Below are 144,179 nucleotides of genomic sequence, written 5' to 3'. Positions count from 1 at the left end.
CACACATATATTGTATCTAGGTTATATTGTAACACATGTAAAATGTATGGGATTACCTGCCATCGGGGGGAGGGAGTGGAGGGAGGGAGGGGATAATTTGGAAAAATTAATTAAAAAAAAGGTTATTAGGGAAATGATACCAATGGGAAAATCCTATTTCTTTTCCAATTTATAGGATTCTTCAAGTTTATAAATTAGACTCATTAGTAAAGAATGGAATACACAGATGTTTTACTGAACTCTAAACTGAGAAATTATTGAGTTCAGATTTGGAGGATGCCAAGCAAAGTATATGCCTAATCATAAGTCCCCAGTCCAGTCTAATCTGCTGCAACTTGCTAGCTCAAAAAACTCCTCTACCAACAACATCATATCTAGCATTTATAAAGTACTTTAGTGTTTGCAGAGCATTTTACAAATATTATCTCATTTTGTCCACACAACACCCCTGTGAGTGATGTGTTATCATTTTTCTACATTTTGCAGAGAGGAGATTAGGGCAAATAGAAGTTAAATAACTTGCCCAGGATACATAGCTAGCAAAGGATTTGCTATAGGATTCCCTCAGATATTTTTGATCCCAAGTCCATATTGTCCCCACTATAGGCTTTTGCTGCTCTCTAAAGAATGTAGAATAAATTAGCAAGTCTTCAGATAACACAGATGAGGAAAGAAGAAAACACTATTCCTTCTATAAGTAAAATATTGAACCCAATCCTAACAAAAAAATCAAATTTATCAAGGCTAGAAAAATTAGCAAAGACAAGAAAAAAACTGGTTATAGAGAAATATTATAAAATTGAAGATATTTAGGAAACAAACAAAAGAGAAAACATAATACTATGTGTAAAGTACAGACTAGCTCCTTGGAGGGCCTCAGAGTTAGCCAGAGTCAGGATAAATCAAAGTTCTTAGTTTTTAGGGGGAGAAGAGAAGGAGGCAGGCAAGCTGCCAAAGATGTATCCTAGATTCTGGAGTACAGAGTCTCCAGCCTCTCTCCTCTTTGTCCTGCAGTTAAGTGACAATTTGTTAATCTGGGCAATTTATATTTTTTGTAAATATTCATCCATTTTCATTAGATTATTGTTGTGTACTTTCTAGAGCCCCACATTTAGAATGCCAAATGTGTGCTTTCTAGAGCCCCCATCCAGATTAGCTCTCTGAAGGATCTCAGGACTAGCCTGAGTCCTTGTTTTTAGTGAAGGAATGATGAGGTGAGACTCACGTGAAAGGTCAAAACATGGAGTCTGCTCATTCCAAATTCTCTCAGCCTTATAAACCCTTCCAAATTCCAAATTAACTGTCTTATATGCCTTAATACCCTTATATAACCAAAGCAACACTGTGCATGCACTAACTACGTACTGCTCATGTCAGACCATATAAACAGCTTGCTGTTGTATGTAGATGACTCTTTGCATTTGGTAACACTCTGCTTTAATTACAACACAAGCTGTCACTACCTCCTGACTCCTCAGGAAGTGCTGAGAGCTCTTAGAGGAGATGGAGAGCCAAACAAGGCATTGTCAGCAGGGTCCCTCTGGGCTGAAGGGTCTTATACCTCAACTAGAGTCCCCCCATTATCTGTGGCCCTCTACATATTATCAGACTTCCTGGCATACAGTTGGGCAAAATAGCTTCTAATTATTGTTTTGATTTATTTTTATTGGTGGTAAGTTCACACCTTTCATTTTTGATACATGTGGTTTGTTTTTTTTTTTTTTTTATTTTTCTAATAAAACTGTATAAAACTTTATTTTATTTATTTCCATTTATTGTCCATGCATACTCCCTCTGTGTGTTCTAGTAACACATATACTTCTTAATAATAACAAATAAAGTTCTCAACAGATATCACTTTCCCATCTAGGAATATAAACAGTTTAATTTTAAATGTATTTCCCCAGTATACATTCCATGTTTCTCTTGAATTCTGTGTTTGAAAATCAAATTTTCTATTTAGTTCTGATATTTTAAGGAATTAATTTCTTCAGTGGATTTTTTTTTCTATTTAGCCAAATTCATTTTTAAAGGAATTGCCTTCTTTTTTCCAAGCTGTTGACTATCTTGGATACCACTCTTTCCTTTTCTCATTTTTTCTTCTCTCTCTCTTATTTGCCTTTTAAAATCTTTTATGAGCACTTCCAAGAAGCCTCTTTGGGCTTGAAACCAATTCATATCACTCTTAGAAATTTCTTCTGTAGGCATTTTGTTCTCAACTGAATTGGTGTTTTGATCTTCCCTGTCACCATAGTAACCCTTTATGGTTAAGGTCCTTTTTCTGTTTCTTGCTCATTTTCTTTCCTTTTCTTTTATATTTCCTCTTTTGTGACTTTAATGGTCGAGCTCTGCTCCTCGAGTAAGGAGAGTGCTATGCCAAGTAAAGTGGCCACTGTCCCAAGCTTTATGTGCAACATTGAGCCAGGACTAAGGATTTCAGTTGCTGATTCAGTATGTTTAAGACCTCTCATTGGCTTTCCCAGACTCTTTCTTTTTTTTTAATTTTAATAGTTTTTATTTACCAGATATATGCATGGGCAATTTTACAACATTAACAATTGCCAAACCTTTTTTTTCTAAATTTTCCCCTCCTTTCCACCCCCCCCAAGATGGCAGATTGACCAATACATGTTAAAGTATAAATTAAATACAATATATGTATACATCTCTGAACAGTTGTTTTGCTGTACAAAAAGGATCTGACTTTGAAATAGGATACAATTAGCCTGTGAAGGAAATCCAAAATTCAGGCAGACAAAAATAGAAGTATTGGGATTTCTATGTACTGGTTCAGGGTCATCTCCCAGAGTTCTTTCGCTGGATGTAGCTGGTTCAGTTCATTACTGCTCTATTGGAACTGACTTGGTTCATCTCACTGTTGAAGAGGGCCATGTCCATCAGAATTGATCGTCATATACTATTATTGTTGAAGTATACAACGATCTCCTGGTCCTGCTCATTTCACTCACCATCAGTCCATGTAAGTCTCTCCAGGCCTTTCTGAAATCATCCTGTTGATCATTTCTTACAGAACAATAATATTCCATAATATTCATATACCACAATTTATTCAGCCATTCTCCAATTGATGGGCATCCACTTAGTTTCCAGTTTCTGGCCACTACAAAGGGGGCTGCCACAAACATTCTTGCACATGCAGGTTCCTTTCCTTTCTTTAAGATCTCTTTAGGATATAACCCCAATAGTAACACTGCTGGGTCAAAGGGTATGCACAGTTTGACAACTTTTTGAGCATAGTTCCAAATTGCTCTCCAGAATAGCTGGATGTATTCACAATTACACCAACAATGTATCAGTATCACTGTTTTCCCACATCCCCTCCAACATTGCGCATTATCTTTCCCTGTCACTCTAGCGAATCTGATAGGTGTGTAGTGGTATCTCAGAGCTGTCTTAATTTGCATTTCTCTGATTAATAATGACTTGGAGCATCTTTTCATATGACTAGAAATGGTTTCATTTTTTTCATCTGAGAATTGCCCAGACTCTTTCTGAGCTGAGTTGAACACCCCTTTCTTGAAGACATTTCAAACTATCTTGAGCCAGAGAGTGGTTTCATTCTGTCAAACTGTTGCTTCCATTACCTTGTTCTAGTTTTTAATGTATTATTTTCTCCATTTAGCTTTAGTATCTCTTTTTCCATTTAGTCAATTCTACTTTCGAAGGTGTTGTATCCTTTAGATATTTTTCCTTCCTTTTCCAAATTGTTGACTCACTCCTGCACACTACTAATTTTCTTTCTCATTTTTTCTTCCACCTCTTTTATTTGTTATTTAAAGTTTTTTATGAGCACTTCCAAGAAGTCTCTTTGGGCCTGAGACAATACATATCACTCTCAGATTTCTTCTGGGCACATTTTGTAATTTGAGTTAGTGTTTTGGTCTGCGTATCACCAGAGTAGCTTTCTATAATCAAGATTCTTTTTCTGTTTCTTGTTCATTGTCTTTCCTTTTCTTTTAGTATTTCCTCTTTTTTATGGTTAAGTTCTGCGCCTGGGGGAAAGGGTGTTGTCCCAAGTTTTTGTGTAGCTCTGAGCCTTGGATTTGAGCTCAGTGGCCCTTTGTGTTTGAAGAGGGTAACTTTGCCTCCTATTTTCAGGAAACAACCTAGTTTCCCAGAGTTTGCCTTCTGAAATAAAACTGGAAACTGCCCTCACTGATTTGCTCCTCTATTGAACCAGGATGGAGGGTCTTAGTTGCTGATTTGCTGTAATTAAGATTCTCTCACTGACCTTCCCAGAGTCTATTTGAGCTGGGATGAGCATCCTTTTCACCCCAGAAAGACTGACCTTTCTTGAAGTTTTTCCAGTATCTTGAATTGGAAAGTGGTTTTGTTTCATCAGACTGTTCAGAGGGTTGGTTTTATGTAGTTTTCAAGGGAATCCTGGAGAGCTCAAACCTTTATGAGAAGCCCAACATATATCCTGAGTTCCATGATGCCAATTGACTATTTCTTTTTTCTTTTTTTTTTTTTCCCCCTGAGGCTGGGGTTAAGTGACTTGCCCAGGGTCACACAGCTAGGAAGTGTTAAGTGTCAAGAGATCAGATTTGAACTCGGGTCCTCCTGAATTCAAGGCTGGTGCTCTATCCACTGCGCCACCTAGCTGCCCTGCCAATTGACTATTTCAAATTGAATAAATTTGTCTCAAATATGATAAATCTAAAGCAAAGCTTTATATAATGAATAGCTACTATATAATGAAATTAGACAAAAAAGATAAGAAAAGAAATTGTAGAATTGGGCTTTTGAGCTCTACCTTTTGTTCATAATGATGTTCAGTCTTCCTGGATAGAAAAACCTCATTCTATGCCCTTCCCTTTGAGCCTCCTTGACAACTAGTATTAAAGAAGCAGATGTGTCCTCATACCTTATGTGTTATGCTATATTTATACTGTTTAATATTAAGATTTGTGGTGAGAAGATAGAGTAAAATGGGTATGTTTTATATATAAAAGATAAGATCATAATCAAATTGAAAGAACATGAAATAATTTACTAGAAGACCTATAGATAAAAGAAAAACTTGGGACCAAAGAAGATAAAAAGCATATTACAATATATAAAAGGGGTAGTTTTGATTATATAAACTTTAAAAGGTTTTGCACAAACAAAACAAATACAATCAAAATTTGAATGACAGCAGAAAACTGGGGGAACTTTTATAGTAAATATGTGATAAATGCTTCATTTTCACATACATGGAAAACTTAGTCAAATTTAAAAGAATACAAGTAATTCTCCAAGGTTCAAAAGATATTAATAGGCAGTTTTCAGAAAAAGAAATTATATGAAAAAAATGCTCAAGAGAGCATTAGAGAAATTCAAAATAAAATAATTCTGATGCACCACCTCACACCTATAAGATAGGCTAATATAACAAAGATCATGATAAATGTTGGTGGTGATGTTAGAAAACTTGGACAATGATGCAATGTTGATAAAGTTGTGAACTTATTCAGTCTTCCAACAACTTGGAACTATTCCTAAAGGCTATAAAACTGTGCACACTCTTTTGATCAACTTCTTTACTGCTAGATGCATATGCCCAAAAGATTAAAAAAAAAAAAGGAAAAAAGAACCTATTTGATCCAAAATTGAGATTGTGCCAATCAATTGGGAAACAACTGATGCAGTTTTAGAAATGGTATTATTTCTTTTTTTTTTTTAATTTTTTTATTCATTTTTCCAAATTATCCCCTCCCTCCCTCCACTCCCTCCCCCCGATGGCAGGCAATCCCATACATTTTACATGTGTTACAATATAACCTAGATACAATATATGTGTGTAAATACCATTTTCTTTTTTTTTTTTTTTAATTTATTTTTATTTTTTTTAATAGATGTCTTTTTTTTTATTATATATATATATATATATATATATTTTATAATATTATCCCTTGTATTCATTTTTCCAAATTACCCCCCTCCCTCTATTCCCTCCCCCCGACGACAGGCAATACCATACATTTTACATGTGTTACAATATAGTCTAGGTACAATACATGTGTGCGAATATCATTTTCTTGTTGCACAATAAACATTAGAATCCGAAGGTACATGCAACCTGGGCAGACAGATATTAGTGCTAACAATTTTCATTCCCCTCCCAGTGTTTCTTCTCTGGGTGTAGCTACCTCTGTCCATCATTGTTCAACTGGAAGTGAGTTGGATCTTCTTTATGTTGAAGATTTCCACTTCCATCAGAATACATCCTCATACAGTATTGTTGTTGAAGTGTACAGTGATCTTCTGGTTCTGCTCATTTCACTCAGCATCAGTTGATTTAAGTCTCTCCAGGCCTCTCTATATTCCTCCTGCTGGTCATTTCTTACCGAGCAATAATATTCCATAACCTTCATATACCACAATTTACCCAACCATTCTCCAACTGATGGACATCCATTCATCTTCCAGTTTCTAGCTACAACAAAAAGAGCTGCCACAAACATTTTGGCACATATATGTCTCTTTCCGCTCTTTAGTATTTCTTTGGGATATAATCCCAGTAGTAGCGCTGCTGGGTCAAAGGGTATGCACAGTTTGATAACTTTTTGGGCATAATTCCAGATTGCTCTCCAGAATGGCTGGATTCTTTCACAACTCCACCAGCAATGTATTAGTGTCCCAATTTCCCCACATCCCCTCCAACATTTGTCATTATTTGTTCCTGTCATCTTAGCCAATCTGACAGGTGTGTAGTGGTATCTCAGAGTGGTCTTAATTTGCATTTCTCTGATCAGTAGTGATTTGGAACACTTTTTCATGTGAGTGGATATAGTTTCAATTTCTTCCTCTGAGAATTGTCTGTTCATATCCTTTGACCATTTATCAATTGGAGAATGGTTTGGTTTCTTATAAATTATGGTCAGTTCTCTATATATTTTGGAAATGAGACCTTTGTCAGAACCTTTGTTTTTAAAAATATTTTCCCAATTTGTTACTTCCCTTCTAATCTTGTTTGCATTAGTATTATTTGTACAGAAACTTTTTAGTTTGATGTAATCAAAATCTTCTATTTTGTGATCAATAATGATCTCTAGTTCTCCTCTGGTCATAAATTCCTTCCTCCTCCACAAGTCTGAGAGGTAGATTATCCTCTGTTCCTCTAATCTATTTATTATCTCCCTCTTTATGCCTAAATCATGGACCCATTTTGATCTTATCTTGGTATATGGTGTTAAGTCTGGATCCATATCTAATTTCTGCCATACTAATTTCCAGTTTTCCCAACAGTTTTTTCCGAATAATGAATTTTTATCCCTAATGTTGGAATCTTTGGGTTTGTCAAAGATTAGATTGCTATAGATGTACCCTTTTTTGTCCTTTGTATCTAATCTGTTCCACTGATCTACCGGTCTATTTCGTAGCCAATACCAAATGGTTTTGTAAATACCATTTTCTTGCTGCACATGAATTATTAGCTTCCGAAGGTATAAGTAACCTGGGTAGATAGACAGTAGTGCTAACAATTTACATTCTCTTCCCAGTGTTCCTTCTCTGGGTGCAGTTATTTCTGTCCATCATTGATCAACTGGAAGTGAGTTGGATCTTCTTTATGTTGAAGATTTCCACTTCCATCAGAATACATCCTCACACAGTATTGTTGTTGAAGTGTACAGCAATCTTCTGGTTCTGCTCATTTCATTCAGCAACAGTTGATTTAAGTCTCTCCAAGCCTCTCTGTATTCCTCCTGCTGGTCATTTCTTACAGAGCAATAATATTCCATAACCTTCATATAAGAAATGGTATTATTTCTTTAAGCAATGACAAGAAAAAATGATTTCAGAAAAATGGAAAGACACACAAACACACGCGCGCACACACACACACACACACACAAACATCCTTGAAATCTCATAAAGTGAAGTGAGTCAAAGCAGTTCAGTAACGGCAGAATTGTATAATGTACTGTGAATAATTTACTTATCCTCATCAATGTAATGATTCAAGATAATCTCAAAACATTAATGATGAAAAGATTATGTACCCATAAAGAAAGACTGATGTTGTCTGAATACAACTTAAAGACCTTTCTTCCTTCTTTCCTTCCTTCTTTCCTTCCTTCCTTCCTTCTTTTCTTCCTTCCTACTTTCTTTTTCTTTTCTTTTCTTTTTTTTTTTTTTAGTTTTCTTGCCCAAAAAACTAATATGGAAATGTTTTGAGTTATTACACATGAACAACCTATGTCAGATTTCTGACCATCTCATGGAAGAGGGAGAATAGAGGAATAGGTTTTGGAAATCAAAACTTTAAAAATACAATAATTTGGGACAACTTGATGGCCTTTTCAATAGCGCACTGGCCCTGAAGTGAGGAGAACCTGAGTTTAAATCTGACCCTGTACACTTTACACTTACTAGATATGTGATCCTGAGGAAGTCAATTAACTGTTATTACCTTGGGGAAAAACACAATAAATGAGGAAAATGTTACACATGTAATTGAAGGAATACAATATTAAAATTTGTTGTTAGTTATCAAAATTTTCTTTCTCTTTACTGAAAGCTTAAAAAATTTGATTGGTCATTAAGCATTTATTAAGCATGTACTATGTTCAAAGCATTGTCCTTAGTATTGGATCAAGATATTAATTCACTCTATTGTTATTTCTTTATTCCAGGGCACAACTGTATTCCCATTACTTTCCTCTGCCTTATATGACCCAAAAGAATTCCCTAACCCACGTGAATTTGACCCAGAGCACTTCCTGAACAAGGATGTCACATTTAAGAAGAGTGACTACTTTGTGCCTTTTTCAATTGGTATTTTTCCCCCTTATTTTTACCTCTAAATTTGAAAAACATCTATTTCTACAACTTCTTTTGTTTGTTCCTCTTAAAATAATATGAGTGGACATTTCTGGCTTCTTTTTACATATGTCACTGATGCTCACATGATTCAGTTTTGTTTCTATAAGCAATATGATTAAGTTTTATCTCAGAAAACTTCAGAAAACTAGCTTAGTTCCTCAGGGTACTTCTTACTTTCTTTCTTTTGAAAGGACTGATACAGAACAGGTGCTGAATAAATGCATATTGAATGACTGATTCACATCATACTGTGGGAATTAGATCACATTGGTGGGAGATGTGAAGAATTGTGGGGAAAGACTTTTTCAGGCCGATGCTGTATGATCATAATTGAGTTGAGCTTAACTGAAACAAGTTTTATCCCATTTCCTCTTATTATACCCATAATGACATGCTTATTAGATAGTCATCCTGGATCATCCACCTGTTTACTCATAGAAATTTATGTAGTAAATTAATATTTTTATATAAAGAGGGACTATGATAGCTTTAATAGCAACTAAAGTTCAAGCCCTGTTTCTGACACATTCTAGTCATGTGACTGGCCAAGTCATTTAATAAATAAATTCATCTAAAACTATACAGTAAAAATGGATACTTATTTGCATTAGCAGAAACAAATTCCTTATTAGGGAAATTTATACAGATCCACTCAAGGATGATTTTATAATAAAAATAAAATAGTAATTACAAAGTAGAAGGCATTGTGCCCCCAAAGAATGAAACTCAAAGATGAATGAGTTATAGACTATAATTTCCAGCAACAGTTGAATAAGGAAAAGAAAACACAAGCATTAATATTTATACTTTAAAAGAGAATATCATGAATGAAAGATAACTATTTCAGTAATAGTTAATAATATAATATTTATTTACTATATGTGCTTCAAAATTTTAAAGTGATTTATCTCATTTATCTCAAATGATTCTCACAACAATCCTGAGAAATAGATACTAAAACTATCCCCATTTTACACAGATGAAAATTGAGGCTGAAGGAGAATAAATGACTCATGCAGAATCATATAACTAGAAAGTACCTGAAGTCAATTTAGATATCATTATTCCAAGTTCCGAGTCCAGTACTCTATTTCACTCTGCCACTGAATTTTCTAAATAGGTACTAACAAGATGCCATTCTTCTTAGGTAGGAGGGTTGTCTCAAATAAGATTTTCTGGGAATGGTATCGAAATTAATTTTTACAGGAAAGTTATTGACTCTTATTTCCTTTCAGGAAAACGGACCTGTTTGGGAGAGAGCCTGGCTAAGATGGAATTGTTTTTATTCATAGTCACAATTCTGCAAAACTTTAACCTTGAAGGTACCATTAATCCAAAAGAAATCCATATAAACCCATATTTTAATGGAATTATCACTACTTTTCAAGACTTTCAACTCTGTTTTATCCCCTGCTAAGGAAGAGAAAAAACATTCTTAAAATCCATTCTATTGCTTTCTTTTCAAGATCTTAATTTTCCAGTAACTTCTTAATTTTTCAATAACTTGAAACTAACCAACTCTGTTGAGGAATGTAATATTTATCACTGTCTTTTAATTATTTCCAATTATTCTACACATATTCAATAGATTATAGAACTTGCATATCTTCATGTCAGAGGGATAGCATAATAGAATGTCAAGAACAAACCTCAGAATCTTCATGCTTTAACCTATGCTGTATGCTTAGTATGTTTTATTTCAATAAAGAACAATCCATTTGTTCATACTGTGTACCATTATTCATTTTTTTCCTTTAAGATTGCTCTCTTGATGCTAAAAGGGGAAGATGGTTTTCATTCATGAAAATCATGTCATGAAAAATTCTTAGATAAGTGTTAATTAGAATTCACTAGCAAAGTGGAGTTTCAAAACAACAACTGCTAATTAATTGAGTCAATACAAAGAATATGCAAAGGGGGTTAGCAGGTCAAAAAGTAGTCCAAAAAATCAGCCTGATGGTAGAATGGTAGAACATTTTATTTTCACAAGAATACTACTGAGTAAACTCTTGTCTGCTTTAAAGAATGTAGGCCTTTCTGGGAGAGGAATACCTAAGATAAAATAGTTTTTGTTCTGGTCACCATTTCAAATTTTTCTTCAAGGCTATTTTTTATGCAATGTAAATCAAAGCAGACCTATTGGGATTACCAATATTCCAAGACTCAAGGGAATTTATAAAATATACCAAGATATTTCAATGTTAAGAATGAGTCTTTCGATCTGGGAACAGAGCCAAGATTGCAGACAACAGACACGACTTTCTGTGACCTCCTCTGACTTCTCAAACCAATAGCAGATTAAGCCTCTAAACTGGTTTTGGAGTCAAAGAACCCACAAATGTTTGGAGTATAACACATTCCCAGAAAAAGATACCTTGGAAGAACTTCAGAACAGATCTGTTTCAAATAGGCAGGAATATAGTTTGCCAAGCCCAGATTGTAGCACAGGGAGACCAAGGCAAGGAGCTGGGAGTCAGAGAAGTGCAGCTTCCATGCACCTGGGAATGTTCCATGAGCCTTTTAGGCTACTGTGTCCTGGTTGCAAGCAGGTAGTTTGGCAGATTTGTTTCAAGGAGCAAATTGTAAACCACTGAGCGCCAGAAGAAAATAAGATCTAGCTTCCATTACTCAGCACTGGAAATCAATCAGCAGAACTGCCTCTGAGCAAACTGAAGCAGTTGTCACTCTTTTGCATTGAGCAGACCTCAAGCCTTAAAAAAAAAAAAAAAAGATGAACAAAAATGCAAAAAGAACTCTCATTATAGACAGCTTTTATATAGAGAGAACAGACATCACACATCACATCCTAAGGTCCCTAAAGGCAAATCAATTCTAGATGAAGCCCCAAAGGGAGACATGAGTTGGTCCTTATTTCACAAGGCTTTCTTGGAAGATTGCATAAAGGATCTTAAAAGAGAGTTAGAAGAAAAATGGAGAAAGGAAATTGTAACGTGCCTTCCTGGCAGTTACAATTACTAGTCTGCCCTAGGCCCAACAGAGTACCTTTGACCACTGACCTTTGCAGTATGAACTCTACCTGGCTCGCCTCCTCTGAGGCCTTCAAAGGTTTCTGGCCACGATGTCTTGAATCTATAGCTTAATAACCGGTAGCGCACTCAAGAACAGCCACGTGTAATCTTAAAAGCCTTTATTATACCTACTCACATAATGCTCTGACTGATGCCCTGACTCGTTGGTTCCCAAGTGAACACCTAGTCAGAAGATCCATGTGTTCACTACCAAAATCCTTACCTCTTTTGTCTACCCATCTTGGCTTGGCCACCCAGGCTAGGGAGCCAGGGTAAAGAGCGCCAGGCTAAAGAGAGCAACTGCTGCCTGCAATGGGCTTATAAAAGGCCTGTGAGGTCACACACACAGCCAATCAGCAAGACAGTCACCCATTACGAAGCTATCTCAACTTGGCCAAGATCCCACCTACAAGGCAGTCCTAATATCCACAGAGAATACTTCTGGGCCTCAATCTCCCAATGAGCTGTGGTGCCGCCCATTTAAAGGGCCCTTACAATTTCCTTCTCTTGTTTTGCGGGAACCGCACATCTCATCAAGCTAAACTTTTAGCACCAGCTATAGTTCACTTGATCCATGAGATGACAGAGTGTTATGCCCAAGGAGGTACAAAGCAGCAAATCAGTAAACAGAAGTATGACAATGAGAATTAGGCTCAACAGTGGCCCAAGTGTTCAACCCATTCATTAAAGTCATACTTGAGATAATGACACGGTCAGGAGGGACATTGCTGTCATCATCGTCTGGATGACATCTGGCCTGTCCCTCTGGGCTGTTGTCTGGTCCTTCTTTTGGATCCCCAGGTTACAAATGTCTCTGGTGGGGATGAACTCTGCTGCTGGATCTGCACCTAGGAAGGAATGTACCTGGAGCCCAACTTGGGCCTTTCCAAATGCCATCCAGGCCTTTCTACATCACAGTGGAAAGAAAGTTGTTGTCATAAAGATTAACAAAAGTCAGACAAAAGTTAGTCAGTCTGTCACTTAGCTGCACTTTCTGTGTATGCTGGAAGTGCATTGCTAAGGTAAAAGGCAAAGAATTTAAAAATGTAAAACCAAAATAATTTAAAAGTGTAAAACCAAAATAGATTAACAATGTAAAACCAATATAACTTTAAAATGTAAAATCAAAAGTATTTAAAAATGTAAAATCAAAATTTAAAAATTGCAAGCAATCACATATATGTATTGCCACATCTTGTGCATATCCCAAAATTCCCTTCTCTTGTTTAGAAGAGAAGATCTTGGGGATATAGTCTGTGCAGTAATGACTTTACTAGTAGGATTATAAGAAATGCCAATGGAATGGGCAAAGTTAAATTCAATGCAAAAACACCTAAAGGCAAAATATTTGTAAGCCAATCCATAAACTGTCTTAAATGCATGTGAAATTTCTACAATGGAAAAATGTTTGATCACATGTCTAGCTGCTTCTCCAGATTGGAATGAAGCCATAATGTCCATTGGTCTTAAAACATTAAATTTCAAACCATAAGGGTTTTGTCCTATAGGGAGTATAAGAGAGTGAAAGAAAGATAAGCTGTGTAGCTTTTTGCCATGCTCTTAGCTTCTTCTTTAGTTATCACAATTTGCAAATATAAGATTCTAGCAGCCTGATTATAAATGATTTGAAGGTCCACTCTGAAAATGGACATGTAGGGTATATTTATCTGATCACTAAACGTCTTTACTCTTGATCTTTACCGTCCTCTCCAAAGCCAGGTCACGAGTGTGAGAGAGCGTGAGTTCCACCACCCAAGTTTCTCCTACTCCTCCCACACAAGTCACTTCCCCCTCTTTGTCCCACCAATCAAGTCAGCACAGAACAGCTGGGGAGGGTCAACCTTCAAACAAGTTAATAGGGAACTGACCAATTGGCAATTAGTCTCACATGCTTCATTATCCAAGTGCATTGCTCAGTTCTAGCCCTTTACAGGAAATGAGATCATTTCTATTCATAGGAATGGAAAAAGCTTATAATGCCCTACAAAATAGATATGAAAAAGATACCAATTCATTGAAAAACAAAATTTGTGCAATGGGAAAAATGCAATAAACAAAATAATTCAATTGGCCAAATATAAAAGGAGTTTAAAAAAAAAAAAAAAGATAAGTGAAGAAAATAATACACCAAAAATAAGAATTGAACAAATGGAAGTGAATGAATCAAGATTTCCACTTCCATCAGAATCAAGAATCAGTCAAACTAAACCCAAAAAATTAAAAAATAGAAGAAAATATGAAATACCACCTAGGAAAAACAACTGACCTGGAAAATAAGCCTAGGAGAGATAATCTAAGGATTATTGGACTTTCTTAAAACCATGATAAAAAAAGAATCTAGACATTATCTTATAAGAAGTCATAAAGGAAAATAACCCCAATATCTTAGAATCAGAAGGTAAAATACACATTGAAAAAATTCACAGATCACCTCTGGAAAGAGACCCCAAAATTAAATTCCCAAGTAATATCATGGCTAAATTTCAGAACTATCACATCAAGAAAAGATATTGCAAGCAGCTAGGAAAAAAAAAAAATTAAATACTGAGGAGCCACAATTAGAATTACCCAGGACCTAGCAGCTTCCATCTTAAAGTATGAAAGGGCCTGGAATCTGATATTCTGAAAAGCAAAGGAACTGTAATTATAGCCAAGAATAAGCTATCCAGCTAAAATGAGCATTATCTTTTAGGAAAGAGGATGGACGTTCAATGATATAGGTGAATTTCACCTATTTCTAATGAAAAGACAAGAACCAAACAAAAAAATTGATCTCTAAACACAGAACTCAAGAGAAGAATAAAAAGATAAAAAGGAAAGAACTCTTGAGAACTGTATTTCTGTTATGGTAATACTTAGAGAATGCAGGTATAATTTCATTTTATTATGATGATATGAAAATGAAACTTTATAAGTTTCTTTCTAGATCATTTAAGCTTGATATTTATGATGATTTGTTCAATCTAAGTTTTTTTGAGGACAAAATTTCTGTTATAATATTATGATTATAATGTTATAATTTCTATATAATGCTCTCTTGATACTGTTCATTTCACTTTCCATTATTTCATGCTAATCTTTCCATATTTTCCACCATAAAATCAATTAGCTCATCATTTCTTATTACTTAGTGATATTCCATAAAAATCATGTACTACAACTTGTTTAGTCATCCCTCCAGTTGGGTTAAATTTCTCATTTTAGCCAATCTGGTAGGTATAAGATGAAATCTCAAAGGCATTTTAATTTACAATTATCTAATCAATAATGATTTAGAACACTTTTTCACATGACTATAAATTATTTGGATTACTTGTTAAGAAAATTGCCTGTTCATATCCTTTGACCATTTATTAATTGGGGAATACCTCATATTCTTACAGAATTGAGAGAGCTATTTATATATTTCAAAAATGAGACCTTTATCTAAGAAAATATCAATAAGAATTTTTCCTAATTTTATGCTTTCCATTTAATTTTTGACATTTGTACAGAAATCTTTTTAATTTAATATAATTGAAATTGTATTTTTACACCTCACAATGAACTCTATTTCTTGTTTATTCATAAAGTGTACTCCTATCCATAAGCCTTATGATGGTCTTGCAATTTTTTTGTGACATCTCCCTTTATATCTAGGACATGTATCCATTTTGACCTAATGTCTGGTCTCCCTTAGAAAAAAACACCTCAAGACTATTTCCTCTATGAAAGATCTGGTTATGGTGAAGATCTTTGCTAATTTCTCTTTAGTACTAAACCCAGTACAAGGTAGTCTCTTTCTTTCCCTTTAATAGTGCTGATGAGGTTTAGATTTAGGGAACCAAAATAAAATTAGGGTTTCTGGTGGTCAGTAAGTTAAATGATAAGGTATAGTGGCAGGTTTGGGGTTTGGGGAACCAAATGGAGAGGTTTGGCTCCCCTGAAACCCCTTGGAATTCGGCACTAGGGTAGGAAGTTTTGGGGACTCCCTTCTGATGGCGCAGAGGTTCTCTGTAAAGGAATTTACAGATCCAACAACCTAGATTGATAAAAGAGGTTCATTATGGGGATTAGAAGTAAGGTTAAAATCTGAATAGGGAAATAGGTGAAGGTAAGGAGACGATGATACTGGAAAGAGTATTCCAGTGGACAGAGGCCCTTGGAGTGCTACGCATAAGGCTGGCATGTTTCAAACCTTTGCAAAGAGATGATTTTAGTTTGGTTCTTTTATAATATTGGGCTTTGGCTACAAGCTGAAGGGGGCTCATGGGTAGAGTCCCAAGTTGGCTCCTAGTTGGGTTTCAGCTTTGAGTTAGCATTTGGATCGAATTCAATGAGTTTCAGGACCGAGCTGACCCAGATAACAAAGATGAAACTGTTTTTCCTTAGGGGTGGGTTCCTCACTGAGGCAGAATTGAAGGAGATTTTCTCTTTTAAGGATTTTCAGAATTTCAGGGTCCCCTCTTCAATGCCTTTCTCCTTACTCTAGCTTTCTTTGTTCAATCTAATCTTCTAGTTAATGGCTTACTCCCACCTCATGGAGTATTTCCTTTCTCCTAGTTAATTTTGAATTCCCCTGAGGAATTTTTTTTCCTTGCTAACTATATATTCTCCAAACTTTATTTCATATTTTCCACTATTGGTTCCTATTTTACCTCCTATTTTGTCTGTAACCTATTCCCCTAAATTCCCGTTTTTTTGTCTGTAACCTATTCTTTTCCTTTTTTCCCAAAGAGAATGACCATTATAAACTTATATTTTTGTTTTTTTAACTAGCTTTTTTATTTTTATTTTGTTTTTTTGAACTAGATATTGCTATCTCAACTTTATCACTAACCATTTCTACTTTATGGATGAGTTAATTTCATTTGCAATCAAAGTTATATTTATTAGTTCAGTATTTCCTCTATTTCCTCATTATTTATTCTTCTCAATCTAGTTTACCCATCCTTCTTCATGTGCCTAATTTACTTCTAATCACAACTTACCCTCCAATTCCTTAATCTACCTGCTCTTTTAAGAATCTCTTCCTTAGAGAAAGGGACCTGTATGTGCAAGAATGTTTGTGGCAGCCCTCTTTGCGGTGGCCAGAAACTGGAAAATACATGGATGCCCATCAATTAGAGATTGGCTGAATAAATTGTGGTATATGAATATTATGGAATATTATTGTTCTGTAAGAAATGACCAAAAGTATTATTTCAGAAAGGCCTGGAGAGACATAAGTTGAACTGATGCTGAGTGAAATGAGCAGGACCAAGAGATAGTTGTATACTTCAACAACAATACTATATGATGACCAATTCTGATGGATGTGGCCGTTTTCAAAAATGAGATGAACCAAATCAGTTCCAATAGAACAGTGATGAACTGAACCAGCTACACCCAGCAAAAGAACTCTAGGAGATGATTATGAATCACTACATAGAATTTCCAATCCCTCTAATTTTGTCCGCCTGCATTTTGGATTTCCTTCACAGGCTCATTGTACACTATTTCAAAGTCCTATTAGTTTTATACAGCAAAACAGCTGTTTGGACATGTATACATATATTGTATTTAATTTATACTCTAGCATATTTAACATATATTGGTCAACCTACCATCTGGGGAAAGAGGTGGGGGGAATAAGGGGAAAAGCTGGAACAAAAGGTTTGCCAATTGTCTATGCTGTAAAATTACCCATGCATATATCTGGTAAATAAAAACTAGAATCAATTTTTTAAAATGAATATTTTTCTCCACAATTGTTGTAAATTGTATATGTATACCTATATGTATATGAATGTATACATAAATATATGTATACATATATTTTTTAATGGGAACCTGCCATCTGGCGGGGTAAGAGGGGAAAAATTAGAACAAAAGGTTTGGAAATTGTCAATGTTGTGAAATTGCCCATGCATATATCTACTACTTTAGAAAAGTTCCTCCCTAGTGTTTGACAAACCCAAAGATCCCAACTTTTGGGATAAGAATTCATTATTTGACAAAAACTGCTGGGAAAACTGGAAATTGGTATGGCAGAAACTAGGCATGGACCCACATTTAACACCACATACTAAAATAAGATCAAAATGGGTCCAAGATTTAGACATAAAGAACGAAATCATAAATAAATTTGAGGAAAATGGAATAGTTTACCTCTCGGACTTGTGGAGAGGAAGGAGTTTGTGTCCAAGGGAGAACTAGAGACCATTATTGATCACAAAATAGAAAATTTTGATTACATCAAATTAAAAAAGTTTCTGCACAAACAAAACTAATGCAAACAAGATTAGAAGAGAAGTAACAAATTGGGAAAACATTTTTACAGTTAAAGGTTCTGATAAAGGCCTCATCTCCAAAATATACAGAGAATTGACTTTAATCTATAAGAAATCAAGCCATTCTCCATTTGATAAATGGTCAAAGGATATGAACAGACAATTTTCAGATGATGAGATTAAAACTATTTCCACTCATATGAAAGAGTATTCCAAATCACTTTTGATCAGAGAAATGCAAATTAAGACAACTCTGAGATACCCTACACACCTGTCAGATTGGCTAAGATGACAGGAACAAATAATGATGAATGTTGAAGGGGCTGTGGGAAAACTGGGACACTGATACATTGTTGCTGGAGTTGTGAAAGAATCCAACCATTCTGGAGAGCAATCTGGAATTATGCCCAAAAAGTTATCAAAATGTGCATACTCTTTGACCCAGCCATACTACTACTGGGCTTATACCCCAAGGAACTACTAAAGAAGGGAAAGGGACCTGTATATGCCAAAATGTTTGTGGCAGCCCTTTTTGTAGTGGCTAGAAACTGGAAAATGAATGGATGTCCATCAATTGAAGAATGGTTGGGTAAATTATGGTATATGAATGTTATGGAATATTATTGTTCTATAAGAAATGACCAACAGGAGGAATACAGAGAGGCTTGGAGAGACTTACATCAACTGATGCTGAGTGAAACGAGCAGAACTAGGGGATCATTATACACTTTAACAATGATACTGTATGAGGATGTATTCTGAAGGAAGTGGATATCTTCAACATAGAGAAGAGCTAATCCAATTCCAATTGATCAATGATGGACAGAATCAGCTACATCCAGAAAAGGAACACTGGGAAATGAGTGTAAACTGTGAGCATTGTTTTTGTTTTGTTTTGTTTTGTTTTGTTTCTCTTCCCAGATTATTTTTACCTTGTGAATACAATCCTTCCTTTGCAACAACAACAACAACAAAATTTGGTTCTGCACATATATATTGTACCTAGGATATACTATAAGATATTTAATATGTATAGGAATGCCTGCTATCTAGGGGAGGGAGTGGAGGGAAGGAGGGGAAAAATTCAGAACAGAAGGGAGTACAATGGATAATGTTAAAAAAAAATTACCTCTGCATATGTACTGTCAAAGAAAATGTTATAATTATAAAAATTAATAAAAAAACAAAATAAAATTTTAAAAATATATAATAAAAAAATTTTAAAAAAAGAAAAGTTCCTCCCTTATCCTGACCTTTCAGATTCCCATTAAAAATAAATTTATAATACTTTTAAGACATTATAATAATATTGTCAAATTATTCCTTTTTAACCCAGATATGATGTGAATAATATTTCAGATCTGGCTTGGATCATTGCATAGCTGAGAAAAGCTAAGTCATTCATAGCTGATCATCTTACAATGTAGCTATGACTATGCACACAATATATTTCACTTTCCAAGGTTTTTTGAAAGAATCCCATTCATCATCTGGTTGCTGTTCTTCATTCTCAACAAGGACCAAAGTGAACTTGCTATGTAGCTTAGAAGACCAATGCAACACTTGGAAGGCTCTGCCACAAATTAGGCACAAATAACCCATATGAACATTTGTGATGAGTTCTCTAACTTTGCACATCTCACATTTCTTCTGAGTTATTTCAATTTTGTTTTTCTCATAGAGCATAGCACCTTTTGTGATGATGACATGCTATACGGAGTGATCTTATATCAGTGTCTCCCATGTAATGCAATCAGTTCTTAAGAAGATTCATGCATCACTTTTCTAAGTGTTTACTTTGTATGTCTTTTTGTTTATTTTTTTTTTACATTTTGTAAATTTATATTTACATTTGATATTGAGACAATGTGGTCAATACAATGGAATTATACTCTCTACAGTAGAATTTGAATGTTTGGCAGTTTAGTTAAAGAAAAAATGACCTCAGTATCTGATACCTTATCCTTCCAGGTAATCTTTAGAACCTTTCTAAGACAATTCAAATGAAAATGATTCAGTTTCCTATATGTTACTGGTATATTGTCTGGGTTTTACAAGCTTACAACAATAAAACCATCACAATAACTCTCTAGATCTTCAGTTTAGTAGTCAGTCCAATATCTCTATTCTCCCTTATTTTCCTTTGAAATCTCCCAAATATTTAGGCAATTGGCAATGTCTGTCTCAACCTCATTATCAATTAGGACAACGCTGGAAAGTATACTTCCAAGTAAGTGAATTTATCCACAGCATTTGAAACTTCTCCATTTGCTGTAACAGAAAATAATACAATATTATGGATAATATGGTGCTGGATGATGAGTACGTTTGTTTTCTTGGTGGTGTTAGGCAAAAATTAGCATGAGCAACAGATAATCAATCCATTTTTTGTTTCATTTCAGCTTTGCAACTGTATTGATTGCACAATCATCTGCAAAAAAATCATGTACCAGCATGCCCTTCACTTTAGGATTGTAGCTTTTTTTAAGTTGGAGAATTTACCATTAGTGCAGCAATTGATATTGAGGCTATGTTCGTCCCCATTGAAAGCATTTGATATGATTGAAAATATCTTGCTAAAAAGCATGAAAGCCAAACTCACATACTTATTTCTTTCTATTGATGACTGTAGAAGTGCAAGAGAATCAGAATCCAGGAAAACATTCCACTGTGAAGGTGACACACAATATTGATAAACTTTTCTGAGCAACTGAATTTTGACAAAATTTTCCATAAGCCCTTGTAATTAATAGTATCAAAGACTTGGGTCAGATCTTCAAATGTTGCATGCAGATCTCAGTTCTTCTGGCAATTCTCCTGGAGTTGTTGGGCAGCAAACACTATTACAACTGTTCCTTAGCTCCCTCTGAAGTCATACTGGCTCTTAGGTAGATAAATGATCTTCTTTCCGGTGTAGGATCAGCCGATTTAGAAGTTTTGGCAAGAATCTTGCCAGCAATGACTGATAGACATGCCCTTTCCCCACCCCATGATTGTCACAGGACAATCTATTTCCTTAACCTTATAGAGATGAGGGATATAACCTCATCTTACCATAAAATCTGGAGAATTTCAGTCAGCTTTTGTATTAGCAAAGGATCTCCCATTCTGTAAATCTCAGCTGCTTTGCCACACAAAAGGACATTCAAAACTTGTTCTTCAAATGGAACTTCTGCAAGGGAGGGATTGACTTCAACCTGAGATAAGCAGTAAATGGCTTCAGCATTGATTGATGATGGTCTGTTGAGAACATTAAAAAAGTGGTCAGCCCTTATTTTATAATTCTTAAAGCATTGATAATAATCACGTGCCACAATGCATTGTTATTCCTCAATTGATAGGAATTCCCTCAATTTCCAATTCTTTGCTCTGCAAAAAGAGTTTTGTGAATATTTTTGTACATAGAAGTTCTCATTTTTTGTTTTTTATCTCTTCATATATAGATGTGTTGCACTGAGAAAAACAGAGTGAGACAGTGAAATTTCAACTGGAGTTTATTTACTGGTGGCTGCAAGAGGTTAACAAGATCCAAATCAAATATCCTGGACAACTGGAGGCATGGGTTTACAAAGGCTAAAACCACAAGCTAGAAGGTCATTAATTGCAAAAGCAGGAAGATACAGAAGCAAACATCAGTAGTTAATTATAACCTTATTGAGATCAGGGGAGTTCTGAGAACAGGGGTACAGGATGGGGTGCTCAACCATAGAGCACAAGGACATTGCATTCCACTTAGACAAAATGCTTGGGTAAGGGAGAAGAGGATAGGGCAAACAGGAGCTGGTACAACAATCCCCACTTCTCATAGGAGAGAGTCAAACCATTGACTCTGTATTACTTGGATCATTAGGATCTGGGAAGAAGTCCTGTAAAGGTCAATATCTAGGGTCTCCTATGAGAAGGAACTTAACTGAGTTGATGCAGGATTGGATTATTCGTGTCAGATGGGAAAACAGACAGGGTCCTACAGTAAGGGCAAGATCAAGGAGTAAAAGTGGGCCTAGTAGTAGAGAGATTAGAGTAGTCAGCCAGAAGGATGTTCAGAAAAGGCTCTGGTACCAGTTTTCTGCATTTCCCCTCTCCTTTCACTTAGTTTTATGTATTTTATTTTTTTTAGAAATAGACTAGTTGATGAGTGGAATAGGTTAGGTTCACAGGACAAAATACTCAATAACTTCAATAGTCTAGTGTGTGACAGACCGAAAGACCTGTCTTTGAATAAGAATTCACTGTTTGACAAAAACTCCTGGGAAAATTGGAAACTAGTATGGCAAAAACTAGGCATTGACCCACACTTAACACCATACCCCACGATAAGGTCAAAATGGGTTCATGATTTAGACATAAAGAATGAGATTATAAATAAATTAGAGGAACATAGGATAGTCTACCTCTCAGGCCTGTGGAGGAAGGAATTTGTGACCAAAGAAGAATTAGAGATCATTATTGATCACAAAAAAAGAAAACTTTGATTATATCAAATTGAAAAGCTTTTGTACAAACAAAACTAATGCACACAAGATTAGAAGGGACACAATAAACTGGAAAAACATTTTTGCAATCAAAGGATCTGATAAAGGCCTTATTTCCAAAATATATAGAGAATTGACTCTAATTTATAAAAATCATGCCATTCTCCAATTGACAAATGTTCAAAGGATATGAATAGACAATTTTCAGATGAAGAAACTGAAACTACTTCTAGCCATATGAAAAGATGCTCCAAGTCATTATTAATCAGAGAAATATGAATTAAGATAACGCTGAGATACCACTACACACCTCTCAGATTGGCTAGGATGACAGGAAAAGATAATGCCAAATTTTAGAGGGGATGTGGGAAAACTGGGACACTGATACATTGTTGGTGGAATTGTGAATACTTCTATCCATTCTGGAGAGCATTTTGGAACTATGCTCAAAAAGCTATCAAATTGTGCATACCCTTTGATCCAGCAGTGTTATTACTGGGCTTATATCCCAAAGAGATATTAAAGAAGGGAAAGGGACTTGTACATGCAAAAATGTTTGTGGTAGCCCTATTTGTAGTGGCTAGAAAGTGGAAATTGAGTGGATGCCCATCAATTGGAGAATGGCTGAAAAATTTTGGCATATGAATGTTATGGAATATTATTTTTCTGTAAGAAATGACCAGCAGGAGAATTTCAGAATGGCCTGCAGAGACTTATATGAACTTATGCTGAGTGAAATGAGCAGGACCAGGAGATCATTATACACTTCAACAATACTATATGATGATCAATTCTGATGGACGTGGCTCTCTTCAACAATGAGAGGAACCAAATCAGTTCCATTTGTTAAATAATGAATAGAACCAGCTACACCCAGAGAAAGAACTATGGGAAATGAGAGTCAACCACTACATAGCATTTCCACTCCCTCTGTTTTTGTCCACTTGCATTTTTGATGTCCTTCTCAGGTTAATTTTACATTATTTTAAAATCCAGTTCTTCTTGTGCAGCAAAATAACTGTATGGGTATGAATACATATATTGTATTTAACATATACTTTAACATATTTAACATGTATTGGTCTACCTGCCATCTAAGGGTGGGGTGGGGGGAAGGAGGAGAAAAATTGGAACAGAAGGTTTTGCAAGGGTAAATGCTAACAAATTACCCATGCATATATCTTGTAAATGAAAAGCTATAATAAAAAGCTATTTGTTTTCAAAACATATGCATAGATAATTTTTCAACTTTAACCCTTGCAAAACCTTGAGTTCCAATTGTCCTTCCCCTTCCCCCCATCTCCTCCCCTAAATGACAAATAATCCAATATATGTTAAACATAATCCAATATATACGCATTTATTTATATAATTGTCTTGCTGCACAAGAAAAATCAAATCAAACAGAAAAAAAAATGAGAAAGAAAATAAAATGCAAGAAAACAACAACAAAAAGAGTGAAAATGCTATGTTGTGAACCATACTCAGTTCTTACACTCCTCTCTCTGGTTGTAGATATTTTTCTTCATAACAAAAGAGAGCCACATCCATCAGAATTGATCATCATATAATCTTGTTGCTGTGTAAAATGATCTCCTGGTTCTGCTAATTTCACTAAGCATCAATTCATTTGTCTCTCCAGGCCTCTTTGAAATCATCCTGCTGATCATTTCTTATAGAACAATAATATTCCATAACATATATAGCATAACTTATTCAGCCATTCTCCAACTGATGGGCATCCACTTAGTTTCCAGTTTCTGGCCACTACAAAGAGGGCTGCCACAGACATTTTTGCACATGTGGGTCCCTTTATCGTTTTTAAAATCTCTTTGGGACCCAAAGAATTACTAAAGAAGGGAAAGGTACCTGTATGTGTTAAAATGTTTGTGGCAGCTCTTTTTGTTGTAGCTAGAAACTGGAAGTTGAATGGATGCCCATCAATTGGATAATGGTTGGGTAAATTATGGTATATGAAGATTATGGAATACTATGTTTGTGGCAGCTCTTTTTGTTGTAGCTAGAAACTGGAAGATGAATGGATGTCCATCAGTTGGAGAATGGTTGGGTAAATTGTGGTATATGAAGGTTATGGAATATTATTGCTCTGTAAGAAATGACCAGCAGGAGGAATACAGAGAGGCTTGGAGAGACTTACATCAACTGATGCTAAGTGAAATGAGCAGAACCAGAAGATCGCTGTACACCTCAGTGCTGTATGAGGATGTGTTCTGATGGAGGTGGATATCTTCAACATAGAGAGGATCCAGCTCACTTCTAGTTGATTAATGATGGACAAAAATAACTGCACCCAGAGAGGGAACACTCGGAAGTGAATGTAAATTGTTAGCACTACTGTCTGTCTACCCAGGTTACTTATACCTTCAGAGTCTAGTACTTGATGTGCAACAAGAAAATGGTATTTGCACACACATATTGTATCTAAGTTTTATTGTAACACATGTAGAATGTATGGGATTGCCTGTCATCAGGGGGAGGGAGTGGAGGGAAGGGGGGATAATTTGGAGGGATGAATACAAGGGAAAATGTTGTGGAGAAAAATTGCTTATGCATATATACTGTGAAAAAAAATTCTAAATAAAATGAACTACCAGATGGGTAAAAAAAAATCTCTTTGGGATATAAGCTCAGTAGAAACACAACTGGGTAAAAGGGTATGCACAGTTTGAGAGTCATAGTTCCAAATTGTTTTCCAGAATGGTTGCATCCATTCACAATTCCACCAACAATATATTAATGTCCTAGTTTTCCCACATCCCCTTCAATGTTTGTCATAATCTTTTCCTCTCATCTTAGCCAATGTGAGAGGTGTGTAATGGTATCTCAGAGTTGTCTTAATTTGCATTTCTCTGATCAATAGTTGTAATGTCTGTGCTAACTTTCTGGAGGATCTCTGAACAGGGTCTTTAGGTGAAGAAATGATGAAGGCAGGACAGCTACCATGAGGCTAGTCAAAGTGGAAGTCCAGAGTCTGGGAGTCTGGAGTCTGGAGTCTTCTCTTGTGTCTGTGTCAGAGACTCCCAGTTCCCAGTTCTCTCAGCCCTTAAATACCTCTGTACAATTACATCACTACAGCAACTGAGCATATGCTAACTGTTATCATATCACACTAAGTATATGCCAACTAGAGTCATTACATCATTACACCACATTAAGCATATGTTTAACTAGAGAACCATTATCCCATCAGTCACACTGAGTAGATGCTTAACTATAAGTACCCTGCTTTCTTTAATTCAAGTATATCATTCCAGAGTTCCAGCCCTCTACAAATAGTTATTTAGAGCACCTTTTCATATGACTAGAAATGGTTTCAATTTCTTCATCTGAAAATTGTCTTTTCATATCCTTTGACCATGTATCAATGGGAGAATGGCTTGAATTCTTATAAATTTGAGTCATTCTCTATGTATTTTGGAAATAAGGTCTTTATCAGAATCCTTAAATGTAAAAATGTTTTCTAAGTTTATTGCTTCCCTTCTAATCTTTTCTGCATTAGTTTTATTTGCACAAAAACGTTTAAACTTAATATATATAATCAAAATTATCTATTTGGTATTCAATTATTCTTTCATCATTTCTTCTTTCATCACAAATCCCTTCCTTCTCCACAGCTCTGAGAGGTAAACTATCCTTTGTTATTCTCATTTGCTTATAATATCACTCTTTATGTCTAAATCATCAACCCATTCTGACCTTATCTTGGGATATAGAGTTACATGTGGGTAAATGCCTAGTTTCTAGCAAGAAGATTATAGCAAAATATCACAAGAATCATACATTATGTCAAAGTGGAATTTTATGCCAGGCATGTAGAGCTAGTTCAATATTAGGAAAACCATCAGCATAATTGACTACATTAATAACAAAACCCACAGAAATCACATGATTCCCTCAATATAAAGGATGAAAAGCCATTTGACAAAATACAACATCCATTCCTTTGGCAAACACTAGAGGATATAGAATAAATAGAGCTTTCTTTAAAATCATAATAGTAGCTATCTAAAAAACATCAGCAAGCATTACCTGTAATGGAGATAAGCAACAAGTCTTCCCATTAAAGTCACATGTGAACCAACAATTTGCATTATCACTTTATAGCAATAATAAAAGAAAAATAATTAAAGGAATTGGAATGGGGGATAAGGAAATAAATCTATCACTTTTTGCAGAAAATATGATCATATATTTAGAGAATCCTTGAGAAACACCTAAAAATTACTTGAAATAATTAACAACTTTAGCAGAGTTGAAGAATATAAAATAAATCCACATAAATGATCAACATTTCTCTATATTAAAAAAAAAGCCCAGGAGCAAAAGATAGAAAGGGAAATTCTATGTATAATAATTAGTGACAATAAAAAATGCTACCTGCCAGAACAAACCCGGGAACGATATGAATACAATTAAAAAACACATTTTACACAAATAAAGTCATATCTAAACAATTGGGATATTATCAATTCCTCATAGGTAGGCTAATCCAATTCAATAAAAATGACAATTCTACCTAAATTTATTTACCCAGTGCACAAACTGCCAAAAATTATTTTACGGAGCTACAAAAAATAATAAAATGTATCTGGAAGAAAAACATACATATTTATTTATCAATGGAATCACTGAAAAAAATTAAAGGTAGCTTTGAAGCACCAGATTTCTAACTGTATTCCAAAGTGTTAATCATCAATGCATTCTGGTACTGGTTGAGAAGTAGAATGGTACATCAATGAAATGGAGTAGCCACCCAACACACAGTAGTAAATGACCACAATAACCTAGTGTTTAATAAACCCAAAGATTCAAGGTATTTGGACAAGAATTTGACAATAATTTTGACAACAATTGATGGGAAAACTGAAAATCAATTTGACAAAGAACAGGTATAGAACAACATCTCATATCACATAGCAAGATAAGGTCAAAAGGTGTAGGCTGTTTATTTTTTATTGTTTTATTTTTCTGGTTATACATGTATATTAACTTATTTATTATATTTTATCTCTAAATATAACAATATAAAAGCCCTTAATCCAATTGCAGTCATAAATATACCTATTAAAATTAAATTGTTCCTGGAATGTTCCAATCATAATTTGATCACTCTACCCCATATGTCAGCATTTATCTCCCTATTTTATATGCCACAACTTTTGTCTACTACTTTTGTTTGATCATTTATTTCTCCACAGAGTTTAAAAATATTTATGCTTGCACTATCCAAAGAGAGACTGATTTAAGGCATTAAGATTTGACTAAGTTACTAAAGGAGAGTACTAGGTTATTTCTTCAATTCTCAACCACAGACAGTCTTTGAAAACCTGAAAGTTTGAGTAAATTTTTAATTGCAGAGACCTAAAATTAGTGGAAAAGTTAGACATTACCACCAAACTTTTTTCTCTATGGAGAGTTGAGAAAAAAACAAGATATAAAAAATTGGCTGTAGTAAGGATTAAATGAGAACATAAGAAAGTAGAAAACTATTGATTTTTCCAGAAGGTGTTCATTTCTTCTGCTATTTTGTACCTGGGGAATTTTTCAAGTTATCACTATATAACTTCATTGCAGTAAATCCTATCACAAGATAGTTGTTGAATAGAGAATCTTGCACTCTAAACCCCTACTGAAAAAACTATAAGGCAACTTTGAATTTAATATCCATCACTCATGGAACCCAAACAAAGAGTTCTGAAAAAGCTCTAGTGGTGACCTATTGGACTCTAACATAGAGCTCATTTACTCCATGGAGTAACAACAATTTCCTTAACATTTAATCAGATAGAAAGTGCCCCTAGATGTTACATTTGTATATTTATCTCTATGATAACAGAGTAGAAAACAAACAAAAAATGATGTGTAAAAAAGTCAAAAGTCAAGCTTTCTCATTGATCCATGGCAGTCATGACACTGAGGTCATTCTGAAACTCACATACTGAAATGTGATAGATAACTTAAAAAAATTATCTGAAAAATTACCTTTATTTGGGATTGAAGTATTCCATAAATAGGTATTTCATAAATTGGTTATTATTTTAAAACACCTCCACTTAAGGTTGTAGAATAAAAATAACCAAACTTGGTGGCAGAGGACCTGAGAAAATAAATTTCTATGTCCTTTTCATAGAGTAGAGACCACGGTTGAGACATAATACGTATTCTGACAAATAGAATTGAAATGTTTATTGGTCTTGCTAAACTTTTTCACTCTTTCATTTTGAAAAAATTGTTTTACAAGAAATGTTTTTTTTGTGACATGGAGGGGTGTGTGTATATATACATGCACAATATATGTGTGCATGTATTATGTATAAATATATGCATAAATATTCAATGTGCAGATATGCATGTGTATGTATAAATCTATGCTGTGGACATATAGTTGACATATATTTGAAAAAAACAAAACATATCAAAATGAACTTTTTTTTTAAAGGCACCTAAGTCAAGAAAACAAACAGAATTAATTGTGTAGTAGGTGGATCTGAATGACTGAAGGAACACTAGTTTGAATTTCAAAGAATAATGAATTTTTTTTAGTTTCTTTCTGATATTTTGATGCTAAGTGAAGTGAGCAGAACCAGGAGATCATTATACATAGCAACAGGAAGATTATATGATGATCAATTCTGATGGGTATGCCTCTCTTCAACAATTAAATGATTCAAGCCAGTTCCAATGGTTTTGTGATGAAAAGAGCCATCTAAACCCAAGGAGAGGACTGTGGGAACTGAGTGTGGGTCACAAAATAGTATTTTCACTCTTTTTGTTGTTGTGTGCTTCTATTTTATTTTCTTTTTCAATTTTTTCCCTTTTTGATCTGATTTTCCTTGTGCAGCCTAATTGAAGAAATATGTATAGAAGAATTGTACATGTTTAACATATATTAGATTACTTATCTTCTAGGAAAGAGGTTGAGGGGAAGGGAGAGAAAAATCTAGAACCCAAGGTTTTATAAGGGTGAATGCTGAAAATTATCCATGTATATATTTTGAAAATAAAAAGTTTTAATTAAAACATTTTCTTTCTTAAATCAGCCTGTTTATAATTTTTATAGTGCAATATTACTACATCACATTCATTTACTATACCTTGTTTAGCCATTCCCTTCCATTTCTAGTTCTTTAATCAAGAGACTTTTAAAAATCTTCTACAGCATGACAATTCAGAAGAGTTGCTTCAGTGGCAATCATCTGAATATCTAAGATTAGTGATTAAAAAAAAAAAAGAAAAAAAGACCTCTATGTACAAAAATATAGCAGTTCTTTCTGAAGACAAAGAATCGAAAATTGAAGGGGTGATCATCAATTGGGAAATGACTGAACACATTATGGAATGTGATTATGAGGTAAGACTACTGTAAAATGAAGAACAAGATACTTTTTAGAAAAAAACTGGAAAGATTTACATAAACTGAAATAAAGTGAAAGGTTCTGAGTATTTTAATATGATCAACTGTGAATGTTTTAGGTATACTCAGCAATACAGAAATCCAAGACAACTTTGAAGTTCTTATGAAGAAAAATGCTTTCCATACCAAGAAAATGAACTGATAATGTCTGAACACAGATTGAAGCATATATTTTTAATCTTTCTTTCTTTCTTTCTTTCTTTCTTTCTTTCTTTCTTTCTTTCTTTCTTTCTTTCTTTCTTTCTTTCTTTCTTTCTTTCTTTCTTTCTTTCTTTCTTTCTTTCTTTTTATTAATTTTACAATTATAACATTTTTGACAGTACATATGCATAGGTAATTTTTTACAACATTACCCCTTGTACTCCCTTCTGCTCCTAATTTTCACCTCCTTCCCTCCACCCCCTCCCCTAGATGGAAGGCATTCCCATACATATTAATTACGTTATAGTATATCCTAGGTACAATATGCATGTGCAGAACCAAATTTTGTTATTGTTATTGTTGCAAAGGAAGAATTGGATTTGGAAAGTAAAAATAACCTGGGGAGAAAAACAAAAAATGCTAACAGTTTACATTAATTTCCCAGTGTTCCTTCTCTGGATGTAGCTGATGCTGTCCATCATTGATCAATTGGAATTGGATTAGCTCTTCTCTATGTTAAAGATATCCACTTCCATCAGAACACATCCTCATATAGTATTGTTGTGGAAGTGTATAATGATCTCCTAGTTCTGCTCATTTCACTCAGCTTCAGTCAATGTAAGTGTCTCCAAACCTCTCTGTATTCCTCCTGCTGGTCATTTCTTACAGAACAATAATATTCCATAACATTCATATATCATAATTTACCGAACCATTCTCCAATTGATGGACATCCATTCATTTTCCAGTTTCTAGCCACTACAAAAAGGGCTGCCACAAACATTTTGGCACATACAGGTCCCTTTCCCTTCTTTAGTATTTCTTTGGGATATAAGCCCAGTAGTAGCACTGCTGGATCAAAGGGTATGCACAGTTTGATAACTTCTTGGGCATAGTTCCAAATTGCTCTCCAGAATGGCTGGATTCTTTCACAACTCCACTAACAATGCATCAGTGTCCCATTTTTCCCACATCCCCTCCAACATTCATCATTATTTGTTCCTGTCATGTTAGCCAATCTGACAGGTGTGTAGTGGTATCTCAGAGTTGTCTTAATTTGCATTTCTCTAATCAGTAGTGATTTGGAACACTCTTTCTTATGAGTGGAAATAGTTTCAATTTCATCATCTGAAAATTGTCTGTTCATATCCTTTGACCATTTATCAATTGGAGAATGGTTGATTTCTTATAAATTAGAGTCAATTTTCTGTATATTTTGGAGATGAGGCCTTTATCAGAACCTTTAACTACAAAAATGTTTTCCCAATTTTTTCCTTCCATTCTAATCTTGTTGGCATTAGTTTTGTTTGTACAAAAGCTTTTTAATTTGATGTAATCAAAATTTTCTATTTTGTGATCAATAATGATCTCTAGTTCTCCTTGGTCACAGATTCCTTCCTCCTCCACAGGTCTGAGAGGTAAACTATCCTATGTTCCTCTAATTTATTTATGATCTCGTACTTTATGCCTAAATCATGGACCCATTCTTATCTTAGTATGTGGTGTTAAGTGTGGGTCCATGCCTAGGTTCTTCCATACTAATTTCCATTTTTCCCAGGAGTTTTTGTGAAATAATGAATTCTTTGGGTTGGGATCTTTGGGTTTGTCAAACACTAGATTGTAATTTTTATACACTATCTTGTCCTGTGAACCTAACCTATTCCACTGATCAACTAGTCTATTTCTTAGCCAATAGCAAATGGTTTTGGTGACTGCTGCTTTATAATATTGTTCTAGACATTTCCGTCCAATATTGTGGAGAGGAGGCAAACAGCTGCTTGAGCTCCATGTTTTCTCTCAGAATTTACTTCATGACAAGTCTCAGAATTAATGCTTGACCAGAAAAAAAAAAAAAAAAAATATATATATATATATATATATACATATATATATATATGTATATATATATATATGTATATATATATATGTATGTATATATATACATATATATATATATATATATATGTATATATATATATATATATATATATATATATATATATATATATATATATATATATATATATATATATATATATATATATATATATATATATATATATATATATATATATATATATATATAATTGCAAACAAAGACATCCTTGAAATTCGCCAGAAAAGGTCTGTGTTTGCTTGGGGGAGGGGACGAACAGACTGGGCAGAGGCTGAGGGCAACCAGCTAGATATAGGCAGGCAGCTCACTTTTTAGCTCTCTTAATTTCTCTTTTAAGAATGTAGATGCTGCACCACTTGGTGCATTTATGTTTAATATTGATACTGCTTCATTTTCTATGCTACCCTTTAGCAGGATATAATGCCCTTCCTTATCTCTTTTAATTACATCAATTTTTGTTTTTGCTTGATCTGAGATGAGGATGGCTACCCCTGCTTTTTTGGATTCACCTGAAGCATAGTAGATTCTGCTCCACCCTTTTACCTTTATTATGAATGTATCACCCTGTTTCAGGTGTGTTTCCTGTAAACAATATATTGTAGGACTCTGGCTTTTAATCCAGTCTGCTTACTGCTTCCTCTTTATGGGGGAGTTTATCCCATTCACATTTATGGTTAAAATGACTAATTCTATATTGCTTGCCATCCTGTTAACCCCTGCTTATGCTTTTTTTTTCCTTTCCTTCCCTCTTCCCCCCTTCCCCAGTATTAAACTTGTGAGCACCACTTGCTTTCCACAGCCCTCCCTTTTTAGTATCCCTCCCCCACATTAAAGTTCTTCCCCCTGTTTTACCCCTTTTCCTCACAATTTCTGTATTCCCTATCCCTTAGCTTACTCCTTCCCTCCCACTTTTCAATGAAGTGGAAGGAGTTTCACCATAAATCAAATATGTCTATTGATACACACTATGTTCATTCCCCTTCTTTCTTTCTCTCAGATATAATAGGCTACCTTTGCCTCTTCATGAGATGTAGTACCACCACTTTAACCTTTTTTATGATGTAATTTCCTTTCCACCTGTAGTTTATAGGACAAATTATACATGTGTTCTTTACATATCTTTATGACAGAAATATAGTTCTCAAGATTTCTTTTTACCTTTTTAGAAATCTCTTGAGTTCTGTATTTGAAGATCAAACATTTTGTGTAGATCTGGTTTTTTCATCAAAAATAGGTGGAATTCATTTATTTTGTTAAATGTCCATCTTCTTCCCTGGAAAATGATGCTCATTTTTGCTAGGTAAGTTATTTTTGGCTGCATACCAAGTCCCTTAGCCTTTCAGAATATCATATTCCAGGCTTTTCATTCCTTTAATGTGGATGCTGCTAGATTCTGGGTTATCCTTATTGTGGCTCCTCCATATCTGAATTGATTTTTTCTAGCAGCTTCCAATATTTTGTCCTTCATCTGCTGGTTCTTGAACTTGGCCACTATATTTCTTGGCATTTTGATTTTAGGGTCCCTTTCAGTAGGTGATCGATGAATTTTTTCAATGTCTGTTTTACTCTCTGTTTCTAAAACGTCTGGGCAGTTCCCTCTGATAATTTCTTGGAAAATAGTGTCCAGGCTCTTTTTTTCCTCATATTTTTCAGGGAGTCTGATTATTCTCAGATTGTCTCTCCTGGATCTGTTTTCCAGGTCTGTTTTCTTCCTCATAAGGTACTTAACATTCTTTTCAATTCTTTCATTTTTCTTGTTTTGCTTGACTACTTCTTGGTTTCTCCTTGAGTCATTCAATTCTATTTGATCAATTGTTATTTTCAAAGATGTATTTTCTTTATTCTCTTTTTTTAATATCTTTTTGTAACTGTCCAATTGAGTTTTTAAGTGAGTTTTTTTCTTCTATGAATTTTTTTTCCATTTCATCAGTTATATTTTTAGATAGCTGTTTTCTTTTTCCAACTCACTAATTTTATTTCTCAATGATTTGATCTCTTTATCCACTCTGGATGACTTCTCCAGACTCTCTTGCCAAGCTTCCCTTTCCTTTTCCCATTTCTCTTCTAGGTCTCTTGTGAGAGCCTTTTTGATTTCCTCTATGAGAGTTTTGTGTATTGAGGAGCAGATTGTATCCTCCTTAGGAGATTCCTCTGGAGAGAGACTGCTTTTAGTCTCCTCAGGGTTTGAAGTCTGCTCTCTATCCATACAGAAGCTGTCAATGGTTAGAGCCCTTTTAAATTTTTTGTTCATTTTGTCAGAGCGGGAATTGAAGAAAACAAATCGACAAGAGAAACAATTGGTCTGTTTCTGGGGGGGGGGGGAGGGCGGGATGGGGCTGGATGATGATACCGGGCTTCCTCTACAGACTGCAGGAGACAGCTTCATGGCATTAACAGGACAGTGATGGCTGCACCCAGTCTGCACTCTGAGGCTCTAAGAATGCCCTGAGTTACTTCAGGTGGGGTTGTGGGTGGCCAGGTCCTGAGAGAAGCTAGCTTTTGGGGTTTTATTCTTTACCTCCAGTGTTTACACCTTTTCTGCTGATCCTGGCTTGCTGCCAAGACTGAATATCCACACTGAGATAAAGGTCCATTCTACAGAAATGGCAGAGATTGCTCCCCTCTCCCCTCTGGTCTGAGCAGTGTGAGCTGCCTGCCTCTATCTAGCTGGTTGCCCTCAGCCTCTGCCCAGTCTGTTCGTCCCCTCCCCCAAACAAACACAGATCTTTTCTGGTGAATTTCAAGGATGTCTTTGTTTGCAATTATATATGTTTTTTTTTTCTGATCAAGCATTAATTCTGAGACTTGTCATGAAGTAAATTCTGAGAGAAAACGCAGGGCTCAAGCAGGTGTGTGCCTCCTTGCCACCATCTTGACATCTTACTTTCTTTATTCTTTGAAGGTTTTCTTTTCTTTTCTTTTGGGGGGCTTCTATATTTTCTTTTACAACATTAATATGGAAATATTTTACATAGCTACACATTTGTAACCTGTATCAAATTGCTTACCTTCTCAATGATGAGTATGGAGGGAGGGAATGTGAAACTCAAAATTATGAAAATAAATGTTTTACATATAACTTCGGGAAAATAAGATACTAAGTAAACTTAATTAAAATAAATCTGTATGGTACTCTTTGGAGAACCAAGATGGCTGACTAAGCAGTGAAGTCGTATAATTCTCCATATTCACTTCTAGGCAGCCATAAAATAGCACCACAAGACATGACCTAGAGATGTAGAACCAAGAACAACATAGGGCAAAACAGTGTTAGCCTAGGGGAAAAAAAAAAAAAAAAAAAAAAGGATATAGTCAAAGACAGGAAGATTCCCAGTGAGCAGCAAGCCCTACTTCAGCAGAGCAGCAAGAGATCCTGAGCCCAAATGCAATAATGAACAGGCAAATATCAGGACCCATCATATTCATTTGCATAGCCAAGAGATCCAGCAGATTCCAGTTCTAGGACCCATCATGTGCTTTGATGCAGCCTTTCCCCTGAAGGTTTATATTCATTTTTTTTGCGGGGAGGTAGGTTGCTCTTGATGTTAACCTTGCCACTTTGCCTCCTAGAATATCACAGTCAAAGCCTTCCTATATTTTAAAGTAGAAGCTACTAAGTCTTGATTATAATACTTGTGACTCCATCATATTTGAATTTTTTTCTTGGCTGCTTATAATATTTTCTCCTTGACTGGAAAATTCTGGAATTTGGTTATAATTAATATTCCTGGGAATGCTCATTGTGGGATATTTTTAATAGGAGAAAACTAGATTATTCCTGTTTCTACTTTACTCTTTGGTCCTGGAATATTAAGGTAGATTTTGCTGATAATTTCTAGGGCTTTAAAAAAAATAGGGCTTTTAGGAAGTCCACTAATTCTTACATTATCTATGCTGGATTTATTTTTCAAGTCAATCATTTTTTTCCAATGAAATATTTCAAAATTTTCTACTACATTTTCATTCTTTTTATTTTATTTTATTGTTTTCCCATGGATTCATTAGTTTATATTAATCTAATTATAATTTGTAAATAATTTTCTTCAGTGAGTTTTTCTACCTTCTTTTCATTTGACGAATTCTACTATTCAAAGAGCTCTTTTTCTAGCAAAATGTTTTATCTTTTAAAATTTGTTTAATCCTGCTTTTTAAGCTATTTTCTTTTTGGTGCATTTTTGTACCTCCTTTACCATTTGGCCTATTTTTAAAGTATTATATTCTTCAATATTTGGGGGGCTTCCTTTAACAAGTCTTTTTTTTTTTTATAATTTTCTTATATCACTAGTTTCTTTTCCAAATTTTACCTCTGCATCTCCCATTTCATGTTTATAATTCTTTTTGAGCTCCTCTAGGAATTTTTTGTAAGTTGGATACCAACTCTTATTTTTCTTTGTGTCTACAGAAACAGCTCTTTAGATTTCACTATCACCTGAATTTTTGCCTTCATCTTTCCTAATATGTAGTAACTTTCTATGGTCAGATTATTTTATTGTGATGATGGTTTCCTCATTTTCTAAGGCGATTTTTTGGACATTTAATTTTGTGTTAATCCACAATGCTCCCAGTTTGGAGGAAGCTCTGTCCCAAATTTCAGGGTTTTATGCTTCTGTTTTCAGAACTAATTCTGGAGGGTCTCAAAGTTGATCATTATTTTAAGTGATATGACATAAGAAGAGATGTGTTTACTACTTTCTTGGTCTGTGTTCTGGTTTGTGAGAGGCCATAAACACTTTTCCTCCTTAAAAGTGACCACAATCCTTGTTCATTTGCAGCCATGATCACTAGTGTACTGGTGCTCCTCCTCAATAGGTGTATGTAGAAGTGTGATTCTTAACACTCTATTACCAATGCAACAGATTTTTGCCTTCAGTGCCAGCAAAAAATCACTTGTAATCTCATTCTGTCCATTTGTCTGGTCCCCTCTTCTGTCTGTGGGCTGAGTTATAGATGCCCATATCATTACCTTCTACTGGCTTGTTGAAGCATATATTATTCTGCACTATGACTGGATGCCTGATCCACAGATGATGTATTCACTACCTTCTGTTGGCTTGCTGAGACATAGATTACTCTGCACTGCAATTGATTTCTACCCTTAGTTAAATGTCTCTAAGCATCAGATAGAGATAATCTAGCTTCCCAGTCATGACAGTGAGGTTTAAACAATGAAATAAAGTTGTCTTATAATTCCCATATAAGTAAGTCAAGTTTTCTCATGAGACAGAAAGCAGACTAGATGTATAATAGAATAGAACGGAAGCAGAGCTAACTCCAGAATCAAATAACAAGATAGAGCTGGTGTGGCTCACAAAATTTCCACAATTCTTTCAATTGTTTCCTTTAGACCAATTTTCTGCTGCCAGACACATACCTACCTTTGTTCATTCACCACTCTAGAATCTATTCTTTTATTTAGAAATTCAATTTCTTTTTTTGCTTAGGCAATTAGGGTTAAGTGACTTGCCCAGGGTGACACAATTAGGAAGTGTAAGTGCCTGAGTCCAGATTTGAATTCAGCTCCCTCTGACTTCAGGAATGGTGCTGTATCCACTATGCCATCTAGCAGCCTCAAGAAACCCAATTTTTAATAAATGTTGAGGAGGATATTATTGCATTCCTCACTTTGTCTTCTACTAACAGATTATTAGATAATAGAAAGAACACCCATATTTGGAAGAAAAAGACTCAGGTTGGAGTATTAGGTCTTCACTCACTGACAGTGTTACATAGGATCAGATATTTCTTCTTTTGGTTTAAGATTAAATTAGATCATATCTAGGGTCACTTTCAGAACTAAATTCATAATCCTATAATCCTATTATTCTATGATCATTGGCATATCTTCAACTTCTACAGCCTAGGAAATTATTTAATAGTCTCAGGGCTGAAAGACTGAAATTACATAACTGAAAAATTAAGCCCTATAAAACACTAAACACAATTAACTAGAGTTATTTCCTATTCTTTGTTACTCAAAATTTTAAGGTCATAGTCTTTTTGCAAAGGATCTATTCTGAATAATTCCTGTTCCTTTTTACTTGAATTAAAAACTTAAGGTCATACTCTATTGGTCATGGGTGTATTTTGAAACTTGAAATTCTACTTCCTGGATTTGGTCCTGGTCAGAATAATACTTAGCAACAAAATTTTTCAAACCAATAATGAGGCCATTCCACTAGAAGCTTTACAAAGAATCCCTCCAGGGTTACTGGATTGTATGCTTACCTTTTTGGGGAAAATTCTTATTTTATCCTTTCATATTGCACTCTGGCAACATCTACTACTCTTGTAACTGAATATAATTCAGGCTGGATGCCATCAAGAACAGACAACCTCAAAGAGAAAGTGTAGAGGAAATGTAAAGGATAAGGATCAAATATGACAAATGAAATTCTCATGAATCTTTTGAATTCTCTATCCTGCTCCATATAAGTAGCATTCAGGGAAATGCAGGAGATTGCTGGGATGATTGCCAGATCACTGAAACCGGATATTGCTCAATGAGCTCTATTGCTCACTGCAATTTAAGTTCTGAAAAATCTGTATTGTTTCTTGATAGGAATAGAGACCCTTTCTTAATTATTTGACTCCACTCTCATTTAAAAAACAAAACAAACAAACAAAAAAAAAAAACTACTGTTCTGGTACTTTAAGCTTGAGTTTTTGAAGTGGCTCTTTTAGCTGTGGCCAGATTGCTGCAATGGAGTTCTGGGGATTTACCACTCTTACCCTCATTGTCTGTGTTTCTTTCTTAATCTTTTTTTCACTGTGGAGAAAAGACCCCAAAGGAAGGAAACTACCTCCTGGGCCACCCCCTCTCCCCTTCATTGGGAATATGCTACAACTAGACAAGAAGGACCTCTCTGCATCTCTCTGCAAGGTAAGGGGACTGAATCTTGTGGTTAAACTCCATCAAGTGTAATGTCCATTATAAAGTCTTCTTTAATGATATCCTATGGCTTATTCTAATTTGATTGAGGATTAGAAATAAAGTTTTCAAAAACTTTGAGACTATTGACATAATGAAAAATAGTGGTAGAATGTAAGCAGGAGCACTAGATCCAGAGGCAGCATGATGTTGCCTTAAAGACCAAGTGAGACAATTTAAAAAACTAAAATTGGAGACAAAATCAAAAACCAAATCTATATGATGTATGTCTGCATTTGCAAATATGTATATAAACAAAGATATAAACATAAATCTGCATGGATATATATGCTTGTACATATAAACTTACATATAAATATAAATTCTGCATGGATGTATATGCTTTTATATATAAACATACACATACATGCAGGTATACATATATACAATTATATACCTATACACACAAATATGAATATATGTATATATATGTATGTGTATATTATGTAAATATTATATATACATAAATACATATATATATTTATATATTCATAGTGAGATAGCCCAGGCAATAAAATTCAAGACAGCCAAAGTGTTGGTAATTTAGGAAGCGTTTATTATCGGCTGGACCAGTATGGACTCAGTAGAGTACTGTCCTGAACAGAAGTAGGGACAGATTTATAAGTACTTTAGTTCAGTCTTCTGGTTACATTTGACGTTAAATAGTGACTCGACTTTCCACTTCCTTACACTTAATAGGGGCTTACAGGCTGTAAGGAGAATACACAATGGCAGATGTTTGACATAGATTATTTGGAATAGATCAGGGTTATCAAACTTTGATCCTTGTGGAATAAATACTCCTCAGAGCATTGTTGAGCAAGCATCTCAGTAGGGCAAAGCATTTCCCTTTAACCTAACTGAGTAAACATTTCCCTGAGAACCTGAGGCCCTAAGACTGTGGTGGAGGAGAGGGGGGTCCAATTCTTTGTCCATTTCAATAGTTATACTTAAGTCTCTGTATCTAGACTATCTCCAAAAATATATTCATTTCAAAATTAAGTTTCACTTTGAAAATGTTTGTTTCCAAACATAAAAATAGCATGGAAGACATGGGGGAAATAGGGGTTAGAATTAACAAATGTGTCAACTGCACTGAGAAATGTTAAATATAAACATTAATATTGATTTTATTTTACATTTATTTTAAATTCTTGTGTATTTAAATAATATAATATAACTTTTAATGCTTGTTCTACTCTAGTGTCTACTTTGAGGCTGTATTGCTATTCCTTATAATTGTTTTAAGTGAGGGACCAGGAAGAAGATGATTGATAAACTATGGGAAATCCAGCTCTGTTAACCCTCTCACTCATCTTAGACTAGTATAAATGAAGTCTTAGCCAGGCAATCAAGGAAATTCAGTACTCAGAACTTTGAAATAAATTAATCACCAAAAATCACAGTTGGGAGTGCTTTCTCTCAGAGACTGTGTAGAGAGACCTATTTTTAACTTATACTAAAAAGGATGTTCTAGACTAGGGATTCTTAACCTGGGATCTATGAACTTTCATGAGTTAATTGATTAAATTAAATGAATTAATAAATTTCATCTTGATTGTCAAAGTGGTCCATAACAAATTTGAAAGCCCTCTGTTAAATAGACATTACCCATGGAGTAAAAAGAAAAATTGGATTCATATCCTAGATCTGATACTTAAAATCTGTGTATTGTTGGAAAAATAACTGAAAGTCTTCATGGTACAATGTCCTCATCTTCAAAATTAGGGTGGAACAAAATAATCTCAAATTCACATCAAGATATACAAATAAAGGGGATACTCAGTACTTCTTGGGGGGATGCCTCATTCTACTTTTAGATAGATCTAATTGTTAAGATTTTTTTCTCTTTATTCAGTTGAAAACTGCCTCTTTCAGCCTTTGATCCAATGCTGCTGAGTTCTGTTTTTTGTGACCCAGAAAAATAAATCTAATCCCTCTTACATATAATAGCCCTCCAAATAAATGGTTATCATATTCCTGTTAAATCTGTTCTTTGAGACTGAAAATCTTTATTTCCTTAAATTAATCTTTGCACAGCTTGGTATTTGAGTCTCCTTATCAACTTGACTAATCTCACAATATGTGCCAATTTAGGAATGTCATCCTTAATTGTGGTACTCAGAACTGAACATGCAATAATCCAAAAGCATCACACCAGAACAGAAGATACAGTCACCTTTCCCATTCAGGATAGCAGAGGTGGGATTGAATTAAAATCTAGAACAGCTCTCTAAGCCTTAAATCAGAGTTAATTAGATGACATTAAAAGAAGAAGGATATCCAATCTTAAAGAATTAGTTTACTGGGCTATTGAATAATTAAGTCCAATATGCCATTTCTTCTTTAAAACTTTCACTCCTTGACAACTTTGATTTTCCCAAGGTTGTGGTTCTGAAATATTTGTGCAAACACACACATCCTCCCAAGGTGGATATTTACTTATATTAGTAAAGGCAATTTCCTTACAAGGAGTTCCTATACCAATGAAATCTCAAATCTTCCTCCCCGTCCTTAAAAAATAAAATAAATCACAAGCACAATGATCTTAATGTTTCTTCAATATATCAATGTAACTATGCTCGTACTGATGTATGTTATTTCCTTCAATATTGTAGAATGCACCCCAGAAATGTCTTCTCAGTCACTGTAAATTTTATCCATGTTCTTCTATTTATCCATGATATGGAGACCTATGTTGAAGGCCTTCCTCCAGGCTAGGGGCTCTTAATCTGGGCTTCTTTGACCCTTAATTTCATCAGATTCAACTTTTATCAAAAAAAAATTATAACCATGGTTCAATGTAATTTGTTTGTTTTATAATTATGCACATTTTATTTTATTAATTTTAAAACATTTACCTCAGTAAAAGGGACTATAGGTTTGCTTCACTCACACATAGAATAGTCTCTTTCCTCATTACTACATCACAGTCTTCTTTGAAGCTCCACCTAAAATCTCATATTCTATGAGAAGCCTTTCTCTTAACCCCCCCACCTTAATTCTATTTATTATCTCTAATTTATCATATTTATGATTTGGGGGGGTTGTTTTGTTTTGTTTTTTTAATCCAGACAATAGATTTATTCAGTAGTGAATAAATCAGGTCCAATGATAGCACAAGATGCCCTGAACCCTGGGGTTCTTACTAGTTAACATACAATTTTTTAAATTGGTAATCTTTATTTTTCTTGGGTTATTTTGGGTAGAACTGCAAGATTCTCATTTATTTAAAAGCAATAAGCTATTGGTGTTTTCTTAGGAGACATTGATAATGATGATGAGGATGAGGATGACAGATGAGAAGTAGATAATTTTAAAGATGTAATCATCAGATTATGTGAAATGAAAAGCTTTCAAAATAAATAAATCCAGTGGATAAATCAAAACCTTGAAGGAATGGGATAAGGTATCATATGTAGACGTATATATATATATATATATATATATATATATACATATATATATATATATGTGTGTGTGTGTGTGTGTGTGTGTGTGTGTGTGTATATCTTGCATTTGACAATATTGTTTTCATGTTGCCCTCCTATGCTTTATTAGACTATAAGGCCCTTGAAAGCCAGGACTGGCTTTTGCCTTTAAAAAAAATCTCAGCACTTATGGCAATGGTTAGTATATAATGAAGCTTAATAAATGCTTATTCATTGATTTATGGAATATTCAATTTTGTATCTACCTCACTGCCTATCTGCAGGTCTTCTCCAAGTTATTTGAACTAAATTGTTAAGTCAACAAAATTTATTTTCAATCATGTGTCTTTACCTGGACAATAAATGTTTGTGATCCATTTAATTTTTTTTCTATAAATCATTAAGTTGATATCTTGAAGAATTATATCATATAGAAGTGATTTTCTAGTGTTCTGGGTTTGATTCATTTAATGAAATATTATTACCAAATAGAACCATCTAGAAGATGTCACCATTTATAGTGAATTATTTTCATTTGGATTCAGTATAGAAATCCTTGGCTTCCATTCAAATGGAAAGTCTCCAAAACCATTGGAGAGCAAATTTCTTCTTGACATATTAGTCTTTTATCATGAATAATCAGAAAGTTGCTAAAGAGATATTTTGTTACATTTTCACTTATAAAGGAATCTTACTTGTCAATTTGTGAATGAGCAAATACTTGCTGGTGTTATTCTTCCCTGTGATCTCCCTACTCAGCTAAGTGAATCAGTGAATCAAGTCCTGGACCTGGAGTAAGGAAGACTGATTATATATAGGTGACAAAGTGTCCCAGTAAATTAGCTTTTTATTGACTCTGGAAATATTGAACTAAACTCTGCCTATTTCTTGTTTTGCTCTCTAAAGAATACTATAGGTCATCATGTCATTGAATTACAACTTCATCTTTTTATTTATTTATTTAAAGAATGTTAATTAATCAATGTCACTATTCTTCCAGCTGTGCAAAAATTGGACCAAAATTTCATATTGAGGATTACCAAAAGTTTAATATTTATAGATGATCTGTATGACTCTTGCCATCCTTTCCTCTATTTTCCACGACCACCCACACCATTACTAGTAAAACAAAAGAAAGCCATGTACAACTGAAATTCATTTTAATGCCCTTCTTCTTATGGGTTGTCAAAGACAAAGAATTAATTTCCATGTAACCAACTTACCACTGATGATCTTTTCTGTGCTTAGCTGAGTTGGTCCATGAACAACAAAGTCATTCTGGTTCTGGAACCATACTCAGCCTTTTCTGTCTATCAGTATCTTTAGGGCTTCCCTTCTGTTCAGTAGTCTATGAGATCAAAGGATTACTTCCATATCACCAAAGGATGTTAGAGTAGGATTTAGTGAATCATCTGCCCATAATGGTAAAAGACTTTTTTGAGATTAAATGCAGGACACTTATCATTAGTTTCTATTTTCTGATTTCATCCAGTCCTGAATGAGGCATGATTTTTGTGGAGTTGAAACTAAGCAGAGCAGTAAATGAAAAGTTTAGTTAGAAATTTCTGTGGAGCATATATGTCATCCCTATGCAAGATCCTAGATTCCTTCAGAGCAAGAACTATGTAATCCAAAAACCTGGGGTCTTCCATGAACTCAGGAGAAATGTATTGTGTACAAAATAATAGCAATGTTCTGGGATAATCAGCTGTAGATGGCTTGGCTATTCTCAGCTGTACAATTCACTACTTCTCTGAAGGACTTATGATAAAAACCTTATCCATACCCAAAGCAGGAAGTAGCTGTGTCTTGATACAGATTGAAATATTCTCTCTGTGTCTCCCTCTCTCCTCAAACCTCTTTCCATCCCTTCCTTTCTCTCTTCTTCCTTCCTTCTCTCCTTTCCTCCTTTTTTTCCATACAGCCCTTCCTTCCTTTTTTCCTTACTCCTTCCTTCTTTCCCTCCTTCTTATCTCTATCAATTATTTTTGAGGGATTTTTTTTTAGAGTGGGAAATCTATGTTTTCTTTCAAAACATGACTTTTATGAAAATTCTAACTTCAAATGAAATTTCTTAATGAAGGTTGGGTCTAAGAATAAGGTGAAACATTTGAAATTCAAAAGTTTTAAAAACAAATTTTAGAATGTTTTCAATGAAACTAGGCAAAATTTTAAATAAACAAAAAAAATAATAAAAATAACTATACAATTTAATATTTCAAGAGATCTGAGATCTTGTCATAGGGATTGCCTACACCCATAAAGATCACCAATCACCAAGACTTTAAGAAATACTTTAATGAATATTTCCAACAATTTTTACGTCATGTGTAATTTTATTAAGGTTAAGCTTAACCTTTGAACTTTGAACTCATCTGAACTAATCTTGAGTTAAAGAATAAATGAACAAAATGAGAAAATTTATTAAGAACTTATAATGTTCCTGGAATTGTGTTAAGACTTGGGAATTCAAAGGGAAGCAAGCAAGACCATCTCTATCATCAATATGAAAAGGAGAAAATTCAAAAAGGGTACTTTTGTAAAACAATGAGGAGTGATTCTCTTACATGGTTTAGAGATTGAAGAGAAGTAATATAGAAGCTGATTTTAAAAAATAAGTTGAAGGGTCATCTGTCAGTGTTCCAAATTTCATGGATAGAGATAAGAGAAGATAAGACTAATATTTCAATTAAATACCTAAAGTGTGTGTTATGTACTTTTTAAGATATTAAACATATTGGAAACAAATAAAAGAGAAAATTCTTGTATTCCAGGAATTTAATTCCTAAGGGATGAAAGGAATATATAACAATGCACAATCATGGAAAAACAAATTATATAAAGAAATGGGAGAGAAAAGTTAAAGGCATAGAGATAAGAACAGGGAATCAGGAAAGTTCTTTCAAAGAAATCACTTTCTTCTTAGGCATATAGGAAGATTCTATTGTAGGACAAACATAGCCATATGCCTTGAGTTTCTTAGCACTTGCTATAAAAGTCCAGATACATTCATTTTCATGTTGGGTACTATTCATTGAGTTGCTTCTTATATTTTTCCCAGCTTTCTGAAAAGTATGGCTCTGTGTATACTGTGTATTTGGGGTCTCAGCCAGTCGTGATTCTACATGGATACAAGGCACTGAAAGAAGCTCTGATTGATCAGGGAGACATTTTTGGAGGCAGGGGAAAATTACCAATATTTGATGACATTTACAAAGGACATGGTAAGTTTCAGGTCATTTCAGCAAAAGTGGTAAAGATGGAAAGAAACAGGACAACTTCAAGATGATCAAGTTAGCTAGAAACAATAATAAAAACTAAAATTTTGTTTTAAGTAATTTAGAATTATTAATTCCATGCTTGGTTAATTTTTTCCCTAGGAATTATTTTTAGTCATGGAGAAAAGTGGAAACAAATCCGCAGATTTTCCCTGACAACTCTGAGGAACTTTGGGATGGGGAAAAGGAGTATTGAGGAGCGTGTCCAGGAAGAAGCTCAGTTCCTTTTGAAGGAACTTAGGAAAACAAATGGTTGGTTATCATTAAATATTTCTTGAACACATGGGTCCTCTATAATAACATCACTAATTTTAAATTTCTTTGTATTGAAAATCACTCTATTTACCACTGTCCATCTCTTTGACCATGTGGAACCTTTATGAAGGGAAGTAGGACAGATCAGATTTTTTCGCTTAGTTATGTTTCATAAACTGTTTCTATGTTAAATATAGAGAAGGAAAATGGTCTAGCTGAGATATCAAAGATCAGCTTTAAAGGAACTGAATCCTACATTCAGATCAAATCTGAGTAGAAGTCTTTTCCTTGTTATCTTAATGTTGGTTTGCTCAAAATATTATCATTAAACTTTTTTTTTTCCATTTTGTAAACTATTTATCATTAAGGTCAACCCTTTGACCCAACCTACATCCTTGGATGTGCCCCATGCAATGTTATTTGCTCCATTCTCTTCCATCAGCGTTTCAGCTATGACAATGAGAACTTTCTTTCAATGATGAGGATTTTAAGTGAAAACTTGATTCTATTGAACTCACCACTTGCTCAGGTAAGGTCAGACTCATCCTCTGGTTGTGTACTTGGTCATCAAATTTTCCAACACAAAAGGGGAAAAGATTCTTCCATAAAGCCCCCTACCAGAAAATTTCCTCACAATCATAATAAACCAAATAAGATTACAAAGGTCATAATGTGATGATATGAACTTATTGTTTCTTCAACCACATCTTATGCAAAACTCTATAAATAATCATTTTATCTATAAAATTATAAGCATCAGAGGTGAAGGCAGCTTTCAGAAAAGAAAGTGAAATTCCCAGAGTAGAATCTCATGTTCATATAGCAGTTGAAGGTTTATAATGAAAATTAATTAAACAAAACTATGTTTTAGGCAATGTAAGCGCAATTATACATTTTACACCTGGGGTACTCTTCATCATGTATGAGAGCTCTCAATACCCCTCCCCATGAAAAAACTATGCCAAGATAAACATCTATATTCTCTGCTTTTGCATTTACTTAAAGTCCTACCTTAAATGTCATCAATAATATTTAATTTTATTAGTTATCCTGAAAAGACAATTAATTCAAACATTTAATAACATAAAGGTTTATAAATCTAGTCGTACAATATCCCTTGAATAAATCTAAGGCACACTTACCTACAAAAACACATAGCAGCAGTGGAAAGGAAAGGATTAATAGCAATCATGCATAAGTTGAAGAGATATAGAAAATATGGGTGACCAGAGTACATTTGTAGGCAGTTCACATGTAGGGTATATGGGCAGTCAGGGAACATGTAGGTAACATGTCTTTGATACTTCAGGATAATTCATTTATTCTGCCAATGTCATCTCAGTGTTCTTGTTGGGCATGCTACTCCATGGATACTATTTACTGAACACATTTTTCCACTGGTCTTGTGAAAATACTTGGTACATAGCAAACTCTTGCTGTATACTTACAGCTTTTGGAGGGGTCTTTTCAGGATTATTTAGTGATCATTTCAATTTCTATATGCCAAGGCGTACAGACTAGGAAATCTCTCCTTGAAATGAGCAACAAAACAGCTCTTTTATCATATAGTTAAGATTAGAAGCCACTCTTAACAGTACCAAACCTAAAATTATATTATAAAGCAGCAGTTATCAAAACCATTTGGTACTGGCTAAGAAATAGAGTGGTGGATCAGTGGAATAGATTAGATACACATGACACAATAATTAAGGCCTATAGCAATCTAGTATTTAATAAACCCCCCAAACTTCAACTTCTGGAATAAAAATTCACTTTGAAAACAAATTGTTGGGAAAACTGGAAAATAATATGTCAGAGACTTGGCATAGACCTATATCTCACACTGCAATCCAGTTTGATGATTAACTGGACTTGGTTCTTCTCATCGGTTCAGTGGTCCAAAGCAATCTCAATAGACTTTGGACAGAAAATGCCACCTGCATCTAAAAAAAGATCGAAGGAGACAGAATGTAAATCAACACATGCTACATTCACTTCTTTTTTCATATTTCCCATGGTTTCTCTCTTTTGCTCTGATTTTTCTCTCCCAATATGGTTCATAAAGTAATGTGTATTAAAATAAATAAACTTACTACCAAAAAAAACCAAAAAACCAAAAACAAAAAAAACTTAGGAGCCATTACACACAAATAAGGTCCTCAAAAAAAAAAAAAAAAAAAACTAGGCAAAATGTTTGTAACATAAAATTTGTATTTCTTATATAAGGGTCAGAATCATAATTCAATTTTGCCTACAGGTATTTCACTTAGGGTTAGAAATTACTAAGACTCTTGAATTTGAACCCTAAGAAAAGTCAAACAAAAGCCATTGTTTTCCATTTACCATTCCTTTATCATATGTGCGAATGTGTATATGTATGTATATGTCTCTGTGTGTTCATACATATGTGGAAACCTTATAGTTTCCTTATGCAAACTTCTTATTGATAAGAAAATTGAGACTGAATGAGGTTATATGAAAACATACTAAGCAACTATTGGAGATAGGAATGTCTTAGAGGGCTCTAGATTTCTTGTCCAATGATTTTTCTATAATAATATATATTTTTATTATACAATATTGTATTACATTGTCCAATAATGGTTACAACTTTGGCAAATTTATCTCAAAATAGTGTACTACTTTCAGCAATTCTATGTTACAGCAGAGTAGAACCTAACTAAGGATTATTTCAAAGAGAACAAACCTCCCTTCCCCCAAGGATGAACTTCACCTAGTTTATGTAGCACTCAGTTGTCAGAACCAGTAATTGATTTGTTGTCCTGATAAAGTGAGAATGAATTTTGTCATTCAATGTCTGTGTGATCCTGAACAAAGTATTCAACATCACTTTCTCAGTTTCTTCATCTATAAAATGAAGGTAATAATAGTGTCCACCTCACAGGTTTGTTATCAACATCAAATGAGAAATACAAATTAAATGATTTACAAACCTTAAAATATTTTATATATGTTAACTATACAGTTATCTGATGCTGACCCAAATTTGTAAATTCATTGGATTAGGAAACTCTGAGTGAGTAAACAACCAGATTAGCAACTTCTCTACAATTTATATATTCTTCTCTACAATTTATATATTTAAAGAATTATCTAAGGTTACTGAGAGGTTAAGGGACATGGCCAAGGTCATCCCTCCAATATAATACAGTATAGTACCAACATAAAAATTCATTCCATATGTTCCTGACCATCATAATGGCTGTCTACAAAATATTAGTTTTACTTTGTTGTGCTCATTATTCACTATTTTTGCAATATATCACCTGAATATGGAATGTCTTTTTATTTTGTTTTGTTTTCTAGCTAATTTGTATTTACAAAACTTAGCTATCCTGTCAGACTTTTAAAAGTAAGAATGCTATTTATTGCCTTCTATGTCTACGTACCCAGTGGCTTATGTCGTATTGGAAGATAAATTCAAAATACTGGATAAACTTGATAATTATTGATTAGGTTGGAAAATGATATCAATTACACAGGGAAGCCCATAATTTCTTGTGGTGGTCTTTTCCATGGAATACACAGGAAGTCTTATTTGGTGAGAAAAAAGCAAGCACTTATACAAAGCAATACTTTGTAGATGACACTGAGCTTTTCCTTCCAAATGTAGCCAGATTTGCCAGGAAAAGGCTGTATTAAGTTTTTTCCCTCCATGACATATGAAAAAACACTACTCACACATCTTGTAAAGATATTTGTATCATATAGTTTAAGATAAGAGTAACTGCAGAATCTATGATTTTAGGCAACCCCTAAATGAGCAAATTTATTCTACTAAAGCAGATTTTGCAAATTATAATCTTACAGAATTATCTACAATAGTAGTGTATGACTCAAATAGCAATTGTGCCAATATTTCATACACAAAGATCTCTGCAGGCTGCATATTGCCTTAGAATACCACATATTGACATTAATTATGTTCTATTTTTATTTTATTTTAAATTGTTTTTATTTGTTAAATATTTCCCAACTACATTTTAATCTGGCTGGGCCATTGGCCATTTTTGACACTTCCATGGAGATTCAGGAGATTAAGTAACTTGACCAGTTTTACAAAGCTAGTGTCAAAAATAATTCTTGAACCCAGGTTTCCTGGTTTTGAGTTCAGCTATATAGACCTGATTTTAGCATGCTATTTTTAAAAATCATTATACAGATTTTCAAGTAATTATATATATATATATATATATATATATATATATATATGTATATATATGCATATATATACATATATATATGAACAGATCCTGAGTTAAGGATTGAACAGTATCTTGCACATTTCTACTTAAGATTTTAGCATCACTTCCCTAAGTCATAATGAATACCTTCCTTTTCCTGATTTCCATAAAAAAATTATTCCTAAATATTTCTAGGTATAATAGTCAATAGCTTTCTAATTAATTACTACTCTAAACTACCCTATTTTTAAAGGGGACAAGCCATTTTCCTTATGAAAGAAACAAATATAATGTTAAACAATTGTAAAACTGAGACTGTGTAAGATATTTTCTCTATATTAAACTCATATATGGTACTTTTCTCTCTCCTCCCTTTTTACAGCTTTATAATAATGTCCCTTGGCTTCTCCGCTATTTTCCTGGACCACACAAGAAATTTTTTTCAAATATCAAGATACTTAAAAAGTTTATTTTGGATAGTACAAAGAAACATGAAGAGATCTTGGATCCTAACAATCTTAAGAATTATATTGACTGCTTCCTCTACAAAATGAAGCAGGTATTGTACACATCAGAAATGGCTTGTATGGAAAATTGTTATGTCTTCTCTTTTAATAATATAACATTGAAAATATTTATTTTCTCATTAACATTATTCTAGAAATTCTTTGCCTTCCCTAGTTAAGTTTTAAAATAAAAAAAAAACTGTCAATTACATTAAGTGATCCTGTCTAACAAGTATTCTGCACTTTGTCTCTAATAAGTAAGGTAGAAAATGGTTCATTACCAATTCTTGGGATGATTAATGATTTTTCAATTATGTGTCATCCAATTTCTATTTAGTGATCTTTTTATTTCATTTGTAATTGTCTCTATTCTTATATTGGTTCATTTAATTTCATTCTTTATCAGATCATACAAATCTTCTCAATGTTCTTTTAATACCCAATGATATTCTACTACATTCGGACAACAAAATGCATACATTTATTCTATCTTTTCTCAATTGATGGAATTCATGTTTCTAATTCTATTTCTCTAATGACATAAAGCTATGATGACTAAAGAGATAAAATATATGTTGTATGTGTATAAGTGTACATACTATACAAACATATTTGATATATCTGTGTGTACATATATCTATATGTCCATGTATGCGTATATATTTACTTGCATAATCCTTTATCTTATTGAAGCATATGCCCAGAAATATAATTCCTGTAATAAAGAAAATGAACAATTTAGTAATTTGTCTTGTATAATTAGTAATTGAACTTCAGGATGATTGCAAAAATATCCAGCCTACCAACAGACTATTATATGCATGTCTTTGAGGTGAGGAGACTGACAAGAGTAGGGACAGTATGAGAATAAGGAAGTAAGGATTTTTGAGAAATATCACTAAGATAAAATTGACAAACTTTGGCAAAATATTATATATAACCATAGGAGAGTGAGAAACTGAAAATAATTTGGAAGGTGATGGTGCCATTCACAATAACAGAAATGTTTATAAGAAAAAGGCTTGGGAAGGTGGGGTAGAAAATAAGTTCAGTTTGGGATATATTTGGTTTAAGTTTACAGGACTAATTGCTGTTTTCTAGTATAGCCATCTTTTTAAAGGTTTTATCTTTTTCCTTTGGCAAATAATTTATAAACTATAATACTGTTGTTTTAGATTCTTGTTCCTCATTGTGTATGTTGACTATTTTACAATTTTATGAAGTGTGCCTAGCATATGTGTTACTGTTGATGCTTATTGATTATCTTAATTCAATTTTATTTTATATTAAGATTATTGTTCTTTTCCTCCCACAGTTTCAATTCCCCCACTGAGAAAGCAAGAAATATAAAACTTGTTACAAAGATGTTACAAAGATGTTCTTGTTACAAAGAAATGAGTGATAAGTTTCATCACAAGTTCTCAGTAATTCTGATTGGAGTAGTGAAGTCTTTCATAGTATTTTGGTTTTGCAATAGTCTTGTGGCATTGTATTTTTAACTGATTCTTCTTACTTCACTTTGTGCCACTTTATACAAGTCTACTCAGATTTCTCTGAAACCATCTCTTTTTTTCTTACACCACAAAAATATTCTATCACATTCATATCTTAGAATTTTTCCACCCATTACCATTTGACTGGCACTCCTTAGTTTCTAGTTTTTTTTATCACCACACACAAAACAGAAAAGAAGAAATAAATATTTTTTCTAAAAGTGTTCTTTCTCTTTTTAGATCTCTTTGTAATTTAGATCTAGCAGTAAAGTTACTCTATCAAAGGTAATGCACAATTTAATAGCTTTTGGAACATAGATCCTAGTTGCCTTCTAAAATGTCTACACCAATTCACAGTTCTACCTCTGTTAACTTTCATTAAGGTATTTGTTTTCTAGCTATCCCTTCAACATTTGAATTGTTTTTCTTTGGTCAAACCTGACTATCTGATTTGTGTGAGGTAATACCTAACAAGTGCTTTAATTCCTATTTCACTAGTTGCTAGTGATTTTATATGGCTTTTATAAGTTTTATATGGCTATTGAAAACATTGAATGTTTCCTCTAAAATTTGCCTATTTATGCCTATTAACCATTTATCAAATGAAGAATAACTCAATTACCACCCATTCCCAATGTATTTTTAGAAATTATACTTTAATGGAAAAACATTTATTTGAAGATTGCCCTACCAGATTCCTGCTTTAGCAGATAGGATTTATACCAAAGGAATGGTTCAATATTAGAAGAAAAAAATAGCATAATTTAGCTGTTTTTATGTTTTAATCTTCACTCTGATGGTCAAATTATTTTAAGTTATTTGCTCAGGAATTGATACTATTTCTTTTTCTTTTCTTTCTCCAAAATTCATTACAATCATACTTTACCATGCAATTCACCTTGAACCCTATTAGAACAAATTCTGTGTCAATGAAGTTCTATGTAAGGTACAATGGTGAGAGAGAAGATCAAAAGACAAACTCAGAGGAAGGCACCATTGTCAAAATCCCTACATAGAAAACCTCAAAATGAAATATAAATTGCACTGAAACTTCAAAAGCCTTCTTGGAAGAGCTCAAAAAAAGATTTTAAAAGTGAAATAAAAGAGGCAGAAGAAAGATTTAGAAAGGAAATGAGAGGAAAATAGTTCAAGTATACCCCATTTTATCAGATAAAACTTTGCTTTCTACTATGTCATATGAGTTTATCTTCTGGATTCTTGTAAACTAGTAATCCTAGATTTCCCTGGAATAATAACAAATAGCTTTACTGACTACCTATAAATGTTTTTATTTTATATTGTAATTCTGAAGTTTGTCTGCAATGATTTTTGGTAACATAAACTTGAGATTTCTATTCACTTCAACTTTTTGTAAGCCCATTTGGGAATTTCTTGATAAAAATAGTGCAGTGACTAGTATTTCCTTCTCCAGCTCATAAATCAGATTACAAAACTGAAGCAAGCAAGATAAAATGACTTGTCCAGGATCACACAGCTAATAAATATCTGAATCCAGATTTAAACTTAGGTAGATAATTCTTTCTGACTCTAGACTGTGCCTTATTTCTACTGCTCCACCCAGTTACTCTTCTTTGAAGTATAGTATAAATAAATGATGTCAAACTTAAATAGAAATAGGAAGTGTTAAATCATTCATAAAAATCCCTGTGTACTCAGAAAACTACATACCAACATTATGTATATTCTATTGTATTTTATTTATTGTGTTTCTCAATTACATTGGAATCTTGTATAGATCTGTACTGGGAAGTGTAACTGCATGCAGTTACACATACAGGTAGACTGCATATTTATCCTTCTACTAGAAATCATCTAAAAAGAAAAAAAACTTCCTCTGAATTTATTAATGATTATTTAATTGCTAAATCTAATAGTTTTTACTCAAAACACATCTTTACCTCTATGCAGCCTTTGATACAGATGTTTATCTTCTTTAATTTGATAGTACTTTCTCTCTTGGTTAATGACATTACCATCCCCAATAATTTTGCTGGTCATGTGGACTGAACTTGGATATTCCTCAGAGCTCTGCATTGGACCTTCTTCTCTTTTCTCTCTGTTATGTTTTTCTGGTGATAACATAAATGGCCATGGATTCAATCATTTAATTGATGCTGATTCTTAAATTAATTTATCACATCTTAACCTCTCTGATCATCTTTAGTATCACATCCCTAAATTCCTACTTGAAATCTTGAATTATGCACATTCAAACTTGAAATCATAATTTAAGAAACTCTCTCCCTTATCAGTAACATTCCAGTTACAATTAAGAGTACAAACACTTTCCTAATCACCCATGGTTAGAACCTGGTTGTCATCCTCAAGTACTCACTTTGAGTCCTCATATCAGTCAATTGTCAAGTGCTATCAATTTTACATTCACAGCACTTCTCACATATATTCCCCTCTCTTCTCTGTTACTGCCATCAATGTACAGGCCTTCATCAACTCATGGCAGCATTACTATAATAACCTATTGGATAGTTCCCCTGCCACAAGTCTCTTCCCATATAAATCCATCTTCCACTTCCTCCATCAAAATGATCTTCCCGAACTTCACCTTTGACCTAGTTACTCCCCTAATTAATAGCTCGTTATTTCCTCAGAATCAACTATTAAGTCTCAAAGATCTTCATAGTCTGCCTCTCCTCCAACATTTCATGTCAAGATACCACATCAGTTCTGTGATCCAGTGACAATGGATTTCTTGTTGTTCCTCAAACACACACACACACACACACACACACAGACCCCAAAATTACCTCCAGCTACATATTCAGTGCACTTTCATTGGTTGTCCTTTATACCTGGAATGTATTTCCTCATTATCTCTTTCTCCTGGCTTCCCTGATTTCTTTCAGGTTCCTGATACAATTCTACATTCTACAGGAAGTTCTTCCTTCCTCCTATATCTCTTAATTCTATTGACTTCCTTCTGTTGATTAATTGCAATTTGTGTATATAATTTGTTTGCACAGAATTGTTTCATGTTATCTCTTTAATTAGGTTGTTAGCTTCTTGAATGCAAGAATTGTCTTTTATGTAATATTTGGTCTCCCTAGAGTTTAGCACAGTGTTTGTCTCATAGTAACCACTTAATAAATGTTTTTTTTTTTTTTTTTGGACTGGCTCACAAAAAAAATAGGGAGTTCATGCAATATAGTGCAAATCTGGAATAATGTCAAATGATCTAATAAAAATGACATTTTTATGACATCTAAAAAGTTGATGGGATCTTAGGTTGCATCAAGAGAGAGATATAATGTCCCAGACTAGAGAGCTAATAGCTTCCTATGAACTCAAAATGGAGGTTCCAAGAGCAACTCACCAATCATGATGGAGCTCCAGACCTAAGTTGTCTTATAAAGTAATAAGAATATAAAGGACAAGATATCTTGTCCTCTTGTTTTGTAAGAATAGAAAGGATGCTAGGACATGGAAAAGTATAGTCAAGGGTAGATCTTGGTAAAGTAAATGACCTGATCACTTCCTCAATGTGGTGACTTAAAAATATAACTAATCAGAAATTAAGAATGCAGAGTAAAAGATCTATTCTGGTGGCTTCTGCTAGGGTGACAAGACTGATGCTATATACAAGTATGTCCAGAGATTCAAGAGTAAAACCAGAGAGAGACCTGAGGGAATAAGATATAGTTATCCTATTGTAGTATGATTTTCCCTGTTCATATCATACCTACATTATTACCTTAATTGTGTAGTAAATTTGAAAAAGGATATTAACTAGCAATGGAGCATCCAGAAAAGGATATCCAGGAAGATAAAGGACCGTGCGATTGTGCCATGTGAGAATTGGTTGGAGTTAACAATGTTTCATCTGTACAAAGAAAACTTACATGGAGGAGATGATAACAAAGTATTTGCAAGAATAGCAGTAGAATAATAATTAGTTTCTAACAGGCAGACTTAGGAGCAATGCAAAAGTTGCAAACAGAAAGATGGGTTTGATAAAATGAAAAACTTTATTATAAGAACTAGAGTTGGCCAAAAGGAGAATAGAAAGTCTCAAGAGGTAATAAATTTTCCTCTTCTTTAAAAGTTCTTAAACAAAAGCTCATTGACCAATTTAGGAATGTGATAGCAATCCCCTTGACTCTGGAATTGCTGCTGTAGGTTAATATGTTTTAATCAGTGAACAAATAAATATACCCTCAACTAAGCTATGATCTGCAGCCAGCCTCAGATAGTTCATTTCCAATTTAATTATCTTTCTCGACCATCTTTTCATCTATGATGTGACTTCATAAACACTCCAACTCATCCTTCCACCTTTTGCTTTGCTAGGTTCCAGATATAGACTCTCTGCCACCCATTGTAAGATGAGACTTAATATCTTCTGTATGACATTCAAGGATATATTGACAGTCCAAGACAGTTCCTAGGCCAAAGGCCTTCTCCTAAAATAACAAAAAGATACTCTTTCCATTTCTTTACAAGTATTTTAGTAAACATTATTGTGCCAGATCTTCTCCAACATCCCAGTAAACTAAGAGCAAGTTTTGATGAGGAAGAGGTTAGGAAGAGTAGTGTTGATCACGTTTGTTGTGGACAGAACTATGTCCTGACTAGCAAGAAGCATTAGGTAAGCCCTCAGTCTCTAGAAAAAAGGCAATGCAGAACTGGTTGGTCAAAGGGGAAGGAAACTAAAATCAAACTTACTTCCTCCTAATTGTTGTCCATAATTGGCTTTATGGCCATTACTTCTTTGAATATGGGTTCTGTAATGATTATATTATATATTAGAACTTCCCTTCTTCACAGATAGCAGAACAATGGAATTACACAACCAGGCAATTAGAAGGATTTCTGGGTCTCAGAGCTGTTTGACATACCAGTGATCCTTTGTGAGTGAACTCTAATCAAATTTTACATGCCTTTAGTTGCCAGAAACAAAACAGCTCAAGGGCAACCTTGAGCAACAGCTTAAGACCTTGCTCAGAACAATGGAATTATACAACAACCAGACAAATAAAAGGATTTCTGGGTCTCAGAGCTGTTTGACATACCAGTGACCCTTTGTGAGTGAACTCTAATCAAATTGTACATGTCTGTAGTTGCAAGAAACCAAACAGCTCAAGGGCAACCTTGAGCAACACCTTAAAGACCTTGCTCAGAACTTTCTAAACATTATGGTTTATTGTATTTATAGACATTCCCCCTTTCCCTTAATATACAGAATTTGCCCCCAAACCTGTAGAAAGCATAAATAGTTCACCCTTTCCCCACTCTCCTTTAAGCAGGGATTTGTCTCTGAAGCTGTTTCTGTATCTGTCTTTCTGTCTATCTCTGTTTCTTTCTCTCTGTCTCTCCTCAACAAAATTTCTTCTTGCAGGCTCTTCTTTTCAGATGAAAAAATGATTTGTAATCTTTGAATGGATGCTGTTTCATTTAGAATCTCTCTTTATGGGCTCAGGGAGTGTTTGTTAACACTTCTTAATTGTTGAAATTCTATTTGTTTATTCACCCATTCCTTTTTCCATCTTTTCATCCATCATTTGTTCATTCATTTGTTTATTTCTGCCTGAACAATTTGTAGGACCAAAAAAATCCAGACTCTGTATTTGACCTGGAAAATCTGGCAACATCAGGAATGGATTTATTTGATGCTGGAACAGAAACAACTAGTACCACTTTGAGATACGGCCTACTTCTTATGCTAAAGTACCCAGAAGTACAAGGTAATAAGAAAATCCACATTGCTCTGATAGTAATTCAAGATTTCAGCCTAAGTTACCCAACTCAACTTTTTGTAGAAATTAGCCCAACACTTTAGCATTGTGTTTGAATGAATCTCAAACAAGAGTGCAGTTTATAGGATAGAGTCCTATAATATTGAGAAGCACAAAAATGATGAGGTGAAGGGAGGATGGAAGAACAAATATGAGAGAATGAGCACAGGACTCAGAACACATCAATTGACTCTTTTATTTACCACAACTACCATATTTTACACCAAAAGTAACTATTCTAATACTCTATGACCACAATGTGTTGGATTGTTTCTAAAGCAGATACTCCTATTAATTACTCCTTACACTGCAATTGGACCCATTTTTAGATATTGCCCAATTTAAAACTGAAAAAGTAGAATAGAACATGTCTGAAATGTGTTTCATTCAGAAAAATTAAGAACATTGAATGTTTTCTGTATGTACCCAATCAGTTGGTCAATGAGCATTTATTAAGCAACTACCATACCATCAAGCATTGTGCTAGGTTTGGAGGGGACACAAAAACAAAGAATGAAATAATCTTATCTTTCAAAGATCTCATATGCTAAAAAGGGTATCAAGTGTACATATATTTGTTTTTATTATTTAGCCCTTTTCGATAATGTCTGACTCTTCTTGACTCTTTGGGGTTTTCTAACAAAGATCTGAAGTGGTTTGTCATTTCCTTCTAGATCATTTTACAGCTAAGGAAACTGAAGCAAACCGGGATGGGTGACATGACAAGAGAAACAAAGCTAGTATGCCAGATTGAAACTCACATATTTCTGACTCCAGGCCTGGCATTCTATCTAAATATCTTGCAAATATAGAGAGAATAATTTTAAAGAGTATAATTATTGTCCTATCTCTCTCCTCCCTTTTGTGGCTAAACTCCTTGAAAAGGCAATATATAATAAGTGCTTTTAATTCCTCTCCTCTCTTTTGTTCTGCTTAATTCTTTGTTATCTTCTGAAATATTCATCCAATCAAAACTCCTCACCCCAAATTATTAATGATATCTTAATTATCAAATCTAATGATTTTTTCCAATCATTATCCCTATTGACCATTTCACTTTGCAACTAAGAACTTTTTTGTTCTGCATTGTCTGAAATCATCCTTAATATTCTTCTTTTTCTATATTTTCCTGACATTACTCTATGCTATTTCTGCAACTGTCTAACCTTGTTAGAACTCTATGTCAGTCTCACTTATTAATCATGAGCATCTCACAGTCTGTCCTGAGTCATTTCTTCTCCCTCTATAGCATTGCATTTGGGGATCTTTTCAATTCCAATGGTTTCAATTATGCAGATGACTTTCATATTCAGATGTTCAAACCTAACCTCTTTCTAGTCTTACAACTTCAATCACCTATTAAACATTTCAAACTCAATGATTCCTAGACATATTAAATTTAACTTGTCCAAAACTAGTCATTAACTTCCCTTTTATTATCAAGAGTAGTACCATCCTCCCAGTCATCCTTGCTCATAAACTATGTATAATGTACAATTCTATACTATCTCTTACCCCTATATCTAATCAATTGTCAAATATTATTATTTTTAATTTTGTGACTTCTCTCATATACATCAGAAGAGGGTGGTTTAAGAAAGGCATCATATAAAATTTGAACTCATTTTGAAAGAAAAGAGCAATTTTGGGAAGCAGTGGAAAACAAGGAGTGCATTACCAGTCTGGGAATGCCCCCCCAAAAAGCAAAGTAATAAGAGATGGAGTGCCATTCAGATGGAGCAAAGAGAACACCAATTTCAGATTTAAGCAATGAAGCTGAAAAGATAAAAGTTTTTGTTTGTTTCTGAAGAGCTTTAAAAGCTGAGCAGAGGTTTCCATTTTATCCTAAAGGCAAAAAGGAGCCTGTAGAGTTTATTTAATATATAGGAGTAACATTAACAAATATTCAATAGAACATTTGGGAGGGAAGAATAATGAGGTCTGTAGCTTACTCCCATTCTTCCTGGAACTGCTGAATTTAAAAGGAGTCCTGCAAATGATAGAAAATGTAGCCTTTAACTCAGATGGCTCACTAGTTATACAAGTGTAGCATTAGGAAAACACTTAGAGACTTTACTGTCAAAAAAACAATATTGGTTGCCTGCATTATGGCTAAGTAAAGCTTAACACTACTTACTAGATAGTCACTATCAGATCAATTGTTCTAAGAATGTGAAAGTCAGTCAGTCCTTTATCTTTAGGGAGAGAAGGTAGAGTCCAGATTAACATAGTAGAAAAAACCCAAATTTGGTCCCTGAAGGCTTGGATTTGAATTATGGTTATTTTCTTTTGTTCTTAATTTTCCTATTTGACAAAGAAAGAATTTAGTCTAAGGGATATCCAAGTCTTCTCTCTAAGTGTAAATTATAGAATTCAATGAGTAAAAGCAAGATGTTTCTCCTGGTCTTCTAGGACTTTTGTTTAGTTTACTTTTCATTAACTTCCTGTTCCCAGTCCAGTATTCCCAGTTATTTAGACAAAATAAAATTATTTGTTGTTTATGACAACACAGATAAAGTTCAAGAAGAAATTGATCGAGTTATTGGCCAACATAGGATTCCTTCTATTAAAGACAAAATGGAGATGCCTTACACAGAAGCCGTGCTGCATGAGATACAGAGATATTCTGATCTTGTCCCTTTAAGTTTGTCCCATGAAGTAACCCATGACACCCAACTCCAACAGTACTTCATACCTAAGGTAAGAATTTGAGCATTACAGAAATCTCCTCACTGCATCAGAATCTAGAACTAATGCATGTAGAAATTTTAGCAAGAATCATTAAATGTGAACCCAGCATATACACCCTATTAAGTTTGTGATCTCTTGTTTATGACTTGAGAGAGGGGGGAAGGGACTCAGAGATTAAACAACTTATTCTGGTTTCATAGCTAACACACAACAGAGAGAACTTTAACTCTAACTAATTGAGTTAACTTTCTCATCCACTTCATCATTTTGCACTTTGTTGATTTGAATACATGGAAGGAATAGTGACATAAACTTAATAACTATAACAGAACACTTCTCCAAGTGGCATTTTCAATTAAGACAAGATCCATTTAGAGCACATCCTGGCATCTGTATCACCCTACTGAGTCTTGCTTAGATCCTTCTCAGTCACATTAGCAAGCTGAGTAATATTTTTCAGTGTGAAATAAGTATACATTCCTTTAGTGATCCTTGTATTTCAAAAATTTGAAGAAGAAATAATGAAAGATTTTTATACTCTTTAATACCTATGGAGAGGTAAGTAATAGAGCAGAGTGAATGGATAGTCTATTTTGGAGTTAGTAATCCCTTTATTAAAATCTCCTTTTGACTCATAATGGTTGTGTGACCATTGGAAAGTCAGTTAACTTTCAGTTCTAAGGCAATCTTCTAGTTTTATAAAGCACAACCAAATTGATTATGATTAGTAATAAATGAACTCACACAGATGAACTCACAGGTCCAGACTCCTCACCCACCATCAAAAAAAAAAAAAAATCTCATGTATTCTATCAGTCATTTAACTTTGAAACAGCACTTGCTGCTAACATAGTCTTCTCTAGCTACAACTAGGTATATGCTCTTCTCTAACTATACTTTTAACTTGAGACATAAGCCTGGAAGAAACAATTTTTATCAATTCAAATTAATTAAATGTTTTACTTAAAGGCAAAGGTGGCAACATTAACCAAGACCCTATAAATTACTCTCTCAAAAGAAACTTTAGAGTTACACTTGGAAAACATCTTGCTAGTAAAAACAAAACAACAACAACAACAAAAACAACAACAACAAAACAGAAAACAAAAACAATCAATATTGTTTAGGGATTCATAGTTTGGGTAACAGTTGAAGTACCAGCTTACTTCCACAAATACAACTGTCAGTAGATTTTTGGATATTTTTTTCCCTAGAACCATTTAATGGTGCCTCTACAAAATCTCATTTGTACTCAAAGGTGAATTCAAAAAATATTTCTCCTAACTGAAATCATTAAAAACTTATTTTTCATAGTGTGATGACTAGTCAAGTCAATGCATGGAGAGGTGAAGTGGGGGAAAAACCTGAATGAGACTCTGGATTCTGTTTTTGTTGTTGTTATTGTTTTGTTTTGTTTTTGTCCTAAATCATGTTATGGTCTTTAATCTAGTTTCTGAAACTTTAATTTGAATTTTTATTCTACTGCATACTTTTCTAAAAGAAAAAAAAGTGATTAAGCCATGCTAAAGATTGAGTGCAGTGAGAATGGGGGAGGAAAGGAGACTGTTATTTTTCTTCCACACACTGAAGGGGGATGAAATTGAAAAGATAATGTATATATAGCACTAAATTTTACGTGTAGACAAACAATTGGTTTATATCATAACAAGTGCTGAATTGATGTCACCTGTCAATGTAGTGGCATTATATGTTCAACCAGTTTTATAAGCAATGGAGGAACATAAAGTGGATACAAATATCATATATGATAGTTTACATGAATCAGATACCTTGAGGATTTCTTTGGTGTAGTTTACAGTGATCTATAAAATGATCAGGACCTCCCACACTAGATTCTGTAACTAAAAACATTGGTCCTCCTACAGAAATTTTGCCATTAGCTCAAGGAAATTTTGAATTTTGACATATTCTGCCTGCATAGGGAATATCTATAGTAAGCACATCTTTGGATTAGGGTACTATTAGTCTACAGAAAAGGGAAATATGTGGTACTCTGTCATTTAGGGAATTATTCAGGCTGAACTTTACTGGAGAATATTTTTTTGGACAAGAATGATTCTATGATGTGGTATTGAAAAGGTAATCATCACTATCACTTACTTATGGCTAAGAAAAACATTCATGCTGACTTTGCTTTTTGGGACAAAATAAAATTTTGGAAATTTTAGAAAACTGGATTTCTTGACCTAGTTGGCAGCAGATATATACAATACACCTCAGGAAATATCTGACTTTAATGTGCTCAGGGAAATATATTTTCAGTAGAAAATGGGATGATTTTTAGCTGCTTACTTAGAAGAGATAAGGAACAGCAACAAAACTTTTGAGTTGCTGTGCATATATTTCTTGTCACTGAAAGGAAACTTAAAGAATACCAGCAACAGCATAGTGGTCAGTACATATAGATTTATGGACCAAACACTGAAGGACTTTCAATTAACCAAAGTATAATGAAGAAAGCATTTTTGTATACATACATCTTTCTGGGATTCATGTGAATCAAGAGCAAGATTTTGAGTGCAAGCTACTCAAGTTGGTGCTTAACCTAGCAGGAGTAAAGAAACAAAATATAATATTTTGCTTAAGGACACTCAGAAGCAAAGAAGTTTTTAGACTATATTCTTCATCTTCAGTACACAAAGAATGCTAAGTCCTAAGTAGAAACCTTGTCAGAAACAGCTTATGCAGACCTATAATTCCTCCTAGAATGGAGTCAAAAGATTTACTCCATCTAGGTCAATTTTTGTATGAGAGTCATGACTTGATATTTATGTAGCGGAGTTTTGTGAACCGAAAAGATATATTCAGTCAAAGTCACTGCTTGAGAGATCAGATTTTGAAACAGAAACCTACTACTCAGTTATGACCTTTGCTTAGAAGAGAACAAAGAATAACATTTTAACATTTGAATTTGTGGCCAGAAAATTGTCAGTAGATAATGTTGTCTTAAACTTAGAAAACTATAACAACGAACACTTGTAGGGAAAAACAATATTCCTTATTGTGATAAGACTAGATAATCAACCAGTCAAAAATAAATCAAACAAACAAAACCAAAAGACATAAGTAATCCTACAAATAGGATGTATCATAAGTACCTATAATCCATAATAGTTTGTTGTTGGATTCACTAGTAACCAGGGAGTTAGGATCATAGAAGAGCCAAGAAATAATACTCCAAGAATATACAAATGGATATAACTCATAAGAAGAGGCTCTAGGTCAAAATATGGAAAATGCACACCACGAAGTTTGAAGATCACTGAATCTTTCCAGTTAGAGAATGTAAGCTGGATCATGTGTAGGAACCAAATATGGAGAAAAATTTTTCCTACCCAATATTCCAGCAGTTGAGTTTCCAAAGGAACAGAGGCCCTTGATAGAACTTTACTCCTCAGGAAATGAAGACAGTATATTTTTATCTATTCTTTCCACCAATGTATAAGTTAAAGGTGAATGGATATTAGGATAGGACCTTTCACTATGATGAAAATTAAGCTCTTATTCAATGATCTTTGAAAAGCCTTCAAGACTCAATATGATCTATGAAAATGCAGGGTTCTGACTGTAAGCCTTTGCTCATATATTTAGAAAATATAAAACCAGTGGAACTTTTCTTAATGTGAAGAAAGTGAAAAAGAATAGTTCAGTTTTCTCACAAGTACATTAGTTAATATGAATGAATAGCACCAAACCAATTACCAACCAAAATTAAAGAAAAAAATACAAGTGCATTTTGCCTGTCCAAGTCCATGTAGAAAGATAGTAACAAATGTTTGGTCTCTAAAGAAATGATGCAAAAAGGAAAATAAATCCTTCTAATTTCAATTTATAGAATTCTACTCACCCAGTTAGAAAACCAAAGTAGCTATTAAAGATGAGAACACATAATTATCATCCTAAACCAGGAACCTGTGAGGTTCAGATTTGAAGGACAGCAATCAATTGTTCAAGTATCCTGTTTTCCATCACTTTTTTGCTTCTTTGCATTTAAAAATACTATTTATCATATACAGGATGTCTCTCTTGGTAGGCTAGTAACAGAGTAAATAAAAGACAATTAAAACTATTCAAAAAAATATTATAAATAAAAGTTCTACAAGAGGTGCTCTAGGGGCTATAAATAGATCACATTGGTCAGTGAACTTAGATGTCAAAATTACATCTTTGCTTCAATATAAGTGATACATTTATAGCCCTGTGTATTTTATTTTATGAATTTACAAATAGTATTCCAAGCTTTCCATAGAAATCGCAAGATTACCAAATAGATACAAAATACACAAGTGCACAAGTGTTAAGAACCATTGCTATTGAGGAAAGAATTGGAAAAGAATTAAGTACAGAAGGTATAGAGACCTCATCAAACAGACTTCCTGGAAATTAAATTGGTGAAAGCAGGTAAATTATTTCATGAGTCAACAACTAATACTAAAACAAAATTGAAATTGAAAAATAAAATCAGAAAATGTTAGATATCTACCATGAAAAAAAAAGTAGAAAACATGTTGAAGAGATAGCATCTAAGAATCAGAAGATGACCTGAAAACCTTAATCACAAAAAGAAGTAGATACTATATTTCAAGAAATCATAGATTAAAATAACCATGAAAACTAGAAAGTATTTTGACAGGAATTGTTTAGATTAACATCTCATACTATATACCAAAGGAAATGCATACATGGGAACAAATTAATATATGACATAGATTTAAAAGTTCATATTATAAATAAATTAGAAAAATGGAAAAGGTGATTTATACAGTTATGGAGTAAAGAAGAATTTATAATCTGAAAAAGAGAGTGCTGTAGAAAATAAAAATGGAGAAAATGAAAATATTATTTACTAATTTACATTTCTATGTTAATGATTCCTAGATTTATATAGCCAGTCCTTATGTATTTCCTGAACTCCATCACACATCACCAACTGCCAGTTATCTATTTCAAATTGAATAAAACCTAAACATCTCAAATACAATAAGTCCAAAATTGAGGACATGTCTGTGGAATGTACAACCCATGAAAATGCTAGAAATTAGACCAGCTGTTCTGGCTCTCACAGAGATGAAAATCATGAGAAAGAAAGACACTAAGACTCTGGTGTTCTTCCAAAGTAAAATAGTAACAAAAATAAAGTAGAGAGTTCTTCATTATCATTAATTGTACCTTTAAATGCTTTCTAATCACAATGTTGCTAAGGAAACACAAATGAAAACGAAAAGTAGATAAATCAGTCAGTGTATGAAGAGACTGTGTATAAATAGGGTTCAAGGAAAAACTTTAGCATTCTTAGACAAATTGTCTCCCCTCCAATCTGGGCAGGTGGCTTATTATTCCTGCAAATCTGTTCTCATAACATCTCAATACTCCCAAAGCTTCCCAGATTCTGCCAGCCAATGAGTAGACTGAAGTGGGGATTTGTCTCAGGTCAGAATGATAAGAATTACTGCAAACAGTGCAAATTGAGCAGGCCAGAATGCCTGGAAAAGTACAGCTTGGAAATAGCAAGGTATACACAGGCTAGGCAGGTGTGATTACATAACTAAGGCAGGTGTGATTACCTGGGAGGTCACAATGTCTATTATATAAGGAATAAGAAAGGGGAAGAGCTTGTAGAACTGATCCACTGAGTGCTACCTTTTGCCCTTAATACAATTCAGTCTTTCTGGATAAAAAAAACTTCATTACATACATGTTCTTTTATTTGGGTCTCCTGAACAACTGAGATGAATCTGACATATGTGGAGTCCTCCCACCCCATTTGCTGATCAATATTAAAATCTGTGATGAATTATTAAAATTTTCTCTTCCTTTATTTAAATCTTAAAGAATTTGGTCATTCGATAGTAACTAAACATTTATTAAGCACAGGCTTTTATTGAACCAAAATATTAACTCATTTACTATTGTTATTTCTCTTTTCTAGGGCACAACTGTGTTCCCAATACTCTCCTCTGCTTTATTTGACCCAAAAGAATTCCCCAACCCACATCAGTTTGACCCAAAGCATTTCCTAAACGAAGATGGCAGTTTTAAGAAAAGTGACTACTTTGTGGCTTTCTCTATTGGTAAATTATATTTCTCATGTTTACCTCTAAAATTGAAATCTCTATAACATTTTCTCTATTAGAATATTCTTCTCATTGTATCCTGAATAGAAATTTCGATATTCTTTCCACATCACTGATGCTTTCATAATTCAATCTTGTTTGTGTAACTATTGGGTATAATCTCAGAACACTTCAGCAAGTTAGATTAAGCCTGAGGAATACTCATTGCCTCATTTCTTTTGAATTATATACTCATTGCCTCATTTCTTTTGAGATTATATAAATACTTTATATGTATTTTCTATGATAACAATGTCACAGAATAGAAGCTGAATAAATGTTCAACTGACTCAAACCACACCATGGAAATTAGAGTACATGGGTGACAAATAGTCATATAATTAATTTTTATTCACTCATATTCCTAATCATAAATTAAGTTTATCTGAAACATATTTCCTTCCATTTTCTCTCATTACATTTATTGTAACATGTTTAACAGATTATCTTGGATTGTTTACTGTCCTTTCATTCAAATTTTTAAAAAAAACATATTATAAAGCATTTCATAGAGTACATATAAGTGGAGATAAAGTATAGTGGAGGGAGAGTCAGCTTTTATGTCAACATGTATTCAAGTCTTGCCCATAATAGATTCTGGTTATAAAACTCTGGGCAGGTCATTAAGATTTTAAGTCTGTGTGTAAATACTTAAAAGTGTTTAAATGATTGCAGAGAAGTTGTTTATTTACAGTAGGAGAAGAGAATTCCTTATTAAGGAAATCCTCACACTGATAAAATTTGTAGATAAGGACAAAAAATTATAAGTAAAAGGCATTGTGCTTGAGGCATAGCCTATGATTTCTAAGACTCTATAAAATAATTAAGGTAAAGAAAACATGAGCATTTAAAAAGGTCATTATGGATTCATGAAGAGTATGCTAATAACATTATAGTTTGTATATATCACTTTAAAGTTTCAAAGTGCTCCATCTCATTTGATCTTCACAACACCTCTGGAAAGACAGGTGCTATAATTATTCCCATTTTACATAAGGTAGAAAGAGATTTAATGATTTGTGCAGGGTAACATAGTTAGAAAATGCCTGAGTTCAGATTTGAAATCAGTTTTTATAGGTTCCAAGTCCTGCACTATAGTTTAATATACTACCTAGATTTCTAATTAAGATATTAACAATTCAGGTATTCTATTCAAATGAAGGGAAAATGCCTCAGATATGACTTTCTGAGAATGATAGTATTAAAAGATTTTCACATGAAGGCTACTAAAGAAAATCTTGTCTTTTAGGAAAACGAGCCTGTTTAGGAGAAGGCCTGGCTAAAATGGAATTATTTTTATTCCTGGTAACTATTCTGCAACACTTTACACTCAAGAGTACCATTGATCCAAAGGAAATCAACATCAAGCCATGTTCTACTGGGATTATCACAGTTCCTCCAAAGTACAAACTCTACCTTCTTCCCCGCCATGAATGAAAGTCACCCTTCAAATCTACCATATTTTTTGCTCACCAAGATTCTAAATCTCTTAACTCTTAAAATTATCCAATCATATTGAGGGAAAATGTAAGAGTTATCATTCTTTTAGTAGGTTTCAATTCTTATACATGCATACAAGAAAAGGTAATGGCTTAAAGAACTCCTTGTATACCTTTATGTCAGGGGGTAGCATTATAAAATGGCATGAAGAAGATATTTTAGCATCATTAAGCTATAAACCATGCTGCATGCTTAGCAAATTTTAGTTTAATAAAAGCTGATTCTTTATTCACTTTGAAGTTCACTGAGTGTCATGATTCATTTTGTCCTTAAGAATTCTTTTTTGATGTTAAAAGGAGAGAATGGCTTGAAGACTGAAAAGACATGCCACAAAGTCTTAGCTAAATATATCTTAGTGTTCAGTGGCAAGTTTGCTTTTCAAACTAGAGATAATAACAATTACTGGTTATCACTTGAATCAAAATAAAACATATGAAAAAAAGGATTATCAAGTCAAAAAATAGTTCAAGCTATAGTCCTGAGGGCAGGAATTATAAAATTGGATTACCATTGAGTAAAATCTTGTCTCTTTTAAAGACAGCACATCATTCTAAGAGAGAGCTTGGCTAAGATGGAAATGTTTTTATCCCTAGTCACCATTCTGCAAAACTTTGCCCTTGAGACTATTTTTGACATAAAGAAAATCAATACCAAGCACTATTGGGATTATCACTTTTCTATCACGACAGGAGGATTTAGAAAACAAACAGAGGATTCCATAGAAACCACCATAGGTTAAGAGTGAGTCTTGCTACCCAGCATTCATGCTTAGGTGAGAGAACTATTATGACTTTGTTGTGAAAGACCTGGTCATTACTAAAAGTGAAACCCCATGCTGATATTCCTCTTTCAAAGCTGTATAAAACCCCTATACTATTTTTGACAAGCTAATGGTGAACTTTAAATGTCTATGATGCTAAGTATTCCATAATGAGTGATATAGGATATGAATTGAATAGAAAACCAAAGGAATCAACTTGGACTGAAACCCAGAGCAGATGGGAAGTTCAGGAACATCAGAAATTATAGCCATTAAAAAAAAAAAAAAGAAAATGTTTGTTGGGACGGAGCAGTTATGTGATCTTGGGCAAATCACTTGTCCTCTATTGGTCAGTGTTCCTTGAAGTGTGGTCAAGGATAAGAAAGTACATCATGTTTGTGACATCATAAGCAATCTAATTTGATTAGAGCATATTCTTAATGTGGGGAAGTAAAAGGAGACAAAATACATATGAGATACTAAAGTCAACTTACAAGATACAAAAATAAGTTCTTATTATTTGCCAAATTCAAGGTGACATTGATAAAGCTTTCTGGCATTTCTAAGAAGTTATTAGCATCAAAGTGAGTACCTTCTTTGAATTACATTTGCTCAGGGATCAATCACTAAGGAGTAAGTGATATGAAAGACCTGAATTAGATCTGGCCTTCCCATGTCACAGGCCCCAATAAAGGAACTATTTCATTTAATTACTCCTTTGGGGACCACTTACAGCATGAAACATTGGACAGTTTCCCCAAATGTCCGCCACAAAGGATGGAGAATCTTTTCATAGAGCATTAGATTCAGAAAGAAACTTACTTAAATGTGAGTTACTAGCCTTCACTGTGTTCTATGTACTTATAGGATATTATCAAAGAGATACAACATCTATTTCAATACAGAGCTATATCTGATCTGAATTTAACTGAGAAAGGAGCTCAAAGGTTCTGAATCATGGAAGAGTATTATTCAAAGGTAAATATGAATGATCTACAAAGATTAGTACAATAGATGCATAGAGAAATAATATGAATCCAATATTTTAAATACTTGCTTTGATCATATAAAATATTTTCATGTATCAGCATTTACTTGTTTCAAATTACATTTTTATGGAATTGTAAGCATGTCTCCTTTATAAATGCAACCAAATAAACACAAATAAATCCAAAATCAATTTCTATCACTGGATTTTATTTCAGATCTTGACAATAGGTGGTTGGAAAGCCTTTTTTTTCTATTTTCTTATTTCCCTTTCTCATAACTTTGCTCCTAAATTCAGGGTAATATATAGATCCATTGTATGGTGTTGGGAAGCTTATGCATTGGGGGTCAGGATATCTCAAATCTGATATTGAACTCTTCACTAATTCCTCTAGAGAAATTGTTGAGTTGTCTGGAGCTCAGTTTCCTCAAATGTAAAATGAGATAATTGAAGTAGATGCTCTCCCAGGTTCTTTCCAGTTTCAAATTAATGATGCTGTGAATTTAGCAATCCCTTTTCTCAACTGCCATCCAGATGTCAGTTGAAGGCCACTAGTTCAGGGGAAATCACTACTTCCAAAAGCAACTCTTTCTATTTTGGAAAGTTTGGTAAGAAAAATTTTCCTTGAATAATTTTTATTACAGTAAATAATGAAATGATTCATAGAATAAATCCACAGGATCCTTGAAAATGGAAAACCCATACAAAATATTCCCTAAAGAAGAAAGTCACAAACAAATCCTCTCATTTGAGAATATTGTGGACACTTTTAATTTATCTTTCAGTATGATAAATTAATGGGGAAAGGAAATAATTTTACATTAAAAATTCCCACATAAAATTGCTCAAGGCAATGTAAGAAATAAATATCACTTTGCTTCTGCCTTTTCCTTGTTTTCTATGTTTGTCCTTTAACTCTGTTTATATATTTTTTAGTATTTCTAATGATAATGCAATTTTAATTTGGCAAACTATGTAAATGGAAATTGTCATAGTCTCTGTTACAACCATTCACAATTAGTGTTTTTCAAGAAAGGTAGTTCAGAGTTTATTATCCAGGTTACCTAGTTTGTCCTTGGGGTCAAAAAAGTATCAATTTCATTTAAAATATCCTAACTGGATTGCAAATTATTTAGAAAGAAACAAAATTGAGAAATACAATCCTTGTTCATTTTATATATTCAGTAGTGCTTTTTTATTTAGTCAGTTTTTTTCCCCAATTTATAAGGCTACTTTATGAAACAATTGACTCATATTCACATTATCATTCACTAAAATTCCCAGGTATTTTTCAGATGAACTGCTATATTGATATTTTTCCCTCATCTTCCATGGAACATAAATTTAGTCTAAATTCTATAATCTAATTCTTCTGCATCTTTTGTATAAATAATTACAAGTCCCGAGTTGAAATGTCCCATTCATTACTTTCTATCCATTTTTTTAAAATTAGGATTTATTTCTTCATAAATTTAGTTGCTATATAATTGAGCACATATGTTTTAAACATCTTTGCTTATTATCCCATTAGTATGAAAAATATAACCCTAATATTTTATTTTTATTCTTATTTTAAATTAAACTCTGTCCTCTATAATGATTGTAATTGTGATTTTATATATTTACCTGAAGAATAATTTGTCTTTCCTCAGTAAGCAATTTAAAAAATATTACATATATTCCCTATTGTTTGTGATTTAGTTTGTGTAAAATTTTAACATAATTTGTGTAAACTTTTAACTCAATTAAATTCAATCTATTCATAATTTATAATCTTATGATCACTCTACAGATGGAAATATATCCTCTAATCATCATTATAGCATATTCTTCATTAAAGAGGATCAAACAACTAGCACTCTGTGAGTGCTTTCTGATATCATCACATATTATTTCTATAGAAATTTAGAACTGATTGATTTCATTTGTGTATTTTTTTTATTTTTGTCAGAAACTAAATTTTCCTATTTTTGATTATTAATTCTTTCACAAATTTCACACACAAAGGAAAACATATTCCTGAAAATTCAAAAACTATTTGCTTTGAAAAACTTTGTTTTTCAAAGTATTTTTGAAATTTTTCAAGTATTTATTTGAAATTTGTCAACACTATTCTACTCTCACTTATGATCTTTTTTCCTTATTTGTATCATCCTTAATAAATTTTTCTTATATATATTTTCCTTTCATTAGTTAGTGAACTAAAGTGGCAGTTTTAAAGTTCAATTTATTAAATACCTAATTTGATGGCCCATCTTTGTCCCTCAGTTTGAACTATCATTGATACCAGGTTAAAGCTACTCCTATTTTAGGCAATTTCTCAATGAATTTCTGAAAATTATTCTTGTTTTTCAATATTCAGCTCTTGTTTTCACAAAAGAATTTTTGGCCTTACTAAAAGTTAATTTCCTCCATATCTCAGAGTTAGGAGAGACATCAGAATTTCTCCAGTTTGATTGAAAGTTTTGCCAAATTTCCATCTCTAAAAAACTTGTGTTGAAGATCCTTAGTTAGATAGAATCCCCATTCAGCCCATTTTATTTTTGAATAGTTCTAATCATTTGATAGCTTTTCTTTACATGGCTTTATTTTCCTTTAAAACCAATCTGTCTCTCTTCAATTTTTACCCAAGTTCTCATTTTACTTCTTGGCCTCTAGCTCCAAGCAGAAGAAATAAAATACCTCTCCCTCAATAATGCAAATTCTAAAAAAAAAAATTAAATAAGTAAAAATAGCATTCCCCTCCCCTATCCCTCCCCTGCTCATGAGCACCAGTAATTCTAATTTTTCTACTGTTCTGCCTGAAATATTTCCACTATGACTGAAGACAATCTTGTTGATGTTCTATGAAGAGTAGAGTGCGAATAGCATTTCCCTTATTCTCAACACTATGCAGCTTAAGTTATATGAATATGTTTGTTTTTATGATGTGATTGACTCACGTTCACATTACCATTCACTAACATTCCCAGTCATTTTTTCAGATGAACTCCTATATAGATATTTTTCTCTCATCTTCCATAACATAAATTTTAGAACATAAATCAATATTAGAGACCATTTAGTCAAAAGATTCATTTTATTAGTGAGGAAAATCAAACCAGTATAGATTTAATGATTTCTCCAAAATTATACAAATATTTTTGACAAAACTTAAGTCCAGCTCTTCTCATTATAACCCTTACATTTATTCAATAGTATCACTCTAAATTTTGTTGTGACTTGCATTTTTGAGCATGTCAAATTTTAAATTGTTTCAACTTGCCAGATTCAGTATGTCTCTTTGTTATTTAAACACTTTGTGTTATTTAACTAGTTATTTTAGCTATGTGATATCAGATATCCTAATTGTTTATAGGATTTGTTCATTTCTAGTGTTAGTGGAAGCTGAATGAAGATGTATGTTAATTTTCTCTGAATTATTTTATTTTACAAACTGTTTTAATTTTTTTCCCACAAAATTTCCTTTTACAAGTTTTTGAAACAGAGAAGAAAGTGGCAGATTTTTTTCTTGATAGCTTTTTAAAGTAACACATAATTCTAACACTTCTCTTGATTGGTCTTCAAGATTTACTTCATGTTATGACTTCATTTTTGCTTAAACTACTGTCCTTTTTTCACTTTCATTTTTCTGTCTCATAATATATTCACACTTAAAATCAAATGTATTGTTTTATTTACATAGATTAATTTGTATTTTAAACAACTAAATCTCCTATCATTTAATGATTGTTTGATTGTACCTAATTCCTTATTTACTTTGTAATATTCTTTGCAAATTTGTGTCCTCCCTTAAATTCCTTCAGCATATGTATTATCTATTCTATTGTATTCTCCAAATTTACTTCAGCTATCACTTGACCAAATACTAAATTTATAAAAACCCACAAAGACTTAAAGGAAGCTATAGTTCTTCACAACATAAAACAATCATGGGGATACTGCTTTTTCTGTTCAATTATAAGTTCAGTGAAGTCAGACTGACTAATTCTTATTTCATCTTTGCAGCAGGGTTATATAATATTAAATTATATAGCACAACAGCTACTCACAAATTAAAAAAGAGTATTGTTCAAGGCAGCTGAAGAGTGCATAGTAGGTATGGTGTCAGGTGCAACATATTAAAATAAAGAATAAAAGAAAACATATATGTTCTAAATAAATGTCTTGCAAACATGTCTTGCAAATAAGAAATAACTGATGCTTGTGATAAGAAAAGATAAAGTGATACCCTCTGTGAACTTCAATGAAATGAGTGATTAAATGAAAAAAAATTTTATTAAGCATTCATAATTTGTCAAACATTGAAAAGTTTTGAAGATACAAATAGAAAAATGAGACAGTCCCAACTCCTTAAGGAACTACATTTTAATTTGGGGAGATAAAAGCACAGTTGCATGACAGATAAAAGGGCACAGTAGTCCTAAAAATGCAATTGCAGTGAAGTTGATGAACCCCAGAAATCTTCAAGAGTATACTACCTTGAAAGTCTAGGCAGCAAGTCAGAAAATGTATAGCTAACATATAAGATTCAGCAGGAAGATAAGAATAGAATGATTATATGTAACCTGAAATTATGAGATATAGATTTTATATGAGCATATACCATGTATATAATTGATCTTAAATAAATGTTTATTGGATTTAAATCATTAAATGTTCTGAAGGAAATGTTTACTTAAATTAAACAGAAGAAATTCATCTTTGTCCACGCCACTATAACCAATATCATTTAGGCTTATAGAAGTAGAGGACTGAAACCCAAAATAAGGGAAATAAAGCTCCAAGAGAAAGATTACAGCTTTGACCAATGGTACAGAAAAAGACTTTATAGATCACCCTTCTAGCCCTGTTTTGCTCACAAAATGTGTATGGACAAAAGGAAAAATACATATACATAGAATATTTTAAAATTAAAAAGCAATGAAGATGAGATAAAATTTAAATGTGATTTTAGAAATTGATTTTCATACAACAATAACATTATGTAGTATTTTAGGAATGTGAGGCTATTTATATGAATGAACTTCTGTGGCCTCCAGAACTCCCCATTTTATTCCCCATTTTATGAATGAGGATGGGAAATGTCAAGGTAAGTGATTTATCCAAAAATGAGAAATTCTAAATATCTGAAGCAGGATTTGAAGCCAAATCTTCCTTACTCCAAATCCAATCATTCTTCCACTTTACCATGCATTCTCTCAAGGGTCATTATGACTCTAAGCATAAAGAAAGACAGCTAGGTGACAGTGGATAGGGCACTAAATCTGAAGTCTGGTCTCAGACACTATCCCTGTGCCCTGGACAAATCCCTTAACCCTGTTTGCCTCAGTTTCCTCATTTGTAAAGTTAGCTGGAGAGGGAAATGGAAAACTACTCCAATATCTTTGCCAAGAGTCAAACACAATTAAAAAATAACTGAAAAGTATCAAGGAAAATGGGGTTCTATTTAATAACCACATTACAAAGTTAGGCTAGTGAAAAAAATAAAATCTGTCTCAGGTTGTGAAAATATATCTGTTATATTATTACTGAAATTGTCAATTAAGAAAACCTATATTAATACTTAATCAAAATCTTTAATGTCTTTTTCAAGTTCAAATAGCACATGTAGCTACCCACAGCCTGAGAGTCTCCTATCTGATCCAGAAAAAGCCTCCCATCCTAATGGCCAAAAGAAACCAGACAGAGGTGACTGAGTTCATCCTCCAAGGCTTCTCTGAACACCCTGAATTCCGGATCCCTTTATTCAGCAGTTTTCTCTCTTTGTATATGGTGGCCCTCACAGGAAATATCTTGATAATCATAGCCATTGTTGTCAATACCAATCTTCATAGTCCTATGTACTTTTTCTTATTCAATTTGGCTATGATGGACATCATCTGTACCTCCTCCATTCTGCCTAAAGTACTGGAGGGTCTGCTCTCAGAGGAAAACACCATCTCCTATGGGGGCTGTTTGGCTCAGTTGTACTTTCTCACTTGGGCCTTATCATCTGAGTTACTCCTTTTCACAGCAATGGCATATGACAGGTATGTGGCCATCTGCCACCCCCTACATTACAGTACCATGATGAGCAAGACTCTCTGTAGTGTGTTGGCAGCAGGCGTGTGGGTAATCTGTGCCTTCAATTCCTCTATACATACTGGTCTAATGATGCGACTGTCCTTCTGTGGATCTAATGTCATTACTCATTTCTTCTGTGAGATCCCCCCTTTATTGTTGCTCTCCTGTACCTCTACCTACATAAACAGTATCATGACTGTCTTGGCAGATGCTTTTTATGGAATATTTAATTTCTTACTGACATTGGTGTCCTATGGCTTTATTATCTCTAGCATCCTTAAAATCAGGTCAGCAGAGGGGAAGAAGAAAGCCTTTTCCACTTGCTCTTCCCACCTTATTGTGGCATCCATGTATTATAGTGCTGTGTTCTATGCCTACCTAAGCCCAGTTGCAAGCTATAATCCAGAGAAAAGTAAACTGGCTGGTGTGCTCTATTCAATGTTGAGTCCCACTTTGAATCCCCTGATCTACACTCTGAGGAACAAAGATGTTAAACAGGCTCTCAGAAAGCTTTTTCCTTTTTGTAGAAATTAAATGATATAGAACTTGAAAAATATAGATATATGAAAAATGACCTTTTCTATGTTATAAATATCAGATAACTAAATCTTGCTCTGTCATGCTGACAAAAGTTGTTTAGATATATTAAAAGTATAAGTTAGAGGTGAATAGAGAGGTATAAATGATTATTAGAGATAAGAGCAAGAAAAACCCACACTTAGGCTAGGACAGTCTAGGAAGTCTACTTTCCATGCCATCAGAGAGAATGAAATGTTTCTTGAAAAATGTAACCAGTACTTCAAAAAATAAAAATGAGGAAAAGCAATCAGAAAAAGTAGATGGAAGCAAATCTGTGTAATAAGATAGAAGAAGAAAAAAAAGTGATATGGAGAAGGAAAAGTAGAAGGGTCATGTATAATTGAACATTTTAAGAAAAAATTAATTGAGAGGATATAAAGTGGATCTTTATTAATCTGCTGAAAGGTGAAAATTGTCACAGAAAGAAGGGAAGAAAAATAACTGCTAAACACATAAAGATAAAAAATAATGCTCTTGAAGAGTGATGAGGTGACTCCTCTGAGAAAGAAAAGGAAAAGCACAGAATCTGTTAAATGAAAGATTATTTAGGAAAAATCAGAAAGGGGTATTGTTTCCTACTGACTCCCTGTTAAGAGGTAATGAATTAGTCCCTTTTCAAACTGATAACAAAAATGATCTTTATCAGAGGCTTATGACTCTATTACCAATACAAAATGTAAAATTCTCCAATATTATCTCAGATGAATGATTATTGAACACTCCTGATAACTTGCATTAAACAAATGAGATCACTAGAAGGAATAGAGAAAACCTTACCAAAAATCATCAATTCTTTGAAAGACAGGATTATTTTCATAATTTCTATTTTCATCCATTAAAAGTAAAGGGATACTGCAAAAGGAAAAAAAAAAGTGACCTGGGAAAGAAATAGATGACTGAGAATATAGTTGGACTGGGAATTCTGGACCATGGCAAATTCCTGGCCAAGAATAGAGTTCTCCTGATAAAGGTTTACTGTTGCCTGCCATCTAATCTACTCAAATTTTATCTAGACTAATGTGTTTATTCAATTTTTGAACCATCATTTAGGAAAGACATTGATGGAGAACTTCCAGAGTAAGATGCTGAAGTTGGGGATGAGACCTGAATTCATGCTTTATAAAGATTTACTGAAGTTAAACAGAAATATTTAGAAAATGGAAGGATTCATATGATGGTTGTCTTTATGTATTTTAATATTGGTCATATGCATAAGAGATTAGATTTGACCTCTCTGACCTAAAAGGCATGTTAGGTGCAATATGTAAAAGCTCCAAAGAAAAGCAAATTTACATTTGTGTTTAAGGGGAAAAGATTTTAACATTAGAATTACCAAAAAGTGGAATAAGCTACCTTGAAAATATTTGAATTTTTCCTACTGAAAGTCTTCAAGAAAAAGTTGTGTATCATTTTTGAAGTATTATATAGAAGGGTTACTTTCTCAGGTATGGTTTGAATTAGGTGGATACTGAGATCCTTTTTATTGCTAAAATTCCAGGATTCTAAAATATTAGGATTTTCTTTTTGTGAAAAGAGGTATGTGTTCTGATGAACGTTTCTCATTTTCCTTTGATCAAGAAGCACATTTTGAAAAGAAGTCCTAAGCAGACTATATTGATATTCATCATCTCCCTAAAAAGCTGGACCCAGAAAACTTGAGTACAAGGATTCAATGTTTGCATTCTCCATGGGAGAAAAGCCATGAGTTGGAGTGATTTTTGAATGGTAGCCATTGAAAGTGCCTAAGGAAATGTGGCCAATTTCAGAGTCATTTTTCAGAGCATGACTTAACAAGAGTGCAGAAAATCTAGCAAATCCTTAAATTATCAGTTTAAATGCTTTAGTTAATGGGGAAAAGTATAAATGTGATTTAATGATTGCTATTTATTTACAATCTCCAGGTAATACAAGTAACACATCAAGAATATATATAGTTCCAATGTCAAATGTATACTTGCCAAAAAACTAATTTATGGAGAAGTCACATAGGGAAAGTACCCACAAGGTGATCAGAAAAAGCAATATAAGAGATTTTCTCAAGGTCTCTCAAGAATTTTAGAATTGATTACATGACATGGGAGACAATTGGCACAAGACTCCTAAGCATGACATGCCCTCATCAGAAAAGTTGCTGTATTCTATGAACAAAGCAGGATTGAATTAGTTCAGAAGAACTGCAAGATGCCCAAAGTTAGAGAAATCACCCCCAAATATTCATAAGGTCTATTTGTTGTTTGACCTGTGGCAAAGCATTTCAAGCTCATATTAATCTGATCAGCCAGTTACACAATGTACCTGGATTCTAGCATAGTGATGTCATTTTGGTTCTCTTGAGAATGGACAACAACGCTGTGTGTGTGTGTGTGTGTGTGTGTGTGTGTAGAGAATGAAGACTAATGAACAGATTGTTAATATTGCATATATGGAAAATAGCATAAAGGAATAATATTATCCATAAAGATACTCAGCACAAGACTGCTTGAAGTTCTTTAAATTTTTCCCTCACCAGGAAATTCATCATTAGGCAATCTCATTATTTGTGAGATTAAATCCACCTTTTATTCAGATCTCATCAGTATCACCTGCTCATCTGATTAGAGCATCTGAAGAGTCATGACTTCTACTTAAGAAAGGATTTTCAGTCCAGTCTTCTTCCCATTGCTCACTTGCTACACTGTTTTTGGACTTCTTTGGAGTTTTTCATCTTTTCCCCCTTTTCAGCTTCCTTTTGAATGCTGGCTTTCCCTATTAGATTGTAAGCTCCTTAATGGGAGGAGACTATCTATGTTTAAATTCACATTTGTATCCTTAGTGCTTAACATATATTGTAAATGCTTAATAAATGTTTTCTGATAATGGACAAAAGTGGTGAAATAAATACTATCCCTAGAGCAAAATTCCTATGCAGTCATTAACCATTTCCTGGTACATAGTAAGCATATAACAAATGACCAGTTAACTATGTTTTAGGGAAAATAAAATATTATTAAATTTTCACAAAATTTATAGTGAATAATAAAAATATTCTTTGAAATATGTAAGGAAAATATTAGTATTCATAGAAAGATTATGTTCCTCTTTGATAAAATGAATAATAGGATCATAGATTAAAAGCTAAACATTTCTTTAAGGATTATTAAGGAAATTGAAGCTTATAGTATTTAAATCATTTGACTAAAAGAAAGGAAAGAAGAAAATACATATTTACATATAATTTTGTTTTTACCAAGTTAGAAATAAAATTATTCTATCATTCCACTATTTGTTGACATTGTAAACTGAAATGTCAAATTTTATGTTACAAATTAACTTCAAACTACATATGAAATCCTGATGGTAGAAGTTTAGGGTTCCAATGTGAGATTTGCAAAATAAGGTATGCCTGAGATTAATCAAGAAGATTGATCCCTTGAAGAGTTTTACCCGTTTGAAAACAAACCTTGTTCACTTTATGCAAGGGGTCTTTATAAAAAGATTCTTCACCTTTTCAATTAGCAAAACAAGAGTTATCATCTTGTTCTTTCTTCTCAGACAAGACTAATAATATCAAGAGGGTGATAACTTGCAAGTGAATTGGTTCTGAGGCAGAGCTGCTACAAGTTATCAGCCTTATTCTCTCCTCCAAAGTGATGGGAGTCCAGTGGAAAGACAAAGGTCAAGATTAAATGGTCCAGGATGCAGTGGATGACTTTGGACTTTCTAATTTAATGTCTTTTCCAGAACTCAGTTTGTCTGAGGCATAACCATTCAATCACTAAAACAAAACCTTCTCCTAAGTACCTGGTTCATTCTTTCCCACAAATACAGCATCCATAAAAGGAGTAGACTTAAACTAAGACCAGTGTAGTAATGAGGTATAGGAGTAAGAGAAAAAGTTTAACTCACATCACCTGCTCTGGAAATCCTCTCTTTGTAGAGACCTCACACAGAACTCTTATCGTTTGTCCTTCCCTCTCAAAAAGAACCAATGGTATCAAGAGGTTAATGTCTTGAGTTGCCCTTGAAATGGATTTGAGTGAGGGGGAGATGTGCAAAGTCTCATCTCCCCTCCTCCAGTCTAGAGACAAGAAAAAGGTCAAAAAACTAATAATGACCCAGAAAGTGATAAGCAACTTTGCTTTATGATCAATCACAACTTGAACCAAATAAATGTATATAAAATGATTTTGCTTTTCTATGAGATAATTTTGATCTTAAAGATTTGGGGGTGGATATTAGATCACTAAACCATCTGAGCAACAATGCAGAACACTTCTGTGGGAGGAAATATGGAAGTCATTCCTTCCATGTTCAATAATACAGTTTAGTAAACTCCCCAGCTTCAGTGAATGATGATGATGATGGTGATGTGTGTGTTTGTGTGTTTAGGAATTTTGGAGTTTTTAGGAATGCACCTCCTTGAGTTCAGCCTTCAAACAGCTTCTAACATGTATTTGGGCTGTAATGACGGCACCTCTCCCTTTCTCTCATGCACATCCAAAGCTTCTTCTACCACTTCCCCAGTGGATGATGAGGTGCCATAATAGACTGTATTAGCTGTTTCATAGTGGATTTAGGGAATGCTGATTCTTGGTACATTTCATAATGGTTTAGCTCTTTTTAAGATAAGGAAGAAATCAAGATTTGCATTTTTGAATTTCATTTCATCTACTTTTTGTGCTTTTTCTCTTTCTATTCATAGTTTTTATCTTCATCCTCTTGGCTATAAGAGGGAGTAATGATGCGTTCTTCCTTCCAGTTCCAGTTAAATCTGGTGCTTCCTGGCCCTGGAGCTCACAATCTTCTGCCACAGCCTCCTTAGAGCCTCTCTCTGTCCTTCTCCTTGGGACCAACTACTTTTGTCAGTAGCTGGGCAGCTCCAGGAGCTGACTCAAGGTTGGAAGCAGGGGCAATGATCCACATCTTGTCCAACCCACTCCCATTGTCCTCTTCCAAGGTTCATGCATCGCAACCCCTGGGAAATTCTTCCACCCATCCAGGGAAAAGTGGCCAGAGTCAGGCTGCCCCAAGAATAGACTTCCTGCAATCACTCCTGGAAGACTACATCCTAAGTTGTACATACTTTCTATGTACTAAGCCCTATACCCAGTGGTGGGAGCACAAATGCAAATAGGAAACATAGTCTCTGCCCTCAGTGAGCTTACATTCAAATAAAGAGAGCCTATATATGAAAGGAAGCTGAAAAGAATGGAAGGTGTCTAGAATGGGGGCATGATTTTGAAATCCAGAAAAATCAGGAATGGGGATGAAAAGAGTTGAAAGAAATATGAACTAGATTGCTTCACAAAATGGAATTCCCAGGGAGAACTTACTAATGAGAAAATGGGGTAGGCCTTTCAGAAGGCTATTCCATAGTGAGTGCTATCTTAAGAAAGGAACAATATCCAGCAGGTCATGGAGGATGCAGGCCTTGAAGACAGTTATCAGACAAGGTAGCATGATTTTGAAGTCCATAGAATCAGCAATATGATTGGGAGAGAAATGAATGTAAGCAGGCCTAGGCCTCTTCACAGAATGGTTGCTTTAGAAAGAACTAACCAGGTCAAACAACAGGATTCAAATTGAATGCCATTCCTCTGACTCCAGTTATCCTATCACAGTGTTTTGTTTTGTTTTTTTCTCTTAGTCGCCAAATGTCTGATGGTGGATCAAATTTAATAGTTATATAGCCTTAGATGTAAAAGTACTGAATTCCTCTCTGTGATACAGTGGAAACATTGCTATACTTGGAGCTAGAATACCTACGTCCAAACCCAAAAGCAATTGCTTGTTATGTGTATGATTTTTGCAAAACAATTTACCAACTAGGGTGCTAAGTTTTCTTATATGTCAATGAGGATGCTGGTATTGATGACTTATAAAGGCTCTTGTACTTTTTATAGGTATTATAAGATAGATAGGTATATAGATAAATGTGTAGCTGGATAGACAATAGATGAATAGATAGAGGATAGATATATAGATAGATACATAGATAGATACATAAATACATAGATAGATAGATAGATAGATAGATAGATAGATAGATAGATAGATAGATAGATAAAGATGTTGCCTACAGGAAAACTTCCAATACCTACAGAACAAATTCAGATTTAAACCTCTGGATAAATGAAAGATTGCAATAATTTGGATTTTTAATACTCTGGGGAATGTCAGCTCATTAATATAAGTACTCCTTCCAATGAGTCAGATCACATCATGACCATATCTAATCTCATAAAGCTTTTCTCCATGTCCCTCAAAGTTGCCCATGTACAATGAAAATGTCAAGGAGAATTCAACACAACAATATTTATGTGAGTGATACTTTAACAAATGATGGTTAGTTTTCCTTGCTGTAGAATATGGGCTAGCACTTTGGAGGGCTTCAGGATCAGCCAGCGTCAGAATAAATCAAAATTCTTGCTCTTTAGAGGGAGAAGTGAAAGGTGCCAAAAGTTTTACCAAAGATCTCTCCTCGATTTTGGATTCCAGAATCTCCATCTTTCTCTTCCTCCTCCTGCCACCAAGTGACCCTCCTCTCAGTGCCTCTGCCCTCCAATCCTGGCCTATCATTATCTTAAGACCAAACATTCAGTAAGCACCAGTGGTGAGAAGAGTCATTTATCCAAACATATGCTAATAGAGTCACTGTCTCATATAGATTAGGTAATTAGCCTTAAGTGCTTGGTTGTCTGATTCAAGTATACCTTTTTGGAGTTTCATTCCTCTACACCTTGCCCTCGAAACTTAATATATCACTTTCTTTGGTGGCTATGGTTATTTTTTTTATCATAGTTTCCTTCTATCTTTTGTATGCATGATTATCCAATCATGTTTTTCTCCATTTTGATTTCCTCATGAAATGTAGCATATATTTTAACTTTTAAATTCATAACATCATAGAATGAATGCGGATGCTCATTGAAAATGCTATACAATTGTCTAAATACAATCCAATCTACAATGTTCTGATCATTCATTCTGTACCCTGTCCATTGTCCATAAACTTCTGGTTTATATAGTCAGAGAAGGGTTCCAGGAAGAAGTAGAATTATGAGATACTTTTGAATTTCAGTTTGTATATGGGGAACTACTGGGGAACATCACAATTACCATTAAAAGGACTCAATGTATGTCATAATGACATAGAGGTGTGGATGATTGCAGTTTGTTTGGGGGAGTTGAGTAAGTTGAGTTAACTGGAGTCTAGATGTTCATCAAGAGTAAAAACATTCATTTTACTTAAGACCAACTTTGAAAGCACAAAATAAATGTATCGTATTACTGATTGTGGAGGAAACATTGGAATAATTATCAGGCAAATTCAACAAAAGCAACTATCAGCACATAAAGAGGTTGCAATTGTGCATCTCCCTCAAGGGTCATTTTGGAATATTTGGCATGTAAGACCTTCAGGAGAGCAAAGTTTATGGCATTGGGCCCAGCACAAATTCTGCTTCCTTTAATTACTCCTTTAGGGCCCACTTAGAGTCAGGAATATTGGACATTTTTCCCAAGTGTTTTCACTGAAGGTGGAGAAATCTGTCACAGGTGAATCACAGATTCAGGGAGAAAAATGCTTAAAAATGAATTGACAACTTCTTTTATGTCCTATTTATGGACCATCCTCAAAGTAGAGATGTCCTGACGTTGATTTTCAGTTAGAGATATGTCTACTTTTATAGTTAACTAAAAAAGATCCTCAAGAATTCAGAAAGATGGAGAATTTATTCAGAGGTATATGTGAGCTTACTTGTCTAGATTCATTCTTTTGGAAGTATATGTAAGGAATGAAATTTACCATCCCAGCACATTTAATTCCTGTCACTGTATAAATCAACTTTTGTGTATCATAAAGCATTTTGTTCTATTGGTTTTACCAATGTTCACAACATTTTAATGGATTTAGGAACCATGTTGAAATGAAAGCAAAATGCAAATAATATATCTAATTTAAATGCAAATAATATATCTAATCAGGAAAAGTCAAGATAGTGGGTTTTTATTTCAGATTTCAATGGCAATGAATAGTTGGAAAATTACATTTTTTTGGCCATTTTCTTCTTTCTTCTTGGACTACCTTTGCCCCCCGGGCTCAGTATACTCCATGAATGCAATGTGCAGTGAAAAGAAGAGACCTAACCTGGATTAAGAACACCTCACATCTAATGCTAGGTCTCAGAATAATTAGTTTATGACCTTACACAAGACATTATCTCTCCTTGAGTCTCATTTTCATCATCTGCAAAGTCATTATACTGGTCTGAAGTTCCTTCAAGCGCTGAAGATCTATTGGTAAGTTACAAAATATTCTGATCTTATTATTTCTGAAATAACTTATAATAATAATGCCAATAGGTTTACAGATTACAAAATTACAGATTACAAAAAGATTTACAGATTAGTGAGAACTTGTCTATTAGAAGAATGCCAAATTCCTTAAAGACAAAGGTAAGCATTTGTCATTGTCATAGAATCACAGAATTACCAAAGTTAAGGAAAAGATCACGAGAGATCATCCACTCCCATCACAGTTGAATTAGAAATATCCTCTGCACCATCTCTGAGAGATTCTAATCATCCACTTTCTATTTAAAAATCTCTAGTAATGAGGGGCTAACTCTCTCCAGAGTAGTATATAACATTGTTAGGAAGCTCTAATTACTAACAGATTTTACTTTACATAAATAATGGTACAAAGATTTTTTTTTTGATGATGAATGGGTGAAATGAATTGTTAGTACAACAAAATGTCATTAAAATTAATTCCTTTAAAAAATAAACTCTCCAGGGAAATTCCCTTTCAAAATAGATTCCTCATTTCATATCATTGGGAATATGGCTTCTGTTGTAGGAATGATGATATGAAAAAAGATGAATTTTATTTCATTTAATACGTGCTTACTCTCTCATGCTATCTCCTAACTTCCCACAGCCCTAGAATTTCAGATATCTTCTAAAGTTCCACCTTCAACAAAAAGCCTTTTCTAGTCCTGCTTAATCATAATGTGTTCCCTCTAAAACTATCCTCCAATTCTACTGTTTTTATATCTTATTCATACATAGTTATCTTGTGCTGCTTCCCATGTTAGATTATAAACTTTGTGAGCCAGGACTTTTTGCTATTTTAACCTTTAGAATAGTGCCTAGCACATAGTAGGTGTTTAATAAATGCTAGTGACTGACTATTCTGAAGAAATGTAGAAAACACCATTTAACTCTGCCTTGTCATTTATATCTCCAATAATTTTAAGCATGTTTTCTATTTGTCTATTCCTATGTGTAATATAATTATACATTATTAAACTATAAAGCAATGTGTCCAAAAAAATCCTTGGTATTTACCAAGGGTAATGGAACCTTTATGGTACATTCAATGGTGCCTTTCAAAAAGAAAAAAAAAAAAAAAAAGATGTAATTGAAATTTAAAATGTTCTTTTTCATTGGTAGCATAATAATCTATTGGTAGCTGACAAGATTACCAATTCCCTTCATATCTCTAGGGAGAAAAATACATGTTATTTTCTGAAGAAACAATGGCTGGCCAAGGGACAGTAAAGTTTCTGTGGTCCTTCCAAGAGAAATAATCTTATAATCTATTATTTGACCTCTTGTTTATCAGGATAATCCAAGGCTATTTGAACCTCTCCATATTATCAAAGTGAATTAGTAATTCTCCTTCAAACTAATTGTTCCCTGGATAGGCATCTCCCAGACAATATGTTTATTAATGGTTTCCTTTTTTCCATACTACTAAGTCTCTTCTGATAAGATTCCTTGTATTTACATCATAGATATAAGATATGAAATTCACATTTGTGGCTGAACTTAAAGAAAGGTGTCTTTTGAAAGATTATTCCTAAAAAACATTTTATAGCAGTTATGTTATATTTAATATATGCACACATATATTTTCACATTTTAGATATGTATGTATTATATATTATTATATATTACATATACATATGTATATGAAACACATGACATATTTTTATATATGAGAGAGGGAGAAAAAGGTAAAAAGGTGGAAAAAAGGAGATAGGGATAGGGAGGAAGACAGTGACAGAAAAAAACACAGAGAGACAAAAAGAAAGACACAGAGATAGAAAAAAAGAGACAAAGAGACTGAGGGAGATACAGGGGGAGAGGGAGGAATAGAGGGAAGGAAAACGGGAGGGAAGGAGAGAGAGAGGGAGAGGGATGGAGGGAGGAAGGGCAGAATGTGGGAAGGTATTTTGTATAATATATAGTTTATTCTTTGAACGTTTATGCATCCAATTTTCAACATATATATATATGTATATATACATATATACATATACATATATATATACATATATACATATACATATACATATACATATATATATATATATATATATATATATATATATATATATATATATATATATATATAAATTCTGTGGCGCAGTGAAAAGAATACTGGCTTTAGAGTCAAATGGGACCATATTGTGCCTCTAACACTTAATACCAGTATGATATTAAGTAAGTCAGTAGTTGTATGGAAATTGTTATTAATTATAGTTGCAAAGGATACTTGTAAAGGACTGAATTTGATGACTTATTTTTGATTCAGAAGCTTTATGATCTTCTTAGTAGTGATGTTCACACCTTCTCTGATAATGGGCAATTTTTCCATGAATGACTTAGTTCTTCAAATTTTTAAATATTAATTCTTTTCATTTGTTGTTTTCAGAACCTTCTGTTTAGAAGTTTATTTCTTCAGATCTTAAAATCTGAGAACTGGAAGGAACCTCATAGACTACCTCAGAATACCCAGCACAGTATTCTACATATAGTAGGTGTTTAATAAATGCTTGTTGGTTGATTAATAGCTGAGTTTTTGTTGTTGTTGTTCAATTGTTTCAATCATGTTTAACTTTTCATGACCCTAGTGGGGATTTTCTTGTAAAATATACTGGAGTGGTTTGCCATTTCCTTCTGCTGCATTTTTTACAGATGAGAAACTGAGGCAAACAGGGCTTGCCCTGGGTCTCACAGCTAGATGATGTCAGATTTGAACTCAGGAAGATGAGTCTTCTTGACATCAGGCAGAATACTCTATCCAGTGAATCACCTACCAGTCTGTTAGTTGACTAGCATCTGATTTTAAAATCCCATGTGTAACATCTTGAACCATAGCTCATGGAGCTTTAGGGAAAGACTTCTGGTAAGAGAGTAAAACTGAAAAATATTATGAAATAAGTCTGGAAAGGTGGTGGGAGCTCAGTTCTTGAGCATCATAAAAACGACACTAAAGGAAGATATTTATTTTCTCAAGGCAGAGGGGAGACACTTAAGGTTTTCAGGTAGGATAATAACATTGTGAAGATTCTATAGAAATAATGTGCATATGTAATGATAATATATTATTAATTAAAGATTTCCTTGAGAGTAAACACTGATTAGAAAACCCTTTGCCAAAAACAAACAAACAAACAAACAAAACAAAACATTTCAAATGCCTTAGAATTATTGTTTATTCATAACTGGTTCAAGTATTTTGACTAAATAAAATAATTCAACAAAGCAATTGATGCTTAGAAGAAAACTCATCAAACTAACCAGTTTTTTTAAACTGATAAATGTGTATATCATCACAGCCTCAGACTTATAAATTTCTTGAGAATAAGAATTATTTCATTTTTTGTATATGTATCATCGACATCTAGGAAAGTACTTGGCATATAGCAGGTGCTCAATAAATGTTTGATTAATTGATTAAAGTAATTTAGTACCTTTGACTTCCCCTTTCTATGTTTTTTTGAACATTTGATTTGTACAGAAATTAAAAGTGGGCCCCAATCTGAATTTCAATCTTTTCTAGCTATTCAGCCATCTCTCTTTGGCCTGTAGTTTTCTTATATAGAAAACAGGAATAAGAACAATATTTGTGGTACTTACATGGCACTTTGGTGGTGAGATTTAAATAAGATCATTTATGCAAAGTTCTTTATTCACTTTAAAAATATATATGAATGTCAACCTAGTAGTAAGAATGAATTTTACTTCAATCATATGCTGATATGTTTTGTTTTACATATTTAAAAAGTAAAAGAAATGAGAGGGACATCATTATTGATAAACTCAAAGACAAAATTCCAGGTAAGAAAGTCAAGTGGGAAAATCAGGAATTTGACTTAAAATTTTTGTCTTATGTAAATGATTTTTTCTCCTTTAAGATATGACCATCACAGAGAAATACGTACCAAATAAATTCTACCAAGATGAATGCTTTATTTTATAATCTAGAAACAAGGAACTAAATGCTGTCCTATACATACATCAATGGTGTCAAATTCAAGTACAAAATAGGGCCATGTAATCTTTTAAATGGATCTCATTTAACTTAAAATATGGTTATATTTTCCCTTCAGTTTATATAAGTAAATATAAGATTTTTTTTCATTGTAAATAATTTTTTAACTATCTTATTAGGTTATAAACGTCATGAAGATAATAACTATATCTTATTTTGCCTTTATTTCTCCCCTGTTTCGTATGGTATTTTGCACAAAGTGGATGCAAATTAAATATTGAATTGAATTAGGAAATTGAGGAGACATAAACAGTATAAAATTAAAAACTATTCCCAAAAAATTAAATGGAAGAAGTTAATAATTGTCCAAAGAGACTGCTCTTCTGAGTTAGAGAATTATATTTCTGCCAAAGAGAAGACAACGTGAATGAGGGTTAGAATTGAACAATGCTACCAAAAGTATCATTAGACAGACTCTCCTTTAATCCTTTTAAATGACAAAGTAGCTATGAACAAAAGAAAAAATGTGTTGATAAATATCATAAGAATTAATAGTGCCAAAAAGGCTCAAAAATCTTAGAATTTTTAGAGATTTCAATATAATAATAGTCCTCGTTTATAGAGTATTTTAAGATTTGCAAATCTTTTCATATATTGTTTCATTTAACCCTCATAATAACCTTATAAAGTAGGTCTTATTATTATTTGTATTTAATAGATGTGAAACTCAGGGTCAAAGAAGTTAAGTAACTAATTCTAGCTCAGAAAGATAAGAATTGTCTAAAGTGGAATTTGATAGTAGGTCTTCCTGTGCCCAACCTAATATTTCATCATGCAGTCTTTCAAGGGATAGCAATAACACTAAGAATGTATGCAAATCATGGTAAAAATAAGCATCACATTATGAAGTTAGTAAGTGTTGTATGGAATGATAAGTACAAGTACACTTCCTGAGAATATGCCGATTTTATGGTATTCCTAAAAAATGACACATATAAGAAAATAAACTGCATTAGTCCTAAATCCACATCTTTAATTTCTTTATCAAATTCAAGCATCAAATATTTGTCATTCAGAGACAATTGGGTAGCACACTGGATAGAATGCCAGACCTGGATTCACAAATATACAGGTTCAGATACTTATTAGCTGTGTTATCCTGGGCAAGCAACTTAACTTCTATTTAACTTATTTTTCTCATATGTAAATAGGGAGAGTAATAGCTCCTACTTCCTAAGGTTGTTGAGAGGATCAAATTGTGAGGATGATAATTGTAAAGTGTTTAACACAGTGTCTGACAGATAATAAGCACTATGTTAAATGTCAGTTCTTTGCCATCATCATAATCATCATCATGTTTAATATTATTATTATTATATAGCTCATGAAGCTATCCAGAGTTCAAGGATATCCTGCTTCATCCAGAAAATTCTCTCACACAGATGGCTATGATTAATGAGACACAGACAATTCAGTTCATCCTCCAGGGATTCTCTGAACACCCTGAACTCCGGATCCCCTTATTCATTTGTTTCCTCTTCTTATATATGGTGGCTCTTACTGGCAATGTCCTGATCATCACAGCCATCATATTCAACTCACACCTCCATAACCCCATGTACTTTTTCCTATTTAACTTGGCTACAATGGATGTCATCTGCACCTCCTCTATTCTTCCCAAAGTGCTTCAAGGGTTGCTTTTAAAGGAAAATACTATCTCCTTTGGGGGCTGCATGGCCCAGCTCTACTTTCTCACTTGGTCTGCTTCATCTGAGTTACTTCTACTCACTGTCATGGCTTATGACCGTTATGTGGCCATCTGTCATCCCCTGCATTATGGCACTATGATGAACAAGACACTCTGTAGTATGTTGGCATCTGGAGTGTGGGGCCTCTGTGCCTTCAATACTGCCATTCACACAGGTCTGATGATTCGGTTGTCTTTCTGTGGACCTAATATTGTTACTCATTTCTTTTGTGAGGTTCCCCCTCTCTTGCTGCTCTCTTGTAGTTCTACATATGTGAACAGGATCATGATAGTGTTGGCAGATGCCTTCTATGGAATACTGAACTTTGTGCTGACATTGGTTTCCTACAGTTTGATCATCTCTAGCATTCTTAAAATAAGGACAACAGAAGGAAAGAAGAAAGCATTTTCCACCTGTTCTTCCCATCTTATAGTGGTATCCATGTATTATACTGCTGTGTTCTATGCCTACATAAGCCCGGTCTCAAGCTACAACCCAGAAAAGAGTAAACTAGCTGGTGTGCTATATACTATGTTGAGCCCCACCTTGAATCCTCTGATCTATACTCTGAGGAACAAGGAGGTCAAACAGGCCCTCAGAAAAATACTCCCTTTTTCCAAAAATTAAATGATGCTGTTAGAAATGAAAAAGAGATGATTTCAGAGAAACTTTGGAAGTTTTGTATCAACTTATGCAGAGTGAAAAAAGTAGAACCAAGAAAATACTTTATGCAATAACATTTTAGGTACAAAAAACTTTAATATATTTTAAAATTCTAATTGATGCCATGAAAAACCATAACTCCAAAGGATTAATGAAGAACCAAACTACCTACCTCCTGACAAAGAGATAATGGATTCAAGATCCAGAATGAAGCATACATTTTTGAACAAGAACAATAAGGGAATTTATTTTATTTGGTTATTAATATTTATCAGAAAAAATATTACTTTTTTCTCTTAGATGGGTGAGTGAGAAAAAGAATGAATAAATTCTTTTCAATTGAAAAATGAAAGAATAAAAAAATCAAAATTTTATAAACTTCTTTTACTTTGATAAATGTGAACTCCTTAAGAGAAGATTATCTTCTTTCTCGTCTTTGTGGACCTAGTCTCCAGCATAGAGTCTAGTCGTCATTAAGTGCTTAATAAGTGCTTGTGAAATTGAATTTAATTGAAATGAGAAAAGGGGACTAAAATGAAAATTGATATTCTCATGCAATTAATGACATAGATAAGTCTGTCTCCTATTTCTTAACAAAATATGAATAAATCTAAGTGAAATTCTGAGATAAAATATATGAGAAGTGCAAACAAAAATTTGTAGAGAATTGGAATCAGGAAAGATAACATTTATTTTCAGGGGATTGGGAGACATTACTCTTCAGAGAGAATAAAAATTTCCTTGAAATAAAGGAATAAGTGCTTCAGAGAGAAACCAAAGCAACAATAAAGAACCTGGACAGACCAAAGGGAAATCACAAACTATGTTAAAACATATTGGGAAAATATGATAAAGATAAGGAATGAAAGGACCATTGAATCTTTGGAGACTTTCTATAAAGGGAAAATCTAGAACCTTTGGAAAGTCAGTGAATTAGTTAAATATTATTTGGCCCAGAAGCCAAGAAAAATGTGTTCTGTTTCTATCAAGGAGTCAGTATCCAAATGATCAAGACTCTAAATTATTCCTTAACTCAGGCAAGTAAGAACTAGATTTATTACTAATATAGGTTTAGAAATAGAATATCCTATGCATCTCCTGGCATATTGGTTCCCCAAGTCTAATCATCAGCTATTTCTGCCTATAGTGCAAATGGAATGATAAAACCCCCTTCTCCCAAAAATCCCAAACCTTAATCTTTTCAAACTTACTCCTACTCAGTTAAACTACAAACACCAACTCAACCATAGCCTTGCTTATTCAGTTATGCATACACTGGACTATTATCCTCAGCTTTCTATATATCCTCAAACTTCCCCACCAAAAATCCTTCCACATTTCACCTTGACAGTAATGTAGCTCTGCTACTGAGAACACGGCATATTTTTCAATCCATTACACAAGTAGTCACTCCCCATTTCTTTAAATTGACAGGGTTAAGAAGAATATAAATTGATCTATTTAGGTCTAGAAGGAATACTAGAGGTCATATATTACATCTACTAATTTTGAAGTCATTGGCCAAATAACATTTTTTCCCCTGCAGAGCAATATAATTAATTTTTGTTCCCTGAGTTCTCTTTAAACTATGTGAAACCATGATTTCCCATGACCTTTCTTCTATTAAGGTTTATTCAAATATGGTTTGCCATCCTTCCTTCTTGATTCTTGTCTTACCTATCCACTCTACATTCATTCTTTTAACTTTCTTATTGAATTCTGTTTGTGATTCATATTTTTCCTCTCTATACTTACCAAAGCAATCTTCAGGCATATGAATTTCCTCTGTATATTATCTTGGCGATTCTCTATCTTTTCTAAAGATAGATAGATCACTCAACACAACACCCCTCTCAGCAGGATCCCTATCATGGTCCAGAAAATGAAATGGGCTTGCAAATTCTTTTTTTGTCTTTTGACTTCTTAAATACCACAATATACTTTTAAAGAGTTCTACCTGAGGGTTTTTTCCCTTGAATTATATCAAGACTAAATTTATCTCTTTATAATTTCCAATCATTGCTCCTTTCTATGTCCTCTGAGGTAAAATAGATGACCTCTCTGATTTTCTTCTCAGGCAGATCAAATCACACCAACTGAACTGAATCCCAGATCGACTGGTTTTTTAAATTAAATATAAAGGAAGTATTCCACAGAAAAACTGCCTGATCAAACTTAAGCAGAAAATTTGAGTTATATGTTCTAAAAAAATTCATTCTGTTTTAATAGTGTGTTAATAATATGCCTACATGTAAAAAATGTTTTAAAAGACTGAATGAATTATAGAGAAAAAGAACTAAGAGTCTTTCTCTTCTAGGACACTGATTCAATCTAATCTTGTGATGAGAATTCTTTAAAAGAAATTTGGACTTCTATACTAACATAACTAAATGGTTGCATTTTTTCATGACTGAGTAGAATTATCAATATCAGGATAATTACAGATAATATTTCTCACATATAACACATCATCAGTCACTATAAATCATTTCAATTTATTGATTATTAGATAATAAATTTTGTAACTCATAACTTGGCATTTAAATGTCAAGATATATATGCCCTAGCTATAATGTGTTCCATACATATGTGCTACTACACATGTAGGCACAAATTACACGTTACCTGAGTGAGTGACTCTTTCTTTCACATTCCCTATGTGCATCCATGTTTCCCAATGATGGTATAAGTAACTGTGAAAGAATATGCCCCACATTTATATTTGAAATGTTTTATTCCTACTTTTATTATTGTAGTATTTCAATAAATATCTTTTCATTGGTTTAAGGATATCTTCTGAATACCTACTATAGACAAGCAAATTTATGGCTCATAAATTATTAGCATGAGTGGATACATACCTACAAAGTGCCTCAAATCAAAAGGTAGTATTTTAGGGTGGATAGTTTGAGGATAGTTTGTGTGGACCCAAGTGGAAGAGGACTAATCATACTTGCATTCTCCTTTTCATAAGAGGGTTACAAAGAGCAATAAAGTATGAAAAGGAGAGAATCATAGGCAAGATGATGGAGTAAAGACAATGGTTCACATGAGCTCTCCAAAATTCCACTCAAAAAATTTAAATAATGCCTCAGAATAAATTCTGAAGCAGCAGAACTCATGAAAAGATGGAAAAAAAACTGTGCAGTCCAAGACAATTTAGAAGGTCAACTGGAAATATCTGTCACAGAAAGCTGAGACTGAAGCATGGTCCAGTACTCCACAGAACAGACTATAACTCAGTAGACTAGCAGCAAGGTTGGAGTCACCTACTTCAATGGCAGTACCTTTCAGAGTCCACAAACTATGGGGTTCATATAACTAGTCAGAAGAAGATTTTAGAGAACTGTTTGTATAGTGAGGAACTACAATGCATGACCCCTACATAGCTTAGGTCATGATCCCAGAGTGAGGAGAAGCACTATTAAAAATTGGGCCTTTGGTTTAAGTTCCAGGGCAGAAAAATGTTTGTGATTGTTCACAGACTAGGGCACACACAAGGAAATCAATGAGCACAACTTTCTTTATATAATACCTGGAAGAACTGAAAACTTACTTGTAGAACCAGCTCTGAAAGTAGTTGCAAACAAATAAAAAGAAAACCTGAAATTTGAACACAGAAAGTTACTGTGGTGAGGCAGAAGATCAAAATATAAACTCAGAAGAAGACAATGATGGCAAAATAGCCACATGTAAAACCTCCAAGAAAAATAAAATTGGTCTCCACTCCCCAAAAAGAATCATAGTATGACTTAAAAAATGTAGTAAAAATCAAATAAGAGATGTAGAGATAAAATTGGCAATATTAGAGATGCAAGAAAAGTTATACAACCATTCTCCAAATCAATTTGAACAAGCCCCAAAGGGCTACAAAACTACAATTTCTCTTTGACTCAGCAATACTACTGTTAGTTCTATATCTCATAAGATTAAAGAAAAGCAACTAAAAATACAAGATATTTATAGCAGTTCTTTTGATAGTAGAAAAGAATCCTAAAATTGAAAAGATGCTTATCAATTGAATTATGACTAAAAAAAAAACCCTAAGATATGTGATTGTGACAGAAAACTGTTGTGCTATAAAAAGTTATTAATAAGATGCTTTCAAGAAAACCTGGGAAGACTTACATGAACTGATGGAAAATGAAAATAGCAAAATCAATAGAACATCTTACACAGCAACAGCAATGCTGTGTTATAATCAATACAATACAATAATAAATTTCAAAGGATTAGTGTAAAAACTTCCGTCCACCTCCAGTGAAGATACTGATGAAAATTGAATGCATATTGAAGCATACTTTTTTACAAGTTTTTTTTATTTTTATTATGATTAGTATAGAAACATAACATGATTAATATGGAAACATGCTTTGTAAAACTGCATGTATAACCTATATCAAAGTATTGGATTTCTTAAGGTGAGGAAGGGAGAAATGGAGGAGGAGAATTTGGAATTTGAAAAAATGAATATTAAAAATAGTTTTCATATGTAATTGAGGAAAATGAAACATTTAAAGTATAAAAAATATTTTGAAGACCTTAAAACTATATAATTATCAACCAAGCTTCTTAGTCATGAATTAATACAATTTAACTTGCTCTCCATCAAAAATAGACATTGAAAACATTGATTTACAGTAAAACAAATGCTATGTTGGAAACCTTATTTCTGGATTGTGAACTCCATTCAAATTATACAGTGCATTTGTTTCTTTAAATATTCCTCAAAACGCATATATTTCATTTTGTTGAAATCTTAGCATGGGACATGGAGTAGAAATTAATATATAAACATCACAATTATAAATGCTGCTTTGGTATATTTCCAGAAATGACCAATTAGGTATTTTAAAGTAATCCCCCATTGACCATACTTTGTTCTAACTTATCCTAATTATGTCAGAGTGTAGCGAGGGTTTCCCATGGGAATTTTATGCTACATCACAATAAATAATGAAATGAGTAATGTATCAAAGAAACTATTGGCCTTCAAAGCGGAAATCTCTTCATCTCTAAAATGATTGGGGTAAGGCCCTAATTGTAGATATATGGGAAATGAGATTAAAGATTGTAATATGATAGTTTGGTGTTTGAAAAACATTGTAATAATCTAGCTGAGGGAACAAGTCTCATTATAGTAAATAAATGGTTCATAAGGTCTCCTCCTCATTTCAAGTCTGTGCAAGGATTCGCAGGGCATTGCCTTAAATAGGTAGGGCAGAAAGAACAGTCAGGATTTGAAGGAGGAAAGACAGTTAATTCTGCCCAGTCTCCAAAAACATCTTGACATTTATTAGATCTAGCCCGAGAATTCAGAAGTCAAAATTGTCATGGAGTTAAAATCCTGAGTCTGTACTTTCTTAACAAACAGCTCTATATTTGTTGGGAAGAAAAATAAATGAAAACAGAAAAGGAAACTAAGCAAAGAATCAAACCTACATTAAGTTCTGACTGTCTGGAAAATGATTAGTATTTTATTTATCTTTCTCTTAAGCCAAAATCTCAATTGCAAGACCTTGCTCCTCTTGCATATATCTCAGCCATAAAAAAGCTCTTGACTTGGAAAAGTTCAAAGATAAGAAGGACAAAAGTAACATTTCTGAAAATAGCCCCTGTGACAGTATCTTTCTTTGGTCTGCCTTGTTCATATAATGGAAAGCTAGTTCATCCATCACTCCCAATTCAGCCTACCTTGAAATAGAATAATAGGGAACTTGTGAGCTAGGGATTTGTGAGCTAGGTTCATTTTATTTAGTCATTTCAATTGTATCTGACTCTTTCTGACCCTGTTTTGGGTTTTCGTGGCAGAGATACTGTAGTGATTTGCTATTCCCTTCTCTAGCTCTTTTTATAGTTGAGGAAACTAAGGAAAATAGGATTAAGTGACTTGCCCAAGTGTCACACAGCTAGCAAGTTTCTGAGGTCAATTTTGAACTCTGCAAGATGAGTCCTCTTGACTTCAAGTCCAGGCTTCTATCACTCTATCACATAGCTACTTCAAGGTCTTCATAGGAAAGGAATAATAGGTGTAATAAATGATGCTAGATTAGACAGATTTTTCAGAGAATAGAGACTATACCAATTCACTCCAAAAAATTTTGTTTCTATACAATGGACAATTAAATTAATATTTAATATGATTAGAGATAAAAATATGATTAAAGATAAAAAGGTGGGTTGATCAAAACAAAATGAAACAAGGTAAAGGTTATCTTTGCATGGGAAGAAGAGAAAAATGAGAAGAAAAATTGAAGACTATTAGGCAAGCTAAGTCAGAAGAGAAATATTACAAGGCACCTGAACCAGTCATATCAATTGCAAAATCAGATTTCTTTAAATTTTTTTGTAATAATTCTTGGTAAGTCAGTCAATTAGCATTTAATAAGTACTATGTGCTATGCTGTGTGCTAAAAACTGAGGGTAAAACAAAAGACCAAAACACTCTCTGAAGGGGCTCATCCTAAGGGGGGAGATAGCATGCAAAATCTAATGGATATAATAACATGTAAATAGAAAGATATATCAGAAGGAAGACAGTAGCATTTATTTATACTTGTACTTTTAAAATTATGCTTGCATTTTGTGTAATATCTAGAACCAGAATTTGAGCAAACTGGTGGATCATCCAAAGAAATGAGCAAAGTGGGGTAATAGAAACACTAGACTGGGACCCAAAGTAGCTCTGCAACTAATAAGCTGTGTTCCTTTGAACAAGTCATTTAACTGCTGAATTTCTTATCATGTAACCTGGAAAGCTTTGATTAGTTAAGCTCCCTTCGATCTCTATTATTTCAATGGCTCTCCTCTGTACATGATAATAATACTTATCCAATTCTTCATTCCTTCCAGAAAGGTGAACCAGAGATTTTCCTATAATGCATGTGATTAATGTAATAATGTAATAACTACAAAGACTAAAAATATGTCAAAGAAAAACCTTTGTGGACTTGAGAAGCTCCAACTCCAGCACATTGTAATATTTTCATTTTGTTTTTGTGATCTTAAATCTTCTTCCTTAGGATGCACATGTAATAATAATATGTATATACTACTTTAATTACAAAGTGCTTTACAAAGGTTATCTCATTTTATAGTAATAATAAAACTGAGATGTAGAAGCTATTGCTATTCACATATTATAGATGAAGAAACTGAGGTAGAAAGAATTTTTTTCTGAATTACACAAGGTTACACAGGCAGCAAGTATCTGTGGAGAAATTAGAACTTAAGGTTTCCTGACTCCATTTGAGCCAGAATCTATTAAATAACACAATTTATTTGATGGCAGAGTATTCTATGTGAAGAAGCACAGAAAAGTTTTGCAAAGTCATTCAGAAGACATAGTCCTACACACTAGCTGCTTAATCAACTATTCTCTTTGAACTCCAGCTTCTTAATTGTCCAAAATGATGAGGGGAAAGATTGGTACTTTTCTAGTCTACATAGTTTTGAAAGATGAAATGAAGTGAAATTTTATTATTTCATAGAAGTAATTTTATAAAAACAAAAAAACCTGCTATGTTACTTTGATACTTGTTCTTTTGCATTTGTGGCCCCAGCATTTATTAAAGTACCTGTATCATAATAGTAGGCAACTAAGAAATATTTGACATAATAAAAAGGTACATTTTTCAACACTGTGAGATCTATGTATCAAGCTAGTTATTATTCTTAATATATTTCTAGCTTGTGCTTATGAAAAGTTTTAATGTTTTCAAAGGTCTTTACAAATATTCTCATTTAAGCCTTACAACAACAATCCTGTGAGTAAGTGCTATTATTATTCCCATTTTACAAGTGAGGAAACCAAGGCAGAGATTAAATGACTCATCCAAGGAAACAAGTTAAGTGTTTAAGGTCACATTTGCATTCAGGTCTTGCTCAATGATAATTCAATAATCAATCTACTAGGTCCCCAGCTGCCAAAACTGTCAAAGCTTTATTGCCATAGTCAATGTATTTTGGTAATGAGACTCACCATTATTTAGCCTAATCATAACAGACACATAATGAATGAAATATCAGATTCATTTTCCAAATATTAATGGAAGAAATATTTTTAAAATGAATTTATCACCAATCAAAAACACACTTTTGTAAAACCTAAAGATTTAAAGATTTAAATTTAAATTTATACTCATTTTCATGTTTTTGATTTGGATAAATTATCTGTTTACATGTAGTATCTCTTCAGCAAAATGTAATTCCCCTGAAGGCAAGAAATGTTTCATATTTCCTCTTTATATCCTCAGTCCATTGCATGTGACAAATGATAAATTTAACCCTTTTTGCTGAGTTAAATTTCCATTAGACAAACCATCCCAATGTATTTTTTTTAATTCTGTCTGAAGATACAATAATGAATTCAATAAAGTGTAAACTATTTATTTAGATTTATAAGCCATGTTCTTATTTTAATAAACTTTTATACTGTGATTTCATAAAATGACCCTTTGCATACTCCACACACTTGCCAAAGAGATTATTAATCATTATATTCTTGATCAGGGACTGTCTTTTGCCTTTGTGTTTTCCATATGTAGTATAGTACCTGGCACATAGTAGTTACTTAATAAGGGATTATTAATTTATTGTTTTGTCCCTATGTTATATCCTGATTTTATCCTATTCTTTCTTATCTTTAAGCTTTTATTCATTCTACTCCCCCCCACCATGTTTAGAATATCCTCACCCCATATACTTTATTTTTTCCCTGGTGCAGAGGTTCCCTAGAGTGTGTTTGTGTCAGTGTATATCTCTGTGTGTATGTCCTTTGCAGTCTAATGGAGTCTATGGCTCTTTCTAAACAATACTTTTAAATGCATACTATAAAAAAGTATGCTGGGCATGTTAGTAGATGTCTACAGCCTTTGGTCCTAGGCAGTTTAGGGTGATGATTTGAGTTTTAGGGGGTTCTGAGCTACAGTGGGGATAGAGCTGTTTGGATATCGGTACCAAGTACAAAATTAAGGAACATATCTGCCCACAATGAGGCATATCCACACTGGTCAAAGAGTGGCTAATTAGCAGTAGAATTGAGTTATGAGTCCTGTTGAGCCTTGGATAGATATGGAGATTCAGTATAAAAATAATGATTAAATGGAAAGAAAAATATATAGAATTGCAAAAGGAAAATAATAGTGCTGAAATAGTATTGAAATTAACAACCTAAGTTCATGGATGCCAGGTTAAGAGCCCCTAGTGGTAGCATCTTTTTTAATTCTTCAAGGTTCACCTCCATTGCAAAGCTGTTTTCTCCATTTTGGCAAACTTTTCTCCTTCTCCAACTCCTCTCCCCAGCTAGAAATGGTAATTGCTATAGCAACTCTCTCAGGTCAAGCCATTTGACTACTCCAGAAAACAATTGTCCAGTTGTATGACTTATTTGAGCATATTTCCCATGCTATCACCTCATGTATCCCCCCACAAATGTAGAAATATGTCTGACTAAAGAATTATCTTGATAGGATAAAAAATAGGGGTGCAAGCCCCTTATTTCTAGGATAATAGGACTCAAACAATTCAAATAACTCAATTATCAGGAATGATGGATATTCATTACCCAATCAAATGGAAATGTCTTTAAAGATCCCTCCTTAGTTATTAGCTTTTAGAGGTAACACCTTAGTTATTTTTATTTTTGTTTTATTTTATTAGTTGTTTTTAACACACATTGCTTTATGAATCATGTTGGGAGATAAAAATTAGAGCAAAAAGGAAAAACCATGGGAGAGATTAAAAGAAAAACAGAAAAAAAGTAGGGAACATAACATATATTGATTTATATAAATTCTCCTTAGACCACAACTGATTTGTAATAAGCCTGTGCATGCCTGTACCTAGCTTAGTACAATGTACATAATTAGAAAAAATTAAATATATGCTGAATCATAAGATCCTTTTTGTATTATAGATTCCATAATAAGATGATGAAAATGGGAAATGAGACAAACATTGAAGAATTCATCTTAGAGGGATTTCCCGCTGTCCAGCACCTAGGAAAACTCTTTTTTGTGGTCTTTCTACTATTATATCTTGTGTCTATCATAGGAAATACAATCATTGTCACGGTCATGTGGTTGGACCATCGCCTCCAAATACCAATGTACCTTTTCCTGAGTGGATTCTCTTTCCTAGAATGCTGTTTTACAACAAGTGTTATTCCCAAATTGTTGACAATCTTTCTCTTGGGTATGCAAACCATTTCTTTTGCTGCCTGCCTCACTCAAACCTTTGTCTTTATTTCTCTTGGGGTCACAGGATTCTTTCTCATAGCTGTGATGTCGATGGATCGATACTTAGCAATTTGCAATCCTTTGCATTACCCCAGTATCATGACAATGAAGGTCTGTTTCATTTTGATACTATTCTGTTGCAGTATGGGAATCCTTGTAACAACTAGCGTGATTGTAAAGGTGGCTCAGCTATCCTTCTGTGGCTCAAATATCATAAAACATTTCTTATGTGATCTTGGTCCTCTGACACAACTCTCATGCTCTGATACAAGTTTTATTGAATCATTGGCTTTTTTCCTTGCTTTGTTTATCATTCTGTCCTCCCTTACTGTTACAATTATATGCTATATCAACATTACAATCACAATACTGCATCTCCCTTCAGCCAAGGAACGCCAGAAAGCTTTCTCCACCTGTTCCTCTCATCTTATTGTCCTCTCTCTAATATATGGCAGCTGCATTTTTATATATATAAAACCCAATCAAGCCAATAAATTAGACACCAACCGAGAGGCAGCTCTTATGAACACTGTAGTTACCCCTGTACTAAACCCTTTCATTTATACTTTACGAAATAAGCAATTCAAACTGGCTCTAAGGGATGTTTTTTACAAGATGAAATTGTTTAGATAGTCAATATGTTAAAGATGGAAGACAAATTAATTCAATTCTCCATACATTATTAAAATTTCAAATAATAAGAAATCCATTTTCTCATTAGACAGCCCGCTGCTGGTCAGTTCCATTATGATAAAAAGACTTTAATTTTTACAGTAAATGTCTCTGATAAATATCTCATTTCTCAAGTCAAACTGATAATATAAGCCATCCTTCAATTGATAAATGTTCAAAGGATATAGTTGTCAGACAAAGAAACCAAAGATATGGCCACATAAAGAAGTGCTCTAAATCATTTTTCCTTAGAGAAACCTTTGAAGACTTGTATGAACTGATACAAAGTGAAAATGAGCAGATCTACGAAAACATTGTACATCACCAGCATTGTGTGATGATGAATTATAGATGATTTAGTTCTTTACAGCAATACCCTGATCCAAGAAAAATACAAAGTATTCACAATGAAAAATGCTATCCATATACAGATACAGATCTATATACATATAACTAATGAACTCTAAATACAGACTTTGCTTAATTTTGTGTTTTTTTTTCTTTTTATGTCTTCTTTCACAAATGTAACTAATGTGGAAATTTGCTTTCCACAATTAAACGTCCTATATCAAATTTATTTACCATCTTAGGAAGAGAGGAAGGAGAAAAAATTGGAATTTAAAATAATTGCTGAAAATTGTCTGCACATAATTGAGAAAAAAATACTATTTTTTTAAATGAAAAAAGTACCTTATGTTAAGTAGAAATCCCAGGACACATATTTTTAGCTGGAATAGATCTTAGAAGTCACCTAGTCCAACTCCCTCATTTTAAAGTGAAATGACATTAACTCACTTAGCATTACTAAGGTTTTTTTTTTTCTTTGCATGGCAGTCAGGTTTAGTCATTTGACCCAAGTCACATAGCTAGTAAATGTCAAGGGTGCTTGAGGCCAGATTTGTACTTTAGTCCTTTTCAGAGATGATATTCTATCCACTGTACCGCCTGTCTGCCTTTTATTAGTAAGATTTATAAAGAAGATAAATGTTTACAATATCCCCTGCATACACTATTGCATTTAAGTCCTTATAGTAACTCTAGGATTGATATAATGGGTATAATCATCACCATTTTGCAGATGAGGAAACTGGGATAGAGACAAGCTTAGTGAGTTATTTAGAAAAGCCATTAAATGGTCAGTGGCGAGATCTGAACCCAGATACCCCTAATGCCATAACTAGCACTTTATCCACTTTATCCATTCACAACTCATACTCACTAAGAATAGATCTACTAGTCTTTGGATTCCTTAACTAAAAAAAGAGATGGTTTAGATAGTACATGCTTTCTTTCTCAATTAGGGTCATTTTACTGTTATTTGTTTGCTATCAACTAGGGAACCTAATGATGACAAATATGGTTGACAGAAAGCCTAGAAACATTCTCTGATATTAGAGTTAGTGAACAAACTACTGGAAAACCTTTAGCACTAGAGATCAAAGAGAAATGTTAGTGTACTTTGTGGGACTAGTCAGAAAGACTTGGATTAATTATTTCTGAATTAGAGTAAAAGAATACGTGAGAGAATGAACTTTCTCTGAAACCACTTAGTACTACTCTTGTAAAGATGTTCTACTTAAACACAGGATTTGTTGAAAAATTTAATCACAAGTGAATAGAAAGAAATCTTCCCAGAAGGGGAAAAATATCAAATTAACAATAACCATAAAGCATGACACCCTGAATGATGTGCCTGGAGGGATTGTGAAAATAATGAATTTGGATTTAAGTAAAAATATCTCATCACTTTCTGTCATCACAATGTCTTCCTAAATAGGAGAGAATTAAAATGACATCATTATTTTAGAGTCAAGTTACAGTGTGTCTTACTGTAACTGATCAGACCATTGGAATTCTATGCCATAGGTCGGGCACAAATATTCTCTTCAAGGACAATAACAAACCAAATAAGTTTATATATGAGACAAATGTGAAATAACTAACAGAATGAAGGCATTGGAAATAAGAGAGATTGAGGAAGACCTCCTATAAAAGGTAGGGTTTTAGTTGGGTATTAAAACAAGCCAGGGAAGTTAATAGTTGAGGCAAAAGGAAGAGCAATCTATGGATGGGAGAAGGCCAGAAAAAATGTCCAGAGCTGAAAGATGGAGTACCTTATTCATGGAACAATCCAGTGTCACTACATTGAAGAATATGTATTGGGAAGTAAAGTGTAAGAAGACTGGAAAGGCATGGGGGAGCTAGTTTATGAATAGCTTTAAAGGCTAAGTGAAGCATTTTGTATTTGCTCTCAGAAGCAATGGAAGCTAATGGAGTTTATTGACGGGGGTATGTGCAGCATGATTAGACCTATTTTGGAAGAAAATCACTTTTGTGGCTGAATGGAGGATAGATCAGAGTAGGGTGAAACTTGAGGCAGACAGTTCCACCACCAAATTATTGGCAGTAATCAAAGTTTGAGGTAATAAGGGTCTGCACTGGCTGTGTCAATGAATGGAAGGGGACATATTTGAAAGGGAGTTTTACTAAATTACCTCCAAATTTTGAAACAATTGTAAATATGTGATATTAGTGATGGAGATTGAAAGGCCTGTGAAAGCAATCATATTCTCCCTAAATTTTCCCTTTTTCAGCATGTTACAATTTATAGATCATTGTGCATGCTCATATGTCAATAGCATTCCTTAAACCCATACTGAAACATTGTACTCCAGCTTTAGACTGAACAAAGCAGTGTACAGTACAATTATCCCTGTGCTTAAGATGGGTATATTTGCTTCTATCAATCTAAATATACTTTACATTGTCTTTTGGGAAATTACTTTGTACTATTGAACCCCTAACTCCATTCCTTCTCATTTACTTGCCTACTCCATTCTACTCGGTTTTGCTACCCTCCTGTACATAATTGACTCATATTTAATAAACTAAAAATGCTTTGAAAACTTTAGGCTAGTAGAAAAATCAATTTTCACACCATAATTATGCTGCCCTTTTAACTTATGATATATAGATATAGATATAGATATAAATATAGATATGACTATTCAACAATGATTTGATTCAGGACAGTTCCAATAGACCTGTGATGGAGAGAGTCATCTATGACCACAGAAAGGATGTTGAAACTAAGGAGAAATCACAACCCAGCATTTTCACTCTTTTCATTGTGGTTTATTTTAATTTTATTTTCTTTCTCATTTTTTTTTTACTTTTTGATCTTATTTTTCTTGTGAAGCAAGATAATTGTGTAAATATGTAAGACTATTGGATTTAACATATATTTTACCATGTTTAAGATATATTGCATTATATGCCATCTAGGAGAGGGGGTGGGGGAAGAGGGTGAAATGGGAACACAAGATTTTTCAAGGATCAATTTTGAAAAATTATCCTTGCATATGTTTTGTAAATAAAAAGCTTTTAAAAAAGAAAAAAGAAATTATATCATCAGTAGAGTCATATATTCCACAAGAAAAAAAAAAGAATAGGCTTTTGTATACTGAAGTAGTTTCAGTTCATTGTTCTGATCCTCTCAAATTTGTTGTGTCAAATTGAAGGCTATATAGCACATCCAAAGTGGTAGGATGTGTATGTTAACAAGTACGTGTAGATAAGGGTGCTAAGCACTTATCAATTATGTGCATACCAATATATTTTAAGCCCCATTGAATTAGGATGATGTATGCTATTTATTGTCCAAGACACAATGTAACTTCATCCATGCAGCCTTTCCTATATTTCTTAAAACTAATCTTCTCTCCTTCCACAAAAAAACTTTGTAATTTCCTATTTTTGTACATGATAAGAGATGCCATTTCTGATCAGAATTTAGCTCCTGAAGTCAAAAACAGTTTTGTTTTTCAGCTTTGTATGTCTAATGCCTAACAAGTGTTTTTCACATAGTAGGCTAATAATATTTCATAAACATTTAATGAATTGAATGACAAATTTAACTTCATTTTTATTTGGAAACCAAAAATGACAAGCCTAATCACCCATCCTTTTCCCTACTTCATTGCTGAGTCTTTCCAGAGGAACCAGTGAAAGTTTTTTTTTTCTTTTGTGTATATTTGTGTGCATGTGCACACACACACAACACACTATCATTACCATCATCACAGCTAAAACGGAAGTGAGATAAACAGAGAAATAATCCTGAAATTGGCTGTCAAGATAGATATAAAGGAGGCATTAGACATATTGTACTATGACTACTTATCCAGATTTCCTTCAATTATAATTGTCCATTTGTTGATGAATATACTTTTACCACATTAAAAAAAAAAAAAACATACAACTATTGTATTGCTTTAGATCCTGGGCACTCTCATTCTAGTCCACTCTGCTCCTCTCAGCTACATTCTGGTCTAAATTGTTCTGCCCTGACATGTTCTAGTCTTGTCTAGTCTCTATAGCTCTGTTCTAGTCTACTCTGCTTTGCTCAGATATATTCTAGTCCAATCTGGTCTATGTTGTATAATTACATCTTTGTCTACATGGCTCTATTTTGTTCAGATATATTCTAGTCTATTTTATTCTGGATAGCTATGTTCCAGTCTATTCTAATCTGTATAATTCTGTTCTAGTCCAGTCTGCTCTGCTCAGCCATTTTCCAGTAAACAGTCTACTCCGATATGTTCAGTTATGTTCTAATTTAATCTACACTGTATAACTATGTTCTAGCCTATTTTGCTCTAATCAAACCTATCTTAATGTGGAAACTCTTTTTAAAATATTTATATAGACCAAAATCTAATCAAGCAGTAAAAAAAAAAAAAAAATTCTAATTTTTGATTAAGGAGTCTTCTCCCTTTGTGTGCACAGACAGTGCTGGGAAATGTTGATTTTCCCTTTTGTCAGACAGCTGATATAGAATTTCTAAATCTTATGTCAAGATTTGGGTGATCTAAGATCCAAGATCCTATTTTTATATATAGCCCACCTCCCTTTATAATATTGATTGTAGGTCTACCTGCCATTTGGGGGAGGGGGTGGGATAAAGGAGGGGAAAAATTGGAACAAAAGGTTTTTGCAATTGTCAATGCTGAAAAATTACCCATGCATATATCTTGTAAATTAAAAGCTATAATAAAAAACAAAAACAAAAACAAATTTTGATTGTTGAGCAATCAGAAGTGACTTTCACCTTCAGTTGCAGCCTCTTTTCAAAGGGCTTTATATAAATATTGATGATTCAAGAAATTTAGTTCTTTTAACTATTAAGAGATTAATGAATCTGGTTTTGTTGACTAGTTTGTAGACATAGATACTGTAGACAATAGACAAGTCTATTAACTGTAGACATAGTCAATAAAATTAATCTTAATTTAGCTAGAAACTGTCTTTTATAATTTTTAAATCATTATCAAGACAATTATGAAAGATTCATAATCCATCTCCACAGAAAGATCTAATGGAGTCTGAATACAGATAAGAGTATATTTTTTTAAATCTTCATTTTTCTCAGTTTTTACTTTGTCTGTGGTTTTTTCACAACATTATTAATATAGAAATATGTTTTTTATGACTTGCTTACCTTTTCAGTAAGTGGGAAAAGCATGAGTGGGAAAAGCACAGAGAGAGAAAGGAAAAGATATCTGTAACTCAAAAATGTTGAAAATGAATCTTAAAAATTTTTACTTTTAACTGAAAAAATATTTTGAATGAATATAAAAATAAATAATTTATCCATTTTGACTTAAAATTTAAAGACTTCATAAGCTTCTCCAGGCTCTTTATGCATCCATGACATACGCACAAAAATGGTCGTGTCCCTAAACTAGAATGTATCATCAAATTATCATTTCTACACTTTAAAAGGATTGATAACAGACCAGAAAGTTTTCAGATGGTAATGAAAAAGGTCGTGAGGATTCCTGAGATTGCTGAGCAAAGATGAGTTAGAGGAACTAGAGATATTTTTCTACAATTTAGAATTTGACAACTTCCATCAAATACTCAAAGCAATGAGATATTGGAAAGAGATTGCATTTGCTTTGCTTGGTCCCAGAAAGCAGAAATAAGAATAGCAAGAATGTTCAGAGTAATAACTATTTTCATTATTAAATTTTATTTAAATTGAAAAAAATTTACAAATTGAAAGGCAAAGTAATTTTCAAGTTTATTAGATTTTTTAAAATATATTTTATATATTTTGAATCATTTGACATACACTTCGTTAATTAGTTAATTAATGTGATTAGAAAAAAATCAAATGAATTCTGGGAGATGGCATCCTAATAGTTATTTCACAAACTCCTAAAAAGAAAAGGAATGAAGGAAAGTATTAGCAAAAGAAAACATCATTAAAGTCTTGTTTTTTCTCCTTTAGGCAGTGTATCAAATTTACAAAAGTGGCATTTGCCACTTTTCATTTTAGTCACTCCCATTTCCTTTCACTCTTTTCCTCCTCTTTTCCTCTTGTTAGTACTGATGAGCATTATAGTGTTAGAGATACAGTTGTCACTGTCCACTGTCAGATAGTTATAGACAAAATGAGAGTTGACTAAAGTCAACTCAGACCAGTTATTTTTTTGTATTAGTGAATGAACTTTTATTGTATCTTGATTTCTCATAAAGTCACCAGGTTCCATTTGCTCAATTCTAATTTTTAAGGAATTATTTTCCTCCGTGACCTTTTGAAACTTCTTTCCATTTGGCCAATTTTACCTTTTAAGACATTTTTCCCCATTAGTTTTTTCTAGAAAATTTATTTATGTTAATACACATTGTCTTATGAATCATGTTGAGAGAGAAAAATCAGAGGAGAGAGAAAAAAAACAGAAAAAAAAAAGAAATTAACATAGCATGTGTTGATTTACATTCAGCCTCTTCAGTTATTTTTTCTGGATGCAGATGGTATTTTCTGTCCAAAGTCTATTGGGATTGCTTTGGATTACTGAACCAAGAAAACCAAGAAAAGAACCAAGTCTTTCATAGTTAAGCATTACATGTTTTTGTTATTATTGTATAAAATGTATTCCTGTTCTGCTTTTTTCACTCAACATCAATTCATGTAAATCTTTCCAGGTCTTTCTAAAATCAGCTTTATAGAACTTTCAGCTTTCATCATTTTTATGGAATAATAATATTCCATTACCTTCCTTTGCCACAATTTATTTAGTCATTCCCCAATTTATAGGCATTTACTAGTTTTCCAGTTTTTTTTTTCTATCACAAAAAGAGCTGCTACAAATATTTTTTACATATGTAAAGATTTCCTTGAGATACAGACAAGTAAGAATACTGCTGGATCAAACGGGAGGCACAATTTTATAGGTCTTTGTTGTGTCCTATTTTCTAGAGCCCCCAAGTTGGGGTGATTAAAATATTGATTCCTGCTTTCTAGTGCCTCCAACCCTGGGTGATTAAAATATACCTTCCTAGTGGAGAAGTGATGAGGCAGGACTCCTAAGGATGGTCAGAAAATGAAATGTAACCTTTTTATAATGTAACAAAAACACTGTGCACATGGGACCACATAAACAACTTGCTATTATGTAATTTGCCACCTGATATCACTCTGCTTCAATCTCAACACAGGTTGTCACCACCCCCTGACTTCTCAGGAAGGCCGAGAGCCCTTAGGGGAGATGGGGAGCCAAATCAGACATTGTTAGCAGGTTACTGCTGGACTGAAGGATCTTATACCCTACCCAGAGTTTCCCCACTGCCTAGACCCTCTATAGGCCTTTGGACATAGTTCCAAATCATTTTCCAGACTAGTTGAATAATTTCACACCTCTACCAACAATGCATTAGTGTCCCAGTTTTCCCATATCCCCTCCAACATTTATCATTGTTTTCCTGTTTTCTTAGCCGATCTGAGAGATATGATGTGGTACCTCAGAGCTGTTTTAATTTGCATTTCTCTAATCAATAGTGATTTAGAGTATTTTTTCATATAATTATAGATGTCTTGAATTTCACCACATGAAAATTGCCTATTCATATTCTTTGACTTTATCAATTCGGGAATGACTTAGATTCTTATAAATTTGACACAGTTCTTTATATATTTTAGAAATGAGAACTTTATCAGAAATACTGGCTGTAAAGATTTTTTCACAGCTTTGTACTTCTCTTTTAATCTTGTTTTTGTTGGTTTTGTTAGTGAAAAAGCTTTTTAATTTAATATAATCTAAGTTGTCCCTTTTGCCTTTCATAATGTTCTCTAGTTCTTCTTTGGTCATAAATTCCTCCCTTCTCCAAAGATCTGATAGGTAAATTATCCCTTCTCCTAATTTGTTTCTGGTATCATCCTTTCTGCCCAAATCATGTTTCCATTTTAACCTTATTTTGGTGTGGGATGTGAGATATAGGTCTTTGCTGAATTTCTGGCATATTATTTTCCAGTTTTTCCCAGAAATTTTTGTCAAATGTTGAGTTCTTATTCTAGAAGTTGGAGTTTGAGGATTTATCAAACACTAGATTGCTATAAGCCTTGATTATTGTGTCTTATGTAGCTAATTTATTCCATTAATCCACCACTCTATTTGTTAACCAGTACCAAAAGTTTTCAATGGCTGCTGTCTTTTATAATATAGTTTTAGTTTTGGTATTGCTAAGTCACCATCCTTTGTATTTTTTTTTCATTAATTCCCTTGATATTCTTGATCTTTAGTTCTTCCAAATAAAATTTGTTATTATTTTTCCTTGTTCTATAAAATAATTATTTGGCAGTTTAATTGGCATGGCACTGAACAAGTAGACCAATTTAGACAGAATTCTCATTTTAATTACATTGGCTCAGCCTATCCATGAGTAACTGATTCTACTTGTTTAGCTCTGACTTTATTTGTATGAGAAGTGTTTTATAATTGTGTTCATACAATTCTTGGGATGTTTTGGCAGGTAGATCCCCAAGTATTTCATTTTGTCTACAATAATTTTAAGTGGAATTTTTCTTTCTATTAATTGCTGATGGGCTTTGTCAGTAATTTATAGAGATGTTGATGATTTGTATGGGTTTATTTTATATCTTGCAACTTTATTAAAGCTGTGCATCCAGTAGGTTTTTGGATGTTTCCTAGGATTCTTCATTTATATGTAATCTACAAAGAGTGATAGTTGTATTTCCTCATTACTTATTCTAATTCCTTTAATTTTAATTTCTTTTTCCTTTCTTATTGGTAAAGCCAACATTTCTAGCATAATGTTGAATAATAGTGATGATAATAAGCATCCTTGTTTCACCCTTGATCTTATTGGGAATGTGTCCAGCTTCTCTCCATTATAAATACTGCTTGTCATTGGTTTTAGATGAGATATTGTTTATTATTTTAAGGAAAGCTCCCTTTATCCCTAAATTCTCTAGTGTTGTTAATAGGAATGGTTGGGGCATCTAGGTGGCACAGTGGATGGAGCACCAGCCCTGAATTCAGGAGGACCCACGTTCAAATCTGGTCTCAGACACTTAACACTTCCTAGTTGTGTGACCCTGGGCAAGTCACTTAACCCCAGCCTCAGGGAAAAAAATTAGGAATGGTTGCTGTATTTCATCAAAAAAACTTTTTTTACATCTATGGAAATTATCATATGATTTCTGTTGGTTTTATTCTTGATATGATCAATTATAGTAATAGTTTTTCTTGATATTGAACCAGCCCAACATTCTTGGTATAAATTCCACTTGATCATAGTATATTACACTGCTGATAAGTTGCTGTAATCTCTTTGCTAATATTTTATTTAAAAATTTTGCATCAAATAATTGTGTAAATATGGATACATATCTTGGATTTAACTTATATTTTTAACATATTTAACATATATTGGATTTCCTGTCATCTGGGGAGAAGGTGGGGGGAAGGGAGAAGAATTTGAAATACAAGGTTCTGCAAGAGTCAATGTTGAAAATTTTTCCATTTGAAAATAAAAAGTTTTAATAAAAAAAAAGAAAACAAAAAATAAAAATTTTCATCAATATTCATTAGGGAAATTGGTTTGTAATTTTCTTTCTCTATTTTAACTTTTCCTGTTTTAGGTATCAGTGCCATATTTGTGTCATAGAAGAAATTTAGTACTACTCCTTCTTTACCTATTTTTCCAAATAGTTTACATAGTACTGGAATTAATTATTCTTTAAATGTTTGGTAGAATTCACTTGTGAATCCATCTGACCTGAAGTTTATTTTAGGGAGTCCATTGATGATTTTTCAATTTTTTTTTTCTGAAATAGGATTATTTAATTAATTTATTTCCTCTTTTGTTAACCTGGGCAATTTGTATTTTATAAATATCCATCCATTTCAGTTAGATTGTCAGATTTGTTTGCATATAATTGGGCAAAATAGCTCCTAATTATTGCTTTAATTTCTTTTTCATTGGTGGTAAGTTCACCCTTTTCATTTTTGGTGCTGATGGTTTGGTTTTTATTTCCTTTTTCTGAACCAAAGGCTTATATATTTTATTGGGTTTTTTCCTAAAACCAACTCTTAGTTTATTTACTAGTTCAATAGTTTTCTTAGTTTCTATTTTATTAATCTCTCTTTTGAGTTTCAGAATTTCTAATTTGGGTTTTTTAATTTGTTCTTTTTCTTTTTAGTTGCATACCCAATTCATTGATTTCTTTCTCTATTTTATTCACATAGCTATTTGGAGATATAAAATTTCCCCTAACAGCTGTATTGGCTCTATCCCATAGTATGTTTTCTCATTATTTTCATGTTTTTGTTTCTGTTATTTGTTGTTTGACCCATTCATTTTTTATAATTAGAATTAGCTTATTTAATTTCCAATTGGTTTTTAGTCTTTCTTTCCCTGGCCCTTTATTGAATATAATTTTTATGGCATTGTGGTCTGAAAAGGAAGAATTTGCTATTTCTGCCTTTCTACATTTGATAATACGGTTTTTATGCCCTAATACATGGTCAATTTTTGTGTTGGTGCCATATACTGTAGAGAAAAAAGTGTATTCCTTTCTGTCCCTACTCAATTTTCTTCAGAGGTCTATCGTATCTAAGTTTTCTAGGATTCTATTAACTTCCTTAGTTTCTTTTTTGTTTATTTTGTGGTTAGATTTGTCTGATTCTGAACCAGCTATTTATTGAAAAAGGAAATCCAGATAAAATAGAGCGTATGAAGGAGACAACTTGACAAGGAGTGAGAGCTATGGGGGGATGACAAAGAAGTGCATAAACAATAGGATGATAGAAATGCTCTTTAAATAGTTCAAAGATGATGAGTCTTCAAGCTTCCAAGAGTAAGGTTGTTAATATCAATTCAGTTGCTAATTGTGCTACTGTCCCCCAAGAAGGGTAGATGGAAACATTAGTTTTAAAGGTCAAATTGATACTTTATTGGACAGTTAGGTGACACAATGGACAAAGTACCAGATCTGTAATCAAGAAGATTTGAGTTTAAATCCAATCTGAGATACTTACTGAGATACAATCTTATTTATCTCAGTTTCCTCAACTGTAAATGAGCTAAAGAAAGAAATGGCAAAGCACTACAGTAACTTTGCTAAGACTTCAAATCCCAAGTTGGTCATGAAGAGTTGGCCATGAGTGAAAAACAGATAATTTATTACAGATCTTTTCCCTGGACTTTAGATTTCAATTTGGGATTTAACAGATCTCTTGGGAAATTACATATATTCCACTATGTAAACTTTGGCAGGAAAACATGGAAACTAGTAAACAAATACAGGTACAAAGAATAAAAGCTTAAAGCCTATCATGGTGCTGCTATTTCCCATTTTCAAAAGTGTCCTTTTAGTTGCTTCTAGAGAATCCCCATTGATTTTGGACTAAATCATTCTCTATTTTAGCTCATTTTAATTGCTTTTTGGTATAGGAAATAGCTTATATAACTTAGTGATTTATATTAGAGAACAATTAAATATCCAAGTGAGGAGTATGGCAGAAATGCTAATAATCTTCAATATAAATTATTCCACATCTGGGGAAAAAATGGTTGCAATAATTAATTGTGGAAACGTGAAGCATTGAGTATAATCCTATGATACTTTTCCTATAGAAATTATGCAAAAGAGAAAATCAACTTATCCAAAATACTTTTCCTCTCCTTGAGATGGATTTATAGTACTTAAGGTGTCCTTATTTCAGAGTCTATAGGAAAAAATCTAGACAATGCTATGAGCAGTCAGAGTAGAAAGGCTTTTAGAATATGGGAATCATGTCAGTCTTGATCATTAAAACTAAAGCATCTATTACTTTAACGATGAGAATTCAAAAATCAATTGTACATGTGATCAAAACTCTGTGAAACTGTTTTTTTTCTGGATTATGGAAATCTTGGCTTTATGGAATGATTTTAATGGTATCTTGGCTTTATGGAATGATTTTAATGGTCTTTATTAACCCTAGCTATCTAGTTCTTGTGCTATATATGTTGAAATCTTCTCTCAGATCAACATTGATATATCTCACATATAATCATTTGTATGTTCTCTTTTTATTTTATCCCAGACCAAAGATGAATGAAGCAGAAGGGAGAGAAGACCAATTTCTGAGACCAACTTCTGTGTGAGTTCTTTCATGTCCACCATTTTGTATTTCTATCCTTTTGTACTAAAGCAGAAATAAAAGGCACCCTGCGTATAAGATTTAAGCCAGTCTTGACAAGCAGATCTAAATGGGACAATAAAGTAGAGTGGATCAATAATAACAGCTAATAATTGCAGATAACATTTATATAGTGCCTATTATGTGCTACACTGTGCTAAGTGCTTTACAATTATTTTATTTTATCCTTACAACACTGGGAAGTGAATACTATTATTATTTCCATTTTATAGATGACGAAACTAAGGCAGACAGAGGTTAAGTAACTTGCCCAAGTTTAAACAGTTAACAATATCTGGGGTTATATTTGAAATTAACTCTTCCTGATTTCAGGCCCAGAATTATATCCACTGTGCCACATAGCTGCCTCATGCTAGAGGAGAAATTAAATAGCAGCAAGCAAAAACTAAGGGTTCAAGGAAAAAAATCTTGATATCTGAGGAAAACTGTCAAATGTGTTTGCTAGAAAAAAGTGAAGTTATTTAAGTGAAAGTTATTCTCTGAATAAGATTGAAACAACTCTTATTTTATACACTTTCTGTAAATTTTTGTTTTGTTTTATCTCAGTGATCATCATCTTTCTAACTTTTCATTCTTGTATCTCTGGTTTTACTCTTGACTCTCTGTCTCTCTCTCTCTGTGTTTCCCTGTTTCTGTCTCTGTGTTTCTCTACATGTTTCTCTCTGTCTCTCTCCTCTCTCCCTCCATCCCTCCTTTTCTCTCTGTCCCCGATGTCTCTGTCTCTCTCTATATTTCTCTGTCTCTGTCTGTCTCTGTTCTGTCTCTGTCTCTGTCTCTCTCTCTCTTCCCTCCCTCTCTCTCTGTCTCTCTGTCTTTCTGTCTCTCTCTCTCTTCCTCCCTCCTTCTCCCTTTCTCTCTCTCTCTCTTTTTCCTTCCCTCTCTCATCCTGCACGTCCAATTAATTGTCATATCTTGCCATTTCCACCTCCACATATTTGTTGTATCCTATTTCTTTTCTTCATTCTCACAACCCTAATTCCAAACTCTCATCTTAATTAGGGTCCTTATAACTTGACTCCTAATTTACTATAATATCTTCCTAATAGCTTCCTATATGTCAAATTTCTCATATCCTCCATACAATCACATTAATTTTTCTATAGATCACACTCATGACTCCTACACTCAATCAATTCCAGTGGTACTTCTAGAATAAAAAATAAACTCCTTCTAGAATAAAAAATAAATTCCTTTCTTTACCCTTTAAAGTCAACCCCACATGAACTTATCTTTCCATCCTCCTGAAACGTTTTGCTCTTTCAATTTTGCAATCCAAGTGAACTCTTCTTCCGAGAAGATAATTATCCAAACTCACTTGAATGTTATCTTTCCTTATTGCCAACTTGTAAAAATACCTCTTTTCCTTCATAATGCAGCTCAAGTACCCAGTTTTTTTCATGAAACTTTTCCTGATACTCCAACTGCTAGTGTTCTCTCTTCTGAATTAAATTTTATGTTCTTTATATTTATTCTTTATATACTTATATGTGTATACCTATTCACCCTTCCTCCTTCAAAATATAAGTTTCTTGTGAACAGGAATTATTTCATTCATTGTTTTGTTTTGTTTTAATCTCTCATGTCTAACCCAGTACCTGGAACATAGTTAGTACTTAAAGTACAAAAATTGGTTAATTGTTAGCCTGATATGATGGAAATAGTACTGGAATTTATATCAGATATCCAGATTTCAAGTCTGCCATTTCCTAAACTGATAACACTGAGCATGTCACACCTTGCAGGGTTTTGAAGTACCAGTACAGTATCAAATCTAAGGATATTCCAGTTTTTGTTCATTATTTTATATTAAATTAATTATTCTAACTTGAACTGGGCAGTTTATATTTTTTTCAAAGCTATTATACCTGAACATAGATGACTAGGTTTCATTTCAATAACAGGAAGGTCTGACTTAATGAATAACATGTCTTTGTTTCACCTTTCATCAAACTAGGAGAATTATATGAATGGAAATGGGACTTAACTTATTTTATCAATGTTGCTATTTGTCTTTCATATTGGGAAAAGATTAATGACAGAATGATGTCCTCATGCTCATTATGATGGTGTCAAGGTCACTAATGTAGAGAAGCTCTAGGTGATGAACTTCCTTTACCAATACACAATAATATTTGCTTTACAATCTATTGACTCAGAGAGTTGCTTAGGTGTCATGAGATGTGAAATGATCTGACCAGCATCACACAGCCAGAACAATCCAGTGATTGAAATTGAACCCAAGTATTTTAGGCTGGCTCCTTATCTGACAGTGTTTCTTCTCTCAAGGGAATCATAGCAGCAAGAAAGTTTAGATTCTCTTTATATCTGGATTAGCTGTCTCCTTTCATATTTGCTATTGGCAGAGGGGTATAGTGGAAGTGATGTGGTCATGAAGCCAGGAAGACCTACATTAAGTTCTTGCCTCTGACAAATATTCACTATATGAACTTGAGCAAATCATTAAAAGTCAGTACTCTAGGCAGTGTTTGGAACATATTTATGAACTTAATAAATGTTTATTGACTGGTTAACTAAGATTCTAAGTTGTAAAGAAGTTGCTCACTTGAATTAATCATCTAGGGCTTCACTCTAATAATTGAAATCACAAATCCAGACTCTACTTAATCCCTGTCCCTAAATTATACCATGATAACCTTGGACCAAGTTATACTTAACTTACTATTACTATTCATCATTCAAATAATAATAAATCTTTATGCTTCATAGGTCAAATGGGGAAGAAAGCAGAGATGGGAAATGAAACAACTGTCCAGGAATTCATCCTGGAAGGATTTCCTGATGTCCAGCACCTGGGAAAACTCTTCTTCACCCTCATTTTATTGGCATACTCAGTTGCCTTCACAGGAAACACAATTATCATCACCCTTACGTGGGCTGATTACCACCTCCAAATCCCAATGTATTTTTTCCTCAGTAACTTCTCTTTCTTAGAAAACTGCTTTATAACGACAGCTATACCCAAACTCCTGTTGATCTTTCTATGGGGAATGCAAAAAATTTCCTTTCTTGGCTGTCTTATCCAAGCCTTTTTTTTTCTGTTTTGGGGATCAACAGGTTTTTTGCTTCTGGCTGTAATGTCCCTAGACAGGTATGTAGCCATTTGTAATCCTCTGCGTTATACCAGCATCATGACCAGGAAGGTATGCTTCCTCTTAGTCATATTCTGTTATGTTGCTAGTTTCTTTGTAGTTATTGGGATTATCTTAAAGGTCTCAATGTTTTCCTTCTGTGGCTCCAATGTCATCAAACATTTTTTATGTGACCTGACTCCTCTGACACATCTCTCATGCTCTGACACCAAGGTTTTTGAATCATTGGTTTTTTCACTTGCTATTATTGTACTTGTGTCCTCCCTAATTATAACTATCATAGCTTACACAAATATAATAATCAAGATAGTAAATCTCCCTTCAATCAAAGAGCGACAGAAGGCTTTCTCTACCTGTTCTTCCCACTTCATCGTTCTCTGTCTATTGTATGGAAGTAGTGTTTTTATATATCTGAAGCCAAATCAAGCCAAAACTTTTGACACCAATAAAGAGGCAGCTCTAGTGAATACTGTGGTGACCCCTTTGCTGAATCCTTTTATTTATACTTTACGAAACAAGCAGGTCAAACAAGCTTTGAGAAATGTCCTTTATAGGATTAAATTGGCAAGATGGATTCATTAAATCATTATCTTATAAATCCACTTATTTAATACACCTGTCAGTGCTAAAATTGCCTCTATAGAATTCTGACAAATGGTCCTACACACCATTTCCCTCCATGTTTTTAATATTTTATTTTACCCAATTCCATGTAAAACAATATTTTACATTAGTTTTTAAAACTTTTAGTTCCAGATTCTCTCCCTTCCTTCCCCCACCATTAAAAAGAAACATGAAGTTATACTAAATATTTCCATAAAAATCACATCATAAAAGAAAATGAAGACTACCCCCCAAAAAAAACTTCAAAAAACATATTTTTAAAAAGTCTGCTTCAGTCTGTATTCAGATACAATCAGTTCAGTCTCCATATATGAATAGCATTTTTTATCATAAGTCTTTCAGAGTAGTTTTGGTTCATTGTATTGCTGAGAAGAACAAGTTGATTTATAACTAATTAAACCACAATTTTGCTATTACTATGTACATAGTATATTTCACTTTGCTTGAGCTCATAGAGGACTTTTCAGGTTTTTCCGATAGCAACCTGGACCTGTTCATGATTTCTTATGAAATAATAATATTCCAACATAACCACATACCACAATTTAATCAGCCATTCCCCCAATGGTCATCCCTTCAATTCTCCATTCTTTGCCTTGAGAAAAGAGCTGTTATAAATATTTTCATACATATAGGTTCTTTTACTTTATAAAATCTCTTTTGGGATTCATGTTAAGTAGTAGTATTATTAGGTCAAAGAATATGCATGATTTTATAGTTCTTTGGGCATAATTCATATCTTTTGATCATTTAATCATTTATTAATTGGAGAATAGCTCTTTTATTTTTTTATAAATTTGACTCACTTCCCTATACTTGAGAAATGAAGTCTTCATCAGAGAAACCGGTTTTAAAATTCTTTTCATAATTACTATTGATAACTGTATTCTCCTTGTTTATTCTGCTCTTTTCTTTCATGCTGTCCCTCTTCAAAAGTTTTGCTTCTGATGAACCCTCCCCTCAATGTGCCCTCTCTTCTAGCATTATCCTTCTTCTCATATCCACCAACCCCCCTCCTACTTTCTGCAGGGTAAGACAGATTTCTATATGTGTTTAGATTTAAACCTGATGAGTTTCATCATCCAACTTAAGTTACACTAAAGTCTTAATTTGATGGCGATTTGGAACATGGAGGACAACTTGAGTTCTTAAAGACAATATGGGCCTTCAAATGTTTGAGGTTTAGCCTCATTTAATTGAAGAGAATTATGGCTAGATATTTAGTCAGTAAGTTAGGAATTCTTGTTTTAATATGATGCATGAAACAATCAACTCAGGCAATGGAGAAAATATGCTATGAATTTGATATAATGTGACTTCTTAAGAATTTTTTTCTTTGTAAACTTATTTAAATCCAATTTATAGGCTAGTCAAAATGTTTACCTATGATGTCATTGATCTTCCTTGAAAATAAACACATTGCCAAAAAACCCAATTGTTTAATAACTACTTAGTGATGATTAAATCAGTATAAGAAAAGAAAAAAATATATATAGCTCTTTCAAAGTCTTGAGGTAATACTTTAGGGTCCTTATACACCAAGCTACTACTAAATGTTTCCATGGACTTCCAGGAGAAAGTACTATTTTTGAAAGTTATATAATGTACATGAGGCTGAGGATGAGCAGTATAAGTCAGGAGTATCTTCTTTCTCCAGATCCAAAACACCCAAACATCTCAGTGTTATACTCTAAATATTCACATAGGGACATAGGTAGGAAGAGGTTTAAAACGAGAGTATAAGCTAAAGAACTAGATTAACTAAACTAAATCTGGTATCCAGATTTGCTCCCCAGCTCTTTACACAATGCTTAGATAGTAGAAATAAAGGAAGAGAAAACAAGACATAGTTGAGAAAAGTAGAAAGTACTCCTAAGATACAAAGTGAAACTGGGATGCAGTGCTAGATCTCTCCTTTCAGAAATCTCTCAAAGAAATTTATGGTCAAAGAAGATCTAGAGTACATTATGAAATGCAACATGGATAATTTTGATTATATTAAATTAAAATTAAAAGTTTTGTATAAAAACCAATGCAGCCAAGATTAGAAGGGAAGCAGAAAACTGGGGGGGGGCAGGGATTTTACATCCAAGGGTTCTGATAAGACCCTCATTTCTAAAATATATAAAGAATTGATTCTAGTCTTTGACAAACCCAAAGATACCAACATTAAGGATAAAAATTCATTATTTGAAAAAAACTGTTGGGAAAACTGGAAATTAGTATGGCAGAAATTAGATATGGATCCACACTTAACACCATATACCAAGATAAGATCAAAATGGGTCCATGATTTAGGCATAAAGAATGAGATCATAAATAGATTAGAGGAACAGAGAATAGTCTACCTCTCAGACCTGTGGAGGAGGAAGGAATTTATGAACAGAGGAGAACTAGAGATCATTATTGATCACAAAATAGAAGATTTTGATTACATCAAACTAAAAAGTTTCTGTACAAACAATACTAATGCAAACAAGATTAGACGGGAAGTAACAAATTGGGAAAATATTTTTACCGTTAAAGGTTCTGATAAAGGTCTCATTTCCAAAATATATAGAGAACTGACCCTAATTTATAAGAAATCAAACCATTCTCCAATTGATAAATGGTCAAAGGATATGAATAGACAATTATCAGATGATGAAATTGAAATTATATCCACTCATATGAAAGAGTGTTCCAAATCACTACTGATCAGAGAAATGCAAATTAAGACAACTCTGAGATACCACTACACACCTGTCAGATTGGCTAAGATGACAGGAACAAATAATGATGAATGTTGGAGGGGATGTGGGAAAACTGGGACACTAATACATTGCTGGTGGAGTTGTGAAAGAATCCAACCATTCTGGAGAGCAATTTGGAACTATGCCCAAAAAATTATCAAACTGTGCATACCCTTTGATCCAGCATTGCTGCTATTGGGCTTATATCCCAAAGAAATACTGAGGAGGGGAAAGGGACCTGTGTGTGCCAAAATGTTTGTGGCAGCTCTTTTCATAGTGGCTAGAAACTGGAAGATGAATGGATGTCCATCAATTGGAGAATGGTTGGGTAAATTATGGTATATGAAGGTTATGGAATATTATTGCTCTGTAAGAAATGACCAGCAGGAGGAATACAGAGAGGCTTGGAGAGACTTACATCAACTGATGCTGAGTGAAATGAATTATGAAGATGTATTCTGATGGAAGTGGATATCTTCAACATAAAGAAGATCCAACTCACTTCCAGTTGATCAATGATGGACAGAAACAACTACACCCAGAGAAGGAACACTGGGAAGTGAATGTAAATTGTTAGCACTACTGTCTATCTACCCAGGTTACTTACACCTTCAGAATCTAATACTTAATGTGCAACAAGAAAATGGTATTTACACACATATATTGTATCTAAGTTATATTGTAACACATGTAAAATGTATGGGATTGCCTGTCATCTAAGGTAGGGAGTAAAGGGAGGGAGGGGATAATTTGGAAAAATAAATACCAGGGATAATGTTATAAAAAAAATTACTCATGCATATATACTGTCAAAAAAATTTATAATTATAAAATAAAAAAAGAATTGATTCAAGTTTATAAGAATACAAGCCATTTTACAATTGATGGTCAAAGGATATGAACAAGCAATTTTCAAATGAAGAATTTAGAGCATTTCTTGTCATATAAAAATGCTCTAAATCACTATTGATTAGAGAAATGCAAATTAAGACAATTCTGTGTTACCATTACACACTTCTCAGATTGATTAAGATGACAGGAAAAGATGATGAAAAATATTGGAGATGTGGGAAAACTGGAACATTAATACATTATTGGTGGAATTGTACACTGATTCAACCATTCTAGAGAGCAATTTTAAACTATGCCCAAAGAGCTATCAAAATATGCTTTGATCCAGCAGTGTTTCTACTGGACTTATATCTTAAAGAGATCTTAAAGGAGGGAAAGAGATGCATTTGTGCAAAAACATTTGTGGCAGCTCTTTTTGTGGTGGCAAGGAACTGGAAACTGAATGGATGCACATCAGTTGGAGAATAGCTGAATAAGTTATGGTATATGAATTATTATATAGAATATTATTATATTATTATTCTATAAGAAATGATAAAAGCATTTGATTTCAGAGAGGCCTGAAGAGACTTACATGAATTGGTGCTAAGTGAAATGAGTAGAAACAAGAGAACATTATACACAGAAACAAGAAGAATATGTGATGATCAATTCTGATAGACTTAGTTATTTTCAACAATGAGATGATTCAGGCCAATTCCAAAAAACTTGTGATGGAGATAGCCATCTACATCCAAAAAGAGGACTCTGGAGATTGAATATGGATCACGACATAGTATTTTTACCTTTTTTTGTTATTTTTGCTTGCCTTTTTATTCTTTTTTCATTTTTTTCTCTTTTTGATTTGATTTTTCTTGTACAGCATAATAAATAGAAATATGTATAGAAAAACTGTAATGTTTAACTTATATTGGATTATTTGCTGTTTAGAGAAGGGAATGGGGAAAAGGAGGGGAAAATTTGTAACACAAGGTTTTGCAAGGGTGAATGTTAGAAACTAGCTTTGCATGTATTTTGAAAATAAAAAGTTATTGTTTTTTAAAATCTACTTTTTCAAAGTCATTATATCTTTTTAGGTTTCTTTTCATCTATAAAATTAGAGGTACTATTTAAGCATTATTTAAACTCTAAAATTCACTCTAAACACTAAAAAAATGAAATCTAATCATCAGTTCAAGCAGAGAACCACCCTGTTGCTACAGAACAAAATGAACACTCTTTCCCCTAACTGCTTACTCTCTTTGTGATCTCATTTAATCTCATTGATCTCATCAAGTAATTTAATCTTTCTGCACTTCAGTTTCCTCATCTGTAAAATGAGGTTGTGAGATAAAGTGACTTTAAAGGCATCTCCTTGTCCTAGATCTGTAAAAATGGGTGGGATGAAGGGCAAGGGAAAAAAAAAAATTAGATGCCTTGAAAATTGAGTCTTCACTATTTATGTTTAAAAATTGTTCTTATTGATTTCTAGGTTGATTTTGATTTTCATTGTGACCTCATAAAAGCATCCTAAACTCAGGAGATTTTTTGTTCCATTGTCACTCATTATTATTCTAAAAGATCTCTAAGAAGAGATTTATAAAAACCCCTCTTAATTTTTTCCATTGTTAAGTTTCAATTCAGATTCTAGGTGTGTTCATCATGAAAAAAGACAATATCACAATTATATTCCAATCCAGATGTGAATAGTATCCATTTAAAAAAAAAAAAGCCATACCAGTTTTTAAATAACCCTTATATTTTGTTATTGAAATACAGAGCATAATTGAGTCAACTGGTATTTACAAGCAAATTAATGTATCTACCTCTTCTTGGTATTAAAAGTCAGATAAAATTTTAAATGATTTCTGAGTTTTTCCTCTACAATAATACACCTTAGTTATGATAGTTTTTCAACATTAAAGAAAAACACAGGTTCAGGCTTTCATTATAAGCCCCTGACCTAAAATTCTGCCACTCTAGAATTTATTTTGAGGATTATTTTAAAGTTGATTAGAGAGTAATTTGAAAGAACTCTGCCTTTACTTTGCCATCTCAACACTGAAAGTCAATACAATGTTAAACAAAGTATAACAAAATCTTGCCATTTCAATTACTAATTTGAGTAAGAGAGATAGTCAGAAACAGCTATAGAGAGACAGAGAAAAGGACAGAGAAGAGGGAAGGAGGGAGGGAGAAAGAAAGAGAGGGGGAAGAAAGTATGAAGAGAAAGAGAAGTGAAGGGAGAGTAGAGGGGAAGAGAGAGTGGTAAAGAGACCAAAGGAGAAGAGAGAGAGAGAGACAAAGGGAGGAAAGAGAAAGAAGGACATTGAGAACTAAGGAAGAGAGCAACTAGAATTATCGGGGTCTCTACGCTATTCCATATAAAGATGGAAAGAAAAAACTGAGGATGTTTTGCCTGAAGAAGAGCAGAAAAATGACATGTATGACAGCTTTGTTTAAATATCTGACAAGCTATCTTGTGGGTGAGTGACAAGAATTGTTCTCTTTTACATTACAGGAAAGAATCAGAAGCAGTGGAATTGCCAAATCAAATGGGATTAATGTTGAATTGAAAGGCCCAAGGAGAAATAAGACCAGGTTTAAGAAAAGGGGAAAATATGCTGACAAATAGAAGTATGTATAGAATGATTTTACATAAAAACATACACACAAACATAAAGACACATTTACATGGCATCTTTATTATATGTAAAGGGCTGAAACTGAATAGGTGCACTTGAATCAGACAACTGAGCACTTAAGGCTGATTACCTATTGGATAATGGCTCTATTAGCATATGTTTGGAATTTCTCTTTTCTTAGTTAATGCTGGCTCTAGGTTTGGGGTTAAGAGAATTGTAGGTAAGGATTAAGGAGTGGAGTAAGAGAGATGAGGGAACTTCACTTGGCCTCAGGATGAGGAGGAGAAAAGTGTGGAGATTCTTGGAGATTCTGGACTCTAGAATCAAGGAGGAATCCTTGGCAAAACTCCTGGTAGTTTTGTCCCTCTCTTTCACTTCTCCCCCTAAAGACCAAGGACTTTTGCTTATTCTGACTCTGGCTGATTCTGAGGCCTCCAGGGAGCTAGCTTGGACTTTACAATTATATATCTAAAAGGAATAGCAAGTTGTACATAATAGATTTGCATGTCCATGTGCAATCATCTTTTTTTTTTTTATATCATGTTAAAGCTTGTTTTTTCCAAAAAATAAAATTAAACAATTTTTCAAAAAGAAGGTTTTCATTCACTGAAGAGTTCAGCAAAGATAAAAAAAATTCAGAGTCATTTAACAAAATAATTTCAAGAGTTTAAGGGGAAGACCTTGTTTCAGCCTAGATGTTAATATGTTCGGGAACAGTCTGCCTAAGGATAAAAAAGTTTCAAAAAATAGGTGAAAATGATGACATGGGAGCGATGTACTAAGATTCTCACCTCTAGTAAGTGAAGACTGGTTTATAGGTGGATTTAAAAACTTGACTTCAAAGCAGAACCATAGCTGAAGTATAAGATGAAACTGAAAAAGTCTTGCTAATCCCAGTGGATGTTGAAGATGGCCAAGAGTTGTAACCACAACTCCCATGGGAGATATAGCAGTCCATCTTCATAGAATATGTCTTTGTCAGAGGAAAAATAAAAAAATCATCATCCAAGAAATTCTTCCCCATTCCTAAAGTGTCACAGACTCAGTGAGTATATAGAAATTTTGGAATTTATTCAAGAACATGATCAAAAAAAGTCATTTCAAGATGCTATACATTTCTTTTAGGTGTTTGTGTGTGTGTGTGTGTGTGTATGTGTAGATAACCACGAAAAATCTCCTTTTGGCAGAAGTAGTTGTCTTGTCCTTCTTAGTTTTATCTAGTAAAAATAAATGTTTTGTAGCCTCTATATCCAAATTTCTCATAGAACCACCCCTCAACTTCTGCTATAGTCAATAGGAAATCCACTTTGTTCCTGATCCTCATAGCTGCTACAGACTTTCTTCTCTAAAATTTGTTCCCATCTCTGTGTATTTTATATTTATTTGTTCATTTTTGCTTTCCCCCTTATTAGATTCAGGTAGTTAAAGACTGTTGTTTATTCTCATCTTGATCTTAGCACAGATTATAACATTTAGAAATATTTTAATAAATGCATGTTTATCAGTTATTGGTGAAGGACTGGCTTATTAGGGATCTGATGGGTGCTAACATATTTTACAAATAACTGTGTGCAAAAAAGAACATTAATAATATTCTTTATTTGGTTCTGACTTTAAAAAAAGACATTAAGGAGTGAAAAAAAAAATAGTCTTTAATGGGTCAATTCATTTACCCGAAGAGGTGCAAAAGACCTATTACAATTGAGGGAAAAAATAAAGAGGGATGAGCATTGTCTGAAGCTTGATCTCATCAGTTTTAGCTTTAAAAGAAAATAATTTAATAATTCCATTGGGTATAGAAATTTATCTAACACTATAAAAAAGTAAGAAGAGAAAGAAGAAAAGAAAAGGGAGTAACAGGATAGAAGGAAGGACAGAAACACTAGGGGGAAAGGTAAGAGAAGGGGAAAGGACTTGATATAAGATAAGATAGTGGGTGGGGTGGGTAAAAAAATCACAATTGAGGACTGGATGGAAAGACAGAATAAAGAAAAAAAAAACAGGATGGAGGGAAATTAAAGAGCTGGTAACCATAACTGCAAATATGAATGGGATGAATTGTCCCATAAAATGGAAGCAAATAGCAGAGTGGATTAAAAACAGAATCCTACAATGTGTACTTTGCAAGAAACACATTTGATACAGAGAGGTAAAGGTAAAAGAGTGAAATAAAATTTATTATGTTTCAACTGAAGTAAAAAAAAAAATCAGGGGTATCAATTCTGATCTCAGATAAAGCAGAAGTAAAAATAGATCTTATAAAAAGAGATAAGTAGAGAAAGTACATCTTGATAAAGGGTAGTAAATAATGAAGTAGTAAGGATACCAAGTGATAGAGCAAGCAAATTACTAGAGATTTTAAGCTAGTTACAGGAAGAAATAGATAGTAAAACTAATCTAGTGGGGGATCTCAACCTTCCCTTCTCAGAATCAGACAAATCTAACCATAAAATAAACAAGAAAGTAGGGAGATTGATAAAATCCTAGAAAACTTAGATATAATAAATCTCTGGAGACAATTGAATACGGACAGAAAGGAATATACTTTTTTGTTGTCAGTACATGGCACATACAAAAAAATTTATCATTAGGGCATAAAAACCTCACAATCAAATGCAAAAAGGCAGAAATACTAAACATTTTCTTTTCAGACCACAATGCAATAAAAAAATTACATTCAATAAAGGATCAGGAAAAGATAGACCAAAAACCAATGGAACTTAAATAATTTCATTCTAAAGAATGAGTGGGTCAAACAACAAATCATAGAAACAATCCATAACTTCATCCAAGAAAACGACAATAATGAAACAACATACCATAACCTATGGGATGCAGCCAAAGCAGCTGTTAGAGGAAATTTTATATTTCTAAATAGCTACATTAATAAAATAGAGTAAGAGATAGATAATTTAGGCATGAAATTTAAAAAGCTAGAAAAAGAACAAATTAAAAACTCTCAATTAAATAGCAAATTAGAAATTTTGAAACTCAAATAAGAGATTAATTAAATAGAAACTGAGAAAACTATTGAACTAATAAAACTAAGAGTTGGTTTTAGGGGAAAAAAACTAACATAATAGATAAACTTTTGGTCAATTTGATCAGAAAAAGGAAAGAAAGGAAAAAAAATCACCAGCATCAAAAATCAAAGAGGTAAACTTACCACTAAAGAAAAAGCAATTAAGGCAATAATTAGGAGCTATTTTGCCCACCTCAAGTCTGACAACCTAACCAAAGTAGGTGAATATTTAAAAATATAAATTGCCCAGGTTAACAGAAGAGGAAATTGAATATGTAATTAATGAACTCCCTAGAAAAAAATATCTAGGGCCATATGAATTCTCAAGTGAATTCTACCAAACATTTAAAGGTAAAGAAGGAGTACTTCCAAATTTTTTCTATGACACAAATATAGTACTGATATATGAACCTGGAAGAACCAAAACAGAAAACGAAAACTAAAAACCAATCTCCCTAATGAATATCGATACAAAAAAGTTTGAAATAAAATATTAGGAAGGAGATTAAACCAACTTATCAGCATAATAATACACTATGACCAAGTGGAATTTATACCAGGAATGCTGGGGTATTGCAATATCAAGAAAACTATTACCATAATCAATCATATTAATAACAAAACTAATAAAAACCATATGATAATTTCAATAGGTACAGAAAAAGCTTTTGACAAAATACTGCAACCATTCCTATTAAAAAATACTAGAGAGACTGCTTTTGACCACTTGCATTTTTTATTTCCTTCTCAGGTTATTTTTACCTTATTTATAAGTCTGATTTTTCTTCTATAGCAAAATAACTATGGATATGTATACATATATTGTATTTAACATATTTAACATGTATTGGTCTACTTGTCATCTAGGGGAGAGGGTGGGAAGTTGAAACAGAAGGTTTTGCAAGGGTCAAATTACCCATGCATATATCTTGTAAATAAAAAGCTACATTTAAAAATAATAATAATAAATAAATAAACTAAAATACTAAAGAGAGCATAGGGATAAAGGGAGTTTTCCTTAAAATAATTAACAGTATCTTATCTAAAACCAATAGGAAGCAGTATTTTCAATGCAGAGAAGCATGACACATTCCCAATAAGATCAAGGATGTCCATTATTATCACATTATTCAACATTGTGCTAGAAATGTTTGCTTTAGCAATAAGAAAAGAAAAAGAAATTAAAGGAATTAGAATAGGCAACGAGGAAATAAAACTACCACTCTTTGAAGAATATATGTTGATATAAATATATGATGATATACTTAGAGAACATCATCCAAAAACCTTCAGAAAAAATTCACAGCTTTAGCAAAGTTACAGTATATAAAATAAACCCAAATCATCAGCATTTCCATATATTACTGACAAAGACCATAAGCAACTGATAGAAAAATTCCATAAATAAAATAAAATGCTTAGGGATCTACCTGCCAAGACAAACCCCCAAAACTATATAAACACAATTACAAAATACTTCTCACACAAATAAAATCAGATGTAAACAATTGGAAAAATATCAGTTATTCATGGCTAAGCTGAGGTAGTCTACTTGGTCAGTTCCATACCAAACTGCCAAATAATTATTTTATAAACTAGAAAAAATAATAACAAAGTCATACAGAGGAACAAAATATCAAGAATATCAAGGAAATTAATAGAAAAAAAAAACAGAAAAAAATGGTGACTTAGCAGTACCAAACCTAAAATTACATTATAAAGCAGCATTCATCAAAACCATTTGGTACTGGCTAAAAAATAGAGTAGTGGATGAGAGAAATAGATTAGATACACATGACACAATTAAAGGCCTATAGCAATTTAATATTTGATAAACAATCAAATAAGAGTTTACTATTTGACAAAAATTGCTGGAAAAACTAGAAAATAATATGTCAGAAACTTGGCATCCCATACCAAAATAAGGTCAAAATGAAAACATGATTTTGGCATAAAGAATGATACCATAAACAAATTAGGAGAACAAGAGATAATTTAGCTATCAGATCTTTGGGGAAGGGAGGAATTTATACCAAAGAACTAGAGAATATTATGAAAGGTAAAATGAACAACTTTGATTATATTAAATTAAAAAGTTTTACACAAACAAATTCAATAAAAACAAGATTAAAAGGGAAGTAGAAAGCTGGGGGAAATCTTTGTAGAGATCTTTATTAGAAAAAAAAAATCTTTACAGCCAGTATTTCTGATAAAGATTTCATTTCTAAAATATACATAGAACTGTGTCAAATTTTTAAGAATATAAATCATTTCCCAATTAATAAATGGGCAAAGGATATGAACAATTTTCAAATGGCAAAATGAAAGCCATTTACAGCTATGAAAAAATGCTCTAAATCACTATTGATTAGAGAAATGTAAATTAAAACAACTCTGAGATACTACCTCACACCTCTCAGATTGGCTAAGATGACAGGAAAAGATAATGATAAATGTTGGATGTGGGAAAACTGGGACACTAAATGCATTGTTGGTGGAGTTGTGAAATGATCCAACCATTCTGAAGAGCAATCTGGAACTATGCTTAAAGGGCTATAAAGCTATACATATCCTTTGACCCAGCAGTGCCATTCCTGACCCTATAACCCGAGGAAATGATAAAGAAGGAAAAAAGGAGCCATATGTGCAAAAATGTTTGTAGCAACTCTTAGTGGTAGCAAAAATTGGAAAAGGAGTGGATGCCCATCAATTGGGTAATGGCTGACCAAGTTGTGGTAAATAAGATAATAGAATATTATTGTTTCATGAATGATGAACAAGCTGATCACAGAAATGTAGAGGGCAGGAATTCTGAAAAGGTGTACTTAAATCTAGGACAACAGGGTATTTATAGTTAAGTATCTACTCAATGTGAGATAAATGGTTCTCTAAGCACATACTTAATGTAATGTAATGATGTAATCAATCTAGTTGGCATATATTTAGGGTAATATGGTGATTAGATGTTCTACTGTTGGGCATGCTCAGTGCAGTTGCACATGCTCAGTATGAGATAGTGACATAATTGTACTAGACTATTTAAAGGGAGTCTCAGCCTCAGAATGCTCTCTTAGACACAGCTCTCAGCCATAGATACAAAAGAAGACGCTAGATTCCAGACTCATCTTTAACCAGCCACGTGGCCTTCCTGTCTCCTGTACTTCTCCACTAAGATCAAGACTGGGTCAGCCTGACAAACTGTCACAGACTGCAGGATCAAACTGGGAGAGATGCAGACTGAGACTGGATCAGACTGTGATAGTCACAGACTGTAAAGGAGACATGGAGACAATAAAGACTAGGCTCTATTCATGACTTTCTCTATCCTGCTGAGACCAAAACCTGTCCAGAGGACCTCTAGAAAGCTATTCTGAACGTTAGTTAGAAAGGCCTGGAAAGATTTATATGAACTGATGCTGAGTGAAACAAGCAAAATCAGGAAAATATTGTTACAATAACAGCAAGGATGTAAGATGATTAAGTATGAAAGGCTTGATTCTCTTCAGTGGTTCAATGATCCAAAGCAAGTCCAATAGACCTTGAACAGAAAAGTCCTTCTGCATCCAGGAAAAAACTAAAAAGACTAAATGTAAATCAACACATTCTATGTTCACTTTTTTCTGTTGTTGAGAAAGAAAAATACAGACCAATCTCATTAATAAATATTGATGCCAAAATTTTAAATAAGACCTTAGAAAAGAGATTACAACTCATAAGTAAGATAACACATTTATACCAGGAATGCAGGACTAATTCAATATTAGGAAAACTATTGGCATAATTAACCATGTCATTAATAAAACTTATGGAAATCATATGATCATCTCAATACATGTAGAAAAATAGATGTAGTTTTCCTTAAAATGATAAATAGCATCTATCTAAAAGATTTTTGTAATGGATCTAAGTTGAAAGCATTCCCAATAAGATCATGGGTGAAATAAGGATGTCTATTATTTCCACTATTTTTCAATATTGTATTAGAAAGGTTGGGTTTAGCAATAAGAAAAGAAAAATGAATTAATTAGAATAGGCAATGAAAAGGTAAAACTATCAGTCTTTGTAGATGATATAATTATGTATAATTGTAATTATATATACTTGGATGCAGATAATACTTAGAGAATCATCCCAAAACCTCTTTGAAGCAATTAACTGCTTCTGGAGTTTCACTATTTCAAAGAATTTCTGAAAAAACTGGAAAATAATGTCAGAAACTCAGCATAGATCTACATCTCACCTCCCATATCAAAATATGGTCAAAATACATAATTTTGGCATGATGTGTGATACTGTAAGCAAATGAGGAAAGCAAGAGAAAGTTTATCTATCAAATGTTTGAAGGGAGGAATCTATGGCCAAAGAATAGCTAGAGAATATTATGAATTGCAAAATGAGCAACTTTGATTACATTAAATTAAAAAGGGTTTGTATAAATAAAACCAATGTAGCCAAGATCAAAATGGAAGCAGAAAGGTGGGAAAATGTCTCTGTTAAAGTCTTATTTCTAAAATATATATTTTAAAACTGTGTCAAATTTATAAGAATACAAATCATTCCTTAATTGATAAATGATTGAAGGATGTGAACTGTCAATTTTCAAATGGAGAAATTAAAATCATCTATACCCATATGAAAAATATTCCAAATCACCATTGATTAGAGAAATGCAAATTAAAACAACTCTGAGGTACCACCTCATACCTCTTAGATTGGCTAAGATGACAGGAAAAATAATGATAAAATTTTGAGGGGATATAGGAAAACTGGGACACCAAGATATTGTTGGTGAAGTTGTGAAATGATTCAAACATTCTGAAGAGCAATTTGGAACTATATTCAAAGGGCTCAAACTGTGTATATCCTTTGGTAGAGCATTGCCATTACTGGGTCTGTATCTCAAAAAAAAAAAAATCATAAAAGAGAGAGGAAGAACCAACTTGTGCAAAAAATGTTGGTAGCAGCTCTATTGTGGTGGCAAAAAGTTGGAAAATTAGTAGATATCAATCAATTGGGGAATGGCTGAATAAGTTATGACGTATGAAAATAATGGAATGTTATTTTTATTTAAAACATGATGAAGAAGCTGATTTTGGAGAGATTTTACATGAACTAATGCTGAGCAAAACAAACAGAACCAGGAAAACATTGCAAACATTAACCGCAAGACAGTGTGATGATTAACTATGACAGATTTGGTTCTTCTCAGCAATTCAATGATCCAAGACAATCCCAATAAACTTCAGATGGAAAATGCCATCCATATCCAGAGAGAAAACTATGGAGACTGAATATAAATAAACATGTCTATGTTCACTTTTTTTTTCTTTTTCTTCTGTTTTTTTTTCCTCTCTCTTTTGTTCTGATTTTTCTCTCCAACATGATTCATAAGAAAATATGTTTAAAAAATTAATGTATACATATAACCAAAAATGTTGGGGGGTTTTTTGCATTTAACTGGGAAAAACAAATTTTTAAAAAGATGATTGTACATAAAACTAAAAATATTCTATGCACAGTTTGCTATTTCTTTCAAATATACAACAAAATATCATGTAAATTTTTTTCTTCCCTTCTCTCCCACCTTATAGAAGCTACCATTAAACACAAATATTAGTCTGTATATATTTTATTATAAAATATAAGTACAATCTGAATGCTGTACTTTCAGATTTTCAAAAGTGACCAATTAGTTTCCTAAAGGGAATTTCTCTAACTATCTCAAGAGAATCCTCCCTAGGCTATGGGTTCTTCAATATTTTATTCTTGCCAATTCTAATGACTTCTGGGTGTGTCATTGTTCTGTCTATCTTATTGCCTTTTGCATGACCACAATAAATAATATATTGAGAAACATATCACAGATGCTCTGGATCATCAATGAAGATCAGTCCTACCTCTGAATATAATAGTGTGAGTCTAATTCTGGAAAATGGGATACAAAATAAAAAACTTTAATATAAAGGTATGTGTCCTAGAAAATATATGTAAATGTAAAAGAAAAATTTCCTTGAGGGTACTCTGTTCTCCTTTAGATGGATACTTAGAACTCAAGCTTTCCTTATTTCCCAAGATGTAAAGGATGAACAGAGCATTGCCCTAAGGAGAACATCCAAGATATGAGGGAAGAAAGCCATGCCATCTTACTAAAATTTCAACAAACATAACTATACAATTAATCTGTCTTTGGATTTTAATAACCAAGATATGCATGTGACTAAAATCCTGTGACTGTTTATTTTTGGTCATTTTTTCAAAACATGGCTTGGGGATTGAAAGTAAAAATAAAGACAGGCCTTGTTACCCTTATCTACTACAATTGTGTCTCTAAAGTCTTCCTCTCATAATGGAAATATATAAAATGCAATTTTTTTCTCTTTTTTCCTTTACCTCAGTCTAGATTGTAGAAGAGGAAAACAAGATAAAGCCAAGTTTCTAAATTCTGGATCTTGCAAACCCAGGTGGGTGGGTGTGGTCCTCAATTTGCTTGCTTATCTAGTGTTTCCATCCTTATGATTAAGTAGATTAGAGTTGCCACAGAAACCTGAATCAGATTGAAATGAAATTGGCAAATATATAACAATAAAAAATGAGACCATATATAGTATTAATATTTAGTTTTGTAGATCAATATTCTGTCCCCAGAGCTTCATTTATATGGGTTAGTGGGCCCCATTTCTATTTGAAAAGGATACCACTATTTAGACCCTAACATGCCTTTCAATCTGGGTCATCACTAATAGTACAGAATAGGGACCAGAAATCTGGATGGATTTGATGCAATTTTGCATGTTATTGTTCAATTGTTTCAATCACATTTGACTCTTCATGCCTCCATTTGGGGTTTTCTTGGCAGAGATCCTGGAGTGGTTTGTCATTTTCTCCTCCCGCTTATTTTACATATGAGGAGACTGAGGCAAACAGAATTAAGTGAATTGCACAGAGTCACACAGCTAGTAAGTATTTGATTTGGCCATATTTCAACTCAGGAAGATCAGTTTTCCTAACTTTAGGTCTAGTACTCTATTCACTGTAAAACATAGCTGCCATTATTTTTCATAATGTAACCCCATCAAGTAATTCTCAATGACATAGTCATTGTATGATAGTATATTAACAGTAAATCAGAAATCTATGTTTCCTTTCCCTAAAGATTTGTTTTAATGCCTCATCTTGGAACAAGTGTGATCCCTGATTCCAAAAGATTGTTAGTTAATATTATGATAAATAGTAATTATGTAATAAGTGGATAGAAACTACACGGGATTTCATCAGTACAGAAAATTCCCAGATGAGGAAATGCCATCTGTTTATGCAGGTCAAAACTTTCTATGAAACTTGTAGTTTTGCAAAACTGTCTAGAGTAGTGGCATCAAATTCAAAAAACAGGAGGCAACTAAATCAAATATAAGGAACCTCCTGGGCCAGCCATTGAATTATTTATTCCTCTTCTTTAATTAAAACATCAGTACATTAAACTCAGATTAAAACTACATTTTAATCTTGTTCCTGCAACACTTGTCAGAATTGTGGGCAGCATGCAGCTCACCTCTCATCCAGGGCACTGAGAATATCCTGTGGCTTATTCCCAATCACACAGTCCATATATGCTAAAGACAGAATTTGATTCCAGATCTTCCTAAGTCTGAGACCATTTCTACTTCCATTGCATCATACTGCCTCTCAACTAATAAAACTACATATGAAATTAGGTTAAATTGATACTCTATTCACTATTTTCTGGAAAGACTTATTGTTTTGAATTAATTTTTTTTTATTTTTCAACATAAGCATAAACTGTTGTTTGGGTCAGAGGTTGTCCTATAACCAAACCTTCCCTTAAAGATAGAATATTAATTACTTAAATAAAAGAATTGTAATAAAAAGGCATTGGATTTTATATCAGAAGGCTGATCAAACAGAAGACTGACAAAATTCTGATGCTTTTTTGACTAAACAAATCATTTGATCTCTCTGAAGCCCAGCTTTCTCACCTAAAATAGGGATAATAATGCTTCCTTATTTTATGTGTCTCTGGTGAGGACCTTTTCAAAATGCATTTAAATTATAAATGCTATGGAAATGTAAGCTATTGCTTTAAAAGTATCAGGAACAAATTTAAATTTTTTAATGTCTAAAATGAGAGACAGTGGTGAAGTGTCAAGTCTTTTAGGCTGGAAATCTTGAGTATAAGACTTGACACCTAGCAGTTACATAATCCTGGAAAATTCACATACTTCTCAGTTCTGCAGGAAATTCTCTAAGATTATAAGGTGCATAATAATTACCGGGCTATATTTCAGAGTTCCCTATATCTATGAAATCATAAGCCTACATCTGCCCCCTCAAAAAAAAAATTGAACATGAAATCAAAGCACTGAAAATGGTAATTACCATATTTTAGATGCATAATTGCAATTAAAAATTCAGACTAGGCTTTACTCCTTCTGTCTACTAAATTAATACCTTGTTGATTAATTAAATTTGAAATAGGTCAACAATTGTACACATTTAAAATATATAGTGATTGAATGCATATATATATATATATATATATGTATATATATATATATATATAACTTAAATACTTATTATGTTCCATTTCAAACTCAAGTGTATTACTAGAAAACTATCAGGATTTCCTGGTCCTTCAAAAATTCCTTTTCATTTGGACTGTCCCCTTTTATGGTTCTCTCTATATAGCATATAAACATAAGATTTCCCTCTTATATCTCATAATTTTTATTCATTAATGATCCTTTATTCATTATAGGTCCTGTAAAGCACATGGGGAAAATAGGTAATGTGACAACTGTCCAAGAATTTATCCTGGAGGGATTTCCTGCTGTCCAACATGTGGGGAAACCCCTCTTCATGGTCCACTTGCTTTTGTACTTAGTGTCCATCATGGGAAGTATTGTCATTGTCACCATCACATGGTCTGACCACTGCCTCCAAACACCAATGTATTTTTTCCTAAGTAACTTCTCTTTCCTTGAAAGTTGCTTTATAACAACTGTTATTCCCAAACTGCTAGCAATCTTCCTTTCAGGAATGCAAACAATTTCTTTTGCTGCCTGCCTCACCCAAACTTTTTTCTTTCTATTTTTGGGGTCAACATGCTTCTTCCTTTTGGCTGTGATGTCCCTGGATAGGTATATGGCAATCTGTAACCCTTTGCATTACCATAACATCATGAACATGAAGGTTTGTTTCCTCTTAGTCTTATTCTGCTATCTTTTGGGTTTCATATTAATCATTGGTCTAATCATAAAGGTCTCTCAGTTATCTTTCTGTGACTTTAATGTTATCAACCATTTCTTCTGTGACCTTGGTCCTCTAGTGCATCTTTCCTGTTCTGATACCAGTACTGTTGAATCATTATCCTTTCTTCTTTCAGTAGTTATTATTCTGTCTTCCCTCACAATAACAATCATATCATATACCCATATAATAACTACCATAATTCATCTCCCATCTGCCAAAGAGAGACAGAAAGCCTTTTCCACCTGTTCTTCCCACCTCATTGTCCTTTTTCTGACATATGGAAGTTGTGTTTTTATATATGTTAAGCCAAAGCAGACTGATAGATTAGAAGCTAACAAAGAGGCTGCACTTGTGAACACTGTAATCACCCCTTTGCTGAATCCTTTCATTTATACACTACGGAATAAGCAGGTCCAAAAGGCCTTGAGAGATGCTCTATATAGAAATAAATCTATGAAATAAAATAATTTCAGAGTTGGAAAGGAACTTAAAGTCATCTAAGAGAAGCTGTTATAGGACCCTTCTTCCTCACTTCACATTGCTTGACAAATGATCTCCCATACTTTTCCTGGAAACTTTAAGTGAAAAAAGATCTCCCTAAATGACTATTTACATTTTGAGATTATTTTAAATCCTTAGAATATTCTTTATATCAAATCAAAATATACTTTTACTGACCTTTCATTTGGTTTGAAATTTGCCTTCAGAATCTATTTTGAATAAGTGTCATTCTTCTATATGAAAGCCCATTTATTGATTAAATAAGCTTCCCTTTTTAAAGTTAGACAACTAACTTCTGCATTTCTAACTTCTGGTTAGAGAAGCCAGAATCCAGAAGAGAGAAAGGAGAGGTCTTACTAACTTTTTGTTATATCATATAGTTTTCAAATCCTTCACCATGATGCAATTTGCCAACTAGCTATGACCAATTGTGACCAATGGATTCATCCTCATAGGCAGCCTTTTAATGGTAAGCTTCTCAATAATATCTTCAGAATGATATTTGTAGGATCATACTCAAAGATTTCAATTTTCTGCAATATACCAGAGCTTAAGCTTCACCAAAAAATAGCTAGATTATCTCAATGCTATGATGAGGTAACAGACTATGACGTAGTTCTTAAAATGTGGACTTCCAGATTTAAGCATGATCATTAGATAAGTTCAGTAGAATTGCCATCTTTCTTTATCTAGACACAAATTTCTATGACTACATAGTAGCTTATGTTCCCATTTACTTTTTATTGCTTCCTTGATTATATATATATATATTGTTTATCACCAAAAGTGAATATTCAAAATACCCAAAACATAAGTATACAATTCAAAACAAAAAATTGCAAATTCTCTATTTTTTTCCATTTTTTAAAACGAAATGGTTCCTCGATATAGTAAATTACCAGAAAACAATTCCCACTTCATGGGAAGGCCAGCATTTTCTCTGCCACTGATAGTAGTCTAGAGCCAAGAGAGGTTGAATAACATTATCAGGTTAACATTGCCAGTATGTGTCAAGTCCAAGACTTGAAGTTAGATTTTTTTGACTTTGAGGTCAGATTTTGGCTTTTGAATATATATTAATTTAAACAAAAGATTTTTTAAAAATTTCTGTTTCCTTCAGCATGCTCTTTTTTATCTTTTCTTTTTATGTAATTTTATAAATTTGCAGCTGTTATTGATTGTTTTTATTACTTTATACAGTTTTGTTCATGTTCAAATGACTAGACTGTACTTTCTTTCCTCTGGATTACTTCAGCTTTTCTTTGTTTCTAGGGTATTTCTCCTATTTACTGTTCTATAGTATGTAAAACTATTGTGTTCCTAAATATATTTTATTCTGTCATTCACTGATCATTGTGCACATTGCTCTTCCAGCTTTTTAATATTATGAAAAAGAAATATAGATATTTTATACAAAGAAATATGAGTTTTCCTTTCAGTAAAATTCTTAGAATACTGTTCTAATGATTGTCTAGGTCAAAGATCTCAATAGTTTTGTAATTCTCACTGCATATCACTATTTATTAATAACTTGCACAAAGTAGGTACATAATACATTTTTGCACTGAATTGAATATTGCTCTTGAAAATGATGGCACAAATCTACAAACAGCATAATAGTCTATCTATTGTTCCATAGTATTTCCAACATTAAATTATATCTGTTTTAATATATTTGCTGATTTAATTGATGTAACAGGAAATTAATGAAGATCTAGCAAAGGACACTGGGAAATAAGATAAAAGGATAAACTGAAGAGATTAATGTCACAATTAAGAGATCAATAGTAACTGGAAAAAGAGAAAGTTTTGATGAAATGATGGGATTAAAAGCTGGGTTGTAAAAGTGAAGCTAGTAAGAGGAGTGGAAGAGAATTTGCCATTTTATATGACCTTTTTAGGCAGCTTGACCATGAAAAAAAAAAAAAATGTTTATAGGATTATAGAATTATAGCTGACAAGAGGGCGGAGCCAAGATGGCTGAGAAGATACACTCGAATTTGTAAGCTCCCTTTTTCCCGCATTACCAATTAGTTAAATCAACCTCAAAAATAATGCTGGACTGATAAAAACCACAAGGATTAGAAGCACAACTTACCAGCTAAAGAGAATCTGAAATTTCAACAGAAAAGGTCAGTTCCAAGGGGAGGAAAAAAAAGAGACCAGCACAGACAGAGTTGGACTGGGTGCTAAAGCACTGTACCGATTGGGCTGGGGAGAACTCTGGGATCAGAGAAGCCACTGAGATAGAGGAATCTGACACAGGCTGTAAACTCTTTTCTGCTTATAAAACAGCAGTTCAGAAGAGAAATCAAGCTACTTTAAAATATAAAGCCAGATCCTAAATCCACCCAAGTCTGGATAGATCTCCTCATGGCTGTGCAGATTGTGCAGTTGCCTTCTGTTGCCTGGGGCTACTCCTTGGGGTAGTTGAGAGCCTGAACAGCAGGGACTCAGCCTTAGGCAGCCTCTAATCCACATAGTGCAGGGCTCAGCCTAAGGCAGTGGAATTCTAGCAGCAGCAGAATTCCCAGAGAAACAGAACTCTCAGAGAAGCGGAACCTTTGTAGTAGGCATCTTGGTTTCCGGGCAGACACTTCAGGTTTGAGCACAGGGAATTTTCACATCAGCTGCTGATATCCAGGGCCCCAAGGGATGCATTGGCTGGGGTTTGTGAAACTTTCACTGTTCAGCCTTAAACCTTGGGGCAGTCACTAGGCCACACAGCGGGGGTCCTTCACTGAGCACTCCTCACAGCACAGCCCTGCTAAATACCTCTGAGGCATTTCTGGGGAGGGGGGAGGGGAAGTCTCTCCCAGAGCTCTCTCTTACCTCAGGCACAGGGTTGTTGCATTCTACCCCCTCAGTCTGGGAGGAAACTGGTAAATAAATAAATAAACTTCTTACCCCAAGGGCAACCCCCAACAGATTTTTAACAATGAGTAAGAAGCTGAAGAGAACAATTGACACCTTCTACACAGAGAAAGAGTAGGTATCCAACTCCAAAGAAGCTAACAGCAGAAAGTCTGCAGATAACACTCTAAAGGGGAATGATACCTGCCCACCATCACATAACTCTCTCCTAGAAGAGACTATTAAAAAGTTAAGAGAGTTTGAAGAAAAATGGGGAAAGGAAAGAGAAGCTGTGATAGAGAATAACAATGTCCTGAAATTTGAGTTGAAAAAATAAAGAATTCACAGGAGATGCAGGGAAACAAAATTTGTGAATTAGAAAAGGTTAAAAAATCACAGGAAAGTAGGATTTCTGAAGTGTAAAAGATAAAAAAGTCTCAAGAAAGTAGGATTTCTGAATTGGAAAAAGAAAATAACTCACTAAAAAAAATTAGTGAAATAAAAAAAAATTCAACAGAGAAAAATAATTCATTTAAAACCTCAATTGGGCATATACAAAAAGAACTAAAAAATGTGAATGAAGAAAATAACTCATTAAAAATCAGGACTGAACAAATAGAAATGAACAATCCATGGAGAAACCAAGAATCAGTCAAACAAAACAAAACAAAACAAAAAAAAAAAAAAAAAAAAGAAAAGCTGGAGAATAACGTCAAATACTTACTGGGAAAACCTATAGATCTGGAAAATAGATCTAGGAGAGATAATCTGAGGATCATTGGACTTCCCGAAAACTATGATCAAAAAAAGAGTCTAGATTCTATTTTACAGGAAATCATCAAAGAGAACTGTCCAGAGATAATAGAAACAGATGGGAAAATAGGCGTTGAAAGAATTCATCAAACACCTTCTGAAAAAGACCCTAAAAAAAGAACTCCATGGAACATTGTGGCTAAGCTGCAGAATGACCATACTAAGGAAAAAATATTGCAAGCAGCAAGGAAAAAACATTTCAAATATGAAGGGCCCACAATGAGTCATGCAAAATTTGGCTGCCTCCACTTAAAGGATCAAAGGGCCTGGAATCTGATATTCCAAAAGGCAAAAGAACAAGGATTTCAACCAAGAATAAACTACCCAGCTAAGTTTAGCATTTTCTTCCATGGAAGAAGATGGTCATTTAATGAAACAGAGGAATTCCATTTGGTTCTAAGAAAAAAAAAACACAAAAACAGATTTAAACAAAAAATTTGATCTACATGCACAAGACTGAAGAGAAGCAGAAAAAGGTAAAAAGAACTCTTAAGAACTGTATCTGTTGTGGATATACAGAAAGTCCACATGGATAATTTGATTTTACTGATATAATATTTAAAAAAAAAAAAGGGAAGTAGTAAAGGGAAGGGTATAGTATCAGAAAAAGGGGAAGGAGAGATAAAACGAGGGAAACTATATCCCAGGAAGAGGCTTAGAAAATTTACCACATCTGAGGGAATTTAGAGAGGGGGAGAAACTTTGTGTGAATCTTACTCTCATCAGAATAGGCCCAAAGAGTAAATAATTGACATATTTGTTTTTCAGAGAATCCTCTCTCACCTCATTAAAAGGGGGGAGAGGAAAAGAAAAAAGGAAAAGGGGAATAAGGGGAGGGTACAAGAAAGGGGAAGGGACTTAAAAGGAGGGGGGAGGGATACTAAAAAAGGAGGGCTGTGCGTCACAAGTGGGGTCTATAAATTAAATATTGGGGAAGGGATTCAGAGGGGTAAAGGGGGGAAAAAAGCATAATCTGGGGATAACATGATGGCAGGAAATACAGAATTAGTAATTTTAACTGCAAATGTGAATGGGATGAACTCTCCCATTAAACGGAGGCAGATAGCACACTGGATCAAAAGTCAGAACCCTACAATATGTTGTTTACAGGAAACACACTTAAAGCAGGGAGAGACATACAGAGTAAAAATAAAAGGTTGGAGCAGAATCTATTATGCTTCAGGTAAAGCCAAAAAAGCAGGGGTTGCCATCTTTATCTCATGTCAAGCAAAAACAGAAATTGATCTAATTAAAAGAGATAAAGAAGGAAACTATATCGTGCTAAAAGGTAGCATAGACAATGAAGCCATGTCAATACTAAACATATATGCACCAAGTGGTATAGCATCTAACTTCCTAAAGGAAAAGTTAAGAGAGTTTCAAGAAGAAATAGACAGCAAAACTATAATAGTGTGAGATCTCAACCTTGCACTCTCAGAATTAGACAAATCAAACCACAAAACAAATAAGAAAGAAATTAAAAAGGTAAATAGAACATTAGAAAAACTAGGTATGATAGACCTTTAGAGAAAACTGAATGGTGATAGAAAGGAGTATACTTTCTTCTCAGCAGTTCATGGAACCTATACAAAAATTGACCATATATTGGGACATAAAGATCTCAAAATTAAATGCAGGAAGGCAGAAATAATAAATGCCTTCTTCTCAGATCACAATGCAATAAAAACTACATTCAATAAGAAGTTAGGGGTAAATAGACCAAAAAGTAATTGGAAACTGAATAATATCATCTTAAAGAATGACTAAGTGAAACAGCAAATTATAGAAACAATTAATAATTTCACCCAAGATAATGACAACAATGAGACATCATATCAAAATTTGTAGGATGCAGCTAAAGTTGTAATAAGGGGAAATTTTATATCTTTAGAGGCTTATTTGAACAAAATAGAGAAAGAGAAGATTAATGAATTGGGCCTGCAACTTAAAAAGCTAGAAAAACACCAAATTAAACACCCCCAACCAAAAACTAAAATTGAAATATTAAAATTAAAAGGAGAAATCAATAAAATTGAAAGTAAAAAATTTATATATTGAAATAATAAATAAAACCAAGAGTTGGTTTTATGAAAAAGGCAATAAAATAGATAAACCTTTGGTAAATCTGATCAGAAAAAGGAAAGAGGAAAATCAAATCGTTAGTCTTACAAATGAAAAGGGGGATCTTTCTACCAATGAAGAGGAAATTAGAGAAATAATAAGGAGTTACTTTGCCCAACTTTATGCCAATAAATTTGATAACTTAAGTGAAATGGATGACTACCTCCAAAAATAGAGGCTTCCTAGATTAACAGAGGAGGAGGTAAATTGCTTAAATAGTCCCATTTCAGAAAAAGAAATAGAACAAGCTATTAATCAACTCCCCAGGAAAAAATCCCCAGGACCAGATGGATTTACATGTGAATTCTACCAAACGTTTAAAGAACAACTAGCCCCAATGTTATATAAACTATTTGAAAAAATAGGGGATGAAGGAGTCCTGCCAAACTCCTTTTATGACACAGACATGGTACTGATACCCAAACCAGGTAGATTGAAAACTGAGAAAGAAAACTATAGACCAATTTCCTTAATGAATATTGATGCTAAAATCTTAAATAAGATATTAGCAAAAAGACTTCAGAAAATCATCCCCAGGATAATACACTATGATCAAGTAGGATTTATACTGGGAATGCAGAGCTGGTTAGTATAATTGACCATATTAATAATCAAATTAATAAAAACCATATGATCATCTCAATAGATGCAGAAAAAGCATTTGATAAAATCCAACATCCATTCCTACTAAAAACACTTGAAAGTATAGGAATAAATGGACTATTCCTTAGAATAGTCAGGAGCATATATTTAAGACTGTCAGTAAGCATAATGTATAATGGAAATAAACTGGAATCTTTCCCAGTAAGATCAGGAGTGAAACAAGGTTGTCCACTATCACCATTACTATTCAATATTGTATTAGAAATGCTAGCCTCAGCAATAAGAGTAGAGAAAGAGATTAAAGGAATAAGAGT

General features: G+C 33.4%; 6 protein-coding genes across 6 annotated transcripts; all 6 read left to right on the top strand.

Moving 5' to 3' along the window:
- The first annotated feature begins 38,551 nt into the window (after nucleotides 1-38,551).
- On the top strand, nucleotides 38,552-68,491 carry LOC141558692 (cytochrome P450 2C44-like). The gene is made up of 9 exons (XM_074296279.1): nucleotides 38,552-38,937; nucleotides 45,478-45,640; nucleotides 45,797-45,946; nucleotides 46,318-46,478; nucleotides 50,537-50,713; nucleotides 57,732-57,873; nucleotides 60,437-60,624; nucleotides 66,566-66,707; nucleotides 67,999-68,491. The coding sequence occupies exons 1-9, from the start codon at nucleotides 38,758-38,760 to the stop codon at nucleotides 68,184-68,186; spliced, it is 1,491 nt and encodes a 496-aa protein (XP_074152380.1). The 5' UTR covers nucleotides 38,552-38,757; the 3' UTR covers nucleotides 68,187-68,491.
- A 7,173-nt stretch (nucleotides 68,492-75,664) lies between these two features.
- LOC141553786 (olfactory receptor 13A1-like) lies at nucleotides 75,665-76,597 on the top strand. Its single transcript, XM_074285252.1, has one exon. The coding sequence runs from the start codon at nucleotides 75,665-75,667 to the stop codon at nucleotides 76,595-76,597; it is 933 nt and encodes a 310-aa protein (XP_074141353.1).
- A 13,752-nt stretch (nucleotides 76,598-90,349) lies between these two features.
- Nucleotides 90,350-91,282, top strand: LOC141553785 (olfactory receptor 13A1-like). The gene has a single exon (XM_074285251.1). The coding sequence runs from the start codon at nucleotides 90,350-90,352 to the stop codon at nucleotides 91,280-91,282; it is 933 nt and encodes a 310-aa protein (XP_074141352.1).
- Nucleotides 91,283-101,247: 9,965 nt separating this feature from the next.
- LOC141553784 (olfactory receptor 6E1-like) lies at nucleotides 101,248-102,189 on the top strand. The gene has a single exon (XM_074285250.1). The coding sequence runs from the start codon at nucleotides 101,248-101,250 to the stop codon at nucleotides 102,187-102,189; it is 942 nt and encodes a 313-aa protein (XP_074141351.1).
- A 15,274-nt stretch (nucleotides 102,190-117,463) lies between these two features.
- Nucleotides 117,464-118,435, top strand: LOC141553783 (olfactory receptor 6C74-like). Its single transcript, XM_074285249.1, has one exon. It carries the CDS (start codon nucleotides 117,476-117,478, stop codon nucleotides 118,433-118,435), a length of 960 nt encoding a protein of 319 aa, XP_074141350.1. The 5' UTR covers nucleotides 117,464-117,475.
- An 18,059-nt stretch (nucleotides 118,436-136,494) lies between these two features.
- LOC141553782 (olfactory receptor 6M1-like) lies at nucleotides 136,495-137,436 on the top strand. Its single transcript, XM_074285248.1, has one exon. The coding sequence runs from the start codon at nucleotides 136,495-136,497 to the stop codon at nucleotides 137,434-137,436; it is 942 nt and encodes a 313-aa protein (XP_074141349.1).
- The last annotated feature ends 6,743 nt before the right edge of the window (nucleotides 137,437-144,179 follow it).

Source organism: Sminthopsis crassicaudata, chromosome 2 (assembly GCF_048593235.1).
Source record: "Sminthopsis crassicaudata isolate SCR6 chromosome 2, ASM4859323v1, whole genome shotgun sequence".
Classification (NCBI taxonomy): Eukaryota; Metazoa; Chordata; class Mammalia; order Dasyuromorphia; family Dasyuridae; genus Sminthopsis; species Sminthopsis crassicaudata.
This window is presented reverse-complemented; position numbering and strand designations above follow the sequence as displayed.

Bases quoted from the DNA above. Each gene is read 5' to 3' on its own strand.
- LOC141558692 (XM_074296279.1), top strand. From the start codon at position 38,758: ATGGAGTTCTGGGGATTTACCACTCTTACCCTCATTGTCTGTGTTTCT. The intron at 45,947-46,317 runs GTTGGTTATCAT...TTTATCATTAAG, and splicing joins GGAACTTAGGAAAACAAATG to GTCAACCCTTTGACCCAACC. The intron at 50,714-57,731 runs GTATTGTACACA...AACAATTTGTAG, and splicing joins TCCTCTACAAAATGAAGCAG to GACCAAAAAAATCCAGACTC.
- LOC141553786 (XM_074285252.1), top strand. From the start codon at position 75,665: ATGGCCAAAAGAAACCAGACAGAGGTGACTGAGTTCATCCTCCAAGGC.
- LOC141553785 (XM_074285251.1), top strand. From the start codon at position 90,350: ATGGCTATGATTAATGAGACACAGACAATTCAGTTCATCCTCCAGGGA.
- LOC141553784 (XM_074285250.1), top strand. From the start codon at position 101,248: ATGATGAAAATGGGAAATGAGACAAACATTGAAGAATTCATCTTAGAG.
- LOC141553783 (XM_074285249.1), top strand. From the start codon at position 117,476: ATGGGGAAGAAAGCAGAGATGGGAAATGAAACAACTGTCCAGGAATTC.
- LOC141553782 (XM_074285248.1), top strand. From the start codon at position 136,495: ATGGGGAAAATAGGTAATGTGACAACTGTCCAAGAATTTATCCTGGAG.